The sequence below is a fragment of the Danio rerio genome, chromosome 22 (genome assembly GCF_052040795.2).
Source record: "Danio rerio strain M-AB ecotype USA chromosome 22, GRCz13ab, whole genome shotgun sequence".
NCBI lineage: Eukaryota > Metazoa > Chordata > Actinopteri > Cypriniformes > Danionidae > Danio > Danio rerio.
Window position 1 is genome coordinate 14,409,191 of NC_141042.1, and position 144,179 is coordinate 14,553,369.

Consider the following 144,179-nt stretch of genomic DNA (forward strand, 5'->3'; position numbering starts at 1 on the left):
GAGAGGAAGAATGATGGGAATGGTTTTGTGATTGTCATTTCCAATCTATTGTTTAAAGCTATCAGATTTAGTTTAAATGTACACACTGTCGAATAGAGGACAAATCAAGGCAAAGATTCTGCTTGACTGGTGAACTCCACTATGTAATAAATAGGATTGTTTATGGTTTTATTGCAATAGGTTATCATTTTAAATGGTATACTGCATTAATTATTACAGTTTTAAGTAATGTTTTCCAATAAATTTAGACATTACCCATGGCAACTTTTATGTATTATAATATATTTACCTTCAGCCCATGGCTCTCAATAATATTTGGTTTTTAAACCTTAATACGAAAAAAGTTTGGGCACCCTGGTCTATTTCATATTGCTATTTTATTATGATCATCATCATGTAAATAAATGTTAAGTAATCATTATTTTTGAAAATATTTATTTTATGTTATTACTTTCTACTATATATTAAATATTTACTGGATACGTTATATAGTTTCGTTTATTGGCATTTGCCTTATATAATATTGAATTATTTGTAGGTAATATTAATTATTATTAGTAGTAGTATTTTATATGTAAATACTAAAGCATTAAGTTGAAGGAAAGTGAGAACATATACATTTACATTTAGTCATTTAGCAGATGCTTTTGTCCAAAGTGACTTACAGTTGAGGACGCTTATGCAAACGTGCAAAACTGGTGCATGGGTCGCAGAAAGTGTCAGAGAGATTAAAGTGTGTGTTTTCAACAGGTGATTTGTGAAACCCACTCACCTGTGCAGGGACACTAATTTTGTTGTATGGTGTGGTGGTGGTTGGGGGTAGAAGGGGTCCTGGTTTTATTTAAAGTGTTTTAGGTGATGGGGAAGAGGTGAGTTTTTAGTTGTCATATGAATGATACTTTTAAGTCTACAGTCCAGGTGGGAATGAGAAGATAAATCCACCAGTGAGGAACATTAAATGAAAAGGTTTTGGAAAGTGACTTATAGCCTCACTCATTGACCTCACTCATGCTCCTGGAGGGGATGCAGTCTTTCAGAAGCAGGTGAAGATAATACATGTATTTTATTATATTATCCTTTAATATATATATATATATATATATATATATATATATATATATATATATATATATATATATATATATATATATATATATATATATAAATTAGTATTTTTTATTTAACGATATTAGATTTGTACAATTTTTTATTATTTACATTTATTTTTATGTAGCTCGTCATTGTTATTTTTTTATTGTATATATTATTTTTATTAACATTTTTTCAAAGTATAATAATATTTTTTAAGTCAAAAATTTAGTCAAAGCCTGCAATAAACCAAAAAACATCCTGCATAGAATAGCCCATTCTCTGTCCTATTCTTCTCTATCTCTCGATCAAAAACGACACACCAGTGTCTCACCGTGTGTCTCCCAGACCTGTCAGTAAGGTCTGTTTTATCAGGTCACATTGTCATGGATTATGGATGTTCCTGACAGGACGGGATGTTTTGTCTCTATGTCTCTCCCTCTCTATCTCTCTCTCTCTCCCTCTCCCTCTCTCTCTCTGAAATGTGTAGTGCTTTCTGAAGGGTTCTTCTCTCTGCGTCTCCTGCTTTCAGGCCGCTTCGCACCATCAAACAGCTGATAAAACGCTCTACGGAGAGAAAGAAAGATGGACGACTTTGCCTGACGGTAAACCGGGACTTGTGAAATGAAGCAGATAAACTGCAGGAAGTGCGAATATATATCTGCACCGCAAATAAATATTGTTCTTAAATATCAAAAGACTACATTAACGAAGCTATAACAAACGCTGGAGTGGGTTTTGGATTTTAGCAGATACTTTGAGTGTAAAATGTCAGAATTAATTAATAAACAACATCGAATGATGCCTCAGTAAACTAAATTTAAAAACCAGCAAGCAGAACAGTTAAATAGTTTTGGAAGTATCCCAATGTGTTCTACTAATTAAGTGTTATATATCTGGAAAATGCTGGATGCTTGCATTCACATCCAACCATATGGGTGAAAAAATAACAAACAAAATGGAGGTCTGCATGGTTTGACAGCCAAAGAAGACATGTAATGGCTGTAATTTTTATTTAACTAACTAACTAAATAAATAAAAACTTAAAAAATAAAGTCCTCTATTACTTTTTGAAATGGTTTATATACTGTGTACAGTATATATAGGAGACAATGATAATAATGGAGTCAATTTTACAGCTAGTCATGTAACCAACTGGATCCTATATTGGTTATATTTTTCACCTCCTTCAGTGACTAATATATTTAAAACCTTCCGTATTTAATTTTTTAATCACATGGATCTCTCTGTTTATGTTTTCATAGCAGTGATCTCTAAGTACTTGACTGTCTAACAGCCAGCAGATGGACTCAGCATGTGGAAATCATCTGGGCCACACACACACACACACACACAAAATGCACTGATCGGAAGAGCTTTTGTCATCCAGTAATTGTTGCCATCTTCAGTCTCTGTCACTGAGTCAATCTGGTCACTGATCTGAGTCTCCTTAAAATGCTGGGTCTAAGAAATGGCCAACATCAAGGAAATGGTTGTAGATTAGTTTGAAATGTCTTTAGTCAAACAGGTTTGCCTAACATTTGATGATGTTATTTTCCATAGACTCAATGTTACATTTTTTGTAGCAGTAACAAATAAGCAAGCAGGCAAATGGGTTAGCATTATGCTAGTCTGGCTTTTCTGAGACCAGCATTACTGTTTCATCAAAACCTTTGGTCTGAGAAACACATAAAAGGAAGCGGGCCTATAGATTAGCTGTACACGTCTACTTCACAGCTTGCCTGTTCAAAAACACTTCACCTTGATGTTTTGTGTATAAAAACTGCTTTTCCAAGTCTCTTTTTGTATCTATAGTAGTTAAACCAAAAGGCTCACCAATTAGATTTAAGCTATTTCACCGTTTTTTTCCCAGTGACATTTTATATTTCTGGCCAGTTGGCAGGTATGCACAACATGGTAATGTAAACATCTGATGGTAGCGATGTCATATATAGTTAGTTTGTGGAATTAACTTGGATGGAGGTGGTTTGGGAGGTAGAGCGATGATTGGGTGAGCAGGAACGAGCCGGGGATGTGACAGTCACCTTCTCCCCTTGTTATTTACTTGTTTATTTTGTTTTACCTGCTTTCTGGAACCGTTCTTACCTCAGACTTTAACCCCATCCTCATGGTCAACTCCTCTCAGCATCTCAAGTCCGTTGACATATGTTGTGAGTTACTGGGCAAACTAGTGACAGCAGAAAAGAGCGAAAAGAAACAAAAGCCATTGTTGGCATCAGTTCGCCTCGAAGCGTTTGTTTTAAAGACAAAATGCAGCCATACGCACTGTAGCTCTGGCTACATAATTCACGCTCTCCAGAAATTTATACAGGGGTACGTTTTCACAATGATCTAGTGTTTGATATTGTTTATAGAATTTAAACTATTTCTGGTTACTTTTTTTTAATCCAGCACTATGCTAAACGATCAGGATAATGGATGATCCTGTTCAAAACCCTTGATATTCTTTTCACAATCCAAACTGCATTTTCAAGTCTCAAATGTTGTACAAGCAATAACTAAACCATCAGATTAATAAAGCTAGCATTACACTAATCTAAAAACAGCCATATGGTCTGCTCATTTTTAATGTGGTTTGACACCTTATTAAAAGGTGTGAGTAGGAAATTAGCTTGAAGCGTATGTTCTGAAATAGCCGTAAAGCATTTAGCTATTTTTAACTCCATTTAATGTGTGTGCAGGCCTTACACTCTCACTCAACTCTGAATCTAAAGTTGCATCTTAGTCCTCCCTGTGTCTAATTAGGATTGAGACAGTCCCACTGACGCTTCAGCAAAGAGACAAAGGCCCTGTATCATGACATATTCACGTTGCCATGGCAGTCAATGGTCTTTTGAACGTCCCTGGACAAATAGCGACTCGAGCGCTAATTAGCCAACAGATTGAACAAGAGGCTCAGGCTCCGCATGTTTAGAGCAGCTTTGTGACCACTGTTTTAGCTTGATGAAGCGATCTTTTTACGCACCAAAGAACTGCGGGTGGTTCTGCCAACATCCTAGCTGAAGTAAATCACTCCTAGGCTAGGCTAGTCAGTCCGAAGGCCTGAAGTTTTGGTGGTTATAGGTAAAGAAAGTACTTCAAATCATTGCTTTTTAGCTCCAAGGACACATGCAGACTGCCCTGAAGATCTATCTACAACAATAACTCTGACCATTATTTATTTATTTTTTCTTCACTATAACCTTGCTTCCGCTGAGAGTTTGCGCCTTCCAGGAAGCTTTCAAAATGTCAACGCACATCACAAATGCAAAAGGAGAACAAAAAGCCATCAATGTTTTCACGCCGCTTCCCAGCTTGAGGCCAACGGATCTGAAGTATATAATCTGATAACCAGAGATTGATTTTTATTTTCTAAACATTTCAAGTTAAACATCTCACTCCATGGAAATCGATTACATTCTGGATGGTTTTTGATTTTGAAGTCGACGGCTACATTTAAAATACCACAAATTGCTAATTGCAAAAATAATATCTAACTTTTAAAGCTACCCTAGAATTGCTTGAGTTAAGAAGATGCTAATATATTGGCTGTTCTGAATTGAGCCTTTTTCCCAATGTTTTTTTATGAAGTCTCGGCCACTGGAACGGAGGCTTGTATCTGTCAGAAGTGTGTGTGCCTTTCTGACAAAGGGAAATGAAATGGCACTGAGGGCAATCGAATAAATCAGCATGTTCGTTCCCCAGCTCCCACAATGCATTTCAACCCTGCAGCATTTTTTTATACTAAATAGGCACTTTTTACTCAGAAATCAGAGTCTGGTGTGAGGCTTCAGCTCTTTTTTAAGCCCTAATATGCCACCTTGCTGTCTACTGCCTAACAACTTGCTAACTGAAATGAAACTGCATAAGTGACACACGGTCAGAATAAATAACACTAGAGACTCAATTCTCAATAGGGTTAGAGGTAGGGGTTAGGGTTTCTTTATATGAATTCTTGTATGAATTAAAACAAATTTTAATGAAATTGCCACCCCATGCACTCTTAGAAATAAAATAAAGATACCTTAAATTTAGGTACTTATATGTACATTTTAAGTAATTGTTATCTACCAATAAGGACCCTTTATACCTCGTTTCCACTGAGCGGTATGGTATGGTTCGGTTCAGTACAGTTAGGTATGGCTAGGCCCACACGGAATCTGCGCGCGCAGAATTCCGCAGATTTTCCGCTGAATTCCACAGATTTTTAGCCCATCATTAATTCTGTTTATTTACTTGAGTAAATGTGTGTAAATCTGTATTTATTCAGTTTTTTTATTATTAATTCAAGTAATTTTATTGACTAACATGAAAATGTTCATCAGATTTATGTACAATGCAGTTTGTACAGTCATATTTTCTGTCTTTGAGTAGAGATATTTTATGAGAGAATTGCTTTGTTTACCAAATAAAGTCAATCTAATTGGATTTGCATTTTAAACATTAAATAAAAGTTAAAAAGGTATTACTTTTTATGTCACATATTAAGGTTTTAGTTATGATACTCCTAAAATCATTCCGCAGAAATCCACAGATTTTTACCAAAATTCTCTGGAGAAATAGCAAAAAATGTCTGCAGATTCCGTCTGGCCCTGGGTATGGCTCACCCAAATCAGGGTGCAGGATTGTTGTGTATGCCAGAAAGATCCAATCGAAGTCATTCTTGCTTGTAGAAGAGAGACGTATGGAGTGTTAACATTTTGTGTCGTTTGTGAATTCAAGTACATTACAGAGTGGACATGCGGTCCTCATGCTTTCCACACATTTAGATGCAACATGAACCACACGTAAACAACATTAGAGGACATACAGCAGACCCTGCTCTTGCTTCTTGGCGTGTGGCTGTTTGTCGCATGAAAACGACAAGTTTGTTTGAGCTTGGGTTGACCGTGGTCCATTGCTGTATGCCATCATTGTATTATAACAGTGCTCTTTTCGTCTGTGCATTTATAATTGGTGCGTTTTGTGTTGTCTTGTTGTACAAGTGACTTTTCTTTGTCAACCAATAGCATTCAGCAGCGATTCTATTGGTCCACCCTTTAATGCTGTACTGTACTACTGGACTAGATACACTTATTACACGGTGCCAAAAAAGTGGTATGGCACAATTTTTGTATTTTAGTAACTTTGTCCACGGAAATGGAAATAAAGGTGTATCATACTTTTTTGGATATCCTTAGGATACAATAGTTTTTAAATATAACACTAATTTACATTAAACTTTTAAAGATACAAAATTTTAATGGATATCATTACTTCTTAATGACTTTTTTTTTTAAATCCTTTTTAAAAGAATTTAGATATTTAGGTTTATGAATAGGGCGACGCAGTGGCGCAGTGGGTAGCACGTTCGCCTCACAGCAAGAAGGTCACTGGTTCGAGCCTCGGCTCGGTTGGCGTTTCTGTGCATGTTCTCCCTGCGTTCGCGTGGGTTTCCTCCGGGTGCTCCGGTTTCCCCCACAGTCCAAAGACATGCGGTACAGGTGAATTGGGTAGGATAAATTGTCCGTATTGTATGAGTGTGTGTTAATGAGTGTATATGAATGTTTCCCAGAAAGGGGTTGCGGCTGGAAGGGTATCCGCTGCATAAAACCTTGCTGGATAACTTGGTGATTCATTCTGCTGTGGCAAGATTAATAAAGGAACTAAGCCGACAAGAAAATGAATGAAGTTTATAAGTAGACCTTGGCCAGCACGGTGGCTCAGTGGTTAGCACTGTTGCCTCACAGCAAAAAGGTTGCTGGTTTAAGTCCTGGCTGGACCATTTCTGTGTGGAGTTTGCATGTTCTCCCTGTGTTCACGTGGGTTTCCTCAGGGTGCTCCGTTTTCCTCCACAGTCCAAAGACATGCGGTATGTCTATGGTTCAGTAAATTGAAACTTTGCTCGTAGTGTATGACAGTGTATGCGTGTTTCCCATTGCTGGGTTGTGGCTGAAAGAGCATCCACTGCGTAAAACATATGCTGGAATAGTTGGTGGTTCATTCTGCTGTGGTGACCTTTGAAATAGAAACTAAACTGAAGGAAAATTGAGGAATGAATGGATGACCTCAATACTTCTAAAAAAAAATTATGTTTTGATTTGTATGAAACTTTTTTCTTATACTTTTTACCAGTTTTTAAATGTATACGTTAGTCATGAATAAAATTTTTTTTTTATCTCATATTTGATGTTTAATATGACATTTATTAACACTGGAAATGTTATTACCTAAAATGAAGGGAAGCACCTTACCTTTGTCCTTTGGGATTGTCTAAAAATTACATGACAGTTCATAGGTGGCCCTGTTTGGCACATCACTATATAATTTTTATTCATTTATACACACACAGGCACAAGCCATTTCTCTCTGCTTTTATTTCTTCCTTTTAATAGCGGCCAGACATAACACTCTGTTCACCATGTGTGCCATGCCACACACATCTTTTTTGAACAACACCCACTACATCTAAGCAGCCCTGGATCTTTTTAAATTGTTAATTACAATCCCTTGCATCATTGTGTTGTGAGCGCATGTGCGTGCGCACCCTAGGTTTTTAATGTTAACAGCGCTTTGGAAATGATTCAAACCTCTGACAGGAGCTGCCCACTGTGACTTGTTTTACAGATTACTCTGGCTGAGGAAAAATTTCCAGCCCCGACACATTACGTTGTTAACTGACCTAAATGTTGTCATGTGATCTCCTATGAGTCAAATTATAGTCATTTTATTCTTAAATGCCTTTACTTACTGTCAAAATTCTCACGTTTAGTGTTTATTTTGCAGCCAGGTGTGTCAATGCGTAACCGCACCACCATCACTGCTTGACCTCGGAGCTCAAATAGACGTCCAGATAAGGATGTGGCCGCCTGAATACCCCTGTGTGTTTCCCATAGTTCAGTTCCCAGACAGAAAAACCTCTGAGTCAATGCCTGAGAATGCAGAGCGGCCACTGAAACTACTGCCGTCTGCACAAATGCCCTCTGTTTGGCGATAGATGCAGATAATAACAACAGAAACAGCTTGAACCTTTCTCGCTGGTTTACAGATACAGCACATACCTTTAGCAGAACGTACTGAGTTAAACACAAGATGTGATGTGCTGCCAGTAACCACTGAAAACTCTTTCAACTCCTCCCTCGGTTTGAAAAAAAAACAAACCGTCATGTTTACATTCATCCGCTTATAATGGAAGTCAGATATATGCTGCAAGAGTTAGAATATTTACTGTAAAAGTTAGCTTTTTTGATGAAGTGTATAATATTAGCATGTGTTCAGCTTTCTACTCTGGCGTTTTATATGATTTGCTTCTAGTAGGGAACAAATATTAGTTTAAAGATATATTCTGTCATGTTTTATTTAAATTCAGAGGAATCCAGCATTGCATTTGGACCCCATTGAGAATCATTAGCATGTTGTTATGCTAACAATGCAGCTCTCTGCAACTGTTTGTAAATTAGCTGGTAGTGAACTTAGAAAAGATTCATTTGAATTGATAGCTCAGTCAAAATGAATATTCTGTTATGATTTATTCACAGTCAAACTCAGTGGGGTTCAATATTGTACCCCATTGAGAAACATTAGCATGTTGTTATGCTAACAATGCAGCTCTCTACTGTAATATCTGAAAGTTAGCATGTAGTGAATGTAGAAAACATTTGTTTATATGCAAATTTTTATCATGATTCAATCACAGTCAAGCCCAAGGGGGTGCAATGTTGTCATTGAACCCCTTTGTGATACATTAGCATTTTGCTAACAATGCAGCTCTCAATTATATTGAACAATAAGCTTTTAGTGAACCTTTTCTTAAAGGCATAGTTCACCTAAAATTAAAACGTCACTATTATTTATTCAAACTTTATCGCATAATGTTGCATAATTTCATATTATGAAACATTAGCATTCTGTTATGCTGAGAATGCAGTTCTCTCCTTTAATATTTGATAATTCACTTATAGTGAACCTAGAAAACATATTTAAAAGGCAGATCAACTAAAGTGTATATTATTTAATGATTTATTCACATTTAAAGTTTTACTGGAACCACATTAGGGTTGATGAATGATGATTTTTTTTTTGTCTAACTGTCCTTTTTAAAGGCCAACATAATATAAATACAATGTAATTTCATGGCAATTTGTAACTTTTAGATTAAGTAGCTAATTTGTATTATTTTGTAAAATCTCATTCATTGGCTATATTTTAGTATTTGTTCAACCTCCAATAAAAAGTAGGGTCATATAGAGCCACATCAGTCTCAAAAATAACACATTTACAAAATAAAGTTTAAACATCCACATAGCACAATTCACAGGTCCAAAATCCAATTCGTAAATTCAAAACACAGTCCATAAATGCACAAGATTTAGATTTGTGTATATGAATTGGGTTTTGAATTTCAGAATTGGACTTTGTATATGGCTGTTTCTCAATACCGCTAAGTTCAGAGTTGCGTCATTGGAAGTTCAGACATGGAAGAACGAACTCCAGAGGACACGAAGACACAAGTTGTGTTCTTCTTTAAATGAAACGACAGTGTACTTTATAATGTCTCTCACCTCCATGGATTCATTAGTTCACTGTAATTAACAATAAAATTATTTAACTATATAAAGCACGGCCTTATAATTAAAATTAAAATTATAATGATATTGTAAATCTGTATTTTTGATTTAAACATAAATCACTATGTGAAGTAAAGTGTGTTATACACAGACTCGTGTCTTTTGATTATCAGCTTTAATAAACTATAATGGACATACATGTATAAAATACAAGACGAAAACAATAGGAAATAAAGATAACAGCATACCACACAGTAACATAATTTAAGACAATTATAAAATGTAACAAAATAATACATCTGGGAATATATATATATATATATATATATATATATATATATATATATATATATATATATATATATATATATATATATATATATATATATATTTATATGACCAAAAACTGTTAGATATTCACAAAGTCTATTAAATATCAGGGTTTAACTATAATAGACAGATGCAATTCAGCGGTACATCTGTGATGGTGTAATGGACTGGATGATTAAAGCTGCTCTCGGCGGGGAGATAATGACGAAACTATAGCTGAAAGGCTGGGGGTCAGAGTCCACATAACCGAGGCACATAATAAAGACGCGCTATTTTTATACATAAACTGCCGATTCGAGTTTAAATTAGCTACATTCTCGTCTGAAAAACTCTTAAAAGTTTTTTTTGAGACGAAACAGAGGAGTATTTTTTCCCTCCGTTATAAGCTTTCACTGGTTAATCTGCAGTGCATTCTGGGATACCTGTGTTTTGCAAGTTCGTACAAGTCACCTCTCAATACTTCCTTGGCAAAAGGGGCGGAGCAAGTACACATCCAGGAATTGGATCAGTACTTGGCAAGTTGTGAACTTTAAAATGGAACAGTACAGTACAGTACAGTAACAGTAAGGACACAAAAATACAAGTACAGACAAAAACCCATATTGAGAAACAACCCATATGAATTATGCTGTGCATGTATGAATTTTATTTTGTAAACGTGTTATTTTTGAGACTGATCTGGCTCCATAGAGGTTAAGGGGTGGAGTTTGAGGGCACAAAATGTTACATTTCCATGCAAATGAAGTTACATGAGTTTATGTTTCCTCCTGAGATCAGGCTGGATAAATACCAACATAGGCTCATTCTGAAAACGTAGCCCTATGTACATTTCTGGAGACTGCGAATTATGTAGCCTGAGCTACGTATGGCTGCCTTTCATCTTTAAAACAAACGATATAGGGCGGTATGATGATGTTCCTTTTCTCGCTTACCAACTGACCTCTTACCTAGGTATGGATGGCTTTCCCGCTGTCACTAGTACGAGACTGTCACCGACTCAGTCCCAGTCATTCCCCTCGCTGGCCGGCAAAGGCCGCCATCTCTGGACTTCTAGCATTACATCATCCATACACGCTGATTGTGCATACACCTGTTCTGAATCTAGCTAACGACCCACGTACCCTTTATAAGCCAGCTCCAAACACTCAGTCAGTGCGAAGTCTTGTTTAGCCCCGGCCAGCATTACTGAGCGTTATTCCCTGCCTGATTCTTCGTGCATTACTCCAGCCTGTTTTCTGACTCTGCTTCGCCTTCTGCCTGCCCACGACCCACGCCTGATACACGGACTCTGATACTCGCTACCTGCCCACGACCCACGCCTGATACACGGACTCTGATACTTGCAGCCTGCCCACGACCCATGCCTGGTAAAACCCTCTGTGTCTGTTCATTGCCAGTCTTGATACTTCATAGACTGTTGTGGATGTGTGTTTGCACTTTAGTGCATACTGTGTGTTTGAGTGAAAGCTTGACTAATAAATACTGCATAATGGTTTCCTCCGTGTCAGTCTCCTCGTTACAGAGACATTATAGAAAATTATATGATCAATTCGTCCTGACAACATATGTTTTTAGGTCATTGTTATTTATTAAACTAAGTTAATCATGTTCAAACTTAATTTTATAAGTTACGCAAGCTGTTTTAAGTCAGTTTAACATAATATAAGATCAACGGATTCTTAAGGTGAATTAGATTCAGCTTAAACAATTAAGGCAACCAGAATTTATTACAGTGTAGCTCGACATGTGCGTTGGCGGACTTGAGACGCAGAGCCGAGTTGACCGCGACAACGGAGTTTGAGTCTGGGGAAGAACGGTTCCAGAAAGCAAGTAAGACAAAAACAAAAGGCAAAAATAAAATAAACAAGTAAATAACACATGGTAAAATCTGAAGTCGTGGTAAATATCAGGGGGCTTTTCTTTTTCTGGATTGCTTTTGAAAACACTGTGGTTGGGTTTAGAGAAGGGGGTGGGTGGGTCAGTCTGTGCTTTTTAAAACACTATTGGTTGGGTTTAGGGAAGAAGGAGGGTGGGGGATCGGTTAGTTGGTCAGTCAGTCAGTCAGTCAACATCGGCCTATGGTGGATTTTTGCAAGACCAGCAGGCACGAATGGCACTCGCTAGTAAAAATTTGAGAACTGAAAAAGCATACACAGCAACTTCTGATGGATTTGCAAAAACTGCAACATAAAACAAAAAACATAGCTCCTGGGATGTATTTTGCTCTCTCCATATATGTGTATAAAGGTACGTAATCAGAATGAGCCTGGGTTGATAAAAGCTGTTTTAGCCATATACACCACTGTAATACAAAAATCTCAAAGCCCTAAGTGTATTAAAGGAGACCTTAATAGTTAATATGAATTTGTATCCGCTTGTACAATACATATTTGCTTAACATCTGCATCATGGCGTTGACATAAAGCTTACATTGAAGCTGTTATACAAACACATTTGGCGTGTCATATATTTTTTCATTTCGTGCGCATACACCTCAGGCTAAAACTCAGAATAAGAGTAAACAGGCCTGTGCGGAAACCTTACAAATGTCAACAAGAGGACGCACTCACGTATAATGAGTTCTCCGCTTGCATGGCTCTATGCTAATTCAGCACAACCTTTAAAACCAAACAGCTGCGTGTGAGTCTGCTTTTGGTTATGTTTCCTTTCAAAAATCCGTCCTCTGAGAGCGAACTCTACCTCAAACTTTGACATCATGTCAGGGAGGCTAATGAACTGTGTAGTATCTCTTCATGCGTAGCGACGGGTGTCTGTCAAGCCAACGCGCAACTCAAAATGTTTGATCCTCGATTGAACAAAGTGAATCACTGTCTATTTAATAATTTTATTTCGTTCATTTGCACCAAACGAAGGTGTTTTTTATGGCACATGCACTGTGAAAGCACATATCATGTTGTGTTTCATGTTTTTCAACGCATTTTCTCCCTCTCTCGCAACTGAAAACACCCTCTGGAGAGCGCGGGGCATGATGCTCAGAGTGAAGAGGAGGCTCTTTGTTGTTGTCTCAAAGATAGCTGTGGCTCTCCGATCCCTCCCTTGAAACTACTATCAAATTATTCCACAGGCCCCTTGAGCGTCACCCCACAGACCCCTCACATATTTGTGGATATATATAAAGGTTTTGTTGTTTGGTAGCATTCTGAAACTTCACACTCATAACTGTAGGCTTTTTGTCTCGTAGTTGGTTTTTAACTCTCTTTATCTCTCTCGCAAACACACACTGATGCACAACTTGCAATAACATTCCATTAGTTAATGTATTTAATGTTACATACTCATGGTTAATGTTCATTTCAACATTTAATAATGCATTATTATAAGCTAAAGACTAGTTAATGTGACTACCATTGTGACTAAAAATTTATTTTTGTATTAAATAATGTTAACAAAGATGAATCAATACTGTAATAGATGTATTGTTTGTTTGCGTTAACTAACATTATTGGTACTTTAGTTACGCATCGGTGGATTTGCTCTTCAGTGTTTGGACTTTCAGCAGTGAAAATTAAACCAAACTGAACTAAACTACTAAACTAAACTTCTACTAGCTAAATAAACTACTAATTAGCTGTGTATTAATTGCTAGTTATCTATTGGGTATGCAGCAAAAGATTATACTTTATAACCACTAATGAACAGTTAATATCTTAATAGTAGGCATGTAATAAGCCAGTAGTTAATAGAATGAATTGTGACCTATCACTTTATCTAACAGAGACTTAATTGTAAGTGTTACATAATTTTAGCAAAAAAAGAGATGTTTTTATTAGCAGATTGTGTACAACATTTATGAGCTGCGCATCAATTTCTTAGTACACTAGAGTTATCTTTTACCTTGAAGGCTCTGATATACATCAGTTTTGTCCTTCAACTGAGGTAAAAAAAAATAAGTTGAAATAGGTTACCTTTGCTGTGGTTTATCCCAATGCTGCCCATGTTGTTGGCAACAGTTTATGAATATTTTAAATATTGTGCACTTTCTTCTCAAAACACACCACAAAAATGACAGCATGAGAACAAAACAGCTAGAAGCGCATCTGATCGAGGTGGATGTGTTTGCTCAAGTTCTGCAATTTGACAATCAAGTTGCATCATGTTTACTTGTGTTTACTTTTACATTACATAACGAAAGCAGTTTTACAGTATTATTTACGGTGTTGCTTTCAATAAATTCAAATTTAACTGCTACTTGAGCTCTGTTTGTCTATTTATTTGACCATGACAGACTAAACAGAAGAAATGAACAACAAATTTCCTCATCAAAGCCACATCTTCTGTCCTCTGAGCCACATCTATATGTCATGCATTCTTCATGGAACAATAATAACTAGCCAGGAAAATAGAAAAGTTGTTTTCGAGTTCCTGAAATAAACACCAGAGGAACTTTGTTTTGGTTGTATTTCATACAAAATGTCTTCACACCAGATTGTTCTTTGATTTTGCTTGAATATTGGGCCTTGAACAAAAGCAAACTCCCAACTATTTCACCTCTACTGTGAATAATTAGCATGTTGTTATGCTAACAATTCAGCTCTCGACTACTATAATATTTAATACTGAACCTAGAAAAGCTTATTTGTTTAAATGCAAATTTTGTCATGATTTATTTATGGTCAAACTCAATGGGGTGTGATGTATAGGATTCTTTGTGATCCATTAGCATTTGCTAGGCTAACAATACATTTGTCTAGTCTACTCTACTACTTCTCTAATCATTTGTTAAAGTTCACCCGAAAAGAAAATGTTGTCTTCTTAACTTATTCAAAATCAAACTTAGTTGCACAGTGATTTTTTTTTTTTTCCATTTTTGGGAGGGGGGGGGGGGGGGTTGACATTATGTAGTTAAGCTAAAAATGAAGCTTTCTTTGATATTTAACAATGTATTTTGGCCTAATTTTGTTTTCATACTGTGGCCAATAGAGCTTAACACATGCAAAACAAAAAACACCAGCAAATTAAGGAAGAATTTACATCCGTTTGACAGCACATGTGCTGCAAATCCTCACAGTGCATACACATTAAAAAAAGCTGCATTTTCCCACAACACAAACAAATTAATAAAACACGCTGCATTTTCTCACAACACAAAAACAACGGAACACAATAGCAATGTTTTAAAGGGATCCAAAAATGTATCGGACACCGCTGTGCCATCACTATTGCTCATTGAAGTTATCTTTGAAAGATGAGTTTTTTTTATTTTAATATCTTGATTCCCTTGTCTTTAGTATTCACTAGCCTAAATAGCCATAACCTGAATAGTTTGGTCCATCAAATTTTAGGGTCTCCTTGAAACATTTATCTTGTGTTCTGTGCTATTTCAAAGTGTTGTGAGAAAATGCGTGCAGCACGTTGGCGCAGTGGGTAGTTCACTCGTCTTACAGCAAGTTTGTCACTGGTTTGAACTGGCTGGGTCAGTTGGCATTTCTGTGTGGAGTTCGCATGTTCTCCCCGTGTTTGCGTGGGTTTTTTCCGGGTGTTCCGGTTTCCCCCACAGATCCTAAGACATGTGTTAGGTGAATTGGGTACGCTAAATTGTCTGTAGTGTATGTGAGTGAGTGAGAGTATATGGATGTTTCCCAGTGATGGGTTACAGCTGAAAGGTCATCTGCTGCGTAAAACATATGCTGGATATCTTGACGGTTCATTCCACTGTGGCGACCCCTGATTAATAAAGAGACTGAGCCAAAAAGAAAATGAAAGAATGAATGTGAGAAAATTGTTTGCGTTATGAGAAAATGCAGCACATTTTTTAAATATGTGTTTGCGTTGAGATAATATGCAGCATGTGTGCTGTCAAAAAAATGATGATTTTTTTTCTCTCAATTTGCTGGCGTTTTTGTAATTAGACGTGTTTTCTTAAATTGTAGCACGGTCACCATATTTTAAAGGAATTTGCTTTTTTAGTATCTCGTCCTAAAATTCCAGACACAAACTCCAAACAAATATAATTTCAAAATGCTTCATGGCAGTTTGTCCTAAAATGTCCTAAAGGTTAAATCATTTTATGCTTTAGGAATTTTAAATTCATATTGCATAATCTGAAAGCATAAACTCTCCCTAGGCAACATTTGACAACATAATATTTTCCATAATCTCTTCCATAAGACTTTAACCACATCCTGCAAATAAATAAATAATAAATAAATTAAAAAACCTTTGCCTTTTTTCTCCCCTGGACTTCTCTAAATGTCTGAAACCTCATTTTACACACACTTCTAATGATTATCTGTCATTTCATGATGAATTGCTTCTGATATTTCTCATTTGTAAGTTGCTTTGAATAGAGACATCAGTTTTCTAATTATATTTGAAAGTACTTCAAATAAAAAAGTACAAATATAGATTAAAAAACATTGATCTAATACTTTTGATTTCATATTACTTTATATATTAGTTATAATAAGATACCATTTTAGAAGTAAAAATCAATCTGTGCTTAAGTGTACAAGTATGAAGGAGATGGAAAGCCTGATATGCTGGAGATAAAATTAATATCATCCCCATCATCACTCAGTCAAATTAATAATTGATTAGGCAAACTCTAGACGCCAGGGAAACGTGATTTTCCTAGAGGCACCCGCGGTGACAGATGGCAAACCACCGGATTCCAGGCTCCGCCCATCACCCTCACAAACCCCGCCCATCACTGTGACATCAGCAGCGCTCTTGGCCCCGCCCGGATGCGATGCGAGACGCGTTTTTGCCCAAGAGCCACAAAGGAGCACAAAGTGAAGTGAGCAACTCAACACTACAACTGCGGGCTGCTTTGGATAAACATATCAGGAATGCAGAGGTGAGTTCATGCTATCCTTGCGCTTTTGTGTCTGTTCTTAATCCTCTAGGCTGCTTTAGAAAGGACTCGGATTATATTTGGAAACCTCCGAAATGTTTGTGTTACAGTGTCGGTGTCAAGTAGAACATGCGTTCCTTCTAACATTTCATCAGCTTCCACAGCACTGAAGTTGTGGGGATATCAGGTGAATTCAACTGTTAAATGAATTAACTTGAAAGGGTAGATTATTAAACCGTCGTGAATAATGTATACGGTTTTAAAATAGTACAAATAAACATGTTTTAGAACTAAGAATGATGCATTTAGTGACTGAATGGACTTGCTTATTGGGAATTTATTGTCTTTTGATAGATTAGAGGTTTTTATAATTCTCTTTGCGAACCGTCACTTATTTTTTTGAGCGTGTAAATGAATAGATGTAGCCTATTCATGACTGTAATACGATATAAAATGTCTGTCTTTTTGAATATTTATAGTGGTTTGTCTAAGTGTGTGTCCCTTAAAGGGATAGTTCACTCGAAAAATGAACCTTTGCTGTTAATTTAATCACTCGCAGGACTACCAAGATTGTTTTTCATTGAGGTAAAGTTGGTTTTATATTCGCATATTCAGACGTCCTCCTCAATAATATAATTCCAGAAAAGTGTTTATAACCAAATTTAAACAGGGAAATCTCATTAGCAGGCAATGACCATCAGAAGACATTGTTCATAGTGATAATGTTTTTAAGTTGTACTTTTATGCTATTTCAGACCAAATATTCAAATCAGTGTGGTAAACACCACTTTTTTCACTGTTTAAAAATGAACGAATAATTATCTATATATATATATATATATTTATATATATATATATATATATATATATATATATATATATATATATATATATAACCATCTTTACCTCAGTCTGTTTTTCTTTAATAAAAAAGTAACAAAGATTATTATTATTTTTTTTAAAGCTAGAACTGTTAAGCTTTGGCAATTCGTAAAACGTTATTCTATGGCTAACGCCACATTGAGAGTGAAAAAATGCTATACAGGCGACACAAATTTAATACTGCTGGATCCTAACTGTACAGTGAGGTCTTGTAAGAAAAGCTGCTTCTTATTTACAACAACTAAACAAAACAACTCAGAAAGTAATACTACCTTCACATTTTTTTTTATTTTTTGCTGTAGAAGCAATTCTGTGCACATGTCAACCTTGCCATGAAAAAAAAAAAGTTTTCACCAAAATATGGAAACTGTTTAAACGTTTTTGTGTCGGTGTAGGTTTGTATTTTACAGTACACTGAAAAAAAAAATCATAATTTAATGGTTTATGTTTTGCAGCTGGGGTGGCAGAACAAAGCAGCAAAATAACCGCCGTTAAATTACAGAAATTTACCATAAAATAACGGACATTAAATGACAGAATATACATAAAATTTTAATTTCTGGTAAATTTCTGTAATTCGACCTCCGTTATTTTACAGTAAATTTCTGTAATTTAATGCACCTCAGCTGCTGGAAATAAACCGTGAAATTACAGATTTTTTTTACAGTGTACTTTAGAAATATAACAAACGATTACATTTGATTTGATTTACCAAAGTCACACAAGTGGCAATTTCCCATCGGTCACATCCATAACGGAGAGATGTCACATCCATAATGACATTTTTTCCCTCATAAATACAAAAATGTCAAATATAAAATAAAATAAAATAAATCTGTTTGTTCTATAGAGAGACATATTTTATCCTTTTGATCAGCATTATTACTTTTGGGTTGTGCAGTTTAATTCACAGAATTTCTACAAAGCATGTTGTATACTGCATATAAATTTTTTGGTCACATCCTTACGCATATCTATTTTCCTCATATAAAGTACAAAACATGTTTACAGATTGATATTTTTCTGGTCCCTTAACTCTGTGGTCAGTTGTTCTGGAAAATATAAACAGCTATTTCAATGTAATGTGAACATACTTTCTATGTGAACTTTTAGGTTTTGAGTTTTTACTGCAAATCTTGCATCTATGAATCTGAAATTGCTTATACATCATTATTGTTGTTGTTGAGCGTGTTGCAGATTAAAGATTTAAATAATGTTCAGGATCTTGCACAGACTGATCATTTACACCAAAAAGTCCATAATGTATTATCAGGTTGTTTTTTTTTTAGCTGTACTTTTTAACAATGTTATAAACAATCACCGGCCATGGCATAAGCTATTTAAAGTTCTACTGAAGAACAAATAAGGTCACCAACATCTTGGATGACCTGTGGGTGAATAAATTAAGCTTCCATTTTCAGTTTTTAGCTACACACACTGCAAATAATGCATTTTTGCTTATAGTTTTTGTCTTTTTCATTCTTTCATTAATTTTCTTGTCGGCTTAGTCCCTTTATTAATCCGGGGTCGCCACAGCGGAATGAACCGCCAACTTATCCAGCACGTTTTTACGCAGCGGATGCCCTTTCAGCCGCAACACATCTCTGGGAAAGTTTTTGTCTTTTTTTCTAATCAAATAAATAGTAAAACAATCTAAAAAAAAAGTTTATTTTTCTTACCTCACTGGCATCATATTTTAGTTGTATAAAGGAAGAAATTACTTAATTTTAACAAGTTTTTCTTTTCTTAAAATGACAAAATTATTCGGTTGTCTAGAAAATCAATTCAACCGCATGAACAGGACATGCAAAGAATTGAAATAGGGTTACTCTCAGACCCTAGGTGCCTAACATATAATACAAAAAATAGAATTTCAAAAAGCGATTGCAATAAATACAATTACACACAAAATATAATCTAAATAAATAAGTATAAATACTAATTTGTAAACAAAATGCTTATTGATTTAGGATTTTTTTTTTTTTTAATGTTCGCATTGGAAACAAGACAACCTTAAATAAGTAAAGCCTGTTTTTTTTTTTTTTGTGGCAGTACACTATCGTTAAAAGTTGGCAAAAAGTCTAATAAACCTTACGGAATTATTAATACACACTGAGAATGTCAAACTACTATTCGTTTCTACTGAAAATGCAATGTATTTATAACAATGGTTAATTTTAAGTCACTAAACTGCTGTAACTATGGTCACCATGGTGCGTTTTCATTAGGAATGACTTGTTTTCGCTTGACAGTTGGTTATTTGTTACCGTGGTTATCAGTGTTTGATAGTCGCGACCACCCCGGTGGTTATTTGAAACAGTGAGGAGGACATCCTATACATTCCCCCTCCCTCTGCACTCCCATTCCCAGCCGTCTATCGCCTCTCCTCGTCCTCCCTCCCTTTCCCACATTCCTTTCAGACTTTGAATGGAACCGGATTGACCTGTGGCATAACTCTGTCTCGTATTTTTTTTTCCCCATACAAGACCTCAGCCTCCCCCTGTTATATTAACAATTTATTTTCAAGTTACGTGGTGTATTAAATATTCATGGCGTGGAGAACAAATGGCTGCTGCTACTTTACATCCCCCGCTGAAAAAAAAAAAAGGTTGGTTTGTAATGGTTTTGATGGTTACATTGGAAATTACATTGGATTTAATGGAAGCTATAATGATTTCTTAAGGTTTCTACAGATCATTTCTTGTCTTCTAGTTGTATGTTAAAAGCAATAAATCTTAATGGAATATGTCCCAAATATACTGACTTTAATGGTTAGAATTTGATGGGTTGTAATGCTTTTAATGGTGGTTATAGTGGATTGTGTTCTGATGTTTTAGTGTTCTTTTTGCAGCATATATCTGTGTGTGTTCGTGTTCGCTTGTGTATTTTGAATAACAAGGCTGTCACTTCCCTATTATAATGCTTTTATCATTGAATATAACAGTGGCTTCTTTTTCTAAGCTTGTTTGCAGTGAAACCACTTTTGTTGAGTCACAATGCGTTTGATTTTTATTATTTTTTTCTCAGGGAATGTTCCAGATTCAATATAAAAGTGAACTCTGTCAACAACCTGCTGTTTGTAACCACAGAGAAAAGGTCTTGTTTGATTTTTGGATGTGCTTTTTGGTTTGTAAAAATAAACAAATGATGCTTGTACAGTCAGTAACATACTTGTAGTGTAACTAAAGATTTGCTACAAAGCGATAAGCCATGAATTTCCTGAGAGTAAAATAATCACTTTTGTGTTAGATTATATTTAGTTAATTCCTGATGCTTCATCAGATGTGTATACAATCAGCTGTTTCCATCCACCTTTTTTAATGCACATATTAGAATACTGCATAAAAATGCTTAATGGAAATATCAAGATGCATTTGAAAAAACATTTGAAAAAAAAAAATGCATGAACATAACTCAGCAGAAAAAACCTTTTATCTGATAATTAAAAAGGCACCAAAATTATGATGGAAACATATTTACTGAATAGGTTCCCGAATGCACATCAAAAAATGTCATGAGTTTATTGTTTTAACATATTATGTGGTAAGAAAAATGGAAAACAATAGGTGTGTTCAAAATAAACCATGACTGCAGCCGGCATTCAACGAGATTGGCCGAGCGCAGGCGGGGATAGAGTTGAAAATGAGTCCGTCTGGTCGGATACTTCGGCGCTTGTAGTTCGCTGTAGTCAATTAAATATCAGAAGCTTTGCATGAAAAGAAAATAAATTTTCTTAATCTTATCTTATTAGCAAACCTTTATATACATAATAGGTCAATTTTCTAACCAAAACCTTTTTGTAAATATTTTGCTTGCTGAAATGCAGTATTCCCTTAAAACTATTTCTAACTCTTAAAAAAAAAAATGCTTCAAAAATAATTTATTTAATGTGTTATGTATATACCCCTTCTGCTTTGTCGTTGTTTATTTTTCAAAAAAACATTTTTTTTAATTTTCTTTCTAATGTTTAAATCGTTTATGGGGCTGAATACAGTAAATGCTCTGTTAGATAAAGGTTGCAAATAATATAGCCTTTATAAACAAATTATTTAACAAAAAAAGGTGAAAACTGTAGTATAATATTTGTAGTCTTTTAATTAGCATGATATGTAGAGATGACATTGAAAGTTAGTTGTTTGTTTGGAAATTTGTGAGACGAAAGTTGTCCAATAATAAACCTGAAACGCAGATGGTTGTTGTCATGTGATGAATCCAGCAAATCATGTAATAACGGTGTGGACATCGCAGCTCCTGCAGTCACTCTTCAGATGCTGCTCAGACTGAGTCCGCCGACTAATTTCGGAGTGTTTGCAGTACTTTAATAGCACATATGACAGTGATATATTGTCAAGTTGGACAAAATTTTTAACCGATATGCACCGTTTTAAGACAGATTTCGATCGGTCTGCGCAGGGCTACATGAAGTCGAACACACCTATTAATAGACAAACCAGCAACCAGATCACATTGCACAACATTTAAAATCCCTTAGCCAAAGTCTGTCATCAGAGTGGTTCAGTATTGTTAACTTGACCGTCTATGCTTCCAATGAGTAATTTATTATGAAATAAGACTCTTTGAACACAGCAAATCTTCTTTTATCTTTTTGATATTTAGCACCAGTTAATCAGGAAGTAAGGATTTATTTTTGTTACACTCATTGGATGAAAACAGTAGCACATCTATTTGGAAAACATCAGTTTTAAGCCTATTTACTACACAAACTCTTTTTATTTGTATTGTTACAATTTCTACTTCGTTGCGGCACGGTGGTTCAGTGATTAGCACCGTTACCTCACAGGTTTCCTCCAGGTGCTCCATGCCTCCACTGCATAAAACTTATGCTGGAATAGTTGGCAGTTCATTTCCACTTAGTCTTTTAAGTATCATGTTTCCATTTGCCATTAGCATGTGTTCTGCTGAGAAGTATTTCACTTCCATCTGGTAATGACATGTCTTTGTCTCCCATGACCACTTGTTTTCAGATTTTATAGCGAACAGTTCCTTGTTGTTTTATCATGCTCCACAGCATCACTTTCACATGAGCACTCGATGCAACGCATCAGAACAAATGTGCGACTATGATGCTCTTGAATCAAAACAATAGATCTATTTGAGGCTCTTGACACCAGCTGTGATCAATCACGGTACGCCAAAGCGTGTTTATTTTTTCCCTGTTAGATTTGAGCTTGTACATCACATGCAAACCTTTTTTGGCAAAATAATGCCTTTCTAAAAGATTATAGAAGATTATAAACATCACAATGACTTCAAAACGTTGAGTGAACCAGAAACTTTGTGGCATGAAATTGTAGAGAAAATGGGATCCGGTGGTAAGGTTAATATTTTATTAAAGCCCTGATCATGATCGATGGTTTGTGTTTCTGGTGTAGTAGCAAACTTTATCTTAATTTACTGTAGTATATCGTGCAAGTTAGAGAGGTTGGGGAAAATGTAAAGACACATTCACAAGCGGAGGGGAAAAAAAGATAACCAGCAGGAGCGTTGTAGTGGGCAGGCTGCCAAAAAATGAATTTTTGTGGTCAGCGGCATCCCTTGAAGAGACATGAATTTGGCATATACAATCAATCACTTTGTTTTGGGTGTAAAAGCACAGTTTGCTGATGCCTCGGTTTTATCATGCCGTGCTCCGTGTTAAAGGGCATTTGCGCAGCTTATGAGTGAGCAGGAAAGCTAATGAAAAGGATGGATTGCAACTACTATTATGATTGTGATCTTTGTTTTAGAACAAAGTGACCAGAATATCTTATTTTCATGCACTTTCTTTCAACATGTCCCATATCGATCATGTGTTTCATCAATTGACAAAGAGTAACCAGTCTTTTCTAGGAGTTTGAACTCATTCAACCACATGAGCATCTACACCATGAAAACGATTTGATCAAATGCTTTTCTGACCACTGTCAGAAAAGCATTTGAACCTCTGATAGTGGTCAGAAAGTAGACAAGTTTAAGATATTTTAGGTGTCATTTACCCTAATGCGTTTTTGTTTTAAAATGCATACTATTTGTTATGGTTACGCCTGGTTTTCACGCTAATCTGACATCTTTAACCTGATGAATGTTAATAAATAAATAAAAAACTAAGCAGCTGCTTGCCATCGCCACAGCAATAAGATACAATAGACCGCCGATCGCTTTCAATCCAAAATGGTGGAATCCGGGGCTGTTGCTGGGCGCTGCTGTTCCAATGGAACGTTCTATTGAGTGTCGCCTCTTGGTCATTCTAAGCTCTTTGATATCGTCAAGCCCTAATTTAGGGTTGTTAAATGTTATCAGGTATTAATGGTGATGATGACAACTTTCAACATCTTAAATTTTCCATTTGAAACCTGTACAGCTATAACGTCTGATCACCAAAAGTGATTTGCTTAAAAATATCAAGTGTAATCATTCTACTATAAGAATCTTTAATATCTTAAGTCGAAAATAAATATCAACTTTCATTTTAGTGTAAGGGTGCTTTCACACCTACACTTTTGTTTAGGAACGTGTCTCGTTTGCCCAGTTAGCGCGGTTCGTTTGGCATATGTGAACAGGGCAATCGTGCTCTGTTCCGCGCCAAAGTTGAATGAGGTGGTCTCCGCTTGATTGAAACGAACCCTGAAGCGGTCCGATTGCAGTGAGAAAGCGATCCGATCCGAGCGCGGTTATATCACAGTGTTTTATGGATATGTAATAGGCTTATGGCTATATGAAGAGAGAATTATGAGTATGGCGGGAAGTTTCGCGAGTCTCCTGATGCCCGCAAACGAGTGATGATCTCCCGGTAATCTCGCGTCTCCCTCCCAGTCCTCAAATAGGCATCGTCGCGCACCCTTCTCGCCCCTCCCCACTGCGTCTCTCCTCAGACACGTCGCGCGCGCACACCCTGTCAATCACCACCAAACCACCACCTCTCCTGACAGCTTAGCGGGACGCTGCAAAATAAACCCTGACACTCTGACCAATGTAAGGAGAGTTTACTCGCACGTGACTTGTTTTAGCTCTTTTGGTCCGATTAGAAACTTTGCAGTGTGAAAGCGAACCGCTCCAAGAGCAAAGAGCAACAATGTAACAATTGTAATCTCTGTTTCGGAACAACTGAATCGATTCACAGGTGGAAAAGCACCCTAAGATCATCTATATCAAATGTTTTGACAATTTCAACAACCTTTTACACCAATTTTAGCATTAAACAAATCAACACTTCAAACACCAAAACAAAATGATAGAACAACCAACATATTACAGATGCCATTTAATCCGCTTAACTTGTATCAAATGTGAAACTTTCACAGAAATGCCCATCAGCTTAAAACAAAAAACACTCGTCCTATTATTTGTGTCCTGTCCACTATACATAAACCCCTGTTAGTCCAGCTTAAAACAGCAGTGTTAAAATCCCCTTCGAGTCAGATGACCGTAGACTGTGGAGAAAAAAAAAAAAAAGAGTGGCAGATCATTTTATGAGGATTTAATGTTTCAGATTTGGCCATCCAGAGAGATTACATTTGTAAGTAAACTGTGGCTTCTACAACGTTTATCCTGAGGCAACCCGGCCTGATGTAGAAACACTTAACAACATCCAACTCCATTTCCACTGCACTTCCCATCGGCTGCTCTTCCAATACGAGAGCAGCTATTATAGACATTCAGCCTTATGGGACTATATTTAAAGAAAGCCGCTAGTTTCAGATGAGCTAAGGGTTAGCATTACTCTAAATAACCTAGAATTATGCACTCTCTTTTGCTTTTGGTGTGTGTCGGGATGAGGGAGTGTATTGTTGATGGTATTAGTGGGTGTCTTGAGCCGGGATCAGGACCAAGACCTGGGCGGTTTGTTTTTGGGACTCAAAACATGAGACGCTGGACCGTCTGGGGCTCCAGATTAAGCCTGTTGTCTAACCCTCTGATTCCTGGTGATTCATCGGCCGCAGATGAGTGCTTGTATAAACTAGCTTGCTTTCTTCTTTTTTGTTCTAGCTATAGATTGAAATGTGTTGAGAATTGCTCGTATTTTATGTATGAAATGTTCTTATTGGAGAAAAATAATGTTGAATTGGTATTTATTTAACGCGCCATGAAATGAGTTTATTTAACATTTTTACACCATTATAATCAGATTTAGTTGAATCAATTTAACTTTTCCAATCACTTAAAGTTATATATGACTAAAAATATTGAGTTAAACTTTGTATAGCTAAAATAAATTAGTTGAAACCTGATTAACTAAAGTAACGAATAAATTTATGATTTTTTTTACAGTGTTAATCGGTGATATGTAAACTATTTGTACAATTAAATGTATTATTAAATAGTTTTGTGATTTTTATTTTTTATTATTAATTATTATTATTTATTATTTATTTATTTATTTTATTGTTTATTTTTTATTGTCGTGTGCTGCCTAGTTCTGTCACGATATCTATTTTCTGTTGTCTGATATATCGCACCAAAATATATTGTAATATACAATATCATTGTCATTTTTATGCCATGACAATATAATATCACAATGCAAGGAAGCTCTTCCCAAGAACACATAATATTTTACTCTTGAGAATATTTAATTATTGTCATTTTTTCAGTTTAATAATTATGCGTTGGAATCAGAATGTGAAAATGCATATCCTAAAGAAATAATCGTAAATGTTTACAAAAAAAAAGTGCACTGCAAAACGTAACAGAGGCTGCGATACCTGCTCTATTTTCAGATCTATTTTCAGTTGTTAGACACCTACCTGAAAATATACTATAGTAATTTATAGTAAATACTGTTGTGTTTTTTAACTACAATAACACCTCCAATAGGGATAGAGATGTTACACAATCTGCTGAAATGTTGCTAGAATTGTTTTTATGTATGGGCGATAGGGTTGGGTATCATTAAAATTTTACCAATTTAGATTCTTATTGATTCCTAGTTCCGATTCCGGAATTAAACAAAATATTTGGCCGTCATTTAGACCCTGTTAAACGAAGGAATTCAGTTTCATTTTCAAACTAAGATTATCAATGACGGAGTTTAAATCTGTCTTTCCTGCCTGCTTCTGCAGTCCTGCTGTTTATAAATTGTACCCATGATGCACAATGCTGTTCTGAAACAGGGTTTAAAATTGTTACAATGTCACACTTTGTTCTTGTTCTTGCAGTTCGCTTTCACATGGCAAAGTTTTTAAACTGACCAAAATAGCTAAAAGTCACTTGCGAATAAACTCTCGTTACATTGGTCAAAGTTTCAGGGTATATTTTTCAGTCCCGCTCAGCTGTCATGTGTCCTTCATTTTAATTTATGGCAATAAGACATTAAGCGAAAAGCTGCGCTTTAATTTTAAATGGTGACACTCACAGTCATAGTCACAAAATATAAATCAGAGGTAAGATTTCTTACAGCTAGTATTATGCATTATAGGCTTTACATTATAGAAAGAAATAACAGATAAACCAAGACTGCAATTTGATAAACGGATAAACAGCTCACGTTAATAGTTCAACATGCTGTCACTTTCGCATTTGACATGAAATGCACATTTACCAGTAGGAATAACATTCGCCTTACTCATAATTCTCTCTTCATATAGCCTTATATATGGCTATTGCATATCCATAATACCGTGTGATTTAGCCTGGTTCGTTCGTTGAATCATATTGCTTTCTGACTACAATTGATTCACTCCATAGTTCATTTTAATCGAGCCAAGACCACCTCATTCAGGCGATCTCAGGCGGATTGTTTTGGCGCGGTTCTGATCGCGATTGCTGGTTTCACATATGTCAAAGGAACTAACTGGGGAAACGTGCCAGGTTCCGAAACAAAAGTCTAGGTGTGAAAGAACTCTTAGTATTCAATTGCAGAATCAGAATCGATTGTCCATTCCCAACCCTAATAAGGGGTACATTTTGTATCACCAAAAATGATTGAGGTCACGTCCATGTTTTGTGGGATAAATCGATCTATTTATTTTTGTGACAGGTCTAGTGCTGCCTATAGTGTATGCTAATTTATTCAATTAGAAACTGCAAAGACGGTCACTAAAAAACCTAATCAGATTGCAATGCAAAATGTAATAATGTTATAATTTATTTATATTATAATCTTTAAAATATATTAAAATGATTTTGATTAGATTAATACACATTTTATTTATGTATTATTTATATGCTAACTGTCATGGACTGATTTTCTTTAAAAAAAAACATTTTTATATTCTTAATAATATGTAATATTTAACAGATTTGTTTTGCTACATTTACATTTCATTGAACTTTGAGATGACATGTGGCGTAAACGGTAAGATATTCTGTTATTTGCATTCGAAAACAAAAAAGTCTCATCTTCACCGTGGAATCACCTCAATCACTGACTCCGCTGACTGACATGTGCTTTCCATCTGCAGTTTGTCTGCGTTCTTTACCGTTTCTGCTTCCTGAATTTGGCCTAGAGGAAGCTCCGGGTTATGAGTGAGATTCCTGTGCTGTTTATGTGCTATCAGCTGAGGAATGATATTAAATTCCAGTCTGTGGCGGCCAATTTCCAGCTTTCTGGAGGGCTTCAGATACACACAACAGCAGGAGGAGGAGACAGGGAGCGACCCGAGCTACTCATCAGCCAAGCATTTCCTCTCTTTCTTTTTCTCTTTTCCTCTCTTGCTTTGCTTCTCCGTCTCTTCACAACACTTCCTGTCATAGTTTGGCAACTTCCTGTTTCTGTAAACACTGTTGTTGTCCAGGAGAATGCTTGACCTCTCTTAAATACCTTGCTTATGTTTGTTTTCCATATGCAAAATATAATTTCTGGTAGTTTTTTGATTGATTTTAGAGCGAGTTGTCCAGTGTTTTAGACTGGTTTAGAGAAATTCACCATTAGAGTTCACATTCGTTGTTCAATTCTCTTGGAAATTAGCTTTTTTGATTTTTGATTTGAGGCACAACACATTAGCAAACATCCAAAACAATGCTATGAAGCTAAACGTAAAGCATAATGGACTACTTTCCAACTATGACTTGTAAAACCAGATATGTTTGAGCATTTTGGTTTCTTATGATCATATGTTGCAAAACCATATCCTGATTTGGGTTTACTTTGATGTTTTAGCTCAGGTTGTGTTCATATTTTGGTCGAATCCCAACAAAGCTTGCTTAAAAATTGGACCCCATTTTCATGTTTTTAGCATTTTCAATCAGCCTGTTTTTGAAAATGGCAGAATTTGTTTGGAAGTACCATATTTAAGGGTTCTTGGACAAATTTGGTGAGGTTCGGCTTGCAGTGTTCACACTTGTACAGATAACACAACTATTTCTTACAAAGAAGTCACAGTGCAGTTTGTTTGTAGGTAGACCGAGACCCTTTTTAAGCATTCTTGGCCAACTTTTTTGCAACTTATTAAGGTTCTGATGGCAGCATTTACACTTCTTCAAATGAACCATGATAAGAACGTAAGCACCTCAGGGTTTGCTTGAAAGTGGGCTTATTCTAGATTCACACCAAATATTTGTGTAAGTAGATCACATACAAAGTTAAGCAAACAGAGGTGATTTTCTGTCTGGCAGCAGGAATTTGCCAAAGTCTTCTGTGCAAGTTTTAAAAAGGAGTTCTAAATTCTTTGAAGGGGAAAAACATCCCACAAGTAGTCTACAGCAAGTGACGTGATCGGTGTGTTCTCTTCACAGTTGGTGGGATCCAAGCATTAGTCTAGATTCAAACTCATTCAAGTGAACCGCACTAGCACAAAAGTCACTTCAGAATTTGTTTGGTAGCAGACAGAGAGCTCTCTTTGCAAAGTTCTTGGTTCACTTTTTTGGTGTACACCAAGGTTAGGATGGCAGCGATCACACTTATTTAGAGGAAAAGCACTAAATAATCAGTTTTAGTTTTTAGTTTTCTAGAAGTGTTTACAAGTGTATGGTGCATATGGAGAGGAAAGTAGTGTTTTGTTCTTACAGGTTTTACCAGAAATATTAATCGAGCAATTGCTCGAGAGTTTGTTTGGAAATAGATCAAGACCATTGTATTCAGTAGGCTCAGTCTGTTTTATTGGATGGCAGCCAATCAAACCCTTATTCAGGTAAATGGAGCAGTCACATCAGAAGTTGTTTGTAAGTGGGCACAGACAGCCATCTTTAAGCATTCTTGGGCCACGTTATTGGTTGTCATCAATAAAGTGAATTCATAATTATTCAGATGAACTATATGTTTATTCCGATGAAATGGAGCAATCACATAAGAATTAATTTAACCAAACCAAACCTTCACAGTGTGAACACGCCCATAATCATGCTTTAGAAAACCAAACCAAAAGTTAGTCAGTTATTTGCCACTTTTGTGTACACAAATAGATGTCTTATACTTAATTAGGTGAGTGACAGCTTTTGCTAACCATGCTAATTATGTTTAAGCACCATTTAATTAAGTGTTGCATAGTCAAAGCCATAGTAAGCATACTCTGAAAGTCAGAGATAAAGAATTCCTTTGACTCATTTCTTTAAAACATCGATATCGGAATGATTTTCATTTAATCAAAAGATCTAGCCATTATCTTGCGCATTTCCATTTGTTATCTGGCCAAAAAAGCCCAAAGGGAGCGCATTGGTGTTTGAGGCAGACTGATATAAGGAGGCAAAGCACAATGCGTGTATTTGAGATGTAGGCTGTCTGATATCTGAGACGAAGAATCTGATTGGCTCTCGCCGATCTGGAATTTGGCCAATCGGTGTGCTTGATTCTGTCTGAATGACTGAGGGATTGAAGGGTCAACTTGAGTTTCATTAATGCTAGAATGAAAACCATTTATTTTTGACTCTCTCACTCTCTCACGCTGAGACACCCGGCTGAGTTGATGTGTGCACATTTGTGTCAATCGATATGGATTTCTTAATGGTTGAACTGCACATAGCTAATTCATTATTGTTGTTTATTCTTGTCATTGATTTGCTTATTTATTGTTAATCTTTTGAATTATCCTTTTTTTCAAGGTTGTTTGGCTATGAGGTAAATGTTTATTTACTACCATTGCTATAATGTTATAAAACATTACTGTTATATATATTAGGGCAGCACGATTTTGGCTAAAATGAGAATTTTAGGTTAAAATAAAAATCACGATTTACTCAATTCTATAGGTAAATAAAGAATAATATGAGTAGACTATTACTGTTATTTCTAAAACATATGGTAAAACAATAAAATTATTATTATGTGTAGGTCTACTGTTGGTTAAAATGCTAAATTTTGAATGGACTTTGAATAGTGGATTTGAACAGACTAAATATGTCCTGTTTATTAATCCACAGTAAAGTGATGACATCCGAAATACAACTGTTCATAATTCTGATGTTGAATTATGTTTGAAACATATGCTTGCAATCTGTCAGTCACAACATTATTAGACTTTTTTTCTGCTGGTAAAATGAGACGTTTGTCATTATCAGATTCTCTCTTGCATTATATTCAACATTATATAGGCTAGAGTAGTTATACAGACACTGTTAAACGTTTATTATAATGCACAACACTCTGTGGTCGCTATGAAAGAGAAACATATTAAATGCTTGTCGTAATGCTACTCCAGTCTCACACACTACAATTACTATGGTATAAATACAGCACTACAACATATAAAAAAGAGATAGAGCAACTTGGAAAGTCACTTACCAGTTTAATACTGATTTGATCAACTGTATTTTAATATTACGCTGGGTTTTTCCTCCTCTAAGGATTTCTGTCGCCATTTTGTGGATGGTGGCTGTATCTCCAAAATTATAATCATTTAAAATAGGCACTATCCTTGTATATAAACGGCATTGTTGCAATCTTAACAAGTACATTCTTGCCTAAAAAGCCTTAAAAGTACATTATGTTGTCCAACAACTGCAGTATTTCATCGCCTTGGAATTGTAAGGTTATATCTGACATTTTTGTCAAAATTGAGTTATTGACATATTCTTATTAAATGACAACTTATTTATATTATGGGATGTTTTTTTTTTTTTAAATGGAAAGTTGTTTACATTTTAAAGCCACCTTTCCACTGCATACGTCATTTGGACACGACTGTCGGAGTATGCCCCCCTTGTGTCAGTCGCACAGAATTTTCAGTGTTGTCGTGCACCATGGGAGAGAAGCTAAATTCTCGTGGTATCCCAAATAAAGTGCCAAAAGAGTCTTTATTCTCTGTGCGTTCACCATGATTGAATGGAAGAATGAATGAATACTAGAAACTCATACACTAAAAAAATTTATTATTACTCATTTATTAATAGAAATGTTTTATATATATATATATATATATATATATATATATATATATATATATATATATATATATATATATATATATACCTTTTTCTTAAACCCTCCTATTTGTCATCTCACTTGCACGCATCTGCTTGTGCAACACTAAAATACATTACATCCGGTCGGCCGGTCCCATACGGTCTAGTCGCAGGAGTTCAAATATTTCAACGGATCGATAGCTCAGTTCAGATCCAAATTTGCCGCATACGGAGATGATTGGAGCTCCACGCAGCTCCCAGACTACTCTCCATTGGAAATAAATGACTTCCGGTCTGTCGCTTGTCGTTTGTCATGTGCAGTGGAAAGGAGGCTTAAGACTTTTTATTTAAAAAAGCAAATATTACACACATACTGTTTGCTATATGGAATGCAAAAACTTTGAAGCTCAATATCTTAAAATCATTCAGAACACATAATTCCAGGGTGAGGATTTGTCAAACTGTAGTGAGTTTATTGATCTGCTGTCACGCTGTGTGGGCGGAGTAATACAGAAGGGTGAGAAGGCTGTAGGAGTTCTGATATTGCAGGATATCACACGGTTATCATCCAATCAGATTCGAGAACCAGAAAGAACTGTTGTGTAATGATTAATAATGTTTTTGTTTCAAATAATTGCTTTATTTAATATAAAGTAATTTATGAATAAAATATTTAAAACATAAATAATGCATTACAATATTGCTGTTACAAATGCAGTTGTGTTTTATATAATTTAAAAAATGATTCAAATGTTGCTAATTGTATAATAAATCATGATTATAAAATTACAAAAAATATATTTATGCTAAACTTTAAATAAATAATTAATATTATAAATAATACATTATATTTATTATAAATATTATATTAAATCCTCATAATAGATGTAAATAATTAAATTACAATTTATATGAATATTTCAAAAATTCCTAAATTATTATAAACCAATGTTATTCTTGTATACATTTATTCATCTACATTTAATGTGTCACTTCATTTCCTGAGACGCTTCATGTTTTCCCATCACCAAATTGTGGTTGCATCATGAAATGGGGCGAATAAATCTTCATGCTTATGTGATGCAAGACCTGTGACGTGAAGACTGCACCACCCCAGTAACCAAACACACACACAGTGACAAAATACACACACATATCCTGCGCTTCAGGTTTTATTCAATTTCAGGCCACATTTAGTGTGTAATGTAAAATTCGATTCCACTGCACCATAAACATGTTAAATGATGAGCAGTGATGCTGGTGTACTGTCAGTGCTCGTCTCCAGAGAAGTCTGTGTGTGCATGTGTGTGTGTGTGTGTGTGTGTGCACCATAATAATTAGGTTTGACTCCATGGTTTTGCACTGGATAGTCTCTGCAGGGTTTCTCCTCCCTCCGAGGACTTCAATCTCTCTCAAATGCAGGTGAAAACTCTGAAATAAATAATTACGCCCTTGCTTAAGTGCTGAAATTGCATCCAGCATGGGGTTTCATGTCAAATTACATAGCAATAAAGCCAGGAAGGATACCAATACTGTATAAGTTGAAGGTATGCAAACGTAAACACCAGCAGCGTACAAGCTTTATATAAAATATTGTGTGTGCTAGGTATAGGACGATAACCATTTTCAAGGTATACCATGGTTTGGAAAAGTCAAGGTTTTAAAACCGTCAAAATTTTCTGCAATACCGTTCCTAAGGTATGTGAAAGATTTATTTTATTTACTTTTTTTTTTTTTTTTTTTTTTTAGAACAGCAGTATCTCCAGCAGAAAAGAAATCCAAAGATGTCGTTTTATATTGTAAAAAAAAGTTTCTGAAACTAATGAAGAGCGCAGAAGTCAATGATTCATTTGAATTTGTTTAGCTTGTCATGTTTACTGCTCCAAAATATTTTAAATGTTTCCCAAATTAAAATGGAATCGCGCTTTGGCACGGTTCAAGGCAACTGTACCTAGTCTGAGTAGGCCCTTGAAAAATGTTTTGAAGTTCATTCATTCATTCGTTTTCTTGTCGGCTTAGTCCCTTTATTAATCTGATGTCGCCACAGCGGAATGAACCGCCAACTTATCCAGCAAGTTTTTACGCAGCGGATGCCCTTCCAGCCGCAACCCATCTCTGGGAAACATCCGCATGTCTTTGGACTGTAGGGGAAACCGGAGCACCCGGAGGAAACCCACACGTTCGCAGGGAGAACATGCAAACTCCACACAGAAACGCCAAGTGAGCCAAGGCTCGAACCAGCGACCCAGCGACCTTCTTGCTGTGAGGCGAACGTGTTACCCACTTTGCCATTGCATCGCGTTTTTAAAGTTGATTCCTTGTAAGATTAGCTTGATGTGCTTTAGCCCCTTAGCGTTAAGGAGGATTTATACTTCCCCTGGAGGCACGTGGCAGATCTCCGCTGACTGCATGCGCACCTCACGTAACGGACGAGGCTTTTATACTTAGCTGTTGTGATATTCTTTAAAACGACAGGGGGCAGTCAAGTAAACCCATTGTAAAGTCAGACAGATAAACCGAGAAGTAGGACGTTTCCAGAACTACGTCATATCATTAATATGGTTTCAGATTTTAAAATGTAATAATATTTATATAATGTATAAATATAATAATATATTAAATAGTAGTATAATGATGATTATAAAGTTTTTTTTTTAAAACCATTTTAAAAATGTTAATCAAACTTTAATGCATCACTTGCTTTCGTTCAGTTCAGTATATTAATACACTGAACAGTTCTAAATAAAGCCCAGAGAAACAGGGCATCAGTATATTGTAAACCGATAGGTTCAAATATTAGCTGTGTCTTCATATAATATGCAAATTAACTTTATGCGCAAAACTAGATTATCACATAAAACTCGTGCGACTAAAGCAGCGTTTCCATCCAACGAGTCAAAGCTATCAAAATCATCACTTCCTGATTAAATAGAGCCAAATATTAACAGTAAACACTGAATTTGCTGCAGTTGCGCTGCATGAATCTTTTCTTCGTTTAATACATGACTTGCGCTTCAGAAGGCAATCCTGAAATGCAGTGAACGCATGGTGGCGTTTGAAGGCATGAGATGCGGCGCACAGACACTCTTGATTCTGAAGGTCATTAATAATATAACAACACTAACACTGAAATGGTTAAGGCATTTTAAAATGACCAAAACAACATTTCAGATGCTTTACAATGTGCTCAACCTGCTAATTTGTCCATTCACACTCATTTTTATCGCATGACCTCCTATAACAAAATCACATGATCTTATTTTAATGCGCATACTGGAATTTGTTCGCTAAAAGTGTTGGCATCGCAGTTTAAGCACATCATATTGAATAAAAAGTTTATCCTACTCAGTTATGCGCAGTTTGTGCTCATCTTGGGGTTTCCATCAACAATTTTTTTATGCTTCTATACAAAAAGCACATTAAAATAAGTGGTTGGAAATGTAGCTAGTATCTACAAATTGAACCAAATTCAAATTTAATCCCCCAAGTTTCCATTTTGGACCTAAAAATATTTTTTAAATGCTTTCGGTTTAACTAATGACTTTTGGCATACCTACTGACAGCAGCGCAGTGGTGAAAGCTTGATTTCCGCCATGTTTGTACATTTTTTACAGCTTCTCCTTTCTCCAACTTTCTCCCTCAGGAATAGTGCAAACCTAAAAAGCACACTCATCATCAGTTTCTTCAAGCACAATGCATTGTGTTTCATTATTAATGGGGATTCAGCATAAATTCAGTCTTTGTAAACCCCCTAAACACCCCTGAATCTCCTGTTGGCGGTGGAGGTAAATCTACACTGGCTTAAGTGGGACTCGCCGGGGTTTATTTCTTTTTGTTGTTTTTCTGAAGATGGGACGAGGGTGAGCAATGCTGAAGCGAAGTCTTCATTGATATGTAGAGTGTTTCTTTGAAAGAAGGACTGACCTGACGCTAAACAACAGTTCATTTACTCTGGACTTTGTTTAAGCCCCGACTAATCCAGACCTCCCGATAGGAATGAAATCTGGCATCGTTTGTCTTCTGCGTTTGGTGGGCTGCATTTGGGAACGCAGTTTACTAGCCTTGAATTGTTTCTTTTTGCGTATTCATGTATGCAAATGGAATTCTGAGTGTAATTGAAACAGCAATATGATGCCTTTTTTATTTGTACAGCTTTGGCACCATGAGCATGATGTGCTTGTACATGTGGCTACAGATTGAATTTGACTTGCAACATTTTATAATTAAATAAATAATTGACTGCACTTTTTAATGGTTGATGCCTATTTTGGCGTTTTTGTGTGTGTGTTTTTATAATTCATAATTGCAATACATGTGTATGTGTGTGCGCAGTAATATTATTTTAACAGTAGTTTTACTGGCAGACATTAAATGTACAGTAAATCTGTAATAAAAATTATGTAGAATATGAAGTTTTTAGACATCAAGTATATTAATAATTTATAATCAGTATATAATTATCCATCCATCATTCCATCCCATAATTCCATTTCATCCATTCATCTATTCCATCATTCCATCCATCCTATCATTTTATCAATCCATCCCATCCATCATCCAATCCCTAATTCCATCCATTCTTCCATTCATCATTCGATCCATCCATCATTACATTCAATCCCATCAAACCATCCTTCCATCCATCCCATAATTTCACCCAGGCCATTATCCCATCCATCCATCCTATCCCATTCTTCCATCTATCCATTATTCTATCCCATCGTTCCATCCATCTATCATTACATCTAATGCCATCACTCTATCATTCCATCCATCCCATCATTCCATCCATCCATCATTCCATCCCATTATTCCATCCAACAATTCATTTATCCATCTATACCATCATTCTATCCATCATCCTTAAATTCCATCTAATTCCATCCATCCATCCTTCTATCCATCCATCCCATCATTCCATCCATCTTTCCACCCACCCTTCCATCAGTCCATCCATCCATCCATCCATCCATCATTCTATCCAATTCCATCACTCCATCCTTCCATTCATCCCATAATTCCATCATTCCATCCATCCACCCCATCCATTCATCATTCCATCCCATTCTATTCATCTATCCATCTATCCATCGCACCCATTATTCCTTTCTTCCATCCATCATTAGATCATAACATCCAATCCCATCACTCCATCCATTTCATATTTCTATCCATCCATTCACTCCATCCTGTCCCATCCATCCATCCATCCATCCACCCACCATTCCATCCTATTCCATTCAACCATCCATCATTTTATCCATCCAACCACCATTCCATTCAACCATCCATCATTCCATCCATCCCATCCATTATTCCATTCTATTATACATCCAGTCCCATCACTCCATCCATCCATCCACCCCATATTTCCATCTATCTATCTATCCGTCCGTCCGCCCATTCATCCATCCATCCATCCCATATTTCCATCCATCTCTACATCCAACCCATATTTCCATTCATCCATTCCATCCACCATCCCATCTCCTCATTCCTTCCATCCCATCTTTTCATCCATCCCTCCATCCAGAAATTCATATGACACTGTATTTTACCTTTTTAGATAACATTTAAATGTGCATGAAAACTTTTTTTAAAGCAAATGTTGCCCTTTGTAATTATGTAGTTGCTTGTTGTTCGTATCTTTTAATCATTCCTCTTAAGAAAGATCGAGTTAATTTCCGAGAAATACGTTTGATAAAAAGGCTTGTAATGTCAGACTCATTTGCGTTAGCTGAAAATTGTTAGGTAGAATGACCTATTCACGTAGAGACGATAAATGAAGCTGGTCATTTAATGGGCTCCTGGAATTAGCCTCTTATGGGCTCTTTGAAATATTATCCTCCACCCACACCCCTCTGCACTTTACCTGAGTAAACCTTTTGTTTTAGAGTCGGTGGTGAAGTTTGGACTGCCAGGGCAGTGAAGGGTGAAATTGCTTTGTCCTCTAAAAATGTCTATATATACGAGATGGTCATATTTACCAAATGACGAGCCGTCGACGGAAATCCCACTCGCCTTATTCACCCAATTAGCTTGTCAAAGTAATATTAAACTTCTTCACATCATCATTGTACCTGATAATACAATTTTATACCCGCAGGTCATAATGTGCCACATTATCTCCGTTATTGCACCAACATCACATTTTGGAAATGTAATTATAATCATTCATTTGAAATGACAGGTATTTTAACACGAGGATTGGTTTGGATGTGGATGAAGCGACGTTTGAATTAATTAATTCCTCCAAACACTGGGTTTTATCTGCGGGAAGCTGTCTGAAGGACGATGATTAAGGAGGAGTGCTTGAATTGAAACTCATGAGGTTTCCGCAGTGCTAACAATGTATCTGAGAGCATCTAAATTCCCTGGCCTCCAGCTTGAAGTGCTTTCCACTCATCTTCGGTGCCGCATCCGAGATAAGATGTTTTCATGTCTTATGGGACACCCGGGAGTCGTGGATTACCGGTGTTTCATGTTGTAGACGGATGGTTAAAACATCTCTTTGGAGGATGGCACTGTATATGGGAATTGCAAGGTTATGGTTCCAGTTCCATTAAGAGTTCTTGTAGTATTTTTGAGGAGTGTTGTTTTTTTAAGGTTTACACCCATGTTGGGCATTTTGTAGAACTTTTAAGTGCATAGTTGACCCAAAAAGAAGTTTGGTGTAAAGGATGCTGTAGAAGATCTAACTTTAGCCTGATAGCATTGAAAACGCACATACCTACCTATATTAGGGTTGGGCTGATAGACAACACAATGCTGAGCCGGCATCGCCAATCCTCTGCCCCGCCCTCGTCGCAAACCCACTCTTGAAAAGTACACACTTAGGCCCCATTTACACTAATATACACACACACACACACATCCACACACACTGTCATGCTCTCGTCTGAGCTCCAGTGAGCAGTGCACGTCGGACAGTTTATCAAGGATGTACCGCTGGATCGCATCTCACTATAGTTGTTAAACGTAATATTCAGACATCCCAAGTCTCCCGAAACTCTCCTGCAAATGCATAGAGATTCCCGGATGAACGCAAATAAGTAAAATAAGTTGCGCACCCTTCTCACCCATCACAACCGGATCCGTCCTAGCTCCTCAGACATGTCGCAACACCGCCTCCAACCCCTCATAACCCCCCCACAACCACATGACAATGATGTTTCACATTAGACATCGTACAATGCCCAACCCTAACCTATTTGCCAAATTGTGTCATTCAAACCCACAACTACAGAAGTCATGAACACACACCCAATAAATGACCATAGCGGCTATTAACAGTACATCGTGAGTCATTCACCAGTAAGAGAACTTTATAACATTTTATAATACTACAATCTCAAATGTAAAATCCTTTTGGAATAACTGAATTATGTCTAGCATGTTTTGGGTTGTGTAGCAATCTAAACTTCTCAGTGTGTAATACTATTTCTTGTATGCAAGGATTTCTGCGATGACCGTGTGGTTGGACCGGCTAACGTCTATATGGAGATAAGCACTTTGTCTGACATGAATTTGTCTGGAGGGCAGAAGGTAATAAACTGAATGGGAGAAATAGCGGAAAGGCTATATTTTTGCAATTTATACCATATTTCAAAGGAGATATAATTAGGAAATAAGCACATATGTTGGGCATAATTCTTATATCATGAAGAGCGCCGTGTTTCCTACTAAACTAAAATATATTTGCCTGTCATTGAGGCGTTAGATACTGTATTAGCTATGTTGCATGAAAAATACTATAGTCAATTTTATAGTGTTTAGGAGCAAACTATAGATAATTACGTGAATTAAACTGTCGTAGTAATTATATTGTTGCAGTGTTACGACGCCACTGTAGTAATAAACAAATTATTCAATAGTCTTCAGTTTCTATAATTATACACAATCACAGTACACCACAGTTTACACCAACTTTACAGTATTTATCACAGTTTGTCTATGATACAGTATTCGGTACACTTCATACACTTTACTATGTTGTTCAAGAGCATGTTTATCATAAATTTCTATAGTTTTATTTTTTCCCATGCAAATATATTTTAGACGCGTGGACGCATATTTACCTTATTATTCATTTATTTTTGTAAAGGGGAAAAGTGTTCCACAATAATAACTGTTTAGTTTTGTCGCAAGCGTTGTATTTCTTTTGTGTTTGGTCAATTAACTTGCCACCAAACATTTACTGCTGCTGCGTGAATAGACGTTAACGTTACAGTTGTTTATTCTGCCAAAACGCCAGTAAACACTTGAATTATTGCAAAGAAAGATGGACATTTCATGGCAGGGTATTTTATTTATATTCTCCTGAATTTTGTATAATTGTGGTGGTGTTTGTATCAGATTTTTATATAATACATTAACATATTTATACACATTGCTAGGCCTGTATATAATCTTTATCGGTGCTGTCAAATGAATTATCGCATTCAAAAACAGCTTGTACACATGGATATATTAAATAAGTGTTTTACATGCCGACTTTTTTGTTTTTGTTTTTCAGCCAGTTCCTTGAATTTTCCCCCTTTTTGAGCAAAGATTTTTGGTTTTAAGTACATAAAATCGGTCTGGCATTTCTTATTTTGGCTTTTTTAAACAATTATAAATGACAGAAAACAGAAACATTTTGATGTTCTGATAGGGATTCCTATGTGGAAGAATAACTTCCTGCCCTCCATCTGAGTCTTGCACATCATCAATGACATCATGTGAAAACAACCTATACTAATTACTGCCAGATTCTTCTTAGCTGGCTAGGTAGAAGAACAGTATTTATGTTTTGTTTTTAAACTAAAAGAATATCCACAAAAAAAAGGAGTCCTTTAAACAGTAATATCATCACCAATTTCAGTGTTTACATTACATTTTAAAATTTTTTTTTTACAATACCAAGGTAACAACAACTGGCGCATTTGTATTGCATTCCAAAGAGTTCTGTTTTTACCACCAAATCTGTGCTGACTGGACTGGATTAGCACAATTAAATGGTCAAATGAATGGAAAAGTGGTTCTGTCGATGTAGTCAAGCTAATTCGTAAAGGGAAACAATCTACATAGGCTTTGCATAACTTAAAATATCAGTTTAAAACATTAATGCCCTTGTAAAAGCAGTATTGCAACAATGGCATCATCCTTCAGACCCGTTGACCTCTGTAGTTGCTGCCTCCAGCTTGCAAAGGCAACGGTTTTGACCCATTTTTTATTTAATTTTTTTGGTTGATAGAAGGCCTCTTGATGTTGGAAAGAAGTTCAGATTGATGTAGTTTGCTTGCCATCATCGTCATAGCACAAGGTCAGCACACCATTAGACGGTTTAGGTGACCAATCGTAATGTTCAGCCTGAACACTTTGGACAGACATTTTTTTTGTTGTTCTATGCCAAACCCAAAATATAAAAAATACAGAAAAATCACTTACTTTAATGAGTACTTTTTGAATGTGAAGAGACTTTCAACAAGCACAATGAAGTTTCTGAAGACACACATTCCAACTTTAACTTTGGCCATCCATGATGTTGGTGACTTTCTTCAACGGAGAAGATTGTTGTGGTTCTTGGTGACTCATCAAATCGAAGTGAACTACTACTGTTAATTTAGCGTATTCAATCATTTTATCATTACAAAACTGACCTAGATATATTTAAAGATGCATGAATGTTTGCGTTTCTATAGTTAACCTTTTACCCAGACTGAATTAAATTGTGCCTACTGCCAAGTACACAGTCATATGCAGATGTCCATATGCCTTTAATTATATACCAAATCATGAGGTATGACAATGATCAAATTGCTGTTCAGCATTGGGAAAAGCATCATGTGATACATTATGTCTTTCAGCAACGTATGTTTGTTGAATGCAAATGGTTGTTAAAACCCCATCGGGAGGAGGGATTGCCCACAAAGAACAAGTTAGAAAATAACTGGAGAATCAGCTGATGAATTGAATATGGTACAAGTAATGTGGATTTGAGAGACACTGTGGACTCGAGCAGACATGAGCTTTGTCTACTTTATTGCTCAAGCAAGAAATTATGGGACAATGGGAGCTCATTGACTTGACACATTTTTTGGTAACTGAAGAAATAAATTGCAATGACATTACAATAAAGGAAAAACAATACAAAATAGCTCAATAAAATTAATACTTGGCTACAGATTTATGTACTGCATACAAGATAAGAGTTCTATCTTAAGGGACACCAGAGAGTCGTAGATTGCTAGTGTTTCATCTTGTAGATGGATGATTTAACACATGTCTTTAACTGAATGTTACGAGGATGTGACTATATGTGAATTTTAAGGTTATGGTTCCAGTTCCATTAAGAGTTCCTAGTACTTTTTATAAAGTATTGAGTTTTTTTTTTAGTTTTTCATCAATGTTAGACCAACTTTTTTGAACTTTTTTTTACAGACTAAAAGATAAACTCATAAACTATACAGAATTACGGCTAATTTATGCATCTGCGTAGAGTAATTGGCATAACCCACGGCACCTGCCTTGCACGTAGCTGTGCATTTATACTTCTGCATGCTGTTTTTGTTGCTCTGCAATAACACTTCCAAAACGCGAGCTGGCAGTAGGCTTTGTGTTTCTCTGTATTGTGTTTCTTCATGGATGTTTTGTTTTTTTCTGAACACTACAAGTAGCTGAAACTTGCTCATTCTAACGTGGGAGTCAGCGAACTTGCAACAGCTTTAGTTTTGTGTTTACCCTCTGATTAAAGTTCCCATTAAGAGCTACTCTCAGCCTGTCCACACAAGTTACAGCTACCAAACCGACCAATCGCAGAACTTGTGCTATACATCAATGCGACGTATAGTTACATTGTTTGAGACGTGCATGTCGGCATCCCCGTCAGCTACTGCAAGGGTTATGCGCTCACGTGAAGGCTGCACCAGATCAAACTTATACTTTATTAAAGTATAAATCAGCCTTTACAGTATTGCTAAACACTCATGATTACAGACATAAATAGTACAAGAGTCTGCTTCCGTATTCCAAAACTCCTATATTTAAATAGAGATTTGTGATATACACAACTCATAATATCTCTGTTTTTTTATTTCTAGCTATATTTTGCTGTGGTTTTTAACTGACAAGCCCATGTTCAGCTAGACTCTGAAGTTGTCGGATCAGTGATTTAATAGCTTTATCACCAGAATCTGCGATAAGAGACACAAAAGGAAGGAATATAGCGGGATACAGAGGGATTATGGGAGGTTGACACTTGTCTTCAGTCATTGAAGTGCCCCAGGTGTCGTTATCAGAAACCATGATTACATCCTTGTCAGACCTCTAAGTTTCTAATCCATCAGTGCTCTTCTTTTGCCCCCTAATACCTCCATTGACACATCCATCCATGCTAGTGATAGCTTTGTGGAGTATAAAATGAGATCTTTGTGGCTGCCGCTTGCGTTGGAAGATCAATAGATTGTATAGGAACACTCCACTTTTTCTGGAAATGGGTTCATTTAACAACTCCTCTAGAGTTAAACAGTTTTATTATTTTTGAATTCATTCAGTCCATCTTTTAGTCTGGCGTAGCTTAGCTTAGCATAGATCATTGAATCGGATTAGACCATTAGCATCCATTAGAGTTTTTATAATTTTTCTGTATAAAGTTTGGCTCTTGTGTATTTACATTGTGTACTAAGACTAATTTCTGGCATAATAATCAAGGAACTTTGCTGCCATACTATGGCTGCAGCAGATGCAATGATATTACTTAGTGCCATTACCTGCATCCATGGTTTTCTATTGATCTTAGCATGATGCTAATGGTCTAATCTGATTCAATGATATATGCTAAGCCAATTTAAAGGTACTCCTGCCAGACCCAAAGATCTTCTGAATGGATTAAAAAAGGGTTAAACTCAGCTGTGGGGAGCTCCCAACCTAAGATGATCCTGAAGGGGATCTTGGAAAAAAAAAAAGTGGAGTGTTTCTTTAAAGTACTTCTTCAGGTCTTATAGAACTGAGGGAGGTCAGTGCTGTAATTTTTACAGTTCATCAATTTCTGATGGATTGAATTATGAATAAAATAAAAGGATGAAGGAGATTTTTTTTTCTTATAGGTTGGACTGAATGGAGTGAAAGCCAAGTGGTATTGCTGACCTAGTTTGGCATCTGTTAAAAGTAGATTAAAAGAAATGGACATTTTAAAGGGAATGAATCCTTCCACCAGTCTTTTGTGTGAAAGGCTTTAAAAAACACACATGCCAAAGATGCTTAGCTCCCTTTGAAGGGTTCATTAAGCCTTTAAGTAACTGGCATGAAAGGTCCTTCGAAGGCCATCGTGTTTCCTTTCAAAGAGTTTTTAAAATATTTTTTCACCTTCCAACTTTTCATTGCATTCGAATAAGTACACTCTAGTGTCTCTTCAACCTCATTTTAACTTTTCTGCTGTAAATTGTTGAGTAGAAATGAAATTATTATCAGCTTCTCTGCGTTATTTGGCCCTTTGGTTTTGTTTGATATTCCTTTCATGCTCCTGTGATTATTTAGTCCAACTAATTATAGCTTGTTTTACATATCTGCGTTGTTTTGCATGTCTGTCACGTCAGGAGCAGATTAATAGTGCTCATCGTCTCAGACAGAAGTTGAGGCAATGATGCATGGAAATAGAGTCTGTTTCCTTCTCCCCCAAAGCCAAAGTGTTGCTCACCTTAAGTCACAACTGGAAAACTAGCATTTCTAATCCACAACAAGGTGGGAAAATTGTATCGTTTTGAATAGACCTGCAGGAATTTGAGAAAAAAGTTCCTGCATTTTCTTCTCCTAATGGAACCATGCTGACATAAAGTAATGTATTCACTTTTTGGATGGTAGTTATTCATTTTCATCACCCAGTGAGTGTTTTAGTTGGTTTAATTGACGGAACCCCTGCCGCACCGTATGCATGCGATTTTTAGTTCAAGATGTCCTTTGATATGCTTTGATATCTTTCTTTTAGATCCTAGCGAATCAAACGCTCTAACAGTGATAAAAGACAATTTCATCTGGATATTAGGTCTGTAAATTCAGAGCGTTTTACATTGCTGTTTCTATTTAGAATGGCTACCGTTTATATTATGTGAATTCATGTTGCAAATCACAAATATAAAAGTGATTTTTATTAGCTTGTTTGAGGTAGTGTGACGTGCAGAGTGGAAACCGTGCAGGGATGTTGTTCTGTAAAGGCTTATGTATCTTTAAAGACACTTTAAGTGCCTTTTTGTGCTAAAGGAAATTACAGTATTTTTTATGGACAAGCTGTTTACCTCTGTCTTATTTCCAAGGGAAACAAAACATTCAAGATGAATAATGTAAGGGAAAGAGGAATTGGTGGTGTTAGCTGAAATGAAATGGTGTCTCGGAAGTGAAGAAAGGCATTCAATTTTGATAAAAGACTGATGATGTTTGTGTTGTTGTTTGGAGTATAGTAAAAATGTGAACGTGCAATAAGTAAGTACATACATAAATAGGTCAAGTGAAGGTCAATGATTTGGCACATTCTTGTTTTAGAAGTCTCAATGATACAGAGAATAAATCCCCATCTGAAATTTGTTTTTGTTTGACTTTAAAACTAATTTCCAACTTAAGATGACTTTTGCATAGCCTTTTCCAAGATGAATTAAAAATTAATAAACTGTAAAGATCTCTTTATCTCATGCATTTTGAATTACATCTTGTGCCCCTTTAGCTATATCACACCAATCTGTAGCTACAATCTTTCTGAAGAGTTTTGCTTTAATGATCCAATAATCTGATTGCAGCATGTCTTATTATTCTCAGTGCATCAAGCGTTTGTCCTGCTGCACAAAGCTAATCGAGATTGTCTCCGTCCTTTTTGTTTTCCCAGCAGGACAAAATGGAAATCTGCCAGTGTTTGATTATCAGGTTTGGAGGAATGGTGAAATAGCAAAACCGATGCAACATGGCTGCCCACAGGATCAGAGTAACCAACAACAACAATGTGCTCCCTAGGTGTAAATCAGAGGGCACTCTTATTGATATTGATGAGGGAGTGACTGAGGCGAGTCTCGTAGATGTCAAAGGTCAGTATATTACACCGCTAATAAACCTACAGTACCTTTGATTCAGTCGTGCAATGTAAATTTCAGATAAGTAATTCATATCAATTTGTTTAACGTTACAGTGCCTTCTCCCAGTGCCTTGCGTTTGGCCCCATCGACTTCATTTGGGACTGCACGGGAAGTTGTTGCCATTAAGGATTACTGTCCATCCAGTTTTACCACCTTAAAGTTCTCCAAAGGGGATCATCTCTATGTGCTGGACACATCTGGAGGGGAATGGTGGTACGCCCACAACAACCGAGAAATGGGATACATTCCTTCAACATATGTCCAGCCAATCAACTACAGGAACTCATCTCTTAGTGACAGTGGAATGATTGACAATCTTGGGGACTGTTCGGAGGAGGGCGCAAAAGAGCTAGACCTTTTGGGGGAGTGGACTGGAGTGTGTCTGAAACCCTCCCTGCCTTATGACAACAACAACCCTTTCTCCATGCTGTCCTCAACCAACCCATTTCTAAATGGGTCTATGGATGATGTCCTCGATCAAAACAGCAACGAGAAGCCGAATCAGTGCAACAGCATGGATTTACTTTTCTTTGACTTGCCTTCAGCTCCTATCTCCACCACCAGCAACACAAAAGGGTACAGCATTAGTGGCTTTGATGGGACATCCACCAGCGCTGATCTCGAAGCCTTGCAGATGCTTCGCAAGGACAATCCCTTTTTTCGGAGCAAGAGATCCTACAGTTTATCGGAGTTATCAACCTTACAAGCTCAGTCAAATCCTCCATTGCCTTCATCAGGGTTTTTTACAGGACTTAAAGCTCCCTCGCCCGAACAGTTTCAGAACAGAGAGGACTTCAGGACAGCATGGCTAAACCACCGAAAGTTGGCACGATCTTGCCATGATCTTGAATCTCTTGGGCAGAACCCAGGCTGGGGTCAAACACAACCAGTAGAAACCAATATTGTCTGCAAGTTGGACAGCTGTGGAGGGGCAGTACAGCTCCCAGATACGAATATCAGTATTCATGTTCCCGAAGGCCATGTTGCAGTAGGAGACACTCAGCAAATATCTATGAAGGCTCTACTAGATCCTCCTTTGGAACTGAACAATGACAGATGCTCCACTGTCAGTCCAGTGGTTGAAATCAAACTGAGCAACATGGAGATAAAGTCATTCATTACCTTAGAGATGAAGGTATCAGTTATGACTAGGACGGAAAGTCCAATGGCGGAGATTGTATGTGTGAGAAGTGATTGCAAAGAGGGTCCCTATTCTCCTGTTCCACAAGCTTACATTTATGGTGATACCATACAAGTTCAGCTGGACAACTTGGAGCCCTGCATGTATGTCGCAGTTGTTGTCCAGGCTAAACATGTTTCCTTCAGTTCAAATGTATGGAATCATATGGTGAAGAAAGTTACATTGGGCCTCTATGGGCCCAAACATATTCACCCGTCTTTTAAAACTGTTGTGGCCATTTTTGGCCATGACTGTGCCCCTAAGACTCTACTAGTAAGTGAGGTAGGGAAGCAAGCAAAATCTGCACCCCCTGTTTCCCTACAGCTATGGGGGAAGCACCAATTTGTACTTAGCAGACCTCAGGACTTACAGATAGGCATGTATTCAAACATGTCAAACTATGAGGTCAAGGCAAATGATCAAGCTAGGGTTGTTCGTGGGTTTCAGATCAAACTAGGCAAGGTGAGCAGGCTCATCTACATGATTTCATCACGGAAAGCAGATGAGATTTCTGACTTCACGCTACGTGTCCAAGTAAAAGATGATCAGGATTGTATCCTTGCGCAATTTTGTGTTCAAACACCCCAGCCGCCCCCTAAAACAGGGATGCGGAACAATGGGCAAAGGCGGTTTCTTAAGAAGAAGGAAGTTGATAAAATAATTTTGTCTCCTTTAGCAATCACCACCAAATACCCACAGTTTCAAGAACGCTGCATTACCAACTTGAAGTTTGGCAAACTGATCAAAACCGTTATCAGACAGACCAAGAATCAGTACCTGCTGGAATATAAAAAAGGGGATATCATCGCCCTTCTTAGTGAGGAGAAGATCAAACTCAAAGGACAACTATGGACCAAAGAATGGTACATTGGATACTATCAGGGAAAGATTGGACTTGTGCATGTAAAAAATGTACTTGTGTTGGGAAAGGTTAAGCCTATATACTTCTGTGGGCCAGACCTAACAACCACAATGCTGATGGAGCAAATCCTAAAGCCCTGCAAGTTTCTCACTTACATTTATGCCTCTGTGAGGACAATACTTATGGAAAATCTGGGAAACTGGCGAGCATTTGCTGATGCTCTGAGCTACGTGAATCTTCCTTTGACGTATTTTTGCAGAGCAGAGCTGGATAGTGAACCCGAGAGAGTTGCCTCTGTGCTGGAGAAACTAAAGGAAGATTGCCTCAACATGGAGACCAAGGAGAAGAAGTCTTTTCAGAAGGAACTAATGATGGTAAGCCTCCATGTGCATTAATTTGTCTGACTTGCATATTGTGGTTATGTTTGCTTTCTGAATGCACTAGATACCCTGTCCGAAATGGACGACTATTGGAAAATTGGTCACAAAGTACTTGATTTAAACCTGCTTTATGCAGTCCTGCTTATCTGTCTTTTCTCTTATTAATGCTTGGGGCTAATTCTGATGAGAGTGCACTTGCTCTCGTGAGCTGCTCTCTGCTGCCTTTCTTATCTGTACAGCTGTGGAAACCTGCAAGTGCAGCAGCAGCCAGAACCCTGCATGGTTTGCTCACTCTCAAACTGAAAGAAAGATTGTATTAGTTTTTTATCACTGGGCACAGGATGTCCATGGCTGGTAATATACAAGTTGCCTCTGCCTAATCTCTACAGTGTTCAGAAATACTAATTGTTCGGTGTCCTTTAAAGATTAGTTAATCTATAAATGAAGGTACTGTCATATTTTATTCATGATGTAACTTAAATATATAGTGGCACTTGTCTGATATTTTGGTATCAGTCTTCAGTCACTGTGATTAGATTACAAAGAAAGAAAGTTGGATTAGACATTTAACATGAGTGGGTGAGTTGTGAACAAACAACTTCTTTAGTTCAAGATGTTCTTTCCCGCTATTGTGTTATTGATAAGTTAGTATCTCAACATCACAGAATGTAAGTTGTGAAGCCATTTCTACCTTACATAGCCATTCCACTAGCATTACCGTATATCTCATTCATTAGTAATAAGTTTTATGCCCCACTTCTGTCAGCTCAGAAAAAGTGGTGCACGGAGAAAGATACGTGTTATCGGTTGTTCAGGCTGAATAGCAAGAGAAAGGAAGGTCTTTTCTTTTTGCAAACGTTAGCTGTAACATCTTGTCTTGGATAAGCAACACAAATAAGCAACACATTTTAGGTGTTTTTGAAGGTCCAAATGGGGATGCTGGGTTGTCCCTGATATTAGTGTTAAAGCGATAGATCCCTGACAGGAGTCTTTGTTTTATTGTCCACTACACAACAGACAGAGCTTTTGTTGAAGTTAAATTATTCAAGACTCGAGTAGGCGGTAAGCGTCTTTTACAGGGTACAACACCTCAGCAATCGTTCGCATCTCTTTCAGTGTGTTTCTGCTGGCTGAGAGAGAGCTTCATCATTGTTTCCCTGCCGTGCTTCAAGTGCTGACACATTCATCAAGTGGAGATGAGGCTATTATTCCCAAGGCCTGACGTCAGAGGATAGTTGGTTGTCTTTTGTGGAAGAGAATCGATTTTGAAATTGCAGTCTGTAGTCCCTGATGGGCACACAGCCTCCCTCTTGCTATTATTTAGGGGTCTGTCATTTTGAGTTTGGTAATTACGGCCGATGATTTTTAGCTTGGTGACATTTGGAGTTGTGCAGACAATGGGATTGAAGAAATTTTGCTCTGCGTCGAGTCTGACAGGCCAGCTATTAAGCATAGCGTAGCAATTTATAGGTCTTCCAAGCTAATACCCCCCTGTATTGTGATTTTAACAATTTAGTATGCTGCTTCAATATCCTCACTTACTGTTAGCGTTCCCCACACATGCAAATGTGCTTAGCCTAAATCCATAAATATATGACTTTTCCTATTATGCCAAATTTTGTCATGTCACAAATGGCAGCTTGCCACCTATACTCAGCAAGCTGTGCATTTTGAAAGCTTGTCTAGTTGGTGGTTGGCGAGGCTTTCTGGAAGCTTCCAAAAGCTAAAAGAGCTTGGCAGCTGCCTCAGCCATATCTAAACACTCCTAAAATAAAACCAAACAGCAGGGGGGCACCCCAAGGCTGTCAGGCTAGTAAAGAAAAAGCTAAACAGAGGCATTTTAATGTGCCTGGTTTAAATATTTGGTGTGGGCAGAACTGAGGTTATCGCCAGCTAACAGCAAGCCACCTGCTTTGGGTTTAGCGTTGTTGCTTTGTGTAAATGTCACTGTAGTGTTTCGTTGAAAGATAGCATATTTATATTGGTTTATGCTAAAATTACATGGGTGTTTGTGGAGTACTATAATCTCTAGCTGTTTCTGCAATCGATTGAGTGCGTTTTTATCTCAGGTTGCTGACAGCAAGCTGACAGTCTTGTGTCTCTGTCTGGTTCAAACTGGCTGTTTTTGCCCCTAAGGGTTAAATAATGCATTTATAAGAGATTTCCGACAGCTCCTGCCTGAGGATTGCCTAAGCCCTGACTTTTTTTTCCTCAAATAGCCTTGGAGTGGTCGGACACATTTTGCATGCTTCTTTAGAAATCAATGTGAAACACGACCTTCACCCCTCTCTGCCCTCTGGTAGCATAGCTAAAATTAGATTATATTTCTGGGACTACTCGACCATAACTGCAACAATTGGTCTCATTTTACAGTCATTATTGTGAGTGTAAGTAGTGTATTGACATTTAATGTGGCCGCCCGCTACTGTATTCAGGACCATCATTGCTGTAGCTTTATTGCATTTCACAATGAAAAGCTGAAACCTCTCACCGTCTTTGTCTCTCAAATACTCTCATTCTAATTTGCATACCATCTGTTCTAAATAGAATACAAGGTTAGAACTTGTGGATTCTGCATTGTGGGTAGTTTGTTGAAATAGTATAACCAAATAGGTTGTCAGTATGTTTCGTTGCATTTTTTTTCCCGTCTTGGTCACTTTATTAATCGCTGGTTGCCACATCGGAAAGAATTGCCAACTTATCCAGCACATATTTTGAGCAGCGGATGCCCTTCCAGCTGCAACCCGTCTCTGGGAAACATCCATACACACTCATACACTATGGACAATTTAGCCTACCCAATGTACCACATGTCTTTGGAGTGTGGGGAAAACCAAAGCACCTGGAGGAAACCCATGCAAACGCAGGGAGAACATGCAAACTCCACACAGAAATGCCAACCGACCCAGCCAAGGCTCGGACCAGCAACCTCCTTGCTGTGAGGTGACAGCACTACCTACTGCGCCACTGCATTGCTAATGTTTAGGATAGATTTTAGATGAATTTAGCAAAATATTTGAATGTTTATTCACACTGAAGTTTTGTTAAATTTTAGCTCAATGTTAACACATCATGCTAAAAATGTGTAAATATACATTTTTAATATGTTTATTGTATAATGTTGAAGATAATGTTAAAATTTGAAATGTTGAAAATGTTGTTTTTTCAAAACTATTAAGATATAATAAAAGAGTTTAGCTTGCTATTTAGCTATTAGAACACTTATGTCAACTAGTGTTGGGTATCGTTTGGGGTTATTTTGATACCAGTGCTAAATCGATACTTTAAAACGGCGCCTAAACCAATATTTATTTTTATTTTTTATACATTGTAAAACAATTTAAAAAATACAAAATGGACCACATAAACATGTATCAATAAGCAAATACACTGTAGAGTATTTTGAGCAACAACAACAAAAAAAAAACAATTAAACAAAAACAAATAAAAGAAATAAATAAAAAAACAATAGTGCAATCTTACAAACAGAAAAAACAAGTCTACAATGTGTTGACCAGAACTAGTATCCAGTACCAAGCTGGGAGTTGGGTGTAGGGGACTCAATCAGAAGCTGAAGAGTTTGGATGTGTTTGCGAAGATGTTCCCCTAGTTTTTTCTAATTTCATAAAATAAAGAGCATTTCTTATCCAACAAGTGTGGGAAGTTGGGTAAAGGCTCTTCTAGTTCTAATTAATCGCATAGCCAGAGGGGTCAAGAAGGCTACAAAGTCTACAAAATGAGAGGGTGGTGTGGCTGGGCGGGAGAACCCTAAATAAACCAATAAGTTGACACGATGGGATATCAACAGTGCTAATAACAGACAACGAAAGGAAAATTTCCCTCTAAAAAGAAAGCAGGGAAGGACGGGACCAAAAAGAATCAATAGACTGGTGGATGTGAGCTAGCCTCCTCTTGCACCAATGAGCTCTGTGCACTAAACCGATACTTTTGAGCCACAAAATTATAGTGGAAAATCTTTTTATTAGATAAAAAATTGTTTTAAACATTTTAGTTGAACAATATAATTAAAGTTTAAAGTATACATCAAATCATATTTTATATATTTGAATTGCATTAATATATTTCTGTTGATCATTTGTTTGTTCGCATGAATGCAAGATTTGCGTTATGCAAAATTTTATTGCATTAGCTTACTACTAACCTCTGGAAAGTCAGTGTCATCAAAATCAGTGAGTGAACTCTTTCTAGGGTTATGACTTGAATGGTCACTGAGAACGTTTACATAGACACCAATACTCCAATTTTATTATGAAGTGTCAGATGATGTCGTACATTTCAAGTGTCTTGAAAGTGTCAGATGATGTCGCAAACTGTCAAAGACAGTATTTAATTCCATTTGTTCGCAAATGTTTCATTAAGTTTGACATGTTTCCCACGCAACTTTTGTAACACATCTACTGCACGTTGCTGTGGCAGAATCCTTGCTTTTAAAATAGAGCCATACTTTAGACTGCTTACTTTAAGCAAATTTGATGAACGCAATCATGGGTGTTGATGAATCTGAAGGGAGTCGCGCAGCGGATGCTCTGTACTGCGCGCTTTACCTTCCATAAGCAGAAAGAACATACGCCTAACATTGCTGACGTTGTCCGTAAAGTTGTTTAGAATTAAATGTCTATAGATGGTGTGACGATGCATATCTATCTGTGCCTATGATGCACCCCTTGATGCTTCTCACGTCCTTGTCGCAGCACCAGTGGCACAGAAATTCATATGATGATTCACTCTGGAACATACTGGTTACATAGTTACTGGTACCATCGGTACCCAACCTTAATGTCAACATAGATGCTTATGTCCAAATTTTGTTATATAAGAGTAAATGAAAGTTGTATAAAAACATTATTTTTACTAATTGCTAACATTCAAAGAATTTTGTTACAATAGTAGCATATTAACTTGACGTACATACTTTTAATCTCTCATATGAGCACACAACATCTCATAGCTAAAATGGGTTAGCATGTCCAATTAGCATTCATCACCGTAACCTTTTCAAAACCACTTTCTGAGACTTTGACTTATGCTAACCGAACCGCAACATGATTGAATCCAAATCATTTACATTCATTGCTAAGATCCATCAAGACCCTTCCTATTAAATAACATCTTACAACTGAGATCAAGCCGCTCTTGTCGACAGAGATCATTTGTTTCCCGGGGTTACGTTTTTCCTCGGCACAGTCAGTTCTGACAGCAGACATTTGTTGTCAATTTATTTCCTGAACCCTGCAGTCTAGAAAGCACCTTTGCTGTGTGGCTCTCAGTCAGGACTGTCTGATCCGGCCGAGTTTTGTGGTGCCAGTGGTGGATGTTGGCAGGTATAATCTGTCTGATGATGGGGGAAACCAGGTGATGGGAGGATGCCAAAGATAAATCTATAACTGCTGTGATTCGTTTCCATTGCGTGATTGATGCCGTGATGGATCGCTCGGTAATTGAACGTTTGAGATATCTTGCCATCATTCTCTGAAATTAAACTTATTGGGAGGGAGTCAGCTGGATCCGGAGGGCTCAGGAATGCCACAAATTCAGAGTCGCAGTGTGAAAATGACATATTAGGATATTATGTTATCACAGGTGCATGAAAAGCCTAACATTGGTGTGGGAAATAAGGTCTGGAAATGGAATTTTTTGCTATTCTTTCCTTTTTGGGCATTACATTATCTGACTTGACAGTTTAAAAACATTCCAATAATAATTAGTATTATTTTTTTTTTATTTTTAAATTACATTTATTTATCTATTTTATTAATTAATTTATTTATTTTTACCTTACCTAAACTTACTTAAGAATCTGGAATTATACTACCTGACAAAAGTCTTGTCACCTATCCAGGTTTAGGAACAACAAATATTTACTTGACTTCTAGTTGATCATTTGGTATCACAATTGGCTTATATGAAAGTCAAAGGCCTCTAGATTACGCTTTTACCAAAATAAAATATGATCATGCCTTGATTTTTAAGTGTTTAATTTGGACAGTAAGGTCTGACTTTGCTCATGCAATAGTCTTATCACTTAACAGAAATATTGTGCAGTATAGAATATAAAGTCATGGTGCAGTGGAAAAAGAATGAATAATGTGTATGACTCACATGAGCTTGAAGGACTGCATCCATACATCTCTGCAATGACTCAAATAACGAAGTCATCTAGAATGGCAAAGAAAGCGATCTTGCAGGAATTCCAGAGTTCATCAAGATCCTTTGGATTCATCTTCAATGCCTCCTCCTTCATCTTACCCGACATGCTCAATAATGTTCATGCCTGGTGACTGGGCTGGCCAATCCTGGAGCACCATGACCTTCTTTCCTTTTAGGAACTTTGATGTGGAGGCTGAAGTATGAGGAGCGCTATCCTGCTGAATGATTTGCCCTCTCCTGTGGTTTGTAATCTAATGGGCAGCACAAATGTCTTGATACCTCAGGCTGTTAATGTTGTCATCCACTCTGCAGATCTCTCACCCCCCCCCCAAATTTAATGTAACCCCAAACCATGATTTGTCAATCACCAAAATTCACAGATTTTTGTGAGAATCTTTGGTTATAAGTTGTTGCTCTTACAACTGGGATCAACGACAAGACTTTTGTCAGGTAATGTATTTGGGGAAGAGATAAAGTGTTTAAAACATTTTGGAATTTAAGTAATAATAATAATAATAATATGCTGTTTTATTATTTATTTTTATTCCCATTTTTCTAAATTTTCTCAATTTTAAGCTGATTTAGCATTTCACAATTTAGCATTTAACCTTTTTTCAAATATTATCATTGATCAACTTTTGTACGTGAGATGTACTTAATTTAAAAAAAATAAAATACATCATTTTCAACACTATGATCCTTTGTTTACGACAGTAAATTAGATTTTAGTCAGATTCCTGCCTTGCATACCAGGTTTGACTTCTTTCTTTTGTTGCGTGGATGGATATCCTTGTTTGCTCTCTGAATAAGTGATGGATTATCATTTTTGGCTGAACTATTTTTCAATATGTTGGGCAGAATGCAGAACAAATCTGATATTATACATTCACCCGCAGAGAAGGAGGAAAAAAAATGCCTTCAACTAGAAAATAAACCTCCCCTCATTATTCTTCTACTGGTGAGAGAGAGAGAGAATATCCTTGACGGCTTCATTTTATTTGCTTTTACAGCTAAGAAGAAAGATCTTTGGTCTTCCTCCTACTCATCGGCTTCCCTTCCTCCCTGCTGTTTCCTTTCTTTCCATCTTTTTTTTGCCTCGCATCTCTATCTAAACTACCGAAACGCAGGAAGCCACAGCGGGCATCCAAAATAGTGGAAAGGAGATCCCAGACTTTCTAAACTCACCGGTCAATTTTATCTGTCCTTCATCCCTGTCAGGTTGTCTCTGGGGAAAGCAGACACTTTTGCAATCCCATTTGAGAGCATGTCTTTTATAGTCAACCGTTCAGCCACTGTTCCCACTCTCTTAATGGCTTTTCTCTCTTCTTTTTTTTAGTGATTGGAACTTTTCTGTAAAACCTGAAATTGGTTTGAAACCAGCTTTCAGGTCAGAAAGTCTGAGGAGAATTCCTTGTGCTTAAAGCAATAGTTCACCCCAAACTGAACGATCAGTCATCTTTTGGTCACCCTCAAGTGGTTCCAAAACATTTTGTTCTGTTTAACTTTGATGAATGTTAGAAAGAAAGAAAGCAAATCTGCGGAATTTGGTGGTAACTGGTTTCTTCAAAATATCTGCTTTTGTGTTGAGTAGGCCAAAGAAAATGAAACTCATTTGGAACAAGTGCAAGGTGAACTAGAACCTAAAGTTCCTTGACGAACTTTGATGTTGGCTTGTGAAATCCAACGTGACTGCACTGGGACTCAAAGGCAGTTGGCAGAAAGCGCATCGGCATCAGTGGGTGGTGAAAGTGAAGAGTTAGTTGGGGGAGGAGGGGGTAGTGAATGTGAATACCTGGTGGGGGCGGGGGTTTTGGTGAAGCTAACAAGGTGGTGGATGGTGAGGAGTGGGGTGTTGTAGATAAAGAGCCAGTAAGCTGGACTTTGTTCCAATGTTAAGTCAATGGGATTTGAAGTCTCTATGTTTTAAATGGAAGTTTCTTCATCATTGTATGTCAATGGGCAAATTTGGGGCACTCTTGCACCCCAGGGGTACAACTTACACACCAGTTTAATATGTAGATTTACACAGCTTAGCAGCCTCTTCAATTGTGGAAAATCACATGTTTCTAAGAATTTTTCTTTCAAAGTTATTATGTCAAAATTTGGTCCAATGTTAAGTCAATGGGATTTTTTTACAAGTTTTTCGGGTCAGCTTCTGGAAAACCAAAAGCCAGATCAGTTCGAAAACATATAGAAACTCGAGTCAGGGTAGTCTAAAAATCTGGCCGAAGTTTGGTGGTCATGGCATTAAAGTCCTTAGAGAAGAAGGAGTTTAGAAAAAGGAGTCTAGCTGTAGACATGGCAGTATACTATGGGTAATTATTGTGGAATGTACTGTACTCTGAGTAGCATTTGATATTTGTGTGTTTTAGGGTTCTTTATTAATGTGTTTCATTGTGAAAGTATCATGTGTTCATCATGAGAGACACATTTCAACCAGTTCACTGTCTCACAATGAGAAGTAATGATAATTTAACACAGTATGTACAATTAATAGACAACGCAAACATATGGATGGGATTGGAATTACAGAGTAAATATTGTGAGGCAGCTGCAAAGATGTTGGTTATCAAGTAATAAAAGCACAGCGGAAGTGGTATAACTGGTAAATGGTATAACTTAAAGATGCACTAAGCAAATTTTGAGATGAATGGAGTCCCAAACACTCACAACCAATCAGCAGTGTTTATGTTTTCAAATATCAATATTGTGACAACTTGTTCAGGATGCAGTGGCCTGAGGCAATTAAAAGCAGTAGAATATAACCCATGAGTAATTTATACTTGTTATACAACTGATGTAGTGCAAAACACACAAATCCAGCCTCACTGGAAATGTGCGCCCAGGGCTACATTTTTCCCCCTCTCAAATACGTTACTGAAGCACGTTTTCTTATACCTGCCATTTTTCATAAGTCCAACAGAGGCCGCTGTATACATTTTTGAGTATCTCAACATCTTTCTTGTGCGCGTCCATGAGAGAAGCTGGTTAGCCTGTTTGTAGTGCATAATATATTGAAGTAATATTGATTGACCCACCGACCACCTTCCCTAAACCCAACCAATAGTGTTTTCAAAAGCAAGCTAGAAAAGCAAAAAGCCATTGTGGTCACATGCTTGACCTCACATTGCTTTTTTTGAGAAGTTTGTTTTACCTGGTTTCTGGAACCAACCTTTGCCAGACTCAAACCTCGGTCTACTCAACTCAGATTCTTTGCCTTTTTACACACAAAATGGAACGATATGTACCCGCAAGCACATATTTATCGGTTCTCAAAAATGTTGCCCTGGGTACAGTTTCCTAATGAGCCTGTTTAAAATTATCATGAATTGAAATAAACCGTACAACATGATAGAGAAATATTTAAATCATCTTTAAAAATTCTGTATTTAACAGTCATTATTACTTTCATTGTAATTTTTCTGAAATGTAGTAATTATTACTATGACAGCAAAAATCTTAAGAAATACTATTTGATATTTGTATACAGATTTATTGTAAATGTCTATCTCTGTGTAAAGACATTTAAATAAATTCATTTTTAGAGCTAAGTTATGTTTGTGTTAGCATAAATATTTAATATGTATTAATATAGCATTATAGTATTTAAATAATCTTACCTCCCATATTTGCCTGCAAAGCGACACCAATTCCAGTCATTTTCTCATTTCTATTTTCAACCAACTGACTGAGCTTGGCATCTGCATTGTGATGTTTTAAGAGCCTTTTTGACTTTAATAACAGTGTGGTTGTGGCTCTCAGCCAGTTTATTTCAACGTTGTCCTGCACAGATGGTCACGTTTACATAAAACTCAGATATTCGCTCTATTCCAACCCCTGTCGACCATTCCAGCTTCATTAAAATGGTAACATTCTGAACAGGTGGCCTCCGGAATGTTCAGGGTGTTCTAGTTCCGGAACATTCCTTTGTGACGGACAGACTGAAGAATTCTGATCGTGCCGGAGGTCCCATTCCTTCACAATTCATCATTTTCTATATTAACCAGGTAATTTCGGCCTGAAATGCTCTTGTTGCATTCCAAACTGCTCCGATCAGGGTTTGACATTCCTGAGAGTCTGGAATCTGGAAAGGTATTCTGATGGGACAATGTTAGCATTTTTTTCAAGGCAGATTTTATCATGAGGACGGATAGAAAGTCTTTTATGCTTTAAGGCAATTCATTCCCTTCAGGTGAATAAAAAAGAGGGGATTTGGGGAATCACTCCATAATTCAGAAAATACTGTGAACAAAAATATAAATATATTCTATCTATCTATCTATCTATCTATCTATCTATCTATCTATCTATCTATCTATCTATCTATCTATCTATCTATCTATCTATCTATCTATCTATCTATCTATCTATCTATCTATCTATCTATCTATCTATCTAATCTATCTATCTATCTATCTTAAGTTTGCTGAAGTGGAGATTTATAGCTCAGTGTTGGAGAAAAGCTAATTTTGAGAAAACGGCCGTAAAAATAATCAATAAACACTTAAAAGTGTGTTTTGGAGGTTTTATTTACTATAGTCTCAAAAGAACTATAGTGTTTTGTCCTAAGAATTTAGTAGAATTTGAACATCAGTTTATTTTCCCATCTTAATACCAAACGTTTCAATCAAAACAGCTTCTTTTCCTCATTTTCATGAGTAACGCCAGACTGCTTTATCAGTGGATGCTCTTTATGGTCTTGCCAGTAAAACAAACATTTTCAACCGAAACGTCATTCTCATTGTTTATAGAGCTCGTTTCGGAAAGGCTTACGAAGATGAAAAAGTTCAGGAAGTGAATGCATAAATAAAAAATGTCTATTCAGAGGGCGGCATTTCACCAAACCATCTCTGGAAATAATCGCTTGACCCTGGGCTGACGAGACAGCATTCAAACAATAAATAAACCGTCTATTTCAGAGCCAATTCTTTCCTCTCTGACTCCATTGGAGGCTCATTTGTGGAGGGGATTGCTGTCAGTTAGTCTTTGACAAGTGGAAAGTCCTTCCTATTGCTGTTCAGATCTAAAAATGGCCCGAGCTTTCTCAGCATATTTGGCAAAATCTGATTATTGGAAATCTGGACTTTAAGTCAAAAGCATAATTGATGAAATTTGTGGTTTGATTCCCAATGGATGATTCTTTTGAACAGAATCTCAACACATTTTAAATATATAAGTCTGATTGCTAAGCAAATTAAATTGCACAAAAATCATGAATGGAATAGTTACTTTTCCTAACAAATTATTATTATTAATCGTTATTTCAGTTAATCAGACTCTATAATGTCATCTGATTCCTGAGCCAAGGATTTATATTAAACAATTGTTTAGCAAATCAGAAACTTAAGTACATAAGTATCAGATTTCCCAAATAAACGACTCTTGAATTGGATCTTTTTGGGAAATTAAAAGTCGTAATGTATATGATATTGTCTGAAACATACAGCTCTACCTGAAATCTGATTCATGAACAAGTGACTCTTCAGGCGGATCTATTATGATACACACAGCACCTACCAGTTTAGATCAATTCATAAACAAATGACTCCTTTGAACCAATATTCTTTAGTGAGTCAAAACATAGAGCTCTACCTGTAATATGATTCATAAACAAATGACTCTTTTAGGCAGATTAATTTGAAATATACAGCACAACCATTTTAGACCAGTTCATGAACAAATTACTCTTTTGAGCCAATTATTCTTTAGTGACTCAAAACATAGCTCTGTAATCTGATTCATGAACAAATTACTCTTTTGAGCCAATTATTCTTTAGGGAATCAAAACACACAGCTCTGTCATCTGATTCATAAACAAATGACTCTTTTGTGCCAATTATTCTTCAGGGAATCCAGGTTTACCTGTAATCTGATTCAGGAACAAATGACTCTTTAGGCAGATCACTTTGATGTATACAACACTAGCAGTTTAGACCAATTCGTAAACAAATGATTCTTTTGAGCCTGTTATTCTTTAGTGAATCAAAACATACAGCTCTACCTGTAATCGGATTCATGAACAAATGACTCTTAGGCAGATGTGTTTTATATATTAAGCAGCACTACCTGTTTAGACTAAACAACTCTTTTGAGCCTGTTAGTGAATCAAACATGCACAACTACTTTTTTCTTGTCATTTGTTGATTATTAAACAAATGACTCTTTTGAGCCTGTTATTCTTTATTGAATCAAAAAATACTGCTCTACCTGTAATCTGATTCATGAACAAATGACTCTTTAGACAGATCACTTTGATATGTACAACACTACCAGTTTAGACCAATTCATAAACAAATGACTCTTTTGAGCATTTTATTTTTTGTGAATCAAAACATACAGCTCTACCTGAAATCTGATTCATGAACGAATGACTCTTAGGCAGATTTGTGTTATATATTAAGCACTACCAGTTTAGACCAATTCAAAAACAAACGACTCTTTTGAGCCTGTTATTCTTTAGTGAATCAAAAATGCACAGCTCCTTGTTTTTGTCATCCTCCTAGTTTGATTAATGAACAAATGACTCTTTTGAGCCAATTGTTATTTAGAGAATCAAAAAATACAGCTTTACAGGTACCTGTAATCTGATTCATGAACAAATGACTCTTTTAGGTAGATCAATTTAATATAAACAGCACTACCAGTTTAGAGCAATCCATAAACAAATGACTCTTTTGAGCCAGTTACTCTTTAGTGAATCAAAACCAAATGCCAAGGCAGATCATTTTGAGTGATTTCCACTGAATGACTCTTGGGAAATGGTTCATTTCAGTGAATAATAACACACAGCTCTTAGTTTGCGATATATGTCGCAGAGGGTACGTTAACGCAGGATATTTGCTGCCTTTTTTGTAAGTAATTATCCGAAAGACTCATTCGTCATCAGTTAAAGGTTAGCTGGAGGTTGTTGTTAGCCGCAGTAATGCAACTCTGTGCATTTCTTGCGAACGTAAATGTGAGGTGAGCCTTCCAACAATAATAAATTACAAGGCCATTTGGCAAGAAAGGAAATTAGCAAGGACTGTTCAGCCGAACGTATTTTTTCCCCCTTTAATGACTGTGACATTTCGCCATCTCATCCCAAATGTCAGAATCAGCAGACCTCTTTCTTCTGTCTGGCTGAAAGCGCAGTGGAGATCAGTCGGCGATCGGCCCGCAATCAAATTAAAGCGTGCAGAAAGAGACACGGACAGAGAAGGATGGAGAGAAAAAAATAACAGAATAAATGGAAATGGCTTTTTCCAGGAAGGCAGAGTTTCATTCGTTTGAATATAAGATTTGCATTAAGTGGTGTCAGATATTGTTGCTGTAAATATGAGGCTGCCATCTTAAGAAAATTAAAATATGTGTTTGTGTGTGTGTGCATATAAATAGGTTACATATTTTTGCTGGTGTCTACTTTTTTAATTAGAGTATTGATTTAGGTTTTTGTACATGCAAAGCAGGTGTTTTTATATTATTATCTATAATACCAAGTGCATTATTGTCACGCGTATATGCGTGCGTGTAAGTGAATTTAACTCTTTATGTAACTATAACAATTAATTTTATTTCCTCAAAATTTTGTTGGTTGTACTTTTATGAGTAAGATTTTATGATTAAACGCTAGATTAATGCACAAAGTTTATATTACAACAGTTTTGCATTGTATTGAGCACATCTCTTTTTGAAAATGAATATTTTTGTCCATTTCTCAGTGAATTTAGGCAATGTATTTTGGTGCATTGAAACAAAACAGATATATTTATATAAAACATGTTTTAGTCATTAAACATATTTATTTTGTTAAAAAAGCTCCAGATTTGGCTTCAGTACTGACTAATCTAATGTATATGCACAAATATAATATTGTATCGCTTTCTGAATTTAAAAGATAGATTTGTGAGGGGTTTACTTATATGTTGAGTACTGTATATTGTTTACTGTATATTGTTTACATGGTCACATAGCAAGTCATTCAACAAGCATTTAGTTTGTGCTAGCTTTTGCAGCTAGACATTGCTTTACAATACCCTTGATGGGTGAACATTAGTCAGTGGGGGAGTGTCTTTTGTCTCTTCAGGTATGAATTATTCATGACCACTGTCACTCATACGCATACAGCTGAGATGACCCAACATATACTTTACAAAATGTAAATCATTGTAATGTTTTCTTTTAATGAGAGAACAAAATAGTTTTTACATAATTGTGAAGTAAATATTCTAGCATACAAGACTGGTTACTCAAAAGTCTTATTCAGACCCATTCAGTGTGTTTTTTGGACCTTATTTCAGCTACATTTTTTTCTTTAAATCCTACTAACCACGCATAATATTTTATTTTCTAAAAAACGCAAGCATGTACATCAATATTTCTCACATGTTATAGTGGCACAGTTTGTGCTAAATAAAAAAAGTACACATGATGGCTAACACTATGTAATATCAGAGTCCATTTGAGGCAAGTCATTTCACTCAGCAGCCATCTTTGCAGCCTCTCGCGCAGTATGCTTTGGGCATGTTTGAATAAGGAAACATCAAATTCTCCAAAATTACTTGCCAAGCTCACGATTGCAAATGCTATTATGGATAACCAATAAAATTCAACAACGACTGTTCGTATCACACAAAATCTACAAAAAACTCACAACTGGCCCGAGCCCCTCCCCCGGAGAATTGTCATTCTATATCGATCACTGATTGGCTCCTGCAAGGGGCACCAGCCCAACAAACTACAGTAGGTTCAAAATTTCCAAAATGTTTACAAACTTCTCAGTACAGAAATTGGAATTAACACAGTAGTTATATTAAATATTTACATTCAAATTTTCATTTTGTTCTGTTAAAAAGTGTAAAGATTAACTCTGTTATATTTAAATATTATATAATTTTTTCACACCTAAAAAAAAAAAACATTTATTTCAAAAACAGAAGACTTTTACACACAAAAAACCCTAAAACTATTTAAACCATCTGGGGAAACTGTATTCGTATCACAGTATATATTGCAGGGAAATAAAATATCGCATTATCAGATTTTTCTCACATCATGCAGCCGTTATAGCAACAGTTTTTGTTGTTTTTGTTCTCAATTTAGTTATATTTCTATTTTGCTTATAATCATATAGATTTTCTTCAAATCTTTTTTTTTCTGTATACTTAAACGTTTCGTATGTGTCTCTCCTTTTGTTGCTGTTGTTGTTCTGAAACTGAAAGTTTGTCATGTAGTTTATGCTTCACCTAAGCTTTTTTTGAAGTGGCTTCAATAAAGAATATTCATGCGTCTCTGGATTCAAACAATCCTCAGCGCTACAGCAGGAGAATAAATCTAAAATCCCCTCACAGCTTTATTGCTCTTTTGAAGTGATTCGCCGGAAGTTTCCGCCTCCCTCGTCTCTCTTATACACAAACCATGGTCTTATAAAGAAGAGGAAAGGAAGTCATTGACTTTATTTACCCATCAGGGGATGTTCTTGTGAACATCTTCTCATCACTCTGGGAATCTCCCTCAGCTCTGCTTCTGCTTTTCTTTCCTCATATTTTTCCCTTTTTGGGCTGGAGGGTGAAGGAGAGAGGGGGATTACCAGACCCCAGGGGTCCCGGCTCGGTCCAGACATGCCTGTGTTTGAGAGGAAAAGGGGTCATTTGCTCATCTGTGGACTAGACTGCAGTTTCCTGACCTTGTGTATTCATCTTTTGAGAAGTTGAGACTCTGGTTTATTGTGGATTTGTTTTAAAGCACATTTAGCGTCGCACATTAAAGCACTTTCATTTGATTGCGCATCTGTAGTGTTTGCGCTCTGAGGATTGTGACAATTGGATTTGGGAATAAGGCCTTCTTGAAGAGTTCGCTACAGAAGTATAATCTAAGTGTATATATAATGTGTGTGTGCGTTCGTGTGTGTGTGTTTGTTGTTCATTTAAGCTGATTCGCATCGTTATACATACAGTTGAAGTCAGAATTATTAGCCCCCCTTTGTTTTTTTTTTTTTTTTTGTTTTTTTAATATTTTCCAAATGATGTTTAACAGAGCAAGGAAATTTTCACACTATGTCTGATAATATTTTTTTCTTCTGGTGAAAGTCTTATTTGTTATATTTCGGCTAGAATAAAAGCAGTTTTAAATTTTTTAAATACCATTTTAAGAACAATATTATTAGCCCCTGTGAGCATTTTTTTTTTTGATAGTCATTATTATACAATGACTTGCCTAATTACCCTAACCAGCCTAGTTACCCTAATTAACCTAGTTAAGCCTTTAAATGTGACTAAGCTGTATAGAAGTGTCCTGAGAAATATCTAGTAAAATATTATGTACTGTCATCATGGCAAAGACAAAATAAATTAGTTATTAGAAATTAGTTATTAAAACTATTATGTTTCGAAATGTGTTGAAGAAATCTCCTCTCCGTTAAACAGTAATTGGGGGAAAAAATAAACAGGGGGGCTGATAATTTAAGGGGGCTTAGAATTCTGACTTCAACTATATGTGGGACTAGGTTTTGCATTGTATTATTTATATAAAGTATAAAGTAAAATAAAGTATTTTTAGAGTCATTTTACACAATTTTATTATTCATAAATTATTTATTTATTTTATTATATTAATTTTTTTTTTTTATTTTCAAAATCCCAGGGCATTGTTTACCAGAGCAAACACATTTTTAATTTTTTTTTTTGTAAAAAAAAATATATATATTATTAAAAATATATATTTTATATATTATTATTAATATACTTTTTTTATCATTTATTTATACATAAAAATTGCTAATGTATGTAAACTTGAAGGGTTAATATTGTTAACTACCCTGTTTTTTTTTTTTTGTTTTTTTTTTGATGGACTACGGAGCAAACACTGTTGTCCAATGACTTGCCTAATTAAACTAATCTAATCTAATTAAACCAGTTAAGCATTTGAATTGCACCTAACTAGACTAAAAATGAGTCACTAAAAATGACTAGTTAAAACTATTGTGTTGAAAAAAAAATCTCTCCATCAAACAGCACTTGGGGAAATATCAGATAAATAATGATAGGACGGCTATAAAATAATAAATATACACACACTATAGATGGATGGATGTTTTGTGGTGTATATAACATCATTTTGGAGTGAAAACATTATTGCATATAATGGTCTCACAAATATCACATCCTAATAACTCTACTAATATAACTCTCTAATGGTGTTATTATGAATTATAATGAAGATTTTATGCGAGGCCAGAGGGCAGCAGTAATGTTAATGGCGTTGTTCGGGAAACATAAGATTAAACAAACTCAAACATTTAAGGCTGTATGTGGGTTTTAATTATTAGCAAAACTGCAGGGCAGCATCTCAAACTGTGCTGTAAAAGGACATTTTCAGCCTTTTTTATGACCATTCTATGCACTCACAGGCCATGTTATTAGGTTATTAGGTACACTGCAGCAAATGATTTTCTTACTCTGAGTTTTTGTCTCTTTTCTAGTCTGGTCAAATCCAGTCTAGTCAAATCTAGTCTAGTCAAATCTAGTCTTGTTAAAAATCTATTCTGTTCAAATCTAGTCTAGTCAAATCTAGTCATGTAAAAATCTAGTGTAGTCAAATCTATTCTGTTCAATAGTCAAATCTAGTCTAGCCAAATCTAGTCTAGTAGTCAAATCTAGCCTAGTCAACCCTAGTCTAGTAGTCAAATCTAGCCTAGTCAAATCTAGTCTAATAGTCAAATCTAGTCTAGTCAAATCTAGTTTAGTTGTCAAATCTAGTCTTGTAAATACTTAAATCATGAAGTGTTTTCTAGACATGTAAAAATGTTTTGCTTTCAGATATAATAGTTTTAAGAGTTTTTCCTTAAAACAAACAACTGAATCTGCCAATGGGGGTCAGTAAAATTATCTTATTTTAAACCAAGAAAACCTCATTGACAAGTAAATATGAACTAATGAATGAAAAGCCACTTAATTTTGACTTACTATTCAAATAAGATAAATAACAATGGTTTTTGATTTAACAGTTATATATATATATATATATATGTCTAGAAACAAGAACAAAAACTCTACAAAAAAAAAAAGTTTTACAATGTAACCTAATGTGCTAATAGCTGGTTTAATCTCCTTTATCTTCAGAACTGCCTTTGGCGCAATGCCAATTCCATTTATTCACCCCTACTCCTTGGCCCATGAAACAGTGTGAAGGGGAAGGGCCTCAAATTTTACCCCTAAGAGATGGGACTACACTACAACACCTGCGCACATTATCATATGTCATCGTGAGCTCTAACTTCATTTGAGATCGACAACAGCCACTGCTGTAGCTATTCTAGTTGCGTTTTTTTTTTTTTTTTTTTTTTTGGTATAAATCTTAAGGAAATCACATTTTCGTCTATGTAAACACACGAAAACAACATTAACATTATAGCAGACACTGTAAAAAAACGGTCATTCCCAGCCACTAGACTTTTCTGACAGGGTATTCGAATATCAGATGTGACAGTATGTTGTGGGATTACTATACAGGAGTTATTACAAGGGATTATAGACAGCAAAATTTAGCTTTTTAAATAAAGTTTAAAACACGAATGTTGTTATTAATGTATTAAAACATATGCTTGTTTGTTGTAAAAAATCCTAATAATGACAAAAAAAAAAACAAATTTGTGCATCTCCTGACTTCCATGAGCAGCCATTTTGCTGTTGTAGATGGTGTATATTGGAATGTGTAGATGAAAATTTTCTTACCCTTTGGTTTCGAGTGTGCTCCTGAAAATTAAAAATTTCAAGGGGTATCTAGCCCTTCCCCTTAGGCCTTCAAGTTTAAGAGTGTTGGGACACCCCACCCCTTCATGTGAACACTTAAAGCGAGGGAAAGCTCTAAGGGGTAGAATTGGAATTGGGCCTTTATTTCTGTGTAGCATGCATTCTACAAGCTGCTGGAAACACTTTTTGTTTAGACATATTTTATTAACAGTGGAGTCTTTTTAGTAACTGTTTCTGTGGAATGTAAATATGACGTTTCTCTCTGTGTGTTTCTCATCCAGGCTCTTCTGAAAATCGACTGTCAGGGTTTGGTGGCGCGGCTCATCATGGACTTTGTGCTGCTGACGACGGCTGTTGAAGTGGCTCCTCGCTGGAGGGATCTCGCCGAAAAACTGGCCCACGTATCCAAGCAACAAATGGAGGCCTATGAGGCTCCACACAGAGATAAAACCGGCATGGTGGACAGTGAGGTGCGGACTCAAATAGAACACTTTAAGGGGTTCGATCAACCAAACATTAATATTTGCTCACTTTTTACTCGCTCTCAAGTGGTCGCAAGCATTTGAGTTTCTATACTCTGTTGAGCACAAAGGGAGATTTTCTAAAGAAGCTGAAATTCTGTAACCATTGACGTTCATTGTAACAAATACTATGGAAGTCAATGGGTTTCCAGCTTTTTTCAAAATATATTATTTGATGTTCTACAGAATAAAGAAAGTCAAACAGGTTTGGAACTAGTGGTGAAGGTTGAGTAAATGATGATAGAATTTTTAATTTTGGCTGATCTGTCCCTTTTAAAATATGTTTATATTTGAAGATTTCAGATGCAAAAAACTCTAAATCCCATCTAAAGTTTTCTCCTTAAATGAGAATTTTTCTAAGCGTCCTACATTTATGGTAAAGTATTTCACTTTAAAGGCAATGAAAAGAACTTGTTTGCGACTATAAAAGTAATGTTTCTGAGCCTACACAAGCTCAAGAGTCTGAGAAATATGCTAATTTTTGAAGAAAATATTAAACAGCATTTAGAGGTTTTTGCATCTAAACTCTTCGTTTTTTCCCCACTTGAAATTTTACTAATTGCATTTTGTTTTCCCATTTTAATACTTAAATAGAGCTTTGGTAAACTGAAAAAAATGTAGAGGTTATTATGTATTGTGAAACTTGTAATATTTAACATATTAAAAATATCTGCATTTTGTTCCATATTAAACTTTTTTTTTTCTTGATTCTGTAGTAGGGTTAGGATTTTTGTACATTTATTTTTGATGGTGTGATTTTCATTGTTATTTTAAAAAGAATGTCCGATTATATAAATAAAAAAAAACATATGTATGTATATATATATATATATATATATATATATATATATATATATATATATATATATATATATATTATTATTATTATTATTATTATTTTTTAATATATACATATATATATATATATATATATATATATATATATATATATATATATATATTTATTTATTTAATAAACATATTATTATATTATATAAATATATTAATATTTATTTATTTATTTATATATATATATATATATATATATATATATATATATATATATATATATATATATATAATAAATAATAAATGTATTTATTTATTTATTTATTTATTTTATTTTATTTTTTACTTAAAAACATACCTTAAATGAGCTTTAGGTAAAAAATTATACATTTAAAAAATTTTATTGGCAATAATTCAGTGTTCTCAGTTTTCATTCACTTTGTATTTCTTGTAATCTTGTTTCTTATTAAAAAAATTATGGTAATGATAAAAATCAAATCTAGGCATTCATTTTAATTAACTATTCTATGAAAATATAATCAAATGAAAATTAAGCAGTCTATTTTTGGCAAGCAAACCACTGTATAATATGAAGGTGTGGAAAAATTTAAGAGACCACTTAAAAATTAAATCTTTTTCTTGATTTTCTGAATTTATTAGGCAGTAAAATGTTGATCTTTTTGTTCCATAAAGGTTTGGCAGTAGTTTTTGAGCAAATTTTAAATAAAAATAGGCGATTCATTCTGCTGTGGCGACACAATAAATAATAACTGGACTAAGCCAAAAAGAAAATGAATTAATTAATTAAATAAAAATATTGTCATTTAGAGATGTGAAGTACAATGTCAACTGACATCTAGATTTTTTTTTTAAATGGGCTATATGCACATGGACTTTTAATTTTCTTTCCCGCAGCCCAAGGTCTTTCCATTGCAAAATTGTCACATTTAAATCAGCGATCTTCACTGCCTGTTACATATACGATATTCAGATCAGACAAGAAGCACTGCATTAAATTCCTATTCCCCCTGCCATGTCTTTAAAATGTGACTGTTTATTTTACCCCAGTATTTGGAATTTCTGCGCTAGCCTGTTGCTACTGACGGCACTAGTGGTTACATGGTCTTTCATCTTGTTTTATGCTTGAACAACTAAATTAATGCTTAAGTCTATTTAATTTGATGCATCGAACATCGATGCTATGAAAACAATCTTGTGAATATTGAAATACATTAGGCTTTTACGGGAAGTTTATCGTTGGCTATAAAACTCTGGCTTTGCAAAGATCCCATTAGGGAAAAGTCATCAATAGTAACAAAACAGAAAAGAAGTTTTACTTAAAACGTAACTAAAAGAAGCTAGTTTTCTTTCATATGTTTATGCAGTAATGCAGTTAAACAGGACTTTTATTTTGATAGGTTGTCATGAAGACCTGTGAATTAGTCTGTGTATTTAATTGTTGTTGTTCAGTTGTGAATTTTCATAAAGGCCATTTACAATCTCCATTTATTTAATTTCAGGCCATGTGGAAACCGGCTTACGACTTCCTGTTGACGTGGGCTGCTCAGATCGGCGACAGTTACCGCGACGTCATCCATGAACTGCACATGGGCCTGGACCGAATGAAGAATCCCATCACCAAGCGCTGGAAACACCTCACCGGCACCCTTATCCTCGTCAACTGCCTCGACTTGCTTCGAAGCTCCGCCTTTAGCCCCGCCCCTCAGGATGACTTTGCCATTTAATCTCCCACCCCCTCCTAATATTTGCTTGTGTCACCTCACGAAGACCGTGCTGAACTTTTATTGGATATTCACTTTTCTACGTCACCGTCAGCTGTGAGTTTACCTCAATCCATTAGCCACAAGGACTTCCTGTACCCGCCCACGTCCATATAAGGGCATGCGGAAAGCCAATAAAGCCAAAACACAGAGTGTTTTACGTGTAGCTATTTTTCGAGATTTCCGAAGTGTTTTTATCCATTTTTGTTCTTTGCGATATCTATATTTTTTATATTGGATGGCACAAAATAAATTTTTACCATTTTTTTCAATAACAATTTTTTCAGATAATAAAAGAAATCTGAATACATCTTTGTTCGTTGCTGAAAACGAAGGTCTATTTTGTCACATTTAAATCATATTCGTCTTAGTCTGGCTGTTTTGTTTTTTTGTTGCCAAACGCTCAAGCCTTCCACGTTTGTGATTTTTATTCCACTGATTTGTCGCATCAGATGCTTTGCACACGAAAGAAGCTGGATTCGTTTTACACGACACAGGAAACGCCACAAACTGGTTACACGAGAAGGAGCATATGGTTTCTAATGAGACGGTGAGTTCAGTCTGTCAGTCATGCGTTTTATTTTTTCAAGCTTTCAAGATGTTTGCATTTTGTGTGCGCAGATATCGCACAATGTATTAGGTGTTAAAATGCAGTGTTGCTTTAGTTCGACTACAATTCATTCATTCAGTGTTTTGTTGCGAATCAGATGCAGTCGATGAACTGATCATAGCATGATTTCCTTTCGTTTGTGTTCTACGTTTGTATTTTTGTACGTACAATCTTTCCCATTTTAGCATCTTTCTTTTGGTTGTTTTAAACGATCATTTCTTTTATGTCCTGTACAAGTCAAGGAGATTTTTTTTGTGCCGTTTTGTGACGGCACATAGGGAAAAAGTGAATGTATGTATTTATATATAAATATATATATATAATCTGTGATTTACAGTGGTCACATTCATAACTTGTTTTTGTGTTAGCTCTTTGAGATGTTCGAGAGTAACTGTATGAAAAGGTATCATTCACACGTTGTCTTAGTTGCAGCCAAATGATTAGCAAGAAAACTAATTAAACATGCTGTCCCATGTTGTTCCCATGGATTCAATAAAGCAGCTGGAAAATTTGACAATCTTTTGCTTTTTTGTATTTGCGTATCATAATTTGCTCTTACTATTGTGTCTTTTTGTGACTATAAATCTGGCAGTGTTGGGGAAAGTTACTTTAGAAAGTAATTCATTACAACAGGTTGTCCAAACTCGGTCCTGGAGGGTCGGTGTCCTGCAAAGTTTAGTTCCAACCCCAATCAGAAACACCTGGGCTAGCTAATCAAGCTCTCAGTAGGCTTTCTAAAAACATCTTTGCAGGTGTGTTGAGGCAAGTTGGAGCTAAAATCTGCAGGACATCGGCCCTCCAGGAACGAGTTTGGACACCCCTGCATTACAATATTGAGTTACTCCCCAAAATAGTAACTATAGTTGCATTACTTAGTTACTTTTTATGGAAATTAATGTGTCACGTTACTTTTCAGTTACTTTTTCTGACCTGGCTGAGGCTTGATCTCTTTCAGAACTTGCAGGAGTGTTTTTTTTATTATTATTATTTATTAATAAGAGCTATAAAAACCAAAAAAACTGAATGTAGGATAATATTATCTTCAGAGACCCCAGAGCTCTACATGCAGTATATACAGATAAATGAATGTTTAACGCATGTTTGTCTGATTAAAAAGTAAAATCATCTTCCATTCAGATAATCATCTTTTTCTCAATGCGCTCCAAATATTGAAAATATTTCCATCGCAGAAATGTAAGGCTCTTCCGTCTTTATATCTATCTGTTCCTGCCTTCTTTTTCATTTTAATTCAGCAATTTTCAAAAAGCAAATTCACTAAACTAAAATGTAACTTTTATTAAATTTTTTTAAAAAGTAACTCAAATATTATTACTTAGTTTTTAAAAGTAATATGTTACCTAACTTGTTACTTAAAAAAGTATTATTATTATTATGTAACTCTTGTTACTTGTAATGCGTTACCCCAACACTAGTTGTGACTTTGGTTTAGGGTTAGATCAGCCCAAAATGAAAATTATTATTCATTGTTATTCATTTCTTGTCCTGATGTCGTTCCAAACCCCCTGTGATCTTTCTTCATTTTCAGAACACGCATTAAGATATTTTGGATGGATTGTCCTCAAACAGACCATGTGCCTTCAGACGATTAAATGGAATATTATCAAGCTACAAGAATACTTTTGTTCTCCGATTAAAACAACAAAAATAACTTTATTCTTATTGTTACAACCCCTGGCAGTCTAGGGGAGTGGGTTTGCACATTTAACTGAGGATTTGGTTATGCAAAAACAAATTGTGTTACAAAGGATGTACAGCAAGAATAAGGGGGAAAATAAGTGATGAATTCATGAAAAAGTGAGGGGGAATCAGTGAGTGAGGTATTTACATAATATACACAATGTCAAAGGGCAAGGCAGTGGCGCAGTAGGTAGTGCTGTCGCCTCACAGCAAGAAGGTCGCTGGTTTGAACCTCGGCTCAGTTGGCGTTTCTGTGTGAAGTTTGCATGTTCTCCCTGCCTTCGCGTGGGTTTCCTCTAGGTGCTCTGGTTTCCCCCACAGTCCAAAGACATGCGGTACAGGTGAATTGGGTAGGCTAAATTGTCCGGAGTGTGTGTGTGTGTGTGGATGTTGCGGCTGGAAGGGCATCCGCTGCGTAAAAACTTGCTGGATAAGTTGACGGTTCATTCCGCTGTGGCGACCCCGGATTAATAAAGGGACTAAGCCGACAAGAAAATGAATGACACAATGTCAAAGACAATAAGCAATGAATTTTTAGAAAGACTGGCTATGGGTGGCGCTAAATTAAAGAACCAAACAAAACCAAACAGTCTTACTAATATTCACAACAAATCCCCTCTAATTAACAAAAGATGTGAAAAAGAAATCTTCAACGTCAATGACGTCCTATCTGATCTACACTGACTAACAATTATACCAAAAATACACATGTTAGCACACACCCTCTTACCTGGTGTATCTAGACAAATGTTAATCTTTGGTCTGACATGTGTCACGTGACGTACTTACAGTACCTACCAGTTTTTCTAAACTCACGAAGAAACATGAGGATAGGGAAGATATGGTGACACAAAGATACCTTTAAATAAGTTAGTATAGGGTGCATGACGTGTAACGTTAAATCACATAATTGCAAATGTACTTCTTGCTGCAACTGTTTCTAAAAATCACTACATTCCTTAATAATAATAATAATAATTCCTTACATTTATATAGTGCATTTCTAGACACTCGAAGCACTTTATACATTTTTGGGGGTAATCTCCTCCACCACCAGTGTGCAGCATCCACCTGGATGACACGACGGCAGTCATATTGCACATCACACATCAGCTGATTGGTGGAGAGTAGACAGTGATGAAGCCAATTACGATATGGGGATGGTTAGGAGGCCATGATAGACAGAGGGCAGATTTGGCCAGGATGCCAGGGTTAAACCCCTACTCTTTTTCATAGGACATCCTGGGATTTCTAAAAACCACAGAGAGTCAGGACCTCGGTTTAACGTCCCATCCAAAAGACGGTGCTCACTGAGCACTACAGAGTCCCGAAGACTATACTGGGGCCTTAGGTTGTACGCACCCTGTGGGTCTCTCTAATACCACTTCCAGCAGCAACCCAGCTTTCTCATGTGGTCTCCCATCCAAGTACTGACCAGGTGCAGCCCTGCTTAGCTTCAGTAGGTGACCATGTGAGAGTTTTTTTTTTTTTTTTTTTAATTGAACCAATTTCAATTACAATGTTTTACAGTAAATCATAATAAAACAGACATTAAAAGATCATTTCATATTCAAAAACATTAAAAACGTGGTAGTTTCCAGTTAATTTCTTTAAAAACTTGACATGCTTTGTCCGTCAAAATTTTGTGTAGCTCACTCAATATGTTCTCATTTTTATGATATACATAGTTTTTCCACATATCTCTCTATTTTCCTCTTAAAAATTCCCCATACATCCATCACCATTTTCTCTTTTTTTGCCACAATTCTCCTTTCCCACATTGCATTTTTCATCAGCATTATACATAGGTTAACTATTTTCTTATTTTCATTGTTCTTATTCCATCCCAACATCACTACTCTGTTCCATTCTGTTTCATTTTAAGTTAAATAGTCCTTTAATTAAAACTTTACAATCTTTTAAAAAACCTTCCAATTCTTGACAATATAAAAACATGCGTAAAAAACCCTCTTCTTCTTTTTGACATACTTTACACATTCCACTTTGTTCCATCCCTATCTTGTTTAAAATGACATCAGAAAAGATTGCTTTGTGCCTTATTAAAAATTCTAGACATTTGACTTTTGTTTCTACATACCTTCCTTTCATGTTTCCCCATATTTCATTTGCTTTTACATTTTTATATTTCTCTATCCAGTATTTGTTTGCTGTTGGTTCTTTAAAAACATTCTCTCTAAAAAAACAATAAATATTTTTCACAGTACATTCATTAAAATAGCCTATTTTTTCACCTGTTTTCACATACACTTCTTTTGTTTCTTTTTCTTTTTCAAAATTTTCTTATCCATTCTTTTGGAATCGCCTGTTTAATTATGTCAAGATTTTTCTCAATTTCCTTTCTGTTGTATTCCTCTTTCGCCTCCTCCATTGTGTCTATAACATATTGTTCAGTTAAAAAGCCTTCTTTAAATTCATATAAAATGTCCCGCACTTTTAAAATCCCAACTTCTATCCATTTCTTATAGTATAAAACCTTCCCTTGACTTAAAATGTTGTTGTTCAAGAAAAGAGGTTGGTTTAAAATGTTTTCCCTTCCATGTGGACTATATTACACTTGTTTTAAAAAATTCCCCCAAGCTCTTAAAATTTCTCTTTAAAATTCAGGTAAGTTTTCTGTCATCCAAGCTTTTGTTTTCATCCATAAAATCCCATCTCCCATGTTAAAATTACCACATTTGTTTAAAAAATATTTCATTGTTTTTTTCCACTCTGCTTTGTTTTCTTTTTCTAGATACTTCTTTATTCTTTTCACTCTTAAACTATTTTTTCTTTGTTCTACATCTATTAAACCCAGACCACCTTTGTCTATTTCCCCTACGACTGTATTAAAAGCAATCCTTGGTGGCTTACCTCCCCATAAAAAAATCAGTAAAACATTTTTCAACCTCTTTTCTATCCACATTGGCATTTCTAAAACATATAAAACATGCCACAATTTAGACTCCATTAAAACATTTAAAATCAAAACTTTTCCTTTTAATGTTAGTGTTCTTAGTTTTCAGTAATTTAACCTCCTTTCTATATCTGTTAAAAAACCTTCCCACATCTTATCTCTCGCTGTTCTGGCATCTTTCCCCAATAAAACCCCTAAAATCTTGATTTCTTCTACTTGTTCTACTTGAAGTCTTCTACTTCTACTCTACTCTTCTACTTCTACTAAAATTGGTGCATTCTGCTAAATCTGTTTCCTTTCCAAATTTCATATAAACCGTTTTGTCTTCATTTACTTTACTCCCCGATCCCCAGATCCATGTGAGAGTTGCAGAGAACTAGCTGCCAGTTGCTTGTTATTGTGTCTACTATCAATTGTGATTATAAAAATGTGACTTTATTTCTAAGTTGTGAACATTTGTTAGTATATTTACACCCCTGAGGCAGAAGCATAGCCTTCATAAAATGTTAAGTCCAAAGGAATTAGATACGCTAATCCTCTAGTTATTAACTTTGTAAAGCCTTTATGGTAGTACTTATGAGTAGTGACACTTTTTTTTTTTTGCTTATGTCACCAACCTCTGGAAATACTCGACTCTGTCTTTTTGTGTCTGTGTGTGCACCTTTGTTTCTGACCTCCGTCCAGACCGCAAGCAGCTTTCTGCATCCCTAAGCACTCCAATAGAGCTGACTGCGAAAAATCAATTTACACTATATTTAAAATGCTAAATTAATTACAAGCTTGCAGAATGTTGAATGGCCACTATAAAAATCAAGACTGTTTTATTACAATCATAATTAAAGACGGTAAAAAAAAAAAAGCATGATCACTTGAATCATTGAATACGTTATGCAGAGCTAACACTTAGAATCTTAGTAGCAAATGCTGAATGCTTTATGAAGGACTGGGTAGACTAAATGCTGATTAGTAGAACCCACATTTCACCTGCAGCCATGATTCAAAACACCTGTTCACATTATTGTGTATATTGCTACACAGGACACCTTAAAAGACCATTTATACTTTTTCATCACACAGAATTTCCATAAAAACATCCAACTGGATTGTGTGATAATTGTCAGGAGGAGGAATCAGTCGAACACGTTTTATGTCACTGCAAGAAATTCATAATAGAAAGATAAATTAAAGAAAGAAATTATAAAGCAAAACTTCAGAAATCAGCATAAAAATTGTACTTGGAGGCTTTAACAATGAAAGTTTAGTGAACTATTTAAGGAAAACAGGATTAATTGACAGAATTTAAAAGAATAAAGATTTAGGTATATAAGTTTATAGGTTTTTATTTATTTATTTATTTATTTTTTCTTTTCCCGGGAGGTAGCTAACTCAGGCTCACACTCCAGTACAGTAGGTGGCGGTAATGCACTTAAACGTTGGTTGCCGACCGCCAAAAAACAGCAAAGAAAAAGAAAGAAGAATTTCCATAAGGTTTCAGAAGATGTTTATATATAATATAAAATGTAGGTTTTATGTCATTTACTAGATATTTCATTCACTTCTTAAGCTGGGAGTTGTCAAGAAGAGAAAACCAAATCTTCAAAATAAAGTTCCAACGACAAAAGGAAGTCATACAGCAACAACAGTGTGAGTAACTTGAGTTTCATTCACTTCTTTTTCAGTTGAAATTTTTATTTAACCTTAGTTTAAATCTCACGCAATATGCTTTCGAGTTGAATGATGACTTTTAATGTCCTTAAAATTTTTATAAGAACTGTTCTGTTCTGTTCTGTTATGGGGTGTGCACTACCTACCATAGAAGAGATTGCACAGGATCGAATGCTGGACAAATTTGTTAGTATAATGAACCACGATAGTCATCCCCTTTTTGATACAGTCCAAGCGTGTGCAAGCTCTTTTAGTACAAGATTAATTCAACCCCGGTGCTACAGAGAAAGATACAGGAAGTCTTTTTTACCAACAGTGATCAGATTGTATAACCAAAGTCATACCAGATGAATTGTGCTGAACTTGAATTAGATATGGGTATGTACAAGTGTTTACTCGTTGTTTTTGGAACCAAGGTGTGCAGTATGAAATGTAATCTTATTATTGTTTTTATATGTATGTAACTTATTTATCTATTTTTATTATGGAGAGCTCTGCTGTGACATGTGAATTTCCCTCCGGGGATTAATAAAGTCTAACTAACTAACTAACTAACTAATATTTTTGTATTAGTTTAAGTAAATTATTTTATGTAAATTAATTGTTTTGATATTCCTATACATTTCTTTTACTATTATAGTTTAAATAAATCACCAAATTCATTTGCAGTACTGAGTCAAAGCTTGGAAAACTGCAGTAGATGAAAGTGAAGGGCTTTTGATTACCAAAAAAGAAAGCAAATTAAAGCGAACAACTGCAGTTTGAGCAGCTGGAGACCCTGCTGCAAATATTTAGGTCTTTTCACAGGTGTCGAGGGCTCTGATGTGCTTGATTTCATTGTTTGCGATGTCTACGGTGATTATGTCAAGTGCCACTGACTAGATTTGTTACGGCTAGAAACAGCGCAGGTTTATAAATACTCCCTTGAGTCCTGTTAACAGTTTGCTTTCATCTTTATTGTGCATTCTTTGAAGTTTGGCAGCAGTATGTGTGCATGCGTGTGTGTGTGTGTGTGTGTGTGTGTGTGTCAAGTTGTCTATTAAGCTTTTCTTTATACTATCTGATGTACCCACGGTTCTCTGAATTAAGAAAAGCAAATTAGGTTAGTAATTTAGTATTTAGTTGATGTATATTGTTGAATTTCTTCCACATTTCATTTAAAATGTACACAAAAACTATTTCTAAATTTAAAGCAAGTATCCTTGAGATATTTCACCCAAAAAATGAAAATGACCTCATCATTTACTCTTGCTCGTGTGGTTTTAAATCTTGAGATCTTCTGTTGAACACGAAGATACATTGAAGAATGCTAGTTGCTAGGATATATTGAATTCTATTGTAGAAAAACATTACAAGGGAATTCAGTATGTTTTCATTCAAAGATGTGAATTAAACTTATGGACAAAACTGGAATATTGCATGAAGCACCTGCGAATTTCCATCCAATGAGTCAAAGAGAACAAAATGGTCTCTTTCTGATAAACTGGAATAATATAGTTAATATGAAATATACAATAAATAATATATAAAAAAGTACTTGCATCTCAGAAGACGAAATGCAAATGGACTTTGAGGCTCAAGAGCCGCTTAAGACAGTGCTGGGAGGTAATAATACCAAATCACTTACATGATGGGCTTTGGCTAGGAGATTTAAGGATGATCAACACAACATATTCATTTAATTTTTGTTTCCTGGACCGGGTTGCAAGGGCAGCAGTCTAGGGAGAGAATCCCAGGTTTTCCTCTCCCCTGACACTTCCTCCAGCTCCTCTGGTGGGTTCTTGGGGCATTCCCAGGCCAGCCGAGAGACATAGCCCCTTCAGCGTGTCTTAGGTCTTCCCCCCCGAAGCCTCCTCCAGGTGGGACATACCTGGAACACCTCCCTAGGTAGGCCTCTAGGAGGAATCCGAAACAGATGCCTGAGCCGCCTCAGCTGACTTCTCTCGATGTGGAGGAGCAGCAGCTCTACTCCAAGACCATCCCGGATGAAAGAGCTCCTCACCCTATACATAGGGGTGTGCCCTGCCACTACGTGAAGGAAACTCATTTCGGCCACTTGTATCCTAGATCATTTCCTTGCGATCATCACCTAAAGCTCATGACCATAGGTGAAAGTAAGAACATTTGCCTTTCGGCTCAGCTCTTTCTTTACCACAATGGACCAATACATCGTCCGCATACATCGATACACTGCTGCACCAATCCACCTGTCAATCTCACCTTCAATCCTTCCCTCACTCATTAACGAAACCCCAAGATTCTTTGGGTAAGGCATTTCTTCCAACCTGGAGATGGCAAAGCACGTTTTTTTCCGGTGGGGCATCATGACCAACACAACATTTGAGATATTTACAATGTCGTTATCCCATTAGTTTGTACATTAATGCTGTTCTGTCATGCTTATTTTTGTTGTCAAATGATCTGTAAAAACTGAATCGCTTTTCTGTTTTTGATCTACATGCAGGAATTTATTCGGTAAATGTGTTTCTATCGTAGGTTATGTATTTTATTTTTTTCTCTCAGATAAAAGTTTATCCCACTCAGTTGTGCGCCTAAAATTTTAATGCGCATTTTTAAAATGTTTGTACGTCTTGGCTTTTCCATTCAGCATTTCTTAATGGGTTATCTCAAAACGTGCATAAAGTAGGTGGTTAAAAACCAGCAATCAACATGTTTTCAAAATATATTCTTTAGTGTTCAACAGAAGACAGAAACTCGCATATTTTAAACAAGTGATGCATGAGCAAATGAAAACAGAATGTTCATTTTGGTGTTAAATATTCCTTTCATTGACATGAAAAAGAAAAGTGCTTGTTTTTATGAAGTTTCTAACTTCTGTCAGAGATAACAAAAAGACTCCTCTTTAAGGAATACATGAAGTAAGACGATTTAAAGGTGTCTTCTGCGGAAATATTAAGTTTTAAAAGCCGTTTGATGCATTTTCCTCACAATCTAATGGAGTCTTTTCATGCTGGTGGCTTCAAAGCACAAGGACTCTCTAAAGAGTAAAACCTTGGTAGAAGTAAAAGATGCAATGGAGGACGAGTTTCCAAACACTTCTGCACTTTTCTGTTTATTTTACATTTGTACACACTTCAAAATGTGACTGAGATCCAAGCACAAATGCAAACATAACCTGGTACAATGGAATAGAAATGGATCACCCTGGTGGGAAAAAAAAGTTATGCTTGTAAGGTAAGATTTAATGCTGGTTTGCATGTTATTGCCTGGTTGTTTGTGAGTCATGCTGGTCCTGACCAGCAAAGAACCATCTTAAATTAGCTCATGGTGAGCAAGAACCATCTTATCCCTCCTTTTAACTCTCCTCAAAAATGACCATCACCATTTTAACAGCAGAAAAAAAATGTAAATGTTTTTTTTTTTATCATGAAATTTGATTACTTTTTCTCAAATGACCCCGCCATTATAAAAAATTTGAACCATTTTCTATTTTTATATTGGCATAAATGTTGTACAATAATTGTGTTGGTCAATTCTGGTCCATCAGCTACTGAATTTAGGTGAAGTTTTACAAACTAATTTCGAGAGGAGCATGTGATATGATTGACCACAGCTGGTCCCTATCAGTAACCATTAGCTAACCAATCAAATTATTTCAAATATAACATAAATACCCCCCCCCCCCCCCCCCATAACATAAATAGTCCCATGCAGAGAGTCGGCGATTCAAATCCAGCTCGAAGTGGGTTGGGTGGTGTAGGACTGGCGGACTTACATTGGCACAGACACATTCAAGTAGCTTTAGCATTAGAAAACAGAAACCTTGACCTTAGTTAAAACAAGTGTCACTGCACTTATACTGCACACTGATGAGAGAAAACCTAAACCTTCACAAAGTTAGTGATGAACAATTTTGTTTTGAGACTTGGTGCAAAATACATTATAAATTATATTTTGCTGCTTCATTTTTGTGCTTTATTGAATTGGGGTAATTTTTGACCCTTAGGACAAACAGAATATACAGAATTCTAAGACCACACAAGGGCTAAACTAACAATACAGCACCAAAACTTACCTTACCTTACCAGCTATATATAGCAACAAGGTGGCTCTGTGACCGCTGGTTTCATTCCTGGCTGGGTCAGTTGACATCTCTCTGTGGACTTTGAATGTTCTCCCCGTGTTTGCTTTACTTTTTTCCTCTGGGTGCTCCGGTTGCCCCACAGTCTGAAGACATGCGCTAAAGGTGAATTGAATAAATTAAATTGGCCTTAGTGTATGTATGTGAATGAGTGTGTATGCATGTTTCCCAGTTCTGGGTTGCAGCTGGAAGGGCATTCGCTGGGTAAAACATATGCTGGATAAGTTGGCGGTTCATTCCACTGTGGTGACTCTGATAAAAAAAAGGACTAAGCCAAAGTAAAATGAATACATATCTATTTTTTTTAGCAATTCTTAGCTTTGTTAATAAAAAACAAAAGGTAGTTGGCTCTGTTCATAAAATATTCCTGTCATGCTGAACACCTTTCCTTTTTAATAAGCCCACATTCCTGCTAATGATCAAACAAATACATCACTCTGATAGCATAATTGTCTGTCACAGGCATCCTTTGCGAAATTAGGTTAATTAAACGTTAGGCCAATGCATTACGCATGATAATAGGCATCTGACACTGAGAGCTTGTGCGTATTTGCTGCAGCGACGCAAGGCCACACAGCGGGAAATGGAAGGGAAACATTCCAGGTGGTTGCTTGGATACGGGTGAATGCTTGAGGCTGATTGGCTTAGGGTGAAGAGGTCACTTTGTGAAGAAGCTGAACAAAACTTCTAATGCACAGAGAAGACTAAAGTAACGTGGAGCTGATACGATTTGTGGTTTAAAGGGTGTGTTTATATAATAAATATGTATATTGTTCATATAGTAATTCTTACTTATTAACACTATTTATTTGGTCCAACATGGCAATTGAAAATATGGCTATGAAATACAACACACTTGTACATAGACATGTTTCTAAATAATATTGGAAACAAATTAAATTTAACTGCATTTGTTGTTCTAAAGAAATGCACTTTTTTTGTAACTTTAAATGTACCACCTACTGGATTCTTGATTGTTGCAAGACTTATTTACTTCCAATGATTTTTAGACATAAAAAAAAAAACATTCTTTTATCGTATGTGTTGTCATAAGCACACTTGTTTAAAGAAGCAAGTGGTTTGACTGTTTACTGCCATTTGTTATTTATATTTACCCCAAAGGCAAATGAATAAAAAGCTATACAAGCACAGAAAATAGCTTTCTTTTAAATTAAAAATAAGGTGAATATACACTCACCGGCCACTTTATTAGGTATACCTTACTTTGACCAGGTTGGACCCCCTTTTGCTTTCAGAACTACCCAAATCCTTTGTGCCTTAAATTGAACAAGGTACTGGAAATATTCCTCAGAGATTTTGGTCTATACTGACATGATGGCATCAACAAAAATGAAACCACATCCCAACGGTGGTCTATTGGATTGAGATCTGGTGACTGTGAAGGCCATTTAAGTACAGTGAACTCATCATTTTCAAGAAACCAGTCTGAGACGATTCACGCTGTATGACATGGCGTCTTATCCTGCTGGAAGTGGCCATTAAAAGATGGGTACACTGTACAATACTCAGGTAGGCTGTGGCGTTGACACGATGCTCCATTGGTACTAATGGGGCCAAATGCGCCTGGAAAATATCCCCCACACTATTACACCACCACCAACAGCCTGAACTGTTGATACAAGGCTGGATGGATTGATTCTTTCATGTAGTTGATGCCAATTTCTGACCCTACCATCCGGATGATGCAGCAGAAATCGAGACTCATCCGTTACACTCACCCCCCTAAACCTCACTCCCATCCGGGTCATGGCACCAATGTAACTCCACCGGTCCTACACCGCCCAACCCGCTCCGAGTTGGTATCGAACCGGCGACGTTCCGCATGGGAGTCGGTTGCTCTAACAAGGAGGCTAAAGACCATGGCCTCTAGCATATGTCGCTAGAGCACCTTTAGAGGTCAGAGGAGTGAGGTTTACCTGCACAGCACACACTAGCTGGCCTCCGGTACACAGGCAACGTTTTTCCAATCTTCTATTGTCCAATTTTGATGAGCCCTTGTAAATTGTAGCCTCAGCTGACAGGAGTGGCACCCAGTGTGGTCTTCTGCTGCTGTAGCCCATCCACCTCAGGGTTGGATGTGAGACATGTGATTCAGAGACACTCTTCTGCATACCTCTGTTGTAAAGAGTGGTTATTTGAGTTACTGTTGTCTTTCTATCAGCTCAAACTGGTCTGGCCTTTCTCCTCTGAACATCAACAATTCGCGCCAAAAGAACTGCAGCTCACTGGATATTTTCTCTTTTTTGGACCATTCTCTTTAAACCCTAGCGATGGTTGTTCGTGAAAATCCAATGTAGATCAACAGTTTTTGAAATACCCATACCAGGTCCACTGGCACCAACAACCATGCCACTTTTAAAGTCACTTAAATCACGTTTCTTCCCCATTCTGATGCTCTTTTTGAACTGCAGCAGGTTGTCTTTATTATGTCTACATGCCTAAATGCATTGAGTTGTTGCCATAACATTGGCTGGTTAGAAATTTGCATTAACGAGCAATTATATTATTTTTTCAATACAAAAATGAATATAATCGTTTAAATTATTCATTCATTTTCTTTTCGGCTTAGTCCCTTTATTATTCCAGGGTTGCCACAGCGGAATGAACCGCCAACCTATCCAGCACGCTTTTACGAAGCGGATGTTCTTCCAGCCGCAACCCATCTCTGGGAAACATCTAAACACACACACACACACACACACACACACACACACACACACACACACACACACACACACACACACACACACACACACACACACACTCATACACTACGGACAATTTTAGCCTACTCAATTTACCTGTACCACATGTCTTTGGACTGTGGGGGAAACCGGAGCACCCGGAGGAAATCTTTGCGAACGCAGGGAGAACATGCAAACTCCACACAGAAACGCCAACAGAGCTGAGGCTCGAACCAGCAACCTAGCGACCTTCTTGCTGTGAGGTAACAGCATTACCTACTGCGCCACTGCATCGCTCGTTTAAATTATATTGCCTGTTAAATATAATTTAAGTTGTTTTTTTTATTATAACTTATGAGTATCTACACTGAGAAAAATGATTCACTTGATTTATTTCATGTTTTAAGTGATTGTTCACCATTTATATGGGCTGAATTTAAACAAAGGAATTACATTTTAGTAATGTTCAACTTTAATTTGTTTCTTTAAATTTAGCTTATATAAACTGTATGCAACAATTAGCAAAGAACCATTTTTTCTAGTGTAGGCTACCTCACAAATAAGCAGCTTGCAGTGCTAGCACATTAAACTCGTAATTCGACTAGTTTGTGTGTTTAGCTCTAGAAAAAAAGTGTGCTATTAGCCTATAAAACCGAGAACGTTTCTTTTTTCCCTTAATAATCGTTTTCTTCAACCTCCTCTATGACAACCGCTCAACAAATATACACACAGCTGTTTGTCAGCCGTATGTGAGCATTAACCGTTTCCTTTAAAGGACAGAAGCGCGCCAACACGCACTCACAGCCTGAGGTAAGGGGACGAATTTAAATTTCCTTTCACTGAATTGAATATCCAGCATCCTGTGAGTCATTAACACCCGTTTGTCTCCGAGCAGCAATGAAAGGTGAGTAAACAGCCTCGGTTTAGTACCCAATCTTGCAGGAAAACGGCCTTTAAACGTCTCCCGCGGGAGACGCGAACGTTACGTTCAGGATCGTTCAGTGCTGTGAAGGTGAATAATGAGCAGGTGGATAAACGGATGCGGAATGGAAAGTTACTATGAAAGAATGAATGAGAGAGCTCGTCTTGTCCTTGCTCTTAAAGTAAAGCCCCTTAATTAACATTTCCACATCCCAGAGAGTGAAGAGGACAGATAACAGTTCAAAGAATAAATCAATATCTCCTTCTGCTCCTCTCTGTGTGGATGAATCAATCTTCAGCAAAAGTTGCTAACGGTTGAATGAAAAGCAAAACAAACCACTAGATTTAAGTCTTTATTTAACGACACTAACTCCTGTGTCTGTGATAGACTATGATTGTGCAAGTTCAAACTGTAATACAATACAGATGTTATAATAACTAGAATAACTAATGTTATTCAAAAGTAATCCAGTAATTTAAAAGTATTTACAAGTAATCGATATCTCCTTCTGCTCCTGTCCATGGGGATCAATCTTCAGCAAAAGGTTGAACGAAAAGCAATACAAACCACTAGATTTAAGTGTAAGTCTTTATTAAACAACACCCGCATAACTCCTGTGTCTTTGATTTGGATCAGTGTTGTCCAAGTCCAAACTGTAATGCATTACAGATTACTTTTACTGTTATTTAAAAGTAATCCATTATATTACAATACTCTCTCAGAATTGTAATGTTATGTGTATTTCTATTTCATTTGTTACAGAAATAGGCCAAAAGTAGACAAAATGTCAGTATTTAAACAAAACACTTGAACAATGTTGTATTTGCTGATTTGTGTAGTACTTTTATTGTTGCACATGATGTTCTACTACATTAAGCCATCATTTTTTATTTTTTATTTTTTTTTTACATTTAAATAAAAAAGAGAAAAATGGCTCATGGCTTAATGACCAGGGAAAATGTGGCTCCCATGGCCAGACCAGTTAAGATATTGACCTTATTCTTTCACATAAGAGCGGATGCAACCATTGGAACATTTAATTGGCTTGAGACTTTGTCTCATTCACTTCCATTGATTTTTATCCATTAAAACGGCTTGTTATGCTGCTTGAGGTTGCAAACCAGTATTTTCTTATTAATACAAGTAGTTTGGCTTTCTTAATACAAAATGCAACATTAATGCAAATGTTTGTAGATTTAAATGTTTGTTTAGTGTCTTTTGTTGTTCCTAGCCCTAAAATAATTGCAGTAAAGAGCTTGTTTATCTATCTATCTATCTATCTATCTATCTATCTATCTATCTATCTATCTATCTATCTATCTATCTATCTATCTATCTATCTATCTATCTATCTATCTATCTATCTATCTATGCACATCTTTTTTGACTTATAACATCACTAATATAATACATATGAATAATCATTAAATAGCAACCCAAACTAGTTGTACGAGCCACCACAGTTGTTTAAAAGATGAATGCTCTTAAATTTTTCTTCTTTTATTTTTTAAATATTTCTCCCACAGATAATTTTACATGGTACCTTTTTTGTTCATTTACCATGGTAATATCCAATTTTGTGAAACACTATATAATTGAGTGGAATCATTTTTGTATATGGAGTTATTAATATATTATTAATTTGGGTGGAAAAAAGTGTTCAACTAGTGCGACTGATAATTAATCAGTACTACACTGAATTAAATGATGTCTGCAAAATTTTTGAAAATAATTTGTGTTAAATTTAAACAAACAAATTAAATTTAGCAATGTTCCTCTTCATTTGTTTGTTTTTAATAATGCAAACAAATTGTTTACAACCACTTAACTTTTAAAAATTTAATAAATCCAAGTAATCATCTTTGATTTTTTTTCCAGTGTAGATGAACACCTTTTTCCACCCAAATGAATACCCTGGTATTGCTACCCTTTATTTGCTCATCTACCATTTGTAGTTTTTTGACCCACCTTGTAATTTTCATGCAATTAATAAGATAATAAAATATCATTAAACAAACTACCTAAGTATTGTCTTTCTTGTAGCACAATTTGCGCATATGATGCATAATGAAATAATTGTGCACAGTTTCTCTAAAAGCTTTCAAATTTCAGAAAACATTTGCATTTTAACAAACCATTTTGACCTTTTTTTTATCATAAATATTTTAGTAAAACAAGCATCTTCCCTCTGTTTGTTTTCTCCATTCACTAATATCTGTGATCTCGCGAATCAGTGGCAGGCAAGCGACGCTCACTCAATTCCAATTTCATGAGGTGTCCACATCGTGTTTGCAGAGTTGGCCGACAGATCTCATTTCCATAATTACACCGCGCACGCTTAAAAAAGATTGCCGACAATGGTATGAAAAGAAATGCACCCAGAAACCTGCATCATTTCATCTGCAGGAAAAAAAAAACAGCCAGTTTGAGATGGGGAAAGATTATTTTTATGCCCTAAGAACAACGCAATCATATCAAGGCGAACAGAGAAAAACAGCACCATTATATCTAACAAAAATTACCTTTCCTTGATGTATTGTTTGAATAAAACATACTTTCTTCATGTTAATATACAGTACTGTACTGTGAAGTATTATCAGATGATATTAAAGAATATTGGTTAATTGGCAAATATGCCAAGCAGTAAAAAGTTACTGCCTTAAATGATCAAGTTTATTTACTAAATTCAACTTGCGTAAAGTGCCTTAAAATCCATATGAACAGGAAGTTGTCGCAGACTTGTATTTCAGTATAATGACATATTTTCAACTCAAATGAATATTGATTAGGGGGGCGGGGTTTATTTTTGAGCTCCTCTCATTTTTCACTCTTGGCAAACTGGGCTGCACATCATATTGTTTCAGCATTGATGTCTCAATGTGATCATTCGCAATAGTTACACCGCAGGATCTGCAATGTCTGCAATAGGAATTATAGCTAACCAAGAACCGTATTGTTGAGTGATTGTGAAGCTTAACCTTAACAGAGTACTTGTTTGATTTGTTTTTAAGGCCTATAACTGTATGATTTCAAGTGCTTTTAAATCATTTATGTACAAGAAATTGTAATATTTTAAGTTTCATACAATGAAGACTGGCAGCACGGTGGTGCAGTGGGTAGCACTGTTGCCTCACAGCAAGAAGATCGCTAGTTCGAGTCCCGGCTGGGTCAGTTGGCATTTATGTGTGCATTTTGCATTTTCTCCCTGTTTTTGGTGTGGATTTCCTCTGGGAACTCTGATTTCCCACACAGTCCAAAGACATGCGGTACAGGTGAATTGAATAAGCTAAATTGGCAGTAGCATATGTATGTGAATGTGAGAGTGTATGGGTGTTTCCCCGAACTGGGTTGTGGCTGGAAGTGCATCCGCTGCATAAAATATATGCTGGATAAGTTGGTGGTTCATTCGCCCTGTGGCGATCCCAGAATAATAAAGGAAATAAGCCGAAAAGAAAATGAATGAATGAACAATGAAGACTATGCAGTTTTATTTGCATACATTTGATTATTCAACGTCTACAGTTATACTCACAAAAAAGGCTATAAACACATCACAATATAAAGTTCCAAATTGAGCTATTCGAGTCATCTGGTGACATCATTATATTCATATCTCAACAAATATTGCAAAGAAAATCTGATTTGTGCTTTTGACATGCACTGTCAACCCTGGGACATTATAAAGACAGGTGTATGCCTTTTCAAATCATGTCCAATCGACTGAATTTACCACAGGTGAACTCCAATTAAGCTGCTGAACCTTCTCGAGAATGATCAGTGGAAACAGAATGTACCTGAGCTCAATTTAGACTTCATGACAAAGGATGTGAATACTTTATATACATGTGATTTGTCAGCTTTTTTATTTTTAATAAATAAATAAATTTGCAACAATTTCGAAAAAATCTTTTTTCACTTTGTCATTATGGGGTATTGCATGTAGAATTCTGCAATAGTATCTGGATGCAGCCTTTATGATGCAAGCTGAGATTTCATCACACAATGCACTCAAATGGAGCGAGTGACATCACTGTGAGGGGTAGGGTTAGGGATGGGGTTAGGTGAGCCCATTAAAAAGCATTGGATGCAGCTCAGGTTGCACTGCGCCAGGTCTGTATCCAGACCCGGAAATAAGCGACTTATATAATAAGTCTTATATACTTATATATAAGACTTATATTATAAGCGTAATATAAAAAAAATGTGGGAAAAAGTGAAGCGATATAAATACTTTCCGGATGCACTGAATATTTTGATATCATCATCATCATAAAGACAATGATTTATTGCCATATAAAACTGTTGGGTTACTTTTTTTAATAAATAACTTTTTAACCCAACTTTTAAAAATCCCCATTATGTCCATATTTTACCCATACAATATATAAAAAATAATAATAGAACCTTTAGATCTCTAATCATAAGGAAAAACAAGGAAACTATTGACTTTATTCTCAAATGCTGAAGTGTGCTAGTTTTTGCGATTGTTTTAGAACTTCCGATTTCGTAATAACAAAAGACTGTTTTAGTGAAGGTTTAATTTCTGCATTATACCAGATGCTGGTGTCAGCATCAAAGGAATCTTCAAATTGTAAATTGGAAGCTTGGAGATTAGATCTTGAGGAGGATATTTCTACAGAGGACTGGATGAAGATGTGCGAGGAAGCTCAATCACTAACAATGAACACTCGTCTAAAACTGTTACAATATAAATGGTTGATGAGGATTTATATAACTCCAGTTTTATTGCATAAATATAATGAAAATATTCCAGATACTTGCTTGAGATGTAAGGACCAAAAAGGAACGTTGTATCACAGTATATGGGAATGTAAAGGAATACAGAACTTTTGGAAATGTATGAAAGAAATTATAGAAAATATTCTTGAGGTTTCCATACCAATGTCTCCTTTAATTTTTTTATTTCATTTATATCCCAAGGAGATCAAGTTAAAAAAGATGGAGCAAATGTTTTTGAATATATGTATTCTACAAGCGAAACGGCTTATTTCTTTAAATTGGAAAAGTATATGTACACCAACTATAGGTTGTTGGCTGAAAGAGATGGTGACAAACATGAAAATGGAAAAAATAACTTATATGATAAGAAAAAGATATATAATTTTTTATAGAGTTTGGGGACCTTTTACGCTGTTTTTAAAAGGTGGTGGATTTGGAAATGTTTTACTAGAAGATTAGTAATAGAGGTGATATTGTATTTTGATGTAAAATACTGAGAAGCCTTTTGTTTTGTTTTTGATTTGTTTGTTCGTTTGTTTGTGTTTGAATTGACACATGGAAATGTGTATGTACATGTTACTTAAAATATAATAAAAAGGAATTAAAAAAAAAAAAGAACTTCCGATTTAGCATGGGAGAAATGACTAGAAATAATAAACGTCAGGAAACAGTCAAACTACTTGCTCTACAAACAAGTGTGTGCAGGAATATACAGGCAATGAAGAATAATGGTATAGGAAAATATCAGTTTGCAGCATCAAGCAGCGTAGTAAGCTGTTTTAAACGTCTAAAAATGAATGGAAGTGAATGAGACCGTAAGTGTTGAGCCTAAGAGGTTCACATGGCTGTGCGTGCTCCTATACGTGAAAAAGGTCAACAGTTTAGGTTTAACTTCAGTGAACTGCAGTCTATTGTAGTGTTATATAGCCTGTAGAAAACTATAGGATTATATTGTTTGTTTTTATTAGTATAGTTGTTTTTACAATGGCAAATATATGATAACTACAACAGATTAATTCAAGTTATTTACTATAGTATGGTTCAAAAACACTACATAAACTATATAAATCCACAAAATTACTACAGTATTTTTGTTCATAGGCTGTTCGACTTTACTACAGCAACACTGATTTCAGTCTCATCTCATTTGCTTTTAATTTGAGAAATCATCCCCAAGGTCAGGTCATAAGGCCGGCGGACGTGTGTAAAAAATGATCTGCAAACCGCTGGTATTTTTTTTTTCTTCCCTCCGTGTGTGTGTATGTGTGAGAGAGATAAATGAGCTCTCTTGTGCCCACAGTTTGTCACAGACACGACCCTTCAGGCCTTACTCTCACATCAGCTGATTAAATATGTATTTCATGCCGGCCTTTGTTCCTCACAGGCTTCCAGTGACGTGCTTTGATTTGTCAGACGATGAGGCACAGTAGACTGTCCCGTGCTTCAGGGGATCGACTTGTGACTTTGTGTGTGGTAATGATGTTTCACAAAGTCTACGTGTGCCTGAAGTTTGTGCGGGTCAAATAGAGACCAGTATTTGACATTGATCTGGCTCAGTGGTTAGCACTTTCGCCTCACATCAAGAAGGTCACTGGTTTGAGTCCCAGCTGGGTCGGTTGGCATTTCTGTGTGGAGTTTGTGTTTGAGTGGTTTTCCACCGGGTGCTCCGGTTTCCCCCACAGTCCAAAGACATGAATTGGATTAAATAAATTGGCCCTAGTGTGTGTGTGTGTGAATGAAAGTGTATGGGTTGTAGCTGGAAGGGCATCCGCTGCGTAAAACATGTGCTGGAGTAGTTGGCTGTTCATTCCCCTGTAGTGACCCCTGATAAATAAGGGACTAAGCTTTAGAAGAATGAATGAATGAATTTAAAGTTAATGTATTTACAAACAATTAGCAATACATTTACAGATTTGATCATCTTGGTTAAAGCTAAATAATGAAAATACAGATGTTTGCAGTTAGTTCTTGTAAGCTCACAGTGCACTAATTAATTTTAACAAGCGCAGCTTTTAATAATGCACTAGTTATGCTTAAATTCACATGAATTATGATTAATAAATGTTGTACGAGTTTTGTTCATAATTAGTTTGCTTTGTTAAATACATTAATGTATCCCATTAACTAATGGAACCTTTTTGTAAAGTGTGTCCAAAATGACAAATGGCATTTCTCTTTTAGTCTTAAATATTTAATAAATATTGGAAAGAAACATAAATATTCAAATTAATAACTAACAATGAATAATCAATAACTTAAGTTTTGACCAATAAAATTTAATTGTTTATTATGTAGTTTATTTCCTATTTTAAAATGTGTAGCATAATCGTTGAATGTAAGTGAATACATTTCAGTACATGCGTATTATATCTGACATCGGTATAAATTATTTTTAAAATGACATTAAATGTAGTTAGAAAACCAGCCTGATCTCACAAGGAAACTAAGTATTTTACATTTTGTCAGTTTAGTGGCTAATTTTGTACGAATTTGTACAAGTTCATTCGTATGAAAATGTACGATTTTAAAAAGGAGGCGTGGCACCTAACCCCATGCTTAACCCCAACCGTCATTGGGTGACGAGCAAATCGTACTAAATTGTAAGAATTAGATCGTCCGAATTCATACAAATTAGCCACTAAATCAAAAAGTTAAGAATTGCCGTGAGATTGCATTGTAGAAAACACAAAGTATAAGATTACAACTGAAAAGTTTAGATGCAAAAAACTCTAAAAGCCATTTGATATTTTCTTTTTAAATTAGCATTCATCTCCGACTCTTGTGTGTAGGCTCAGAAATTTTACTTTTATAGTGATGAATGAGTTCTTTTCATTGCTTTTGAAGTTAAATACTTGAACATAAACATAGGAGGTTGAGAAAAATGCTCATTTTAGGAGGAAATTTCAGATGGCATTTAGAGGTTTTTGCATCCGAACTCTTCAATTGTATTTAATTTGTATTTTAAGGGTGAAATCTATTTCGTTTTTTCCCTCCAAATCCTACAAATCCACACAAATAAAACTGTGCTCATTAGTCACACATTTATCAAAGCATGCATTTCTTATATTCTCTTGTGAGGTTTCGTTACACAACCTCCTCTTATACAGCTACTGTCACAGCATATTTACATTTAATCATTGAGAAGATGTGTTGTATCCTTGGGTAACTTACAAATGAGAAATCATGTGGAATGATTTATTTGAATACTCTCTCATTGGCATATGCAGCAGTATCACCTAATAAAACTGTGTTTATTTATTAAGTCCAGTAAATGATAGTAAATTATCTTTCACTATATACTTTTCAAGACACTTCTATACAGCTTAAAGTGATATTTAAAGGCTTAACTATAGGATATGTTAACTACAGGTAGGCAGGTTAGGCGAGTTATTGTATAATGATAGTTTGTTCTGTAGACTGTTGAAAAATAAAATAGCTTAAATGGGCTAATAATTCTGACCTTAAAATGTTTTTTTATTTTTTATTTATTTTCTAACTTATTTTTATTCTAGACAAAATAAAACAAATAAAATTATCTCAAAGAAAAATATGACCAGACATGCTGTGAAAACATCCTTGCTCTGTTAACATAATTTGGGAAACATTTAAAAAAGAAACATTCAAAGGGGGATAATAATTCTTACTTTATATCTAAAAAGTACATTAAATAGCAGTACTTTTTCCACACATGGACATCTGCAAACATGAATAAAATGCTGTATTATGCACTCCAGGCCAGTAGATGGCAATGCCACTTTATAAAGAGACACTCTGTGCCAGCATCGCTTATAATCCTGTAGTCCACCATTGTTTTGGCTGTCAAGGTCTTACACGTTTATTTACCGAGTACATAATATGCATGATGTCATTCATTTCACAAAATCCCACTTTGAGTTTACACAAAGATTATAATGGTATTATTCTCAAACTCATTTTTAAAAATTACATTATCAGGCTCCTATAAATGAACAGACAATAGTCTTCCATTTTCAGTTGAAAACAACATCATAAAAAGAAATATCATGTAAACACGACCTCAGATTAGCGCTGCTGAGCTAAATGAAAGTATCAATTATTGCTAAGTGTCTCATTCCAGTTTTTGGCTTGATTCATCACAGTTTGGCACCGGCAATTATACATGTTACTTAAACGAAACTCTCATTCAGTCTCAACTAAGAGGTGAGTGCCAAGACAATGAGCGTTTTGCATTCAGTAAATTGATTACAAAGTTAATCATAAAGCAGAGGGAAAAATTAGCAAGCAAAGTCTCAAGATGCCTGGATTCCTTTCCAGTATTTAATTTTGGATCTGCATTCAAAATATGCACATTAGGGTTATTACTTTTTATTTTTCTCTCTATATTCACAATACAGACAGACTTCTAAGGCCTTGCATGAATATGTGTGCCGAGTCACGTATGAGGCGCTTGCTAACTTTAAGCACGCTACAAACTTGATTCCATCTGTTTGAAAAGCAGAATAATGAGTTTGAGAAGTGTCTCTGGTGTGCGCTTGCATCTGTTGTGATAAACATGAGTTCCCTGCTTGGCCAAGCTTTGTGGATAACAGGTGGACTGTAATACACCTGAGCGAGTGTAGAGAAAAAGAAAGAGATCAGGAGATATTATCGTGCTGGGAAAGAGAGAAACAAGAAATTAGCAATAAAGATTTGGGCAGTTATGCAAGATTACAATGAAACTTTGCAGGCAAAATGAAATGTGAATATTGTACTAATGTATATAAAAATAATAATAATAATAATAATAATAGTAATAGGTTTTATTTACATAGCACCTTTCCAGAGCTCAATGGCACTTTACAAAGAATGTTACAAAAGAGATACCACAAGCAGACATGAAAAGTAACAGTAAACAGTTATAGAGATAACATTAGGTACACAAACATACAGGAAGTCAAATACTATAAACTGGAAATACAAAACAAGACCTAAGAGACAAATAAGCAGAGTGCAGGCGGATCAAATAAAGTGGTCAGTTTGTCAGATCAGAAGTGTAGCATTCAGAAAACAAATGAGTTAAGTAAAGATTTGAATTCTGAGATATTATTAACAGAACGGAGTGACCGTGGTAGAGTTCCAAAGTTTGGCTGCAATAACACTAAATGATCTGGCCCCCTTTGAAGAGAGGCAGTATCAAGGGACAGCAAGAAGGCCAAAGTCAGAGGAACGTAATGAGCGAGAAGGGGTGTAGGGGGCAAGAATGTTGCAAAGGTGAGAGGGAGCTAGGTTATTTAAGGATCTAAATGCACGGAGGAGAATTTTGAACTTAATGCAGTATGCAAATGGGAGCCTATGGAGGTCGTATAAGATTGGGATTATATGAGCAGAACGTTTAATAAACACAGTGATATATAACGGTGCTAATAACTTGATTCTGATTGGCTGATAAAGGGGCTATTCACAAATAATTAACTCTGCCATGTTACCATTAAACAAAATCATTAGAATGCCCACTTGCTACATGTAAATAGAAGCTTGTAGCATTTACCCTGTCTCTGAGATCCTTGGTCAACCGCTTTAGAACTGATATTAATGTGTGGTGCTGCGTGTAAAAGTTGAAACATGGCAATCATGTGTGAGGCACAGCAAAAGATGAAATACACAAGTGTAACGTCATGCATTTCCATCAGTTGTGTTTACATAGAAAAACAACGAAGTGCATTGGAATGTGAAAAAAATATTTCTGTGTTATTGAACTTTTGTTATACTGCGTTCACACCAGACGCATCAAGCGTGAGTGATTTACATGTTAGGTCAATGCAAAGACACGAAAAGACATGATGTGTCGCGTTTTATGAATGAAGAAGCGCAAGTTGAACTTTTTACATGCTTGAGGTGCTTAACACACATTTCACGCAAATCACTCGAGTTGGAAAATCTGAACTTCCGTGGACATTCGCACCGTGTTAACCAATCAGGATCTTTCTCTTGTAGGGGCTGGTTATGATGTAGTACCTGTTGTTGGTGTTTATCAAACTGGGCTCAGCTCAGTAGGAAGCACCGCTGAAAGCTTCCATCATCCAGGTATAGTTTCTGGAGGAGGTGGATGCACTTCTGAATGGATCTAGTGGACTCCAGCATGGCGCCAAACAAATATATGCTGTTTTTCAGCCCTCCTAAAGCATATAATCACAGTTCTCTAAATAAAATCCATGTTAGCCATTTAGCAACAACGCTAGAATCCCGAGCAGACAGACGCCCTGTCGATGATGCAGATTCGTGTCTATTGTGAAATGAATTTCATGCGAATTAGTGAATTTCACATACGAATGGAGCAAGTAAACTGAACTCAAAATGTTCATGCGTCTATTTACGCATGAATATCGTGATTTATTCACGCGTTTATTCAATTTGTTCCGCGTCTGGTGTGAACACAGCATTAGATGTGCAATTTTTTTCAGGGAAACATTCAGCCAAAGTAGTTCCAGACAGGTCTTGACCAAATTACAGTTCCATTGCATTATACTGAATGATTTCAGTTATTTCATCTTTGAAAAATAAAACAACATGTTTAGGCGTGGTAACCTTTATAAAAGCTGAAAAATAGATTCTGGTTTGTTGAATTATTGGATAAATTCTATAATTAGTTAATTATATTAGATAATAATTATTAGTTTAATTATTAGATGATTAATACATCAATTAGGATGCATACAGCTTTATGGTGTTAAAATGTAAGTACTTTCAAAATAGCTTCTAGCTAGCAGAACTGACTGAAACACAAAAGAGCTTTAATTTAAGACCGCAGTGGTTCCAGGAGGTTGATCTCCCTGATTTAATGTATGAACGACTGATCACTGATCATGTCTTTGCTGATCTAACAGCGTCATCAAATACAAAATCAATGAGCCTCGCGGGAGCTGAAACCAATTAGCATCACATCCCATTCAGGCCTGTTGCTCTCCGCATGCTAATGTACCTGATCCTTACGCAAGAGCTCTTGTGTGCAAAACAGACGGGGGATGAGACGATTCCACTTATAGCAAATTTGTATGTCGAAGCACATTAACGTAAGAGGCAGCTTCGCATTCGGGAGAGCGAGAGCGTGTCTTAAGGGAGATAAAAATGAAATGGAAGGGTCTGTTTGCTCTCTGTTTTTGTGGAGGAACCTCAAAGGAGCTCCACGAGGAGGTGCTGGGGTCTGTAGAGAACAAAGAGTGCTAGATGTTATGAAGCAGCTGGAGTTATATTAGCCCTGAGGATTAAGTCCCCTGGCATCTCTCAAATATTCAGCTGGAAATTATTTGTAAGAACCAAAATCCGCCACTGGTTTTGTCTAGCATGGAAAACTTTGCTTTGTTCTTTTGGAAAGAATGTGAAAAATGTAAAGCAATGATGTAGATATTGAGCTGAAGTTTTGTAATTTAGTTGCTTGTTTCTTAACTACCATCCATTTTGCTTAAATTTAACTTTAGTTGCATAATAATAAAAATGATGATGATGATAATAATAATAATAATAATAGATATTTTATTTATTAAATCAGTAAACGGAGATGTAATTAAATAGTAATTAATTAGTGTAATGGAAGATAGGAGAACATAATTGGTCTATATCAGGGATTTTCAAAGTCTAAGACAGTGGGCCTCCCTTTTGACACAACTTCTCCATTGGCGCCCCCCTCCTCCCAAACACGCGCACGCACACACACACACACACACACACACACACACACACACACACACACACACAAACACACACACACACAAAAAATTCTGGAGGTTTTCCTGCTACCTCATCATGCTTGATTTCAAGGTGTCGCCGAAGTTTAGCGGGTGTCATGCTGTCATTAGCCAAAATATCTTGACAAACCACACATAAAGGTCGTGGTTCATCAACTGGTCCTGTCCACGTAAATCCTAAACTCAAATACTTATCATCATATTGTCGTCTTTTGGGTTTAAGCCCTGAACTTGAAGGCTTTGAATCGGGGGGTCTCAGAAACCGATCCATTGTATTAGCAGGCATATACATGTATTGGCAGGCTTGACAAACAGAAGCGAATTCACAGCTATGGCCTTCTGGGTAAAAAAGGTTTTCTTATTTTTGACGTATTATTATTTTTAGCTTTGTTTAATTAAAACGTTTAAAAAAAATAAAAAATGCATATAATAATTAAACTTAATAATTATATTTTTGTTATATAATATTTTTTCCCGCGCCTCCCCTGACATGCTCTGGCGCCCCCCAGGGGAGGCGTGCCTCACACTTTGAAAACCCCTGGTCTATATAATATAAAACTTGTCTGAAAGTGTAAACCATTTTTATAAAACTGACATTTGGAGGTTAAATACTTGAAAAAAAATATAAGATGAGTGGATTGATATATTAATAAGATAAATATGTTAGATTTAATACAATCTCACAGCACTTTTTAATTTTTCCTTTTGACTCAGTGGCTAATTTGTATGAAGTAGTGTAATCTTATTCATACATTTTTGTAGAATTTGCTCATTCCCCAATGATGGTTGGGTTTGGGGGGCAGACCTCTTTTTAAAAATGGTATACACTGGTAAAAAAAATTCAGAGGAATCTGTACAAATTAGCCACTTTTCTGACAATACACAAACATTGGGTGGGTTAGATTTGATCAGGGATGTCCAAACTCCAAGTTGATTTCCTGCAGAGTTTGGCTCCAACCCCATTTAGACACTGAACCAGCTAATCAAGCTCTTAACTAGTCATACTAGAAGCTTTCAGGTAGGTGCATTGATGCAAGTCGGAACTAAACTCTTCTGTACACCAGCTGTCCGGGACCAAGTTTGGATACCTCTAGTCTTGCGTAACCAGGCCGCAGGCTGAAGGTCTGGAAGCTTTGGTCGCATTGAATGGTCAAAGACCGCCCACTATGTTATATGACTGATAGGTTAAACAACTAATCATGTTTTGTTTTGTGCCGCGCCCTGCTAGTAGAATTGTCCTCAGAATAAAGATGCAGTCACACTAGAGTTTGAGCATGTGAAATTCTGTAGTACGGTGCTGCAAAAAGGGGCGGGATTAAACAAAATGATTAGGCATTTAAAAAACGATTGCAAGTGATTGATCCATATTTTAAATTTCTGTCCAGAGAGGTCATGTTTTGATCCTCGATTGGTCTCTTGGTCACTTGATGCGATTTTGCAGGTAAGAGTTCACCAAGCTTGAAATTTGCAACACAGCAAACGAGGTTGCGTTTCCGTTCTGACGCGTTTGCGTGTGCCAGCAGCTTAACAGTCCAAGACACAACTTCGCATTATTCACATACAAGCTTCTTTAAAAGTATACAGCAAAGACGCATCAATATGACTTGTCAGCAAAACATAAAGTAAATCAGTAGGACATGTAGACTTTGTTCTGATGTCTATCTGTGTAGTAGTAACAAAGTAGAAACTTCACTTCGGATTCAGCGGAATGAATCCCAATCATCCTACTTTTAAACATTTTATACCGTTTCTTCCCACTTAACGTCAATAAGGTTTCTCTTTGAATGTAAATTTAAGAATAACAATCCCAGACCTTTTGGTAGACCAGCTTAATGTATTGATAAGGTACAGTATGAGATGGTTCTATGTGGTTTAACACTAATCTTCAATCCACCACTTTGCTTAAGATGTGAATGTTTCCCAGAGATGGGTTGTGGCTGGAAGGGCATCCGCTGCGTAAAAATGTGCTTGATAAGTTGGCGGTTCATTCCACTGTGGTGACCCCGGATTAATAAAGTGACTAAGCCAAAAAGAAAATGAATGAATGAATGAATATAAAAGGGTTTAACTGCTGAATGCTAATATAAAAAACGAGAATATAAGCATATATGCTTGTTTGTTGACATCACAGGTTGAAGAATTTATGCATCAAGTATTACATATTTCTAGTAATACAGCCTTTAAGTCAAATGTATACTTAAAGATATACATTTATTAATAAGCACTGTCATCAATGTAACGAAACGCAGCATTTTTTTATTTACTCAGACTTTTTTCCAGGTGAGCTGATAAAAATTGCTACACACTCGACTCGCAGAAATTGCTGTATATTAAAATCAAAGGATGACTGGAAAAGTGTTTCTAGAACGGTGTACCATATGCACCAGATGTTTAGCCAATGGTCAGTGGGCGGTGATTGGCATGACGTCTGAGGCTGAGACTAGGGCTGCGTCCGAAACCGCCTATTACTCAGTAGGTACTGCATTTGAATTTAAACGTACTACTCGGCCGTTAGAAAAGTACGTTCTATACAGTATGAAAGTGAAAAGTATGAATGGAATTCGGACGTACTACATCCGCCATTTTTTCATTGTCACGTGACCTACCTGCGTCAATTGCGTCGCTTTACTCCCATTCATGAATTCGCTCGCGGGGCATCATGGGATAGCGCAACATGCATGCGATGCGCACTCCAGAATCTCGCCGGAAGTAGTAAGTCATCTGGGTACTTCTCGCATACTGATTTTCGAATTCTATGAATTCGGACATACTACTCGGCTCGCATACTGATTTTAGCGTCCTATATAGTATGGAAGTATGCGGTTTCGGACGCAGCCTAGGATCCCCTGGATTAGATATATATATATATATATATATATATAGTACAGATAATTTAGACAAGACTATAGTAGTCAACATTTAAAGTAGATCATCTTTCATTAAGGTTGTCTGAAGACTATTGAACGACACCCATTCTTGTCTTTTGACTTTTGAATTATTATTTTTTGCAGGGACTCCAGTCCTCCAGAGCAGAATTTGTTGACCCCTGGACTAGGTAGGTATGCTTGAATGGATATGTAAGATTAGATAAAAAAGATGGATAGATATGATAGATGAGGTGGACAAATAGAAAGATATGTTAGACTAGACAGATATGCTAGACTAGATATGTTAGACTATATCAGGGGTGTCCAAACTCGATCCTGGAGGACCGGTGTTCTGCAGATTTTAGTTCCAACTTGCCTCAACACACATGCAAGGATGTTTTTGGAAAGCCTGATAAGAGCTTGATTAGCTAGTCCAGGTGTGTCTAATTGGGGTGGGAAATGTGCTTTGCAAGACACTGGCCTTCCAGGACCGAGTTTGGACAGACGACAGATTTGTTAAGGCAAATTTATACTTTGCTATACCCAACGGTACACACCTTCCATTCCCCTGTTAAATATTAGTTTATTTTCTGATGTTTTGGGTTATGCCAGAAATGCGTGCGGTGCTGCTACTGAAATGGCTCAAACTCGCACTCATTCAAGAAAGGAAAAAGTCAGGAACAAGTGAACATTCTACAATGTTGATAATAAAATAAACACACAAAGTATCCATCAAGAGTTCCACTGTAGGACTTAAGACATATTAAACATCACTCCTGCCCACTACTCTCAGCCCTACCTACACTCGCCCCCACTACCCAATCGACCAATCACTGTGCTACTATCTGACTACACCAGACCTAATGCATGAAATCCACGCAGAAGTATAAATTGTTCTTTAGACTAGATAGATCAGATTGTACTAGATTGTACTAAAACAAACAAACAAAAATAAAACACAAAAAATACAGTGGCTCCACCCAAATAAAAATGTCAATCGAACATAAGCAGACTGTATGAACATGTATGGATGACATTAGCACGTTTGTGTTTAATTCTTGTGAATTTGTACAAAAAAAAAAAAGCTATGGATTTTCAAGATTGTTATAGATTGATAGAAACTAAAACCAAGTACAATTTCCAGTACTGTAAAGTGTTTTTGCCTACTTTTTGCTGTACCTGGCTGTACATTTTTTCTGATTCTGATAGATAGGATAACATTGATTTTCATGTTAACTTTCAAGGTGAGATTTTGAATAGTTAACATCTAGAGCGATGAGACCACTTTGGCTCATTTTGTGTGTGTGACGAAGACAGGAATAGAAACAGAGTGTGTGTTTGTTGTCCTGTTCTCCCCCACTGCTGGATGTCGAAGCAGCTGTCGGAGCGGACAGGAAAAGGACTAAAGGGCATGGAACTGTTTGAGCTCATTTAGAACAAGGTGCAACTTCAGGCGAGTCTCAGCATCCTCTGTTCTAAAACACTTCCCCATTACTTCACTTCCTGTCTGAGTCAATACCTTCTGTGGGGAATAGATAATAAAAATTGCTAAAACACTTTGCTATCCCACACGTTTAGTATCAATGGCTTTGCTACATAAAATGCGGTTTTAGACACATTAGCACACCTCAAGTATCAAACAACTTTTATAACAGTTTCTACATAATTAAACCTATTTAACAGCCACCAGAGGTTGTTGTTGTCCTAATACTGCAAGCGTATTAAAATTGCACATTCATATCAATACATATATTGATGGATGAAAAATGAATTCTGTAAGTGCATTGAGCTACTGATTCTCTTCGCAAAGTAATGTCTAAACCAGGGATGCCCAGTCGTGTTTCTGGAGATCTACCTTCCTGCAGTATCCAACCCTGATCAAACAAACCAAGTAGGATCTGAAGGAGCACTTGATAATTAAGGACAGGTGTGTTTGATCAAAGTTGTTGCTGAATTCTGCCGGAAGGTAGTGCTCCAGAAACAGGATTGGGAACCTCAGTTCTAGAGCACAGGTGTCAAACTCAGTTCCTGGAGGGCCGCAGCTCTGCATAGTTCAGTTCCAACCCTATTTAAAAACACCTGATCAAAATAATCGAGTTCTTCATGTTTGTTTGAAACCTACAGTTAAGTGTGCTGAAGCAGTGTTGGAATTAAACTGTGCAGGGCTACGGCCCTCTAGGAACTAAGTTTGACACCTCTGCTCTAGAGTCAGGAAATTATTACTTTTATTCATGAACTACGATTCTGATGGACACAACACTGACCCATGACTAGCATCAGACAGCACATCTGTGCACATTTCTTTAGCCATTTGTGTTCAGAATCTTTGTAAAAATCTGTGGTTTTCTACATGCAAAGATAGATTCCATGTGGGCCTATGACCCATTAGAGTAGTGTGATTTTTAACCAAGTAGGAAATGTTCCTGGATTCACATCTATGTTAATCCTGGAACAACATTTCAGTCAGCCATTCAGAATTAAGGGATACATTTACAGTTTATGGTAAGTTTAGGCTAACAAAAGAGGTCCCAGCCAGCTCCAAGTGGGTGGGACTTAAGTTCCAAGTGGGTGGACCATACAAACCTGAAGTTTTAATTTATTTAATGTCTTGTACATGACACAGAGTCCAATATTGTGCTTTATGGATGCCTACAGCTACCCCAACCCTAAACCCAGCCTCACAGTAAGCTGTTGTGTTTTATTAACACTCACCCCAACCCTAAACCCAACTTCACCGTAATGTCTACTCCAGCCTAAACCCAGCCTACTTTTGGCATAAGTCACTTGGAGGTCTCTGAGTTGTAGCGATACCTTTCATTCATTCATTTTCTTGTCGGCTTAGTTCCTTTATTAATCCGGGGTCGTCACAGCAGAATTAACCGCCAACTTATCCAGCAAGTTTTTACGCAGCGGATGCCCTTCCAGCCGCAACCCATCTCTGGGAAACATCCACACATACATTCACACACACACTCATACACTACGGACAATTTAGCCTACCTAATTCACCTATACCGCATGTCTTTGGACTGTGGGGGAAACCGGAGCACCCGGAGGAAACCCACGCGAAGGCAGGGAGAACATGCAAACTCCACACAGAAACGCCAAGTGAGCCGAGGTTCGAACCAGCGACATTTTTGCTGTGAGGCAACAGCACTACCTACTGCGCCACTGCCTCACCTGTAGTGATACCTACTTGTATAATTTAGTGTCTCAAATACCTGTTTTTTCATCCATCAATCATTCTTTATTTTAAATACTGTGAAATAAAACTGATTACCTTTATGTCAGAAGGAGAAAGGCTAGAATTTTAAAACAAAAAAGTTGCAAAAAAGTCATTAGGGACACTTTTAAAACACATTAGGGACTTTTAAAACAAATTAGGGACTTTTAAAACAGATTAAAACAGTCAGTTGGCGTTTTCGTCGCAGGGTGGCTGGGTGCACCCTTATAGATAGTGTGAGGAATCTCTCAGTAGAGCTGCAGCTCCTCCACATCGAGAGAAGTCAGCTGAGGTGGCTCAGGCATCTGTTTCGGATGCCTCCTGGACGCCTACCTAGGGAGGTGTTCCAGGCATGTCCCACCGGGAGGAGGTCTCAGGGAAGTCCAAGGACACGCTGGAGGGACTATGTCTCTCGGCTGGCCTGGGAACACCTCAGGATCCCCCCGGAGTGGCTGGAGGTAGTGTCAGGAGAGAACCTCAGACTTCCCTCTTCCCAAAGACTGCTGCCCCTGTGACCCGGCCCCGGAAAAAGCAATTTAAAATGAATGAATGAATAAAACAGTCGAATTTTAACATTTTTAAATCCATTCAGCCATACCATGGCTGAAGCACATGCAATAATATTACACAGCGTCAGAAAATGTGCCAGTTTCACTGTCTGCTGCAGTCATAGTTACAGCAACAAAGTTTCTTGATTACTACATTGGATTGAGAGTATAGTTCTTAGCAATATCGGCCTAGACAATGGCATCTTTACATTTTCAGTCTAAGTAGCCTACTACAAAGGAGTCAAATTTTAAATGGAAAAATTAGTGTAACTCTTTCGCCATTTTTAAAGTGAGATGCTAATGGTCTAATTCAATTCAATGATCTATGCCAAGCTAAAAGTTCTCCCAGTCCTGGAGATTGACTATGTGGTTTACCGATAAGGTGTTTGGGGTCATAGCTGTGTTATGTTGAACCTTTTTTTTTAACTGCTAGCATATACAATAGTAATGTAGTACATTTTAAATGTACAAAAGTACTCATTGTAAATAGTGATTGGGTAAATCTGCCAGCTATATTTGTTCAATAACGTTAGCACATTTTTTGAACTTGCTCTTTTTTGGGCCCATTTAAATGTGAAGCAGGCTTTGATCTGGATCGAATTGTTTGGTCACAATAAAGCATTTGAGTTCATCTGAAAGACGCACATACTCCTTCCTGAACCCTTTCCTTCCTCTCGGAGACTGCCAGAATGGCAGGAACAGGACTTTCTTTTTTTTTCACCAAATCCTTTTTATATTGACATCCTTCCACACACATGCATTCTCCTCAGACTGACTGGATCCCAACAAACACATTTACGTTGTAGCGATGTCTGCACAACGTTGTATTTTTTCAAAGACAACGTTGCCGCTTACGTGTTCGCTACATTGTCACAACGTAGAAATGTAAGACGTGAGAAGGCTGTAGCAACGTTGTCGTGCGACATTCAGCAACCGCGAGGCGGCGTTCTTACTACCTGTATTAATACTTTGTGTGGCAGTTTATCAATACTGCCTAGAATACAGGATAAGCAGCAATTCTTTTCCAGTATTGCTTAATATTAAATATTGTTCATTTATTTTTTCTATTTCATTTAACAACTGCATGTGTAAACTTTAAAGTGTAAAAATGCCACACAAATGAATATAATCAAACTTTTTATTCTATATTTCACAACATTTAATACATACAGTACACATCTAATTATAAGCAAACTGTTTAAAATAAAGTTTATATATATATATATATATATATATATATATATATATATATATATATATATATATATATATATATATATATATATATATAATTAAACTAAAGGGTAAACAAACAAGAAAAGTAAACAAGAAATCATTAAAATATAAATAAATATATAAATAAATATATAAATTAAAATTTAAACACTGGGCAGTGAAACTCTGGACTGGAGAATACAGCAGACCGGGGAGCGCAACTGAAGACCAGTCGTAGTTGTTGGTATGGAGAAAGCAGTCAGAGGAAGAAACAAATTCAACGGATAATCCAGCTTCAGCGATCCACAGCAGACTCAAGTCAAAATAGGCAGTGAACAAGAGAGGACAGATCAGAGCTTGACACAACAGCACTACACAGGAAATGACTATAACTAGCAAGTTATTGAAGTTTCAGACATTTATTGTAATTTCATTACATATAAAATCTCCAGAGTAATTATGTAGCCTACTTTATTTTAATGTTTTAATAATATATCATATACCAAAATTACAAACAATTAAATAAATTTAGAGACACAGGGAAAACAGTTTTGAGTTAACAGAAGTCAGAGTTAGTCTCCGAATACTTACTTAAATTATGAGAAGAGAAAGAAGAGGTCCTGTAGTTGTGGCGTTGCTCGCTGTTAATGGAATGTTAAACTTAGTGTCATTTCAATAACAGCTGTACAAAATAATAAAGTAATTTTTCATAAGCATGATCTATTTTCCACATTATGGACATGCTGTTTTAGGTAACATAACTACATTTAATAGTAAATAGAATAGTATACTTCTTACCTCATTCAATTCTTCTTTCCATCAGGAATTACAGCAACACTGATCTGAGGTGAATTCAACAGCTGAAAACATTCTGAAAGACAAGTTACATAAGTAATTTTAAAAACAACAGTGAGTGATTAAACAATAGTTTCATGCAACTTACGCATAATTAAAATCCAGAAATTATCAATAGAAGATTACCTCCATGTAAAAATAGCCTGTTGAGCAAAGAAAAGAGTGGGTTTTAAATAAAACATCAAAAGACCAATCAAAATAGAAATTAAGACTAGCAGACCTTTTAATTACTATCTATATTAATTAGGCATATGAACCTCAATTTATATACTTTACCTTATAGGGATAGCTCACCCAAAACTGACAATTCTGCCATTTTAGCCTCATCCTTTATTTGTTCCAAACTTATTTAGCTTTTTTTTCTGCTAAAAAATAAAGAAGATATATTAAAAAAAGCTGCAAAAACTGTAACTATTTAATTCCATAGTGTTTTCCTACCATAAAAGCAAATGCTTTACAGTCTTTAGTGTTCAACAGTATATATTCTTTATAAAGAAACTTAAAGGTTTGGAATCACTTATTATTTACAGGGCAGATAATTCGTGAGTACATATCATTTTTGAGTGAACTGTTCCTTTAACGGGACGCAATCTGCACAGAGATGTTTTGTTCTTAAAAGTTATTTTGTGTGTTTTGTAAAAAGTGGGTCGGCTCGTGTGATGAAGTATCATACTATTACTAACTGATCACGATGGATATGGAAAAAACTGAACTTCAAAAACATTATTGTCCATTTGACTAAAGACAAGGCGTAGGTAAATAATCAGGAAATGTTTTATTGAGAGATTTAACAGTGATTTTAATGTTGTTGCCGTCCGTTAACTGAATGCCGAAATGTTACTCGCTCGTAATAACTTCATTACGGCTTTTGTGTGATTGTAATGTTGGAACAGATTGTTGTCGAAATCATAGGTTTGTTTGAATATTCACGATTTATGTATCTTATTTAGCATGAAGAAATAAAGCAATACTCACGTCTCCTCGGTCGTTGATGAATGAGACGACGGCTTGTTGAAATTTAAACTGATTCAGCTGTGACCAGTAAATGTTGTACAGTGGTCGTCCACGCCACCTAAGCACAACCTAAAGTATGCGGCCCTCATGATGTTTAAATGGCAACCTTATGACATCGTTGTGACAACGTTTAGCAACAACGTAGAATCCTCAACCTTTTTGCAAGGTTGGTACAACGTTGTAGGAAGGTCGCTACGTTGAGGCAACGTTGTGTGTTTGTTGGGATCCAGTCGACTTAATGTCACCTGAGTGAACTGGTTTTGACTTAAAGACAAATGTCAATAATTCTTCTGTTAAACTGTCATTTTAAAAAACAACAGTAGCAAATATCATGAAGGGAAACAAGAGTAAATCCAATACGGTGAAAGTGACCCATTTCATTAATTTTCTTTCGGCTTAGTTTTATTTATTTATCAGGGGTTGCCACAGTGCAATGAACCGCCAACTTATCCAGCATATGTTTTACACAGCACAGCAGATGCCCATCCAGCTGCAACCCCGTAGGAAAGTGACCCATTTCATAAAACTCAAAATGTTGGTTTATGGGTTAGTGACAAATAAATAAATTTAAAAAAAATGTAATTTGGATTTTTTTTAATGACTACTTTTTATTGATTTTTTAATGACTAAAATAATGCGTGAATTTTGAAGAAAATTATGTTCGTTTGTTTGGGGAGAGATCAGTATACTTCTGCAATCCTGACATCTAGTGGCAGAAATCTAACATTACTCTTTTTGGAGTCAGTTGTCTTGTGTTTTTTTTTTTTTTTTTTTTAAATCTGTAATGTCACACACACACGCACACGCAGAATGTAAAGCTACATACTTAAGGTAAGACTGTACAATATTGCTCCATTAGTTAATGTTCGTTAATGCATTTAATTACTTAAATGAGCTATGGACAGTACATTTGTATATTTATCTTAGTTAATCGAAATACAGATGTTCATTATTTGTTCTTGTAAACTCACAGGGCATTCATGTAACATTAATGTAACAAAACAAAAAATCCTGAACCATAATAAATGAACTAATAGAACTTTAGCACTGTCGCCTTGCCACTGTAGTAAGAAGGTCGCTGGTTCGAGGCCCAGCTGGGCCAGTTGGCATTTCTGTATGTTCTCGCCGTGTTCGCGTGGCTTGTGGTATAGGTGAATTGGATGAACTAAATTGGCCGTAGTTGTATGAATATATTTGTCAATGCAATAGTGAATGGGTGTTGCCCAGTACTGTGGATTGCGGCGGGAAGGGCATCCGCTGCGTAAAACATACCAGTAGTTCGTGACCCCTGATAAATGAGGGACTAAACCGAAGGAAAATGAGTGAATAATAGAACTTTATGGTAAAGTGTAATAATCATTATTACCTCAATACTATAATGCTTAATAATACTGAAATTATATAAACACTAATGTAGTATTGGTGATAACGTAAAATCTAAAATTGAAAAAACAACATCAATGATCATAAAATAGAAACCGTAAAAGGTTGCAAAATACTGTATAAAGTAAATTAAATGTATAGATTTTTTTTTATAAAAGAATAAAGCCATAAATTTTATCAGTTATACTACATTAATACGCTGCTGAAATGTATTAAATATAACATACTTCAAAGAGGCTGTTAATACATTTATTTTACACCAGGTGTCAGCAGACACACAAAAATCTAAACCTAAACTGGACTCAACGGTTTGTTTTAATCAACAATTCTATCTGTAATCTGCATTCTGCGCACAAACATGTAAATGTTTTTACTGAGTTTTTAAAATTACTATATGAGAACATTTTAAATATTTATCAACTATACAGCGATGGGGGAAAAAATCAAAAGTTTCTATAATTTATTATTTTGTACATTTTTTATGTAATTATAAACTGATTTTTGTATTATTCTTCAAATCACTAATGACATAAAAATAAAGGTGGGCTGTTTTTATACATGTTTATATTCTGTTTAAAAAAAACAATTATGCTTAATTTTAAGAAATCATATTTAATAAATAAAATTCAATTATCAGTCTTTCAGTAAATTACTCTAAATTACAGTATAGATTTTTTTAATTTTCAAGACTATTTATAGGATAAAATGAATATCCACATTTGTATCAAACTCAGTAAATCCAGAGAAACGGGTTCAGAAGACCCATCCCCTCACTGACAAAGGACCAGAATTTGTCCCATACATGAGCTCGTTTGTCCCACTTTGACTGTTAATACCATCATAAATATTGAAAATAACCCATAAAAGGCCAAATCTGACATAAATAAAGTCATCTTTCACTACGGACCTACTTTATTGTTGTTAAATAGAGAAAACATTCCATAAGGAACTCCATTTTTTCTAAATCTTAGACCTGGTTCTTGAAAGAAAAAAAATCACCAAATTATAATACTAATTAGGATATTGTTGTTATATATGAAGTTTCAAATGTACTTTTTACAAGAGAGGCTAGAAAAATCATCAAACTCAACATTATTATTATTATTATTATTAGTAGTAGTAGTAGTAGTAGTAGCAGTATAATAATTATTAATATATTATTTATTTATTTTATATGGCAAATTGTGAAAGTTGAGGAAATCTGAAGAAAGTTATATGTGCTGCTCAGTTTTTTATTTGCATAATAAATGACATTAGGCTACCATTTTTAATTTAAAAACTTTTTTCCTAATGATATATTTATAAAATGACAGATGTGATGCATTTGAATTGTAAAAATAAGTATTTTTTTTTTACTCTAAATCTATAAAAAATGTTGTAGGCTACATTACAAAGTGTGATTATGATGACCATCCAACAAGCCAATCCAGCAAAAAATAGTGCTTAAAATGTCATTAAATGCAGCATTTAAACCTCATAATAAAATAGAAAATGATGTGAATAACTGCAAAAAGAGAAAAAAAAACACCCTTTTCACCAGGCTGGCTACGAGCCTGTAAGTATGTATGTATGTATGTATGTATGTATGTATGTATGTACTGTATGCATGCATATGCAAGTTCATATATATATATATATATATATATATATATATATATATATATATATATATATATATATATATATATATATAATTTTAATACCTCTTCGTGCAGCTTGTACAATTATTATTATTATTATTATTTGTATTACTTTTTGCCCTGGGTCTCCTGCTGTACATGTGGTGTCTCTGCTAGTGGCGTTGTGTTATGACTTTCTGAACTGGCATCTCCATGCCTCTGCTTCCCTGTGTGGGAGGAGTTCAGTCAGATTTGTATTCCTCATGCACACACACGCTCACACACATACACGCGCACACACAGCAGCAGCAGCAGCAGCAGCAGCAGTGCTTCAGTGTGAGGCAGAGCGCAGAGGGGAAACCTCCATCTACTCTCACCATCGGCTTGTTTTTATCACAGCCGAGGAAACGCCTCGCTCCCTGACCTTACTGCCTTGGATTTATGCTGCGTGGGGAAGAAATCTGATCGGGCTATTTGTGCACGCTGCACACCAAGAAGATAAGCGAAGGTCTGCGGTCTGCAGCACAACATATCATCGGAAAAACCCAACGCCCTTCCCAGACCGACCATGCATACCTGCTGGGGCTGATGGAGGATGCGTTTATGGGATAACTATGGACCACTGACGTGTGGATGTTTTCGGGATTGCTTTACACGGCCGTAACCTGCTGAATCTCAAAGTCATCCTAGTTTGGAAGCTAAACAACCAATGAAACGGCAGCCTGAAAGCCCGGAGCTTGGAGAAGCAATGTGATTTATCGATCGTTATATATTCATCATAAAATGGGGAACGGTTTCTCCAACATTGCAGCATTCCAGTCCTTGCACATCGTGATGCTTGGCTTGGATTCAGCTGGGAAAACAACAGTACTGTATCGGTTGAAGTTTAATGAATTTGTCAACACCGTTCCAACCATCGGCTTCAACACGGAGAAGATCAAACTCAGCAATGGCACGGCCAAAGGAATCAGTTGTCACTTTTGGGACGTCGGCGGGCAGGAGAAGTTAAGACCACTTTGGAAATCCTACAGCCGCTGCACGGATGGTATTATTTACGTGGTGGACTCGGTGGATGTTGACCGGCTTGAGGAAGCCAAAACAGAACTGCATAAAGTCACCAAATTCGCGGAGAACCAAGGAACTCCTTTGTTGGTGATCGCCAACAAGCAGGATCTCCCCAAATCCTTGACGGTCTCCGAGATCGAGAAGCACCTGGCTCTCCACGAACTGAGTCCCTCCACCACGTACCACGTCCAGCCGGCCTGCGCCATCATTGGTGAGGGTCTCCATGAAGGAATGGACAAACTGTACGAGATGATCGTCAAACGAAGGAAATCTCTCAAGCAGAAGAAGAAACGATAAGACGGTTGGACAATTGCAGAGACATTGAAAGGGATCGTTCACTTACAAACAACAATTCTGTCTTCATTTACTTACTTACCCTCATGTTGTATGAAGACTTTATGGGAATAGATGGGTTTTGGACATACAATAAAAGTCAGTGGCGTCCAAAATTAACATTTGGACCCTATTGACTTTTATAGTATGGACTAAAAATGTATGTATGGACTTTATTTTGTGTGCATTTGTATTCTGCCGAAGAGCGTATGTTTGTTGCGCATGATGTGAGACTGATTGAGGATGACATAAGTGTTGTTTTTTTGGAGAGGTGAAGTCAGTGTTGCCCTTAAAGATAGGATGAGTTTTGCAATTGCTAACTTGTTAAGACATTTGAAAAGATTGTTCACCAAAAAATTACAATTTTGTCTTTATTTACTTACCCTTGCCCTCTTTAAAAGCTTTCTTTTTCTTTTTCGGGTTTGTTCATTTTTATGAACAATATAAACATTTGGACCCTATTGACTTTTATTGTTCAAACACAAAAGTCACAGACACTGTGGTTTACATGTTTAGAATGACATGAGGCTGATTTTAAAGATGATAGTGAAAAAAAAAAGATTTTCTTACTTAGATTTTTTTTGTCTTGTTTCTAGTCCAAATATCTAAAAATTCTTAAATCAAAAATTATTTTCTAGACAAGCAAAGCATATCATCTTGTTTTAAGAAATAATAGGCAAAAATTAAGCAAGTTTTTCCTTAAAACAAGCATAATAATCTTTGGGTAAGCAAAATAATCTTGTTTTTTACTTTTGACATAAGATTATTTTGCTTACCCCATTGGCAGATTATTTAGTTTGTTTTAAGGAAAACTCACTTATTATTGGCATATTATTTCTTAAAACAAGACTATATGTTTTCCTTGCCTAGAAAATGCTTCTTGATGTAATAACATTTAGATATTTGGACTAGAAAGAAGACAAAAAACCTAAGTAAGAAGATTTTGCAGTGCATGAAAGACATGATGGGTTTTGTAACTGCAGATTTGGTAAGAGATTTATATGGATATATTTTCTGTAATTATTTACTCATCCTTGTGTCCAGTTTTTCTACATACAATGAAAGTCAATAGGGTCCAAAATGAGCAGACTTTTACTGTATTGACACAGATTAAACCAGCGCCATCTTTTACCAATTCGTAACTTTTTGATTTGGTGGCTAATTCGTATGAATTTGTTTGATCTCATTTGTACTTTTTAGTATGATTTGCTCATCCCACAATATTGATTGGGTTTAGAGGTGGGGTTTGTGACGCACCTCCTTTTAAAAATCATACATTTTTGTAGCAGCTAAACTCGTATAAATTTGTACGAATTAACCTGACAAAACATAAATTAGTTTTGTTTCCTCGTGAGAACAGGCTGGATAAAGTGGATAACTTTTCAAAATGTGTGTGTTATATGTTTGTAATGCCATGAGGGTGATTAAGAAAGACAAAAAGAGTTGTTTTTTGGTGGACTCGATGTTGCCGCAAAAGATATGATGAGTTTGCCTTGGCCTGCAAGATTGCGTGACACTTTTTAATAACTTTCATTAATATTAGAATGAGCAACAGATTATTAATTAATGTAGATTTCGACCTCCCTGAGGCATTCATATTTATTCATAACTATAAATATTTGAAGAATACCTCATCTATTAAAGGTGAGATGTTGAAATATTGATAAGTAAAAATGTTATATTAAACAATATATGTATAATTCATCGGTTCAACTTTTTCAAAATAGTAACAGTTGAAGCATTTTTCCATTCAGATTTGGTGTGAAATTACTCACTTTAAGCACTTTTTTTCATAGAAACGTCACTTTAAGCATTCAAGTTGTTATTGAAAGTTATTATAAAGTGTTACAGAAAGTAAAAAAATAAATAAAAAAACAAGTGCGTAACATTATGCTTACTTATAGAACCAAAAAGATCTTAAATAGCGAGACAACATAGAACTAGCCAATCATTTTAAATGCTTAAAAATAATAGGGAAGAAAAATGGGCAGGACCCATGTTGCTGCTTGATATTAACTCCATAAATATCGCTACTAATCGCAAGCCTGTGCTTTGAAGAAACCCTATACGAAATCATTCCTTAAATAAATAAACTGAATGCCCCATGTACCTATACACATGAGTATAAAAGATTTTATTATGCATTGAACCATATAGTTCCTCCCAGTGCAGTTTGTTATGATCTCATTTATTTCTTTATTTCTTTTTTTTAGATTTGGATTCAACTGGATATGTTTGTTTTGCATAAAGGCTACTTTATACTACAATCGAAGGTTGTTGTATTATAAAACCATGTAGTGAAATGAAGACTGTTTATGCACATGATGCCAAAAATATTCCAAATAAATTATTCTGAAAACTTTTGCAGCTCGTGTACACATTCTGTTGGTTTTGCAACACTTCAGGAAAGTTTGCGTTCAGCATTATTGCTGTTTTTCTGTAATTAAAGTACAACAGTCGTCAGCCATAATTCCCCGAGCTGTCAGATCTACATGATTTCACAGCGCGGGACGACGTAAATCCCTCTGATTTGGCTTCAGGCCGGCCGAGAGCCACACGTGCTGCACTCTTGGGACGCGGATAATGACCTTTTAGTGCTCAGCGAGATTGAAAATGGATATTAATAGGAGAACTCAGCCATTGTGTAATTAGAATCAACCACAGCAGGCAGCATAAATCGCAAAACACAACACCTGCTGGTGGACACAGATGTAAACATAGTAGGGTTGTAATAATATTATGTGCTTTTTTCAGGCTATAGTTTGGATTCGACGAGAATTAGGATGAATTTTTTGAAGTTTTAGAAAAATTTTAAGCATTCGACATCTGTTGAGCTACACTGTTTTGTTGTTTGTAGATTTTTTGAAAATGTTTAGATAAAAGAAATATCAAAATATGAGTTATACAACTTTTTCCGTTGTAATTATTCGACATATCAGCCCTATGCTCATTAAAGTTGCATTTATTTTATGTATAATACAAATAAAATGTGAAATAATTTAATGTGAATAACATTTTTCAAACTGTGAAGTGATTAGTTGAAAAAGTGAGTAAACCGGTTGCTTTTGAAAAAAAAAAATCATGAGTAAAAAAGTTTATATATATATATATATATATATATATATATATATATATATATATATATATATATATATATATATATATATATATTTTATTTATTTTTTTTACTCATGATTTTTTTAAATATTAAAATTTTAAATATTAAAATAGACAACATTGATTTAATGCACAACATTGATTAAATGCACAAACCCAGCAGTTTACTAGCATCATGTTAACAGATGATTTAATGGTTAATATATTTGAGACCACAGTCTACACCTCAAGTCCTTTACAAAAATGTTTTTTAACATTTCTCAAGCTAAATCATCATGTTAGCCCTAAATGAATTCCCCTTTTAAAACCCAGATGTCCTCATTTGTCATTGACCCATAAACTAACATAGCCAAGATCTGCTATATTTGACCGGCTTCCTCTCGTATTGGTTTCAAAGCACTTCAGTTCAGACATATTAATAATCACCAATCAACCCATTGAACCAATCTGCTTGTTAAATCAACCCATCACCTTGGAATTATAAGGTTCTATCTGCGTTCTGAATGATTTTGAGATATTGAGCTTTAAAGTTTTTGCATAACAAACACTATGTGTGTTACAATTATCTTAATGAAAATTCTTAATGTAAACAACCTATAAACAACATCCCATAATGTAAATAAGTTGTCATTTAATAACAATATGTCAATAACTCAATTTTGACAAAAATGTCAGATATAACCTTATAATTGTAAGGTGACGAACTGTAAGTTTCTGGGTCTAAACTCTCTGAACAATAAATGGTACTGATATATGCTTACAGTGTGCAATAATAAAATAAAAAGGCACAACTGTTATGTTTTACATCCATATAATACATTGTAAAAAAAAAAAAAAAAAAAAAATATATATATATATATATATATATATATATATATATATATATATATATATATATATATATATATTAGTTGGCTTTACTTAAAATAAGCGAGTAAACCTGTTGCTTTTAAAGCAATTAGTTTACTTTAAAGTAAACCCATGGCTTTTCAAGTTTTTTAAGTAAATGTAATTCTAAAAGTTAAATCAACTTAACAGTTCCATGTTAAAAACAATTCCAAGGTTTACTCGCTTTTTTAAGTTAGGTCAACTTGTCGCTTAAAGGAAATGGGTTTATTCACTTTTTTAAAGTAAAAAATAAAAACTTTTTCCAGCGGGCTGCCAAATGCTTGATTCTGATTGGTGGATGGAAATTATTAGAGGCCATTCATACAGAATGTGAATTAGCATCTAAAAATGTGAGACGCAGTGTTTAAGAATGGTTTAATAAACTCTCCTTCACCATGTTAACATCAAATAAATAATCCATGTCAATGCTTGCCCCTCCTCAAGAGTTCTTTTGATTGGTCTACATCTGTGGAACTCACATTGAGTGACACTCTGTGTAAAAGCTGAAATTATTTATCTTTACACGGTGACTTAAAACATGGCACTTACAGTTTAAGTAAGAATTATTAGCCTCCCTGAATTATTAAACCCCTTGTTTATTTTTTCCCAATTTTCTATTTAACGGAGAGCATAATTTTTCTACACATTTTTAATCGTAATAGTTTTAATAACTCCTCTCTAATAAAAGATTTATTTTATCTTTGCCATGATGACAGTAAATAATATTTAACTAGATATTTTTCAAGACACTTTTATACAGTTTAAAGTGACATTTAAAAGCTTAACTAGGTTAATTAGATTAACTAGGCAGGTTGGGGTAATTAGGCAAGTTATTGTGTAACGATGGTTTGTTCTGTAGACTATCAAAAAAAATTTTTTTTTTAGCTTAAATGGGCTAATCATTTTGTCCTTAAAATTGTGTTTAATAAATTAAAAACTGCTTTTATTCTAGCTGAAATAAAACAAATCAGACTTTCTTAAGAAGAATATTATTAAGAATATTATCAGACATACTGTGAAAATTTCTTTGCTCCGTTAAACATCGTTTGGAAAATATGTAAAAAAGAAAAAAAATTAAAAGACAGGCTAATAATTCTGACTTCATCTTTATGTGTGAGGTGCGGCAAGGATGCAAAACGCAAGTGCATTGGTTAAGAACAACTATCAAGCATTTTGTTTAGGTAGAAAAACAATGGAAAATAGTGCATTGGATAGGATAAAGTGCATAAGGCGTGCAATTAGGCTCTGGTTAACACATAGCTAAAGTAGTCACAGACAGGTTTGTAATGACTGCATTACAGCGCCAAATCACTACACCAAATCATGTCAGTCAAAAATCAAGTGTTTTGGATGAAATGCATAAGAAACTATATAAATACACGGGAGCAGTTTGAGGACAAAAACCTGAGAAATGTCCTAAAATATCCAGTGTAGGGCAAAACACAATATTACTTTTCTAAGTAACGATTAAAGTAACACATTACTTTAAAGAAATAAGCAATACAATATGAGTTACCTTTTTAAAAAATGTAATTTGAGTTACTTTTTTTTTTAGTTTAAATAATTAGCTTTAAACAAAGATGCAAGAAACAAAAATTTCTGTGATGGAAGTATTCTCATTATTTTTAACACATCGAAGAAAGGGCAAAGGGGATTGTCTCAATGGACAATGTTTAACAACTAAAAACACAAAAACTACAAAAGTAGCAAACTCGCTGCTAAACACTTTCGTTTATCTCTACATATACAGCACTCACTGTATAACACTGTGTTCAGGAAATTCTTTGGAGAAAAAATTATCCTTCATTATTATTTTTTGATATGCATAGTTTTTTTTTTTTAAGTAAATAAATGTTACACTGTGTGTTGATAATTTCAGAGCTCCTTTATTTACCCTCAGCAAAGTTTAGAGCTCATAAATAACTCAAAACCACCGTAACACATTACTTACCATAAAAAGTAACTTAAGTAATGCAACTAGTTACTTTTTCAGGGAGCAACTCAATATTCATATGCATTACTTTCAAAAGTAACTTTCCCTAACACTGGAAAATCTATACAGTTAACAGTATGTTTAGTTGTGGAAACTATACTGTAAGTTATAGTATAATAATAATTAACTCCTGTCCATTGAAATGTAGGGAAATGATGCACACCTAAGGTGTAACACGATCATGTGTGCATCTATTTTTATCAGTAATTTCTTACTTCATCTCAGATGGTCGTACATTGATTCATCTTTTATGAATGGGTAAAACATGGGAATGTGGACAGTCCCGAGACTGTAAAAATAAGTTGCTGAAACTTTTTTTTTCAGTATGTTGATGTACTTCCATCTAAAACTAAAGATTGAGTACGGGCAGGGCTTTGTTTACATGTAGCAAATTAATGGTTAAAAAAGACTGTGATAAAGCCATTAAAACTGATATCATCAGAGATGGAGCGGATCTCCAAATGCAAAACATTTGATTGAAGATTACCAAAACTAACTTTTTTTTTCTGGATTAATCTTCACAAATTAATCAATAATCTAAAGAATAACAATGTGTGCTAGCAAAAAAAAACTAAATAAAAAAAAAAAACTTACAATTTGATTTCAAACCGACTTTAAAGTGTAATATAATGTGTATTGTGATATAATAAGTATTTATTTTTTAAGTAGTGGTTATAAATGACTATTGATATTTTTTTATTTCAACTCAAATGAGTAGTCTTAAACCCGAAAACAGTTCTCCATACATCCCAACTTAAAATATGAGAAGGTTGCAAAGGTTACCGTTCTGTATAATGGATAGATATAGATAACTAACAACATTCACCTTTCTGAAGCTCAAGCTGAGAGAACGATGAGCTTTTTTTGGAGCAGATAATGGGCTCCTATAAATAGCTTAATAATTAATGCGGCACCACTGGAGATCCTACGAGAGGGCCAGAAATGAGAATGTTCGAGACGTTGGCCAGTCAGTGGGATTCCCATTTATTTATTTATTTATTTTTATTGATATTTTTGGTTGTCTTGTCATACTTGAAGGCAGGGATTACTCATGCTGTTATTTATGGAATAGGAGTTTCACTGTTTCCCTGGAAACGTTCAGATTTTATCAGTAAACAAGACTCATGTCAAGACAACTACCAGAGAAAAACAGAAAATAAACTGTGGTAGAGCTGCTGTCACCATGGATGATAAATAAAATGATAACAATAACACCGTTCTAAATTTAAACACGTTTCAGAGTCCACGTTATACAACTATATTGATAACAAGGAACAATTACAGTGGAATCACTTTCGAAATTATTTATTATATACAGTTTATTTATTATATACAAAATTATTATCCCTCCTATGAATTTCTTTTTCAAATATTTCCAAAATGTTGTTTAACAGAGCAAGACATTTTTCACAGTATTTCCTATAATATTTTTTCTTGTGGGGAAAGTCTAATTTGTTTTATTTCGACTAGAATAAAAGTAGTTTTTAATTTTTTAAAGCCATTTTAAGGTCAAAATTATTAGCCTCTTTAAGCTTTATATATTTTTTCTATTGTCTACAGAACAAACCATCGTTATACAATAATTTGCCTAATTACCCTAATTAACCTAGTTGAGCCTTGAAATTGCACTTTAAAATACTAATATCTTGGAAATATCTAGTAAAATATATGATGAAAAATATGATGTACTAAAACATAAAATTATCTTTGATGGAATGGAAATAATGGAAAATAATCTTTCCATTAAATAGAACTTGGGGAAAAAATATAATAATTCTGGGGCTAAAAATTCTGACTTCAACTTTATATGATTTACCAGCTAAGTGATTTTTAAAAACATTGACAGCCAATCAGAATGATTTAAAATCCATGAAATCAAAATTAACTGTTTTTATTTTGCAAGCGCATATTGCTAGTCTTGACATTTAAGAGCTTTTACAATGATTTGACAGCTTGCTAAAATATGCTTAACCATGCCCCTAACCAATAGTTTGCTGCAAGGGAAAGATGAAAGGAGGAGCAAAAAATAAACCCTGTCCTGCTCAATATTCCATTTCAGTTAGAAATACATCATCATACTACAATGAAAGTGCAGCAACGTATGGTTCACGTGGACTTTAATGAGCTTGATCATTCAAAGCAGTGGACAAAATGTAATCATTGCATGGTTTCCACTACATTCATTCTTCCATGGGGGGCGCCACACCAAAATGTATTCCCGCCACGGGTTCATTACAACTTCTCATTTAAAACCTTCAGTTGTAGCTGTTTTTTTTTTTTTATTCAAAAGAAATTATAGCGAGTAATATTCACACCAAAGTGTATTAAAATGTAAGTGAATTATAACAGAGTGAACTTTTCTGTAATCGTTGTAGTGCTGTGCGTTACTTGTTAAACCCTTTAAAGGGCACCTAGTTTACCCCTTTTTAAGATTTAATATTAATAAGGAAGGCAGTATTAGGGAAGAATTAAGGAAGATGCAATGAAATGTACACAGGTTTGCAAATCCACCTAAAGTTACGAACAATGGCGCCAATGAGAGCAATCATGTGGTGAATGTTGATCTTGTGTTGAGCCCAATGAGCCTTACATCTAAACATAGAGCAAGGGTGTTCCTCTGGTGACATCGTTTTGACTCACATGCTAAAAATGGACATTTTCACACGTGAAATAACAAACTAAGGATATGGTAATGCGCGCCTGTCAACAATATGGTGGGTGGGGGGACCGCACTCCTACCTCAAGTTGTGGTCGATCTCAAAACGGATCAATTGGTTCACCGTTTTTATCTTGTTAATTTGGGAAATAAAAGGACTGTGTGTGTGTATATCACCCCAATACGACGGTCAATACACTATACCTACACGTCTGTCCAAAGAGCTTGAAAAGTAGATTTTTCACCATATGTGCCCTTTAAGGCGACATGCTGACTGACTGACTTTCTTACAGGGCTGTGTGATGAGTAAGGCTATCAAACATGATGCAGCTTTCAGTTATGATAAACACAGATTTCATAAGTGAAGTTTATTCATAAACTAATTTCGAGAGGATCACGTGCTTATGATTTATCACGTCCAGTCTCGCATTTGCTAATCACTAATCTTCCAATCATATGAGCCCTAAGGCACCATAAATAGTCTAAGTTTCCAGTTCACTTTATCTTCGTTTGGAAGAAACCCCCCTCCTCCCCTATTCTCCTCCTTTACCTGTAATTGGGCGGCACGGCGGTCCAGTGGTTAGCACTGTGAACCACACAGCAAGAATACTGCCGGTCCTAGTTCGATAGGACCGGTGAGTGTTTCTGTGGGGAGTTTGTATGTCCTTCCCGTGTCCGCGTGGGTTTTCCCCGGGCTCTCCGGTTTCCTCCCACCATCCAAAGACATTCAACATACTTAACAATCAAGCTGGTCTAATTCCTTACGTTCCCTTAGCTACAGCGGCAGGGGAGTTCTGAGATCCACCGAGCTCAGGCTCCCTTCTTGCTCTGCCAACGGGAGGAAGCCCCGGGCTCGAGGAGCCCTTGAGCTCGGGGCTCTCTCCCGGGACAGCATGCCAAATAAGCTTTGTAAATCATCAGCTAAGTGTGAACTCTTGAATTATACTTTATTTAGATGACGGTCTATGGATCTGCATACAATGACTTTATCTTGCTGGAGTTAATGGCTGTTTCACTTTACTTCAGGATGCATTAATGCCATTTTCAAGGTTATTGGAGACATTCATAAATTTTCCTTGCAAATCTAATAAATGTTGGACATACTCGTAACGTAAACGCACTAAATCCCACTTCAGCATCGTTTATTTGAGAGCGCACAAGAAGATCTGAGCTGGAGCAGCATATTTTTGAGGGCGTGCAAGACTTTTTGTGCGTGAACCGAGGTAATCGCATGCTCATGTTACATGAATGCGATGTTTACTTGTAATAATGCGCTCACGAAGTTTGTTATTGAAATAATGCAAGATCTGTGTAAAAGGCCTGCCGCCACAGCTGGAAAAAAAATCTTAGAGGAAACAATACATTGTATGTTAATATAGGTATTATTTTTAATGTTTATTATAGTTATTGTTCATGTTGTGAGTGCATACATGGGCAGTCTTGTAATTTTTTTTATTTATTTATTTTTATTATTATAATTTCTTTTTTTGCCTTTATTTGAAAGTATAGTAGCTAGAGAGTAAGTGAAGTTGGGGAGAGAGAGAGGGTAGGGCCAGACAGAATCTACAGACATTTTTATTTGCTATTTCTGTGAAGAGTTTTGTAAAAATCTGCAGATTTATGCGGAATTATTTTGGAAGTATCGTAACTAAAAACTTAATACGAGACATAAAAATAATAGCTTTTTGACTTTTATTTAATGTTTACAATGCAAATCCATCTGAATCCACTTATTTGGAAAATAAAGCAAGTCTCTCATGTGATGTATCTACTAAAAGACAAAAAAATATTACTGTACAAACTGTATTGTAAATAAATTCAATTAATACTTTCATATTAGTTAATAATATTAATAAAATTAATAAAAAAACTGAATAAATATAAATTTACACACATTTACACAGGTAAATAAATAGATGGGCTAAAAATCTGCGGATTTATGCATGCACGAATTCTGCGTAGGCCTAGCAAAAGGATAGGAAAAGGTTGAGGAGCTGGGATTCAAACTCAGGACACCTGAAATGCATTCGTGTTAAATATGGTATAAAACACCATAATAAATGAAGACAAAATTACAATAAAATTAAATTAAAGACAAAACAATAATACATATGAATGAATAGGAAAAAATGAGGAATGCTAAAATAATTGTTTTTTTTTTATAACAAATATACAAAATCAAAATAATTACATATAAAATTCTAAGAAAAATACTTTAGTCCAATAAAAGATTTTGTTATGGATACGAAAAAACAAAAATAAATAAAAATCTTTAATAATAATAATAATAATATTAATAATAATCTTAAAATAAAAACATTTGCATGACAAAAACAACAATGAACCAAAAAAATCCAAATAAATCTTAAAGTACAAAGAAAAATGAGATATAAAACAAATAACACAAATAAAAAATAAATTTGATTTACAAAAAAATGTAACAGTTGTATTAAAAATCACATAGAGGCCAAAGAAAAACTCTGTCAGATGTTTGCCTTAACTTTCTTTGTTTTTTTTTTTCTTTTACTGTTCCCTCTCTCCATAATTATACACTGGGTCAAACTTGTGTAATACTCTACACATATGACTATTGTCTAGCCGAAGGATTTATTGCACTTTATTGCAACTCTCTCCCCATATAAACAAGTAATTAAACTGTAATTAATCACTCTAAACATGGAGACACTGTTTGTCTTGCTGCCTGTAATGAACAGTTTATGCAATTGCATGTAAATTTTGTTTTATAGACCACTGTATAAGAATTCATAAATCGGAATTCAAAAAACTTTCCTATTTTAAACTCCTAATGGGCACAGAGCAGCAGAGAAAAATGGCTTCTGCACTTTAAAAAAATAAAATAAAATAAAAATCCTATTAGGGTGTCGGCGCTAGTGGTGTAGTGGTTAGTGCATCGACACATGCACTCCGGTGCTCGCAGCGGCCCGGGTTCGATTCCGCCTCGTGGTCCTATGCCGATCCTTCCACTCTCTCTGCTCCCCATGCTTTCCTGTCAATCATCTATACTGTTCTATCAAAAATAAAGGTGAAAACCCCCAAAAAATAATAATAATAATAAAAAAAATCCTATAAGGGTCCTAATAAAGGATTTGTCTTTTAAGCCCAGACACTGCAGTCAATAACAGTGTTTCATGCATCAGTCAAGTTTAAAAATGTTGGGCTTTTTGGCTTTTACAAAAGTGTTCATTTAATGTAATGTGAGGAAAGTTTTGAGCTTTATTTATCAGTTTGAGTCTGTAGATTTTAATTATAATATGTATTTTTTAAAGTTCTTTCAGTATTTTCTGAGTGATGAAAAGATTCTCAAAATCACTTCTGCAAGTTTATTTGACTTTAATACCTATAATAATACTAATAAAAACTTCAACAAGAATTTTGATCCTGATTTAATCCAATATTTAGACTTTTGTGTTAGAAATATATGCAAAAGACTGCACATTTTATTATATAATTCCTAATACATATTTAAATATTTTCGAAAACATGTAAAGTAGCGCAGCAGCTACAGGATGTCAACAGGACATCAGATTGACACTGACTCCATCGTCGGGGGACACTGCATTTTGTTTGGACATAAAAACCGTTTTGACCTCAGAACCCCGGGTCGACGTCAATGTCCAACGTCCAGCCTAAAATCAACCAAATATCAACATCTAATGATGTTACAGCTTGATATTGGATGTTACCACTATGACGCCTATCAGACGTTGGTTTTTAGTTGCCATACCTGATGAATAAATGTCAGTATTTGACATCAATATGACATTAGTTTAAGATTGGCTCGACGTAAAATTTTAGTCACTTTCCAACACAACCTAAAATCAACCAAATATTAACGTCATTATTGGACATCAAACTAACATTGTTTTTAGATGCTGGCTAGACGTTGAATTTTGGTTACTTGATGTCATGACTTAAATGTAACCTAATATTAATGTCTTATGACATTGTGTGCCTGCTGGGAACAGTTTGCAATTCTCAATATAATAAATCAAATGGGCAAATATAATAAAAAAAAAAACTGCTGCTGTTGTTGTTGTTTTTCCCCTATTGACCTGCAGTGTCTTGCCTCAATGAACTCTTTTCCAAGTCTTCCAGATAAATTCACAAAGCCTTCAAAACACACCTGGAGAAGTGGCTTTTCAGTCTTTATGAAATATTTGGGAGTTTGTAACCAGTCGTGACTTGCCTGATTTGTTTTTATCCTGCTTTCTCTTTCTCTTTTTGTTTCTCTGAAAGTCCTCAAGCAATCTTTTTTTCCTGCCCGGTCTCCTGCTTTCAGACGCATCTTTCTGCAGATAAAAAGACTGAAATGAGTGGATACTTAGAACAGATGCTCTCAGAAATGAGGTAAAACCCTCTGGAGAGTAAAACCTGTTTTTGCATTTACAGCGAGTCACATGGGGAAACCGATGGTTCACTGGACAAATGAACTCAAGTCTGATCTGCTAGTACAAACACCCTCCAGATACTGTTTTTTAATTATAATTTGAAATTCATAGATATATTTATTTTTCTAAAATCTGTTTAACATTCAAAAATGAGACTGAGATGATTTTGCTGGTTTTATCACTAGTTTGAATTAGTTTTTATGTTTATATTTTATTTCTTTTAAGATACACAAATATATCGAGGAACATTTTTTGTTTTCACAGTTTTTTTTAAAGGAAGAAAAGAAGAACTAATATTACAACTCACCTATAGTTAAATTGTTTAAGTAAGAGTTTTACCATCATTTAAATCCATTCAGGGAACTTCCTGATGTTAAAAATAGGATCCAAAACCCCACATTTTGAGGCCAACCGCAACATGACACTCTAAAAAATATTGTTATACAAAAAAAAAAAAAAAAAAAACAACTGACGCAACAGCTTGCATTAATATATTCAAGTTACGACAACATCTAACAAAATGAAGTTCAGACAACAAACTTTATTATGTTAGCCAAATCTTTTCCTCTTCAATCAGAGGCATTTTTACATAGCAAAAACATCAAATTTTTATGTACTTAAAAAAAAGGTATTTTTTTGATTAAAATTGAAAACAAATCCTGTGTTATGTACTTAATAACATGCATATTTTCAAGTTTAGAAGCTCAAATAAATTAATAAAGTTTTGTTTGTTTTCAAATTTACTGTTCATTCTTGTAAGAAATACATTTAACAACAACATTTTTGTTTTTCAGTAATTTATTTATATATATATATTTTGTATTATACCACAGGTTTTTATTGTTTTACAAAACAAAAACATGTTACATTAGCATCATTAGTGAAAACATTGTGTGTGTGTGTGAACATAAAAATACAAAAAACAACTCCATTAGTGTGGAAAAATTTGTTTAGGTTGCTACAAGTTAAATATTGTTTTAAAGTAACTGACAGATTTACCCATTTACCCTTAAATAAGCCGCATTTTTAATAAAAATGTAACTTATAAAATTTATAAACTTAATATTACTATTCTGGCAGCTTAAAAGTTTTATTATAATCAGCATTTTGGAATTTTTAAGTTACAATAATGTATTAAAACTATGTAGAGGTTACAGACCTCTTCAGTTATTTTTTAGAGTGTAGCAGTGCAGTTTTCCCCGCCCACCGAATTGATTAATAACCCCGTATTAACATGTCTCTTTAGTAATGACTATATTCATATCAACAAGACAGAGCTTGCGCTAAGTAACTGGGATTAAAAGATCTGTTCAGCTCTCTGTGATCATCTGCAGCTCAAGAATAAATTTTACAAGTTTAAAAAGTTTTTAAAACAGTGCATTTGTAAAAAAAATACAGTAAAATCACAACGTAATTCATCACCACGATGGCATAGTGTCAGTACAATAATAAAAGACACTTCAATCCTTGTTTGTGGACTTACATCAGGTTTATTTTGTACATTAACATAAAAAATATCCATACAGCAGTGGATATTAACGTGCATCTGGTCACATTTTCTGTCCTTAAACAGTGTAAAGCTAAACATGTTTATGTGTGCACAAACTTTAAAACGACATTGGATGGGACTCAACATTGCAAAAAGGCGTGAATTCTCTCCACAAAAAATATATGTCGGCACGAAATCTAAATTTTTCAAAATCTTTCTATTTTTGTTTGTATAAAGTACAGCTTGTTACAAGCGACATATCTGTGCACTTCATAATTTTGAAAAAATGTATTTGCCCCATAATCTTCAATCAAATACCACAACCTAGCCCCTTGAAACAAATTTTCTTCACTTCTGGTCACATGGAATCTCTTTCGGGTGGAGATATCAGTGTGTGTCTCTCTCACACCTTTGTCCACATGTCAATCTTCCTCCATTTTGGTGGCAAACACAAAACTCAAGTTGCTGGGACTCAAACCAGCAACTTTCTTGCTGTGAGGTGACAGTACTAACCATTGAGCCACCGTATAGCCCAACATAGACCATTTGTAAATCATTTCTTTTTACCTAATGCCCATATATTTGAAGTATCCCCAATTCTATTGTTCACCCGAACAGTCTTTTTACTTCAGTTGTACTAAATCTGATCTTTCACCTAAACAGAAATCTATCATTCTTCCTCCCGTTCCTGTGCCCTAGTTTCCCCAACTTTATCCGCCACCCACCATGTCTCACCTTCCTGTCATCTTTTCCTGTCTTCCTCTTTCATCCGATGCATCTCTCATTTTCTGCACTCATGGATATGGAAGACGTTGCTTTAGCCGGCTTGTTTGTTTACTGCATATTGTCGAGAACTGATAAATCTGCTTAGTTCAATGCTATCAAGTCTCTTTCTTTCTTTCTCTCTTGCATGTTTATCTTCTCATCCTGTGTGGGCGTTTTTTTTTTTTTTTTACATTTAGGCTATTTAAATCAACCAGTCTGGATTAAGTCTATGGGAATGTGTGGTATATATGCTGTGCTGTCCCAAAAAATACAATGGAGCGTTGATGATTTGTTGTCAGCGCTGAGCTTCCAGGGGATTTGTGTTTTGTTTATGGCACGCTGTGTGGCGCCTCGGGCCTTTGTGCTGAAACAGTCAAATCAAAGGGCTTTGATTGGCGACGAGGTCATATGATGCCTGCATCTATACCACTGTGCCAGCAATCCAATGACAGAACCCTCAGACACAAACCATTTCCAGTGTGTGCTGTGTATAGACCAGTCGGATAGATAGATAGATAGATAGATAGATAGATAGATAGATAGATAGATAGATAGATAGATAGATAGATAGATAGATAGATAGATAGATAGATAGAAAGAAAGATAGATAGAAAGAAAAATAATTATTCTGACTTATTCCCTCTAAATTAAAAATGTAGCTTACATCAGTGACATTTTCTAAGTCCAAGTTAAATTAGACTAAAAAACTCACGGATTATAAATTTTAAAAATGTGATGTTAATGTAATGTGAGAACACATTACATTAATATATGCACCTATTATAAGCCCTGAATCTTGATTAACACGTTTCAAGTGTCCAGCATTTGGTGCCACAAAACAAAACAAAAAAGCTTGTTCAGCACTGGTAGAATACATGAAATGTGAACATGTGTTTAAAAAACATAAAATTCTGTAGTGTGTTTAGTTATTGTTTAAGGCTATTTGGTGATTTCAGTCCATTTTTTTTCAAGATTTAAGATAAGTCTTTTGTGTCTCCAGAATGTGTCTGTAAAGTTTCAGCTTAAAATACCCATCAAATTATTTATTATACCTTCCAGAATATTGAAAATATTTGCTCTAAACACAATTTAGTTGTTTTTGTTTCCTGTGCCTTTATTGCTATTTCTCCCCGACCACTCTTTACTCAAACATTTTTTTGCTTAATTAAAGCACTTAATTGAATTAAGCTGAAATTGGGACAACATATTTTACATAAATTTGTTTAACGTGTTAAAGTAACTTAATCAATTTGTGTTGGGTCAACATGAATGATTTATGTGGAACCCTGCATTTTTTACAGTGCTCCCACATGCCTGTCAGAGTGTGCCTCAATTTTCACCTTGGCTGCATCAGGTAAACAGCACAGTAACGGACATGAAGGAAGCAGATCTCACATAACTTTTGTTTATTGATGTAATTAATTATTTGATGTATTTGTTGTGGAGTTAATTCAAGCCTTTCTGCAATGATGAGTCACATGCAATGTTATTACAAACTTCATGCACACACAAAGACACCCACACACACACAGTACGCGCATTTAATGTTTTCCTTGGCAAAAACATCAAATGTTACGTTAATATTCACTGCTGTATGAATATTCATTATGTAATTGTACAAAATAAACCTGATTTAACGTCCACAAACCGGGATTGAAGCATCTTCTATTATAATTGTACTGACATGCGGCTGTGGTGATAAAGACGGTAAAATCGCTGTAATTCATTACAAACATGCACTGTTTGAAAAACATTTTAAACTTGTAAAACTCGATCACATTTGATGATTAATGACCACAGAGAGCTGAACCAATCTTTTAATCCCGGCTGCTTTGCACACATCCTGTCTTGTTGGTATGATTATATGCAATACTACACGCTACTGTCAATAAATTCAGTGGTTGGGGAAACCGCACTCCTACATCACGTTGCGGTTGGCCTCAAAAAGGGATGGATTTGGATCCTATTTTAAAGTCAGGAAATTAAAAAAAAAATACTTATTGTCTTTATATAACCCCAATATGACTGTGGATAGACTATACCTACACAGAGTTCTGTCCAAACAGCTTACAAGAGTTGATTTTCATCATAGGTGCTCTTTAAAGTGCAGTTCTTGAGGAATAACTACTCTGCTATAATTAATTGATTACTTGTAATTTTCTTAGACAGACAGACAAAACAGAATGACATGCACACATATCGATAAACATTCAGTCAGAATGAAAAGCAGAATGATAAACAGAGAGAAAGGGGAATTATAAAAACTAACAGATTAAGAGACAGATGGAACGACTGACAGACAGTCATTTTTAATCATTCTGTCCAATGAATAGAATGACTGACTGACAGATAGATAAACCTTTAGTCAAAATAAATGACAAATGGGTATGAACGAGTGATGGTAACCGATTTGAATGATAGATTGATATTTTATATATCTATATAATAATCAATACATAGACAATAGTAGTCAAACGGAAAGAATAAGATATATCATTGATATATGTGTCACAATGATAGACATATATGGATAGACATATTTGATAAACATAGATGGCTTGGCTAAAACAAGGGTAAATTTGGGCTGTTGTGAAAATCAAACAGATGTCTGACAATAGTCCAAATCAAATAGACAGATAAGACGAACTTCATGTGTAGTCATTCATTTCTGTCTATTTGACGTTTAGTCTATTAGATATCTATTCAACCGCGGCTCATTCTGAAAACATAGCCCTATCCGCTTGTTAAGTGGTGACGTGTTTGTGACGTATGGAATTCTGTTTCTGGGTCCAAGCCGCCATTCATTTGAGTGGAGAAATCATTCGTTTGTGATCACGTTTTATTCCTATCACACATTAAAGTAAATTTTATATAAAATCATAGTGTACACAACAATCTCTGGGCTTGCTGCATAACAAATACCAAAAATTTAACAATTTATAAAAAAATGAATCACTTTCTGGCCATCGGATATTAGGCATGGATATAGGCATATATACTGCGATCGTGATTTTCGACAGCCTTAAATCGCTTTGCAAACGTTTATTATTACCATTTCATTAGTCTCCCCATTCAGTTGAATAGAGCGCTTGGACCCGGAAGCCGCTCCGCGTGCCGTCACACTTAACAAGCGGATAAACATTTCTGGAGAGAGCAAAATACGTCCCAGGAGCCACGTTTTTTTTTTTTTATTTATTTCAGTTTTTATTTTCACTAATCCTCTGGAGGCCGCTGTGTACGCTTTTTCATATCTCAAATTTCTCTCGTGAGTGCCAGTTCAACCTGCTGTTCTCGCTTAAACCACCAGAGGTAGCTGTCGACTGACTAACCAATTGGCCAATCCCCCCCACCCCTCCCCCTTTCTTAAATTCGACCAATAGTATTTTAAAAAGCACTGATTGACCCACCCACCCACCCACTCTTTTAATCCCAACCACAGTGTTTTGAAAAAAATCCAGAAAAAGAAAGCCCCTGCCTGATTTTTTTTACTTGTTTTCAAAGTTTTCAGATTTTACCACATTCTCGACCTATTTTTTAGTTGTTTATTTTGTTTTTTGACTTCTGTTTTTGTCTTAACTGCTTTCTTGAACCTTTTTTCACTCAAACTCCGCCCTGTATATCAAGTCCGCCGATGTTTGTGTCGAGCTACGACACACACAAAAAAAAGCCGCCCACATGCAGATAAGTAGTCAGCTGGTAAGTGAGAAAATGAGCTGTGTCATAGCTCTCCTTACCGTTTGTTTTAAAGATGAAATGCAGCCATATGTAGCTCTGGCTACATAATTTACGATCTTCAGAAACGTATATTATAGAGCTACGTTTTCAGAATGAGAATGTGTTGTGTCTATTATGTTTTTATTGACAGACAAATTTAGCCTTATTTTCGCAAAAAAAAAATGATAATAAAAAAATTTGTTTAGACAACTATAAGGTGTCTATTAGGCTTAGTTTATTCACCAAAAATGCTTGAAGGGATACAGTCAGACAAAATGATTAACAGAGATAAACAACTGATAGACAGTCAGTAAAAATGACAGACAGATAGAACAACAGATCACCAGAAAGACAGGCAAACAATGTATACAAAATACAAAAAGATGAACAAACAGCTGGATAGAAAATCTGAGTGATTGATTGAATAGACAAATTAAATATACTGAACTTCAAAGTGCTTCTGGATGCTGTACCTTCTTAATTCCACATATGTTCAGCTTTAGCCCAAGATTACACGACTTTGAGATTTTGTGAATCCATGGTTTAACACCGTAACTTCTGACCTGTAAAACCGGCCCTTTATAGTCCCCGACCCAACGGGAGGGAAAGGGATTAACCGTTAACACCAGTTTAACATCTGAGTCATTTGAGCTGTTTGCCAAAGCTTAGAGTAAATCTTAACTTCCAACTCAAGTATTGGACAGAAATGTCCAGCTGGGGAGGCAAATATTCACCGTATGGAAATCCCTGGACTCCACTGCATCTGTAAAACTGTTAATCTACTACGGGGAAATGGTTTTAAAAGTCAGGGAAGACAACAGTTAACATATCACTCAGTGAACAAGATGTTTTTTTAGTTCCTGTCAGTTGGTGCCCCAAGGGTCCTGGTCAACCCTATTATTGAGATAGTCCGCTAAACTGAGAGCTTTTTGTTACGTAACATACTTATGACAGGCTGCAGTTTGCTGTTGTCCTACAAGGTCACTGACCGTTTGTTCTCGACAGTAATGTGTGAAAGTATTTCTACAATTTGAACAGAAACAAGGTCATATTATCTCTTGCTAAAGGCTAACAATCCCAAACATGGCGAGAATGGGAAGGTTTGCCCTAGTTTTCAAATTCGCCATACAAACCACTTCGAAATGTCAAAAATAAGATGCTCGGGATGCGCTCTTTTTAAATCTATTTTACCCAGAGTTTTACAAGTGCTTGCATGAGCATGTTCAGACAGCACGGAGAGTTCAGAGATGGGTTAATCCCTCCTTCCCAGGTGTGAGTCTCCAAACGTGTCGCCCACTCAGCTGTTCTCTCTCGGTAATCTCAAGCCTGTGTTTCTGCAGAAACATGTTTTATTTGCGTCAGAACAAGAGCCTCATCTGAATACCGAATGAGCTTTTCGGTGCATTTCATTATCACTTTAATTAGGAGAGCAAATGAATCGTTTGCTGTGCTTTGGTGTGGGGAGAGATGCCATGCTCCAGGTTTCCATTTGAACACCATTTCTCATTGCCATCTCAGAAAAAGAACAAAAGAAAAGACATTAGGGAACAATTTAAGTTATAGGAAAACCTTTTGGGAGACTAAATTAGCTTGTACTCCCTAGTAGAGTCTAACCGAGCACAATAGGAACTACCAATGATATTCGTGTGTGTTGACTGGGTGAATGCATGCTAAACAAATCAGTGCCGTAGTATTGTAATACACACACTAAGCTAAAGTTAGTGGAACAGACACAACAGTCTAGAATACTTGATTCGGATTGGCCAGCGGTGACATTTTAATGCTATGTTCACACTCGATGCGGCAAGCGTGGATAAATTGTGCTATTTGCTTGTAAATAGATGGTGAGTTTACTTCATTTGCGCGTCAAATCCGCTTCTGATTCTAGCTTCATTGTTAAATGGCTAACATGGATTTTATTAAGAGAATAGCTGTGTTTATGTGCTTTAGGAAGGCTGATAAACAGCATTGATTCATTTGGAGCCGTGTCTGTGTCCACTAGATCTATTCAGAGGTGCACCTAGCCGTGTAAGTTCATCAACTCCTCCAGACACTCTACCTGGATGATGGAAGCTTTCAGCGGTGCTTCAGACTGAGCCAAGCCCAGTTTGATTAGCTGTTGTTCGGTGTCGGCAAGAGGATTTCCTCCCAGGACACCAATAACAGGTGCTTCGTTATAATCACGCACCTACAAGAGCAAACTGATTGGTTAACACGGCTCGAATGTCTGCTGAAGTTTACATTTTCCAACTCGAGTGATTCGCACGAAACCCACGTAAAGCATGTCAGTTGTGCAAAACCCTCAACTTGCGCCGCTTTGTTCGCATGAATAGCATTATTCGTGCTGCCTCATTCATGCCGCAGGATGTCTATTCGCATCTTTGCATTGACCTAACATGTAAATCACTCGCGTTTGGTGCTTCATCTGCGTCCGGCATGAACACAGCATAAGGTATGCTATTCCCAGAAAACAACCACTGAAACTAATTACACAGGCTCATCCAACGCTATCTCACGCCAATTTGTAACTTTTTGATTTAGTTGTTTATATATAATATATATAATTTAGTACAATTTGCTCATCCCCCATTGACAGTTGGGTTTAGAGGTGGGGTTGGGTGCCACACCTTCTTTTTAAAATCGTACTTTTCGTACGACTGAACCTGTGCAAATATGTACAAATTAGTCACAAAACTAAATGTAAAAATACATTCCCACATGAGATCAGGCTGGTTCAACTGGGTACTCTGAATCATTTCCACTTTCAGTAAATGTTGAATCCATATTTTATGTTCATATCCATATATTGTCTGTGATGCCACTGTTTAGACTGCTTGGCGTTGTCTTGTGACTGAATAATACATAAGTTAGTGTAGCTCCATTCAGCTGTTTTCATTTTTCACAAACTCTTAAAGCTCAGAACAATGTTTTCCCTTTATGTCTAATTTTAAATTTTTGTGGCAGGTAGCTATGTAATGTTCTGTATAAAGTTTTTTCATACTGTTGTTTTCTTAGAACAAATCCCTTCAGTCTCATACAACAGCTGATTTTTCTTTCAGTTTTATTCCACCATAATAACCACCTGGATGTACTTTATCCCTTACTTTATCATTACCATTGTCTGTTGCATGTCCCTTAGGCTCAATCCCAATTCTACCCCGTAGCCCTTCCCCCTACCCCTTGTTTGCGCATACACGCCAAGGGGTAGGGCTTTCCCAATTCTCTTTTGCTTGAAGGCATAGGGCTAAGGGGAAGGGGTAAATAGCCCTTTGAGCGAAAATTTTTCAGGACAACACTCGAAACCAAGGGTTAAGAAAATTTCCCAGAATACACCAGCCACAGCGGCAGCATTGCTAAACCCGGAAGTAAGGAGATCCACAAATCAGAATTTTTTTTGTCATTATCAAAAATTTTTACGACAAACAAGCACATTTTAATATATTCATAACCACATTCATGTTTTACTATCATGCTTTTAAAAAAATAAAAAACACACACACAAAAAAAATGCAATCTATAATGCCTAATAATAACTCCTGTACAGCTGTCCCACAACATTGACACTTGATGACACTCGAATACCCTGTCAGTAATGTCAAGTGGCTGGGAATGAGCTTTTTACAGTTTCTGCTATAATCTTAATGTTGTTTTTGTGTGTTTACATAGATGAATATGGCCACTGTGTTAAATGCACAGTACAGTTATGATCTTATTGCCACATTAAATTGTTGTGATAACATAATATATGCCTTCAATGATTTCCTGAAGATAAATACCAAAAAATAACACAACTGGAATCACTACAGATGTCGCAATCATCTCATCTCACGTGAAGCATGAGATTGCGATGACATATGATGACGTTTGCAGGTGCTGGAGTGCTGTCCTTATATTTAGGGATATATTTTGAAGCCCTTCCTTTTAACCCTCGGTTGTAAGGGCTTAGGGGAAGGGGTAGGGGTACAAAAATAGAATTGGGATTGGGCCTTAGGAGTTCCTAATAGTTGTGCAAATGCAAGCAGGACAATGTCCTAAGGAAAAGTGTAGACGTTTGGGGCCTTTCTAAAAAAAGCCTTTCAGGATAAATTTGATAATAGAGTTAGATGTATATAATATGAGCATGTGCAATGTTAGAGACTTTTTGTGTACAGATCAAGTGTTGCATTTATAAAATAAATGTAGAAGTAGGTTAATTCAGACTTTAAGACTATTACTGAAATTACACTGTAGTAACTTATGAATAAACATGATTAATCGTTTAATTGTGAGCACTCTGCAAATTTTAAAATCATCCATGGTTTACTATTTTATTTGTAAAAAAAAAAGGAAACATTCATTTTTGAGGTGAACTATCCCTTTAAAAGTATATGTAAAAGCCTTATTGCTTACAGCACAGTTTTTAATGTATAGACATATCTCAGCCTTGGGAATCTGAGTGAAAACCAGGGGCATCTTTGTCTTTAGAACCTTTAATCGACCACTTTTCATTATGAAAGAGCATCTTTTCCATTAAATGGCTGCTTTTAGGGCAGCCACAAATCAGAAAGAAGGTGGAGTAGTTGCCAAAGAAGGTGCATAAGAGACACACTCAACCCTGCCAACCTTCGATGCATAATTTGTCCAGCACATCACCATCAAAGCCAAAAGCGTTGCATAACATCAACAATCTTTGAACGGTTCCTCAATTTGTAGTCGCATGTTTTCCATCTTAACACTTAAGACCCTCTTAGGTGGTAAATGCCAGGAAAATGGTGGGGACGCGCAGCTGTTGTTTCTGATGTGGGTTCATTCTTGTTAATTCCTGTAAAGGTTTGGCGCTGGTTCCAGATCCCATGTGGTGACCATATTCACAGATTAAACACATACAACTACCTTTAAAAGCATGCACTAGTAAGCAAATATATATTCATGTGTAAACTATGGAACATATAATTTCTTAAGGTTGGTGACTTTGGAACTAAATAATGACGTAAAACAGCTCATTTATTTTTACTATGCTTCCTGTCAAACAAATCAAAGCTCCTTCCAGGCACTAGGTCAATATTAGCCTGGTGACTTACATTGGCTTCCTAGAATTGGTTGAGAAATGAAGCCGTTTGTTTGAATGGGCAAAGTGATTTTCAGCTGTACTCTGGAAACATGCCATTTCATTCACTCAACAAATGACTCTGGGAGACTCCAACAACATGGTAGATTCTTGTTGGCCAGCAAAAAGCATTCTCCAGGCTTGTTTGGTAAAGGTCAGAGTCCAGTTGCAACAAACCCCTTAGGTTAAGTAAACCCTTGGATGTTATTGGAAGGGTATTATGAAGCGTTTTCTTAACTAAAAAGGCTTTGCCCTTCACCCAAACCCAGGGTGAAGACTCCACTGGAAACTGAAGGGTTTACTGCTCTCCATAAATCTGTGTGCATCTTTCTGTGGGGGATTGCAATATATAAACCGCATGAGTCTGTTTACTTGCTCTCTGAAAAGCAGAGGTGTCTCATTCAGTTTCTTTTGGCCAATGTCCTGGAGAGCGACTGAACCATTCTTAGTAGGTTTTAGCATCTTAATTCCGAGTTCTCTTTTTGAATAACAAAATAGACTAATGATACCTGCTGAAATAGACAATTATTTCCTCTAATAAGGGCACAGTCTGCACCTGCTAGTTGGCAGCAATTTCCTGATTTTTTTTAACCGAAACCCAGTCACTGAGGGGCAACACCAGTTGGCTTTTAATGCCGCAAGTTCTTTGCTGTCGTTTTAGTGTCAAGTCATTAGCTATGTTTCCAGCCACCTATTTTTATGCACATTTTAGAATGTTGCATTAAAAATTATAAATGGAAACATGCGTAAAAATGTATACACACAACTGATTAGGATACTTTTTGCTCATCTGATCAGAAAAAAATGCACATAAACTACAAAATACCTATTAAATAAATTGTCGAACGAGCATCAGAAAAGTAATGTGATTGGCTGTGTGCAAAATTTCATATTTCCCTACTATATAGTATGCTAAAAACAGTATGCGAGCTTAGTATGTTCGAATTCATAGAATTGAATGACCCACTACTTTCGATTCTAAAGTGTGCTTTCAATGGACGATACGTTATACCGTAAAGTTTTGCGAGAAAATTCATGAATGGTAGTGAAGCAATGCATCTGACACGTGTACTGTAGATCTCGTGATCATGACAAAATGATGGATGTAATGTGTCCGTCTTCCATTCATACTCCTCACTTTTATACTGTATAGAACATACTTTTCTGATGGTCGAGTAGTAAACTCAAATTCAAATGCAGTACCTACTGAGTAGTAGGCGATTTCAGACGCAGCCTTTGTTTTACGACAGAGGTTACCAATCTCAGTCCTGGAGAGCTAGTGTCCTTGCAGGGTTTAGCTCCAACACACCTGCTTGGATGTTTTAAGTATACTTAGTAAGACCTTGATTAGCTTGTTTAGGTGTGTTTGATTAGGGTTGGAGCTAAAATCTGCAGGACACCAAGTTTGGGGACCCCTGTTTCAAGGAGATCACATGCTAAAAAAAATAGGACCAATGGTACAGGATTATTGGACAAACCAGCATGCGGACCACATTGTAAAGCATATGTTTTTTTTTGTCATTCTAAAATCTCTTAGCCAAAGTCAATCATCAAAAAAAAAAAGGGGGGGGGGGGGGTTTATGGATGTCGCACGGGAACTGAATAGTGGCAGGGGGTTGGTTGGGGTTTGCTGGGGCACTTTAGATCTTTTTGGAAGGGCGCTTTCTATCCAAGACTATTCAAGACTCACAGGTTGAGCCCTATGTGTGCACGTGCCTGGTGTCCGTTTATCAGAAAGATGCAGTTTTGTTCTTTTCGATGGACTCATTGGATGGAAATAGATTTTACCGCATTCTCACCCTGTAATTTACTTGTTTATTTTATTGTTTGGTTTTTGTTTTTGTTTCACCTGCTTTTTGGAACCATTCTTTACCGGACTTAAAAACTTTTGTCGCGTCTCAAGTCCACCAATGTACATGGCTGCTACTAGACCAAGGGTCACCAACTTTGTTCCTGGAGGTCCAGTGCCCTGCAGGGTTTAGCTCCAACTTGCCTCAACACACCTGCCTGGGTGTTTCAAGTATACCTAGTAAGACCTTGATTAGCTTGTTCAGGTGTGTTTGATTAGGGTTGGAGCTAAAACCTGCAGGACACCGGACCTCCAGGAACAAGTTTGGTGAACCCTATACTAGACAAACTGGTAACAGTAGAAAATTCAGCTGTCAGCTGGTAAGCGTGAAATGGAGCAGTGTCATACCAACTCGTAGCATTTGTTTTAAAGACGAAATGCAGCCATACGTACTTCTGGCTATATATTTTGCGATCTCCAGAAATGTATTTAGGGGCTGCGTTTTTAGAATGGGCCTATGTTGTTTAATCCAGATCTTTGGATGGAAACAATTTATGTAAATCACTGTTCTCAGGTCACAGGTTGAAGGATGACAACTTTTTAATAAAATAAGTAGAAAGAACCACTTGAGTTGAAAGACTGAAAATGCTGGCTTTTTTGAAAAAGGTAGAGAAGAGAGCCAAACAAAGGAATTTATAGCATCTGCCATTGGAGAAAAATGTTGACTCAGCCTGAAAAAAAAAAGCATTTCATTAGATCATAGCGCAACTAGCAGACCAGAGATAAAAAGGAAGGATGTCAACAGGAAAATCTAAAGCAACTTGTTTGATTTTCACATGTCCATATATTAACTGTCAGTGTTTCAATGCAGCCTTTCATGAGGTACGGACAGCACCAGGTGGATCACACATTTAAGCTGATAAACCGAGACAGTATGTCTTTCACTGGCCAGGGAATGACGAAACAGTCGATCATCTGTTTGGAATGTGTGTGTGTCAATGGTACGTTATAGACTATCCCAGATGAGGTCAGGAGAGACTCTAGTGTATCACATTCTGGAATGTAGTGCGGCAGGATTGCTCAACATAGGCTTTCACACTGGAGGAAGACTTTTTCACTGCTAAATTAGCTCCAATCTCAGTGCAGGGTCAGATTGAACACAATAGGAACTACAGTGATATGTAAGTGTGTGCTGATTTGGTGAATGTATGTCATATGAATCACATGATAATGTAAGCAGATATTACCTGGTCCTCTTTTCTGCTGTTTTTATGTACTTTAAGTTGACTTTCTATCTCCTATATCATGAAACACATTCATCCATTCGTTTTCCTTCGGCTTAGTCCCTTATTTATGAGGGGTCCCCACAGCAGAATGAATCGTCAACTATTCAGCATATGTATTGCACAGCAGATTTCCTTTCAGAAACAACCCAGTTTTGTGAAACACCCAGACACTCTCACATTCACACACAAACACACTAATACTCTACTGCCAACCTTCTTTACCCAATTTATCTAAAATGCATGTCTTTGGACTTTGGGGTAAACTGGAGCACCCGAACTCACACAAACACAGGGAAAGCATGCAAATACCACACAGAACTGCCAACTGGCCAAGCCAGAACTTGAACCAGCGACCTTCTTGTTGTGAGGCAACAGTGCTAACCACTGAGCCAAACACATGACATACAATATAGATATTACTGCATCATTCTCCATCCTCCAGTTGTAGATTTTGTTGATTGTAGCACTTCACATCAGTTTCAGATGTTAGTTTCGGATGGCTTCTGTCTCTTTAGATTTCCTAGTGGAAATGCAATAAAGAAAATTATCTGAAAAACAGTTCATACGGATCTGGTTGTAGGTGTTGGTTCCTATTGAAGATGCATCGAATTTTAGCCATCAAAAAACAGCAGGCAAAAATGGCATTTTCAGTTTTTGGCCAAAAGAGAAAAACAGCTCAAAATATAAATAAAAAAAAACCCCACACCGGACACAGAAAGCGATGCGCTATGTAACCCATTCATTTAACTGTGCCATGTAAAGACTGGTTTGTTGCTGCTTGACCAAAGCACTAAAGCAGTGGAACAAGTGTCTAAGTTCAAAATAATGTTTAGTTCATAAACATCCGTGGTGTGAAGTAACTAATTACAAATACTCAAATTACTGTAATTGAGTAGTTTTTCTCAGGAACTGTAATTTACTAAGTAGTTTTAAAATTGTGTACTTTTACTTTCCATTGAGTACATTTTTAGTGCAGTATCTGTACTTTTACTTCAACACTTTCCTTCAACCTGCAGTAACTACTTTGTTTTTTCTTGTCTATGGGGTTTCGAAAAATCAGTCACGTGATTCCTTTCCAATCAGATCGCACATAGAAGGTAAAATCGCATCATAATGTACTACCTCAAGACATGGGTGATTTATTATTGCAGCAAACTGTTTATTAGCATTAAAATGTGAAAGAAGATGTTCAAAGTCTTCACACGCAATGACCCAGAGACTGTTTAGATACGTCACTGATGAGAAGATGACGGATGTTTACTGTATGATGACCGAAATGGCCTTAAACACCCAGCAGGCGCAAGACGTCAACATGACCTCAGATTGATGTTGTACCCCAATGTCGTGGGGACGTTGCAGTTTGTTTGGAAATTAAAATCGGGTTGACATCAGAACTCAACATTAGGCCAACGTCCAACCTAAAATCAACTAAATATCAACGTCTAATGATAATGCAGCTTGATGTTGTGTGAACGTTTTCACTAGGACGTCAATCAGACGTAGGATTTTGGTTGCCATACCTGAGGTATACATGTCAGTATTTGACGTCAATTTGAGGTTGATTTAAGATGTTGTCTTGACATTGGATTTTAGTCACTTTCTAACTTAAAATCGACCAAATATCAATATCATTTGACGTCGTTATTGGACATCAAAATAACGTCCTTAGATGCAGGCTAGACATAAAATTTTGGTCACCTGTCATCACAACCTTAGTCTAACCTAATATTAATGTCTTATGACGTTGTGTGGCTGCTGAGCAATAACTAGATGCACTACAGAATGTAACGTTTACAGACACATGTACATGTACAAATGACATGTAAACGCATCAGCTTTTTACAGCGTAATACTCATTACTCACTACTCTTGAGTACTTTTGAAATGTCTACTTTTTACTCATACTTTGAGTAATATTCACAACAGATACTTTTACTCTACTTGCACTACATTTTTAGGCAAGTATTGGTACTTTTACTTGAGTATGATTTTTCAGTACTCTTTCCACCACTGATGAACATGTATGTTTATCTAAGCATTAACTGCATACGCTCAATGGAAACCATCTGCGGCTATTAAAAATCAGGTGTGTGGCCCTTTTGCACTATACTAAAAGTACTTTGATTGTACAGCACAGTAAAAGTGCTACACAAACACTTTAATTCATTAATTGATTCTTTCAAGACTGCAATAACATCAAACTCCAACAAAACCGTCCCAGTGTATGAAGAGTGAATATGGATTCCCAAGGGAAGTTCAATGATTTATTGCCGGTCTGTATGCGACAAGATTACAAATATGGCACGTCAAGCTTCTCGTCTGTTCTTTGGCAAAAACCCAGCCCTAGTACAGCTAAAAAGCCATTGCTCCTGGCATTTGTTCCTTCCTTTTGGCACATTCACAGATGCTACCGTATCTCCCACTATGACAAATCGCACCTAACGGAAACAACCAGCAGATCGCAAAGCTTAGATATGTCAATTACCACAGAAACCCTGTTTTCCCCCTTGTTTATCTCTGTGTTTTTCTCGCTATCTCTGTCTCTCCATCCCTGTCAATTATTTCTGATACGAGACCCGGGAAAGAGGCCAATGAAAGGGAAGAAGAGAGATTTGGTGTGCTGATGCTGACAGAATTCAGTGGCGCTCTGAAGAAGCGATCTTTATGTCGAGATGACAGCGAGTGAACAAAAATAAAAAGCTTTAACTGAATTGAACTCTGCAAGAATTTAAGTTACTCTGACAAGAAGCGAGAGCTCACAAAGGCACTTTGAGACGTGCCATGTCACATCACTTCAGTTTTTTTTTTTTTTGGTTTCCATTTCTTAAAAAAAAACACCAAAAATATGATGGAGCCAGGCTTGAGTTGTACTTTCTGGCACCAAAGCATGTCTGTTCACAAGTTCATTGAACTGACCAGTTATTAAGATGATACAGAGATTATACATTGCAAATCCGTGCGGTCCAGTCAACTAGAAACAGTTCTGACCACCAATTAGCTAATCAGAGGAGACTGGTTTTGGGACTTGACAAAAGTTCCCTTTGAACTTCAGCAGGACCAGTTAAGAGTCCGGAGCACATGCTGACCGGGACTTCATCTCCAGTAGAGTAAATATTAAAAAGACAAGCAATCCAGCGGAGATCAGAAGACGAAGGGGACGTTTCGTCTGTCTTTCCGCGAGGGCCTGGATTTAATTTGACAGATGGTCCAATTTCTTCAAAGTGAATTAGTTGAGGCAAGAAATTCAAGTTGCCTTTATCTCTTTATATTTTTTTGTTCAACAATTCTTGTAATGAAATCTGAAATGCTACACTGGAGTATTGTAACTTCTGTAAGTGACTTTTCTAAAAATCTTTACAACAAGATAAATGTTTAAGTTTATTTTGCTATAGCGTGAACAATTGATTTGTGAAAGTTCACTCACTCTCACTATTCTTTGGCTTAGTCATTGATTTATTCGTGCAAGTTAATCCACAGAAAAGGAATGTTTGTTTCAGGTAATCTTCAATCAATGTCTGATCATTTGCTTCTATTTTGAATTGTCCTTCCAACACGATGTCACAGCAATTTGTAACTTTTTAATTTAGTGGTTAATTTGTATTGTAGGGATGAACCCAAAAATGACCAGTCTGTCAGATGAAGAAGAGCTGGAGTCAGAGATTCAGTTTAAGAAAGTTTACTGAAGATAGTTAAAGTCTAAAGAACTTGTAGGCCGATCTGCTTGCAGTCTCAAAACATCAACAATCATACTCTCACATAACGTCATTACCTGTGTCTTACAGGTGTTTTAACCTGATTGGTTAAAGCACGATGCTGTGGTGCAGTGGGTAGTGCGTTCGCCTCACAGCAAGAAGGTCGCCGGTTTAAACCTAGGCTGGGTTAGTTGGCGTTTCTGTGTGGTGTTTGTATGTTCTCCCTGTGTTGGTGTGTGTTTCCTCCGGGTGCTCCCATTTCCCCCAAGACCCCATTTCCAAAGACATGTGTTCCCCCATTTCCAAAGACATGTGGTACAGGTGAATTCGGTAGGATAAAGTGTCCGTAGTGTATGTATGTGTGTGAAGTTGGTGGGTTATTCCGCTGTGGTGACCCCGGATTAATAAAGGAACTTAGCCAAAAAGAAAATTAATGGTTTAAACACAGACAGACTTAGAAAATGAACATGTGGATGTTTGCGTACAATTCTGAACGATATCTCAATACCTTAAGCACACAAACGTCAGACAGCTACTAGGCAGTTCAGAGCTGACCCTAGACCTATGAAAAGATCCACAATTGAAAGGAACACACACACTCAAAATATAATCTGTTTCTTACTCAAGGTTGTTTGTACTCTCAGCCGTCTTATCAAAAGCCTTTTTCTTTTTTTTTACATCCGAACTGGCAGCTTACATACAAAGGAATTAACTTGAAAACATTTCACATAAAATGGCAAATAACTCAGGAAACAGTTGTTTTCAATTTTTCGAGAGTCCAGGTATACTCGAGAAGTCTCTATGACTTCTGACCTGGCTGGGTAGATCCTGAGCAAACAAATCATTTGGCATGCAGAAAAGCTGTCCCACACATGCAAAATTCTGTCGTGCAGCTCTGCGAAAAGGGGCGGGATTAAACAAGACATTTTTAAAAGTGAGCGATTGCTCCATGTTTTAATTGTCTGTCCAGAGAGGTCATGTTTTGATCCTCGATTAGTGTCACGCTGTCAAGTGATGCGATTTGACGCATGACCCCACATTTCCGGTCTGATGCATTCACTTGCGTATGAATGGAAGTCTATGGAAGGAAAAGCCCAGTGTGACCGAAGCTTTACTCTGAAGTGGGATGACACTAAGGTCATCATATAATCTAAGCTTTATTAAGTGTATTTTATCTATAAACTAATTTCGAGAGGATCATGTCAGTATGATTGAACATGGCTGGTTCTGCATTAACTAATGTATGATTCACCAATCAGACGATTCCTAACCCAGTATAAAGAGTTTCTCACTACAGTCATCTTTGATTTGAAGAATCCCCCTTCCACCCCTACTCCTCCACCTTTGCCTTCATAGGGTGGCACGGTGGCCACAGTGTTTAGCACTGTTGCCTCACAGCAAGAACGTCACCAGTTCTTGTCCTTAAACAGAACTGGCTGTTGTTTCTGTGCAAAGTTAGTATGTTCACCCCATGCTCGCATGACATCCATCAGAAAATCCATGGCATCAGTATGATTTTGTATCTCATTCGTAAAATTAAGTACGATTTGCTCATCCCCCAATGACGATTGGATTTAGGGGTAGGGTTGGGTGCCACGCCTCTTTTTTAAAATAATACATTTTTGTATAACTGAACTAACCACGAATTAGCTATGTACGAACTATGTCCGAATTAACCAC

At 36.1% G+C, this 144,179-nt stretch overlaps 2 protein-coding genes and 3 long non-coding RNA genes across 10 annotated transcripts; 3 read left to right on the forward strand and 2 right to left on the reverse strand.

The window, feature by feature from the left end:
* Positions 1-16,669: 16,669 nt before the first annotated feature.
* On the forward strand, positions 16,670-71,564 carry sh3bp4a (SH3-domain binding protein 4a). Of its 2 annotated transcripts, none has more exon segments than NM_001316330.1 (5): positions 16,670-16,782; positions 45,791-45,983; positions 46,085-48,447; positions 67,628-67,816; positions 70,177-70,745. In NM_001316330.1, coding segments are annotated over 4 exon segments (2,898 nt in total). In that variant the 5' UTR covers positions 16,670-16,782; positions 45,791-45,862; the 3' UTR covers positions 70,402-70,745.
* A 5,637-nt stretch (positions 71,565-77,201) lies between these two features.
* LOC147831526 (uncharacterized) lies at positions 77,202-113,979 on the forward strand. Its single transcript, XR_015521802.1, has 3 exons — positions 77,202-77,303; positions 100,505-100,548; positions 113,829-113,979. It is a non-coding gene; the product is annotated as an uncharacterized LOC147831526 (long non-coding RNA).
* Positions 101,393-131,419, reverse strand: LOC141380192 (uncharacterized). Its single transcript, XR_015521803.1, has 4 exons — positions 131,120-131,419; positions 124,477-124,579; positions 102,562-104,092; positions 101,393-102,388 (listed from the first exon to the last, which is right to left on the reverse strand). It is a non-coding gene; the product is annotated as an uncharacterized LOC141380192 (long non-coding RNA).
* LOC147838469 (uncharacterized) lies at positions 105,518-107,258 on the reverse strand. Of its 5 annotated transcripts, none has more exons than XR_015521801.1 (6): positions 107,177-107,258; positions 106,496-106,563; positions 106,290-106,344; positions 106,145-106,217; positions 105,938-105,987; positions 105,518-105,639 (listed from the first exon to the last, which is right to left on the reverse strand). It is a non-coding gene; the product is annotated as an uncharacterized LOC147838469 (long non-coding RNA). The 5 variants fall into 5 exon arrangements; XR_015521800.1 differs by having other exon boundaries at positions 106,478-106,563; XR_015521799.1 differs by having other exon boundaries at positions 106,478-106,566.
* arl4ca (ARF like GTPase 4Ca) lies at positions 110,973-112,164 on the forward strand (the record flags this gene model as incomplete). Its single annotated transcript, NM_001017749.1, is given in 1 exon segment — positions 110,973-112,164. A coding segment is annotated over 1 exon segment (579 nt). The 5' UTR covers positions 110,973-111,000.
* Positions 131,420-144,179: the final 12,760 nt, after the last annotated feature.

What these genes read in the sequence shown, in the direction of transcription:
- sh3bp4a (XM_087302522.1), top strand. Translation starts at nt 45,863, where the DNA reads ATGGCTGCCCACAGGATCAGAGTAACCAACAACAACAATGTGCTCCCT. An exon ending in TTCAGAAGGAACTAATGATG is followed by an intron (nt 48,448 to 67,627) that starts GTAAGCCTCCAT and finishes TTTCTCATCCAG; the next exon opens with GCTCTTCTGAAAATCGACTG. An exon ending in CCGGCATGGTGGACAGTGAG is followed by an intron (nt 67,817 to 70,176) that starts GTGCGGACTCAA and finishes ATTTAATTTCAG; the next exon opens with GCCATGTGGAAACCGGCTTA.